Source organism: Sinohyriopsis cumingii, chromosome 2 (assembly GCF_028554795.1).
Source record: "Sinohyriopsis cumingii isolate HCF-2022 chromosome 2, ASM2855479v2, whole genome shotgun sequence".
Classification (NCBI taxonomy): Eukaryota; Metazoa; Mollusca; class Bivalvia; order Unionida; family Unionidae; genus Sinohyriopsis; species Sinohyriopsis cumingii.
Window position 1 is genome coordinate 69,835,510 of NC_142962.1, and position 121,896 is coordinate 69,957,405.

The window sequence follows — 121,896 nt, forward strand, 5'->3', positions numbered from 1 at the left end:
CGCCGTAAAATGTCCACGTCGGAACGATAATACCTTACCATTTCTTCCTGAAAGTCAAAACGGTTCGAGGCATGGGTCTGGTACCAAGCGTAGAAAGCGTCTCGTTGTTCTCTACGCATGTTGTCGGGGTCGTAATAGTGAGCCTCAGGCAAATGGGGTAGAACGGCGTGTTGATTGCTTCCGTATTGAAAAAGTGTGGAAAGTACCCTTTAGCCATTTCTGTCATTCCAAACGTTTTAGGCATTCGACTCAAAGGTATGGCCAAGTAACTCACCGAATCTTTAACCTGTACTTGTCCCACTTGCATGAAAATGATTTTGGCTCCGTTCAAAGTGACTTTAGGACGTTCGGTGCCATGTTCCGTATAGTATCTCAAAAGAAACTGTCCATCGTATCCGGAGAAATTGTGAGCCATCACCGTGGCATGACGATGACAATCTCCGTAACGTTCGATGTCCTCTTGGCTCCACGTCTTGTCGATGGGGTCTAAGACCCATCGGGCGAAATCGGCTAGCGTGTTCGGTCCCCGAAAGATTTTTTCACGTCCTCCAGGAATCTTGCTGCAGTAAGGGCAATGACTCACGATAGGTTCTTGAATGCACTTTTCGCACGCTCGATGAGCCACGCAGAAATTAGGAATGTGAATGCCGGTCTCTTGCATGCATTCGAAATCGAAAAAGATGACATTGTCTTCCTTCTTGTGTCCATCCTCTTTCTCTGGTTGGGGTTGGTATTTTTGCACGTAGCATTGATGTTCCAAGTCCACGATGTGGTGAAAAATGTGACATTTTTCTTTCCTGAACATACGTGTGCCTTGGCACTATTGGCACGTATGCCTTGTCCACACGCGGGGCACAATCTCAGCAGTTGACAAGCACATTTCTTCTGTGAACCTTGTGTTTTTAAATGTTGTTGGTAACAGGCAGGGCTGACAAACGTGCGCTGACAAGTTGAACAATGCACTGGTTCTTGCCCTTCGCTCAGACAGGGTGGAGAGGCCAAACATCCTGAGCATTTCGAGCCACAATGCTTGTGTTGCTCTCGATTGTTATAGCCATAGTCACATTTCTCACAGTAATAACCGTATCCCAGGAATCCGGTAATACTGGTAATGGTATCGAAATGGTCATCGTGGTGATAGACATGAATGTATTTTCCGTCCTTAAAGTCTTTCCCTCGAAACAACAGAGGCCCACGCATTTCTTGAGGGTGCACTTTCAAGGTGTAGCATGGAGCTAAAATATCTTGCAATGTTTGCATCTCAGGAATGCCACAGGGTGTCTCTGTGGACAGGCCGGCTTGTTGTAACAGGAGTTCTGCTTCACTTCGTTGTTTGGCTCGGTCGGATCGTTGAATAGTTTTCCAGGGTCTTTTCCATTCTACCGTGTCGTTCTTGTTGGCATAGGTTCGTCCCACCACGATGGCACGGGCTAAACACATCTGGTCTTGAGGGTTGTGAATTCGGACGAGACTTGTTTTGGTGCTGCGAAGCTCGTCCACCAATAACATCTTTTTGCGTCCAGTCCCTTGAGGAGGAGAGGCGTGGGTCATGTCCAGTGTGGCATTTCCATCGGTGATGTCAAACTGGTCATTGGATTGTTGTACGTGTTGAATCTTGTCCATGACTTTGGAAGCAGTCAATTCTGCAGGGGTGCTAAACTCGATCCAAACAGGGGATTTCAAACCGTCGTGTTGTATGGAAAGTCTCAAGCGATCGTCTTCTTTGGGATGACATTGTCGCTTGAGTGTGGTGAGCAAAGAATCCCACACCCCGGTGATGAACCCTTCTGCTTTCTCTAACGGTACTTCAGCCTTGAAATCTTTAAACTTCACCGTGTATTTGTAGGCCGTGGTTCTAAATTTTCTAGAGGAGCGCTTTTCCGTCTCTCGAATGGAATAGTACTTTTCAGGGTTGACTAAGGGTGGTGAACTTTGTTTAGAGGGTTCGGATTCTGGTTCACTCATGTCCTCTTCAAAATCACTGGCATGAATTTGTGCCAAGACTTCAGCCCTGGTACGAGGCGATAGATCACGTTTCTGCCTCTTACTTTCTTCTTCTTTCTTCTCAGATGAATTGGATCGTTTCATCTTGAGTGCAAAACGTCAAATGACTCAAGTTTAAACACCATAGACTAATTTATAGTCATGGCAGACCAGCGTATATAAAAGGGTGTGTGTCTTGTCCTTTCACTATTCATTTCACTCTCAAACCGAGCACAACGATGGAAGAGATTACACAAATCGAACATTTCATCAGAGCTTTGCGAGGGGTCATTAGAAAATTCTCTTCAGACCAGCCGACGGACTACTCTCCTTCCTTGCGAGATAAAAGTCAAGATACTTGCTATATCTGTCAGAAGAAAGGGCATTGGTCTTCAGAGTGTCCAGACCGTCAAAAAAGAAAAAAAGGGGCTAGAAATGACTAAAGTCAAGATACCTGTTATTATTGTCAAGAAAAAAGGACATTGGTCTCCAGATTGCCCAAAAAAGAAACAAGAGGAGTCAGAAGAAAAGAGGGATTCTTCAGAGGAAGAAAGCAGCCAGGTAAAGAAAAAGAAACAGGAGAAGAAAAGAAGAAGGGAAGAAAGTGAGGAGGAAGAGGAGGAAATGAATGTGACGGTGAAGAAATTTAAAAAACAGAGAGACTAAACAATGAGACAGAAGAAGTGTATAAACTTTTTAAAGTGCTCTGTTGTGAATTGTGAATTGGATTGTAAATATTTATAAAAGAATAAATTAGGTATAAAGAGGTAAGTGTCTTTGGGTTTTGATTTTAAAATAAGAACGTACGCTCACGCACTCATACACAGACACGTACTATAGGGGTAAAATGTTTTTTGGTTTTTTTTAGTTATTGGCAATTGAAAGTCTATCTCTTTTCGAGAAATGTGGGTGGATCTGAAAAGGGCCTTTTTTTGGTGTAGGGGTGAGGTTAAGCAATCAACTTTAACTGCCTTAAGCCTTTGCCACGGCCAAGGCCTACTTCTGGACTGCGTACTGTTGATGATGATGATGATGATTTGGTTGAAATCACTAAGGGTGGCACGGTAGGCTTAGTCACAGGGTTGGAGTGTTTTGCTCGGGAAGGTCGTATTCTCTTCGGTCGTAATAAAGAAGTCTGATACATTTGTTTCAGACTTCTTAACTCCGCTAAAATGTCTAACAGTACCGTGACCATTTGATTTTCACACCCTTGTTTCTTTGCTGCTTCTTCTTCTTGTTTTTTTCTTACCTCTTCTTCTTGCTGTTGTTGCTGTAGGAGAAAAGCTTGTTCCGCTTCCTTTTGCTGTTGTATAAATTTCTCCAATTCTTCTTTCTGTCTCTGTCTAAAATTCTCCACATGCGGTAATGAAGAAGGAGGCGAAGGTTCCGGACCAAATTCTTGCGAGGTAAGAAAATCCACAAAATCCCAATTCACCTCTTCTGTAAGTAAGTCCGGGTTCCCTTGGGTGGTCTCCACTGCTGGTGCACCCCAATTGATCGTTTTCTGAGTTTCCGTCATGGTGAATAACTGTCGCATAGATTGACTGCACACAGGCGCTAGCGAATCTATATAGACCACGTAACGTCACAGACTGCTCTCTTCGGATTGGATGCGGGCTGACTGAATTTTGTAACGCGTGTTTGGATTGGTCAACAAACTCAATCCGTTTCAATCCTACCTCTACCTATAAATAAACGCAGTTCACTGCATTGATTCACCTGTTCTCGGCGCCTCAACATGTGGACCGACGTACACTCTTCCACCCTTGTGTCAACGATGATGTTCCGGACGGACATACCCATGTATGTCCGATCCAACTGGACAGTTGTCCATAGGACAGATACCAGTCTGTGGATACGTAGGATCTACGTAGAAAGACAAGGATGCCTCAAAAGAGTCCTGATTTACGGTCCTACAGTAAGACGCAGCCTAAGGACAAGAAGAAGACCAATGCGGTGCCCCTTATGTTAATGGATACATTAACATAAACCCAAAGGCCCTTTTCAGGGCCACTCCAATCTCTCGAAAAGAGATAGACTTTCAATTCCCTACCCCATTTTTTTTTATTTAAAAAAAAAAATAGAGACCCATCAGGTCGGGACCCTATTAAAATAGGGTCCCGACCCTGTTCCATTTTGCCTTGTCGCTCAACAGTCCCAAAATATATTCCCCATGTTAAATTCCCCTTGTCGCTCAACAGTCCCACGATTTATTCCCCATGTTAAATTCTCATTGTCGCCAGGGTACAAACGTTTTTCTCTAATGTTAAATTTTCCATTGTCGCCAGGGTACAACCCCCCTATTTTAACATTAAAGTCCCAATGTCGCTAGGGTATCCCCATTCACTACTGGCGGAGTTATGTGCACATTAATGATGCTGTTGTTTATTGATGAATCTGCGTTTGTGTATTTAGTTTGGAATACGGCATAAATTCAGTTACATTGTTTCTTGTAGTGTATTTTTGTATACACAATTAAGCCTTAGGTAGAATAACAAAATGAGCATATAATAAAAAGGTTACTGCATTTGTATGGGAAAATATGAACTCGTTTTGTCGGATGGATATAGAATATACTACACTCCCAAGGTCCTGCAGTATATCCATCCGAAAAACTCGTTCATATTTTCCCATACAAATGCAGTAACCTAAAATTAAAAACCGTTTTCGGTCGTTTATTTTAAATTAATGTTTAAAAACTCAGGCCTAAGTTTTCTGAAGAGCTGGCATTTCTATTTTCCGATATTTGAAGTAAAGAGACGATGAGTAAATTTGAAAGAAATATTCACTTATCTTCAGGGTTAAATGGTGCAACAATATGGTCTAAATTGTTATCCCAGAAACGACTATAAATGAGGTAGAAACTGTTATTATTCCTATTTTTTCTATCAATAAAATAGTCTTATTTAAAAGGCATGAGAATTGCATTTAACTTTTAATGAGCACGACTTTAAAAATTTTATTTTTATGTGTATTTTACTTTATATTTGATACAAGTTTAGACTCATTTGCAGTTTTCTTCATACTACAGCTTTAAGACTTTTTACGTTGCCATATCTGTCTAGAAAGATTAGACAAAACATCAATCGAAGTTTCAAAAGGTTAATTAAAGTCTATAATTGAAGTTCAACATTTGAGACCATTAGATTAACATCGACAATTGAGAAAGCAAACTTTCGAACGGCATGAGACCTTTTTTTCTGCCGTTCTGTGTTGAGAAGGTGATGGAAAGTTGTATGTGTGTCAGCAGTAATAATGTATATTTGTGGTTTGATCTTATCACGTAAAGTTAAATTGTCGAATATTGCATATATCCAGGTCTGATACCTGTCCACATATTTATATTGAGGGCTCTTGTATGGTACGAACATGGACACACAATATATATGTAAGTTTTATGTTATGTTATGATCCAGACCTAGGTTTTGAAAAGATCACAGTGTATGACACGTGTTGACACTTGATTCTTGGGATGTTGGTCACACAAACTAATTCTCAAACGTGTATCATTATCTCCGGATACTTAAAACCCTCCTGACAGAGTATAAACAATGTAATTTGAACTTCAGTGTAAATTATACAAACATATAGTCGGGATGAAAATAAGGGGTGCTTAATCAAGATGGAAGAAGCAGATTGCAGATTGACTGTATAAATTAATTGAATTTATGAAGGATGGATGAATTACCTTAATAGCTTTGGATGTTAATAGGTCAATAGTGAGTTGAGTTGGATGGTAATAGACGAACCTTTGCAGACCAGCTTTGAAAGGAGTAAATTCAGAGGCAAACTGTTCTAGATTCTCGTAGTTCTAGAGAAGAAATAATATTTGTGAAGATTTTTTTTTAACTGGGGTTTTTTGATGATTCTGAGACAAACAATTCTGCAGTTAGTTGAGATTTACTGAAAATCACTCTTACCCTCATCCCCATCCCCACGGGCGAGATAAAAATTCCAAACCGGTTTGCACGTTATATATCCATATTACAATAAATAAACCAAGTTTAAGCTCTAGCGGCGTAGGAGAATTTAAAGAATATTACATATGTACGGACAGACGGATTGTATAAAATCGCCCCTCGTTTGCAAAGAAGTGAGGAGCCAATACAACCAATAACATTTAAACTTAAAAAGCTTCCAAAATACGAACTGAATTTGCTTAGATTGATTCGATTTCTTTGCCAGATGGTTTAGGGGAAATAACTCGCGAGCAGGTGCTCTTTAGCCGTGAAATATTCAGCTTGGATCAATGGCGTCCATCGTGTTTCTGATTACCGGTTGGCAGTCTATTTTATTATGTCTCCTATTCGCTGTGATTTATGTAGCAAGTCTTTATGTGTGGGCAGGAAGTCAAAGAGAAACTCGGTAATAAAGCTCTGTCGAACAAATTCAGATTTGTGCGCAGTAAAAGTAAAGGAGTCGACCACGTTCTTGTGTCAGTTTTTTTTTTTTTTTTGTTGCAACTAACCTCGGATGCAACATCCTGCTTGGCTACAAATATGGTTCCACTATTTGTTTTGAGCACTTCCCACTTTAATATATATAGGAAAATTTGACCTTCTTAAGAAAGTGCAATTTTCAAAGAGCATGGGTCTTACAGAAAGGGACTCGTGGAGCGTATTACCTTATGATGTCCATCTGTCTTACCAATTTTTCGGCACACTGTTGTAAAATGAATTACATTTTCCTGGATTTTAGCATGCATTAAGTATCATAAATTTCAGTGTTAGAGTTTTCTGTGAAAAAATGTCCAGATTTTAATGATGTTGCAGTTACCATGATTCAGTAGAAAGTGGATTTTGGCCTTGTCTTGCACCCCTTGGTAGTTCCATCCTTAGCCTACATGTAAGACCTTGACGCTGATATTTCAGTTTTGGGCGTCAGGGTCTTACTGCCTAACTAACAGCAATGTCTAGTGTGTTTTGGTGTCGACCAACATCGTAAAGAAAGTAAAATTTTTGGGAATATCTCAACTGGCAACTAAAATAGCGGCGCTTTTCTACAAAGTAGTCATAATGTTTTAGTCACACTTTACTTACTCTGATATCTTTTCTCTAATAAATTCAGATTTTCACAAAAGAAATGGACCTGTTTTCAAGTTTTGTTGGCTTACATTTCAGTTGACTGGAAAGCGATGAAAGCCGTGAATGCTGAAATCAGGTTAAGTTGAAATATTATTCTTTAACAAAACGACTACAAATATATTTTGCCTGTTGGAACTGTAAAGCAACGTTTTGTTTCATTCAAGAAACATATCTGCGACATGAACCTACTTAAACATACTTGGCTTACCTCGTCTACCATCACATTGCAACAAATTCAAATGTATGTCAATGGAACATGAAAATGCGTCCATTTGCTAGTATCATATTTTCATTCCACCAGAATAAAGACAGCACAGCAAGTATATTAATTACACATAAATTAGTGGAAGAGCATTGATATATGATGCCAAATATGTGACATATTCCTGAAACTTTCACTCCTCGTTCCGATGTCAATGACATCAGAACACGCTATACAAGGCCATTATTTGGATAGTAAGACATGGCACTAAAACAAAACCAGCATGTGCTATGTCTTACATTGTAGTACTAGTTCCAACCCTGCTAGTTTATCCAAATTGCATCTGCAAGTTTCCATCTTGCCTTTCGGGGCCCTGAGTGGCCGAGTGGTCTGAAGCGCTCTCCGTTACAGTTCACTGCCATCTCACCTCTGTCTGCATAGGTTCGAGTCTCGGATTCGGCCAGTGGTGGTATGTGAGAAAGCTTGCCATTAGCTTCTCGAGGGTCGGTGGTTCTTTCTGGGGTTTTCCCGGGTTCTTCCTCCACCAATAATACTGGCCGCCATGTATAGCCTATTTTCTCCAGTTTGTCACTTACTGAACGAAGTGTGTCAAGCTGTTTTGAAAAGTGAAATATTCTTGATTACGACTGGCTTAAGTTGGAAATTAGCAGACGCAGTTAGGATAAACTAGCAGGGTTGGAACTACCAATGGGTGTGGACTGGTTTCTTTTCTTGTATTATATATTGTTACAGGTTAGACTACCCCATCCCTTCATTCATGGACGGATGCTCCTAATATTCGTTGTAACAAACACCTATGGTCCTACATCAGTACATGTAAGACATATCATATGTTATTTACGTTTTAGTGCTGTGTCTTCCTTCCTAAATAACAGCCTTGTAAAGCGTGTTCCAATGTCGGTTGACATCGGAAAGAGTAGTCGAAAGTTTCAAGAATATATCACACACTTGGCAGCCCATGTGGGCACTCTTCCACAAATTGCAATGTAATTATTATACTTTGCAGTTCTTATCCTGGTGGAATCAGAATCTGACTCTAGCAAATGGATGCATTTTCATGTTCTCTTGACATACATTTTAATTTGTTGAAATGTGTCGGTAGTCGAGGTATGCCGAAGTATGTTCATGTAGGTTCATGTGTGGGATATATTTCTTGAATGAAACTAAACATTGCTTACAATACAAATAGGCATAATATATTTTTTATTCATTTAGTTAAAGAATAATATTTCAACTTAACTCGATTTCTGCACATCCGACTTTCATCGCTTTCAAGCCAGTTGAAATTTAGGCCAGCAAAACTTGAAAACAGGTCCATTTTTTGGTGAGAATTTAAAGTTCTTAGAGAAAATACATCAGAGTAAATAAAGTCTGACTAAAGTATTATGACTTTAGTTTGTAGAAAGGCGTCATTGTTGGTTGCCAGTTGCATGAGATAGTCCTACTAATTTGACCTTTGTTATGATATTAGTCGACATCAAAACACACTACACAGTGCCATTAGTTAGGCAGTAAGACCCTAATGCCCAAAACATAAATTTCAGTGTCGAGGTCTTACATGTAGGACTAGATTTTGGCCATGCAGTAACCAATGGAACCATACAGTTATTTCATGTCAAAGCTTTGCCTTCTTCCTGTGACCTTGATCTTCTTGTCAGTTGACATGTTCAACTATGAAATAAAAACTAGAGTTTAACCGTTATTATAAATCATACATCTAAATTGGTTTGACAATATAAGCTTCATTTCATTCTGAAGAATGTATACTATAAACTCTGAATCTTAAATCAGGTGGTGATCCCTTTCCAAGAGTGTTTCTGCACTGACCCATAAAGTTCTCCAGGGTTGCACTAACTGTGTTTATTAGACTCATCCTAGAACCAATTAGCATTTCCATTGCTCATCTCTCTTCCACCAGATCCTTGGTGAGGCAGCCTTCCTGTCTGTCTGCCAACTTTGGTGACTAATTTCCTGCTGCTAGGTTCTGCAATTATGTGGCATGCCAAAAGGTCTATACTGAACCACAGCATTCTATTTCCACCAGTAGATTCCAGACCTTCCATACATTCAGTATTGCTTCAGTATTTTGCCTTTGTATATCACCACTTTTCACAAAACTAATCATGCTGAGACCACTTTTCACTTGGTGTTTCTTTCTCCTGGCTATATCTATACTGGCAGCAATCTCAACAATCACTTGGTCATGGTGCCAATGATAATGACTGTCAGAGCTACATTGCAAGATGAGAGCACATGCAGTTTATAGTTTGGGTCATCAGTTAGTACCCATGATTTTAGGTTTGTTGGTGAATTATACACTGATTCCCTGAGTATCATAACTCTAAGACAGTTTCCTGGACCTTGCACATTCCCAGCATAGCCTCATGGCTGTGTTTCCTCCTGCTGACAGCATAATGTTTACAACAGCTGGTACTGTATTACTCCCATTGGCTATAGCTCATAAGATAAGGGGATGCTACATTTGTATAAAGTTGATTGATGTATTAGAACTGTTATTGTTAAATACATGTACTTGGCTTTTGGTTTGTTCTGTCACTTTCTCACTGTTTGTCTCATTTGAACTCAATATGCTTATGTAAACATTAATTGAATGATCCCATGGAAATATATCTATCATGAAAACATCCATCCTAATTAGCAATTTGATTTGTCATTTGCATGATATAATTCAGTTGCTCTTTCATGCAGATAAGATTCTATTTTATTATGTCAAACAGAATTTCAGAATAGCAAAATGTGTACAGCATGTCACAATTAACAAAATATGAAGTATGATAATTGCCTTCAGAATATCTGAGTATGACTGTGTTATGCATGGATAAAACTGATGGCTATTACAAATGCTTTGCACCTCTGGAGATTAGATTCATGGTCAGGGATGGTCCTGGCTTTTAAAAAGCTGTTGCCAAAGAAATCACCAACCTCAAATTTTTTCATCAGTTTTCAAAAAAAAGTCACCAGAACAAGTAGTAAATATTTTTCCAAGTCTATTAATGTAATAGGCAATGAAAAGTCTATTAATTTAATAGGCAATGAAAATTGCAAAAGATGCGATGGTTATTACTTTATTAACAACAAGCAATACAGCTATAATATTACAAAATAAATCATTACATGACTGTTTTGCACTATTAAAATGTTGTAGAATGTCACATGAAGATCCGTCACGATTTTAGGGCTGCCCACTTGTTGAATGCATATGAAATGTGCATATCTACTTTAAGGTCTGAGAGTTGGGTGGTGCCCTGAAATGGAAATAATCATTAATTTTGTATGCCATAAATATTTCATTTATAATTATACATATTCTGATTTTATATATATATATACACACACACACAGGTCTTGCATGGATTTTAAAACTAGGAGCCTAGGACTCCAGTTTTGGTAAAAATAGGAGTCCCACCATCAAAAGTTGCAGTCCCTTCTTTCCTACAGAATCAACACAGACGTGAGTGTATCTATTTTTAGATGAGAGGTTTTCATAATGTAATCGGTCACTATATAGAGCTTCATTACAACAGTCCATTGACAGGATCACAAATTTATGGTTTATTTATTTATATACGTACTTGTAGTAATTTTAGGCAAATAAATAGTATCTGATTTGCTGTTTTTTCCCGTATTTTTGCAAATCTGTTTCAAGTCAGAAAACAGCTTAGACCTTAAAGTGCATCTTGCGAATTCCACAACATAGCATTGTCCCATATGTTTCTGACCTACATAATTTGCATTTTGAAGTTAAATCTTTAATAAAATAATATCAAGGCTTTGGTTTCAATGATTTGTATATTTTTTTCTGAATATATTTGCCCGATGATTTAAGAAAACAGACAATCTAATAAATTGGTACATCCCAGACTTAGCGAAGTCCGCCATTATTTCCCGTTTGGTCTTCTGGTCCACTTGCAGTTTCAAACTAATTTTATGAAGAAATAGTGTATAAGAGGCAGTTAATATATATCCAGATCACCGATTCTGATCTTAAAACACAAGTTTGTATGTTTTATCATCAAAGGATAGCATGCAGGAAATTGATAGTTGCTACCTTACTCGGAAAAGGGTTAATGGTCAATCAGCTATCAAAACATAATGCTTTTGAATGGGCAAGAATTTGTTTATCAACGTAATTGATATAAAAACTAGATCTAGCTACTGACTGGAATACATTTCGCTACAACACTAGAACTAACCAGGCTAAGGTGAGGGGCATTTTAAAAAAATATGGTATGGTCAGTCATTGTACCTCTTAAATAATCACAGGGTGAAGTCATTATCGCTTTCCTAACATAAGGCGAAGTTTACATTTTTAGGCGACTTGTCACTCACTTATGAATGGCATTTTGTCTAAGTCTCAACATGTCATGATTCTGAGGTCACGTGCATTGCTTATTCCACTACATTCGGAAATGAACACAATAACGAAAGCTAAAGTTGCTTATTTGATGTACTTTTATAAATGATCACATGTACATCTCTGGGTCTTTCTGCCTCTGAATTCAATCACCGTAAATATCAGTACATTTTCCCACCCGGCCGCCAGTCAAAGCCTTTGAACTTAACACCCAGCTATTGCATCATGTTCTTTTTTTATGTACTCTTATAAAATGGCAACATATATGTACATCAAGGGGTCTTTCAGTCACTGAATTCTGTCATTGTAAATATCAGCACAGCTAATTGATCAACACATTTTCCAACAAAGCAGGTGGCTGAAGCAAGACTGGCAAGTCTTTGAATTTTGCCGCACACCTATTACATGCATACGGAGGACTCCTGCCTCAGTGATTTTCTGCGTCCCAGATCAATAATTGGCATCCAAATACACGTAATTAAGCGTTTCCGAGATCTGTGTGCATATATATATACATATATATATACATATATATATATATATATATATATATATATATATATATATATATATATATATTGCAAGAAGTTGGCATTAATGCAGCAATTGCAGTGTACTACAGATGTAACATCACAATAAACAGAATTGATAGGACTATTAGGAACTAGAAATTTATTCACCATGCTGTAAGTTTATTTCACTCTTTCACTCCTGTATTTTGAGAAATAAATTATTTTTAATCATGCAAAACTTGTTTGTTTTCCTATTTCTTGTTGCGTAGTTTAAGTCTCTCAGTTGTGATACCGGATTGACAGCAAAAGGAAAAGATCAATGAGTAAAATTAGCATATATTACTTACCCCACCTGAATTCATGTTTGGTGAAACACTCCTTCAAAATATGACAGCCAGTTGTAAATGAATTGTGGACTTGTGCCTTGATACATATATATCACAGAACATCTGCTTTAACTTTGTATCATATCCCAGCCACGGATGCCCAAGTTTCCAGCAGTTGAGACATTTTCGGGAAATTTTGACCCATTCATCATGATGTGGTGTTGCACTTGAAGCATTACTACCATCACTGCATGTACATGATGTTGGACTGCCAGGTTTAATATCAGGTTCAGTGACTGTGTTGTCTGATGAATTTGCACTAAACCCAAATGCTGTTAATTTTTTTAACTTTTAGAATGAGATGATGAACATGCAATGCCTAACTTACGTTTACCCATGTTAATGTTGCACTGTTGGCAGTATATAATTGTAATTGAGATTTTTTCCATTTGCTTTGTATTTATACACAGCAATTGGTACTTCAGTGGTAATCAGTTTTCTCTGAAGTTTCAGCAAAACTATTTTATTGGTATATTTTTTTTAAAAAAGCAGAAAGGATTAGCCGTTCAATTAATTGTAGCTGTTTCTGTTTGCGTCTTCAGAGGTCAGTCGATTGTAGGTATAGTCTGGTAGCATGATTGAATGTATCAAAGCATACAGTACTCAGGCCAGATGTCAGCATAGTGGATTATGATGTAACAATGCACTATAAAGATGGTTTTGTCAGTACAAACAAAGGATTTGTTTATGTAACAGATAGATTCCAGTGCATTGTGTAGCCAAGTTTGTGGCTTCCTTTCATTGTCTGTTTGAATTTCTCCTCTCCAGATCCATGATTGTATGTACAAATTAAACAACCAAAAAGGCTGTCGCAAAATAAATCACCAGATGTTATATTTTGTTGCCAATAAGGGAAAAAAATAGCAGCACAGGACAATCCCTATGCGAATTTTATTAGAGATTGGTTTAATTTCTGGAGTGACTTATTATTGTGAAGAAGAGAATTACTTAAAATGTAATTTTCTATTACATCATTATTAATGCTTCATTCTATGTTAAAAGTACATGCATGTCTGGTGATGGGGAAAGGCATATCAATTCTAACTTTGATTAATTAATGGTGAATGGTTAATGATTAGATTATGACTGCAACCCACTGTAAAGTCAGCTTATTGAGTTATGTTATTCTGCGGGGCTGGTTGCATCTGTTACCGGTTTCATTTCTATACAGTAACTTTACATTTCCACCATCAACAGTACTAAACATTGTGGATGGCTTCCAGTTAGAGTAGAGATGAACCCTATATCAAAAGGTCAGATGTCAAGGTCACTGGCAGAAAGAAGAAAAATGGTTTCTGCATGCTATCTCCAGTCTACCACCATTACAGTTATCAAAATAAAATGTGGATGGCTTACTCTTGGGGTGAGCAAGAGCCCTATTGGTTTCATGGTCAAAAGAGCAAGTAACTGCAAAAAAAAAAGAATGGTTTCCACACAGTGTGTGTATGCATGTGTGTGTGTGTGTGTGTGTGTGATTTGGATTTTAAATGTTACTTTAAAAAAAATGTCAGTCATATCACTACGATGTCTGCAGTGTCGCAGTTTATAGTGATGTCAAGCACTGGGGCATCATGCCGCAGACATGTAGCATGATGTCCCACCCAGTCACATTATCCTGACACCAGGCCAACCAGTCCTAACACTAACCTCTTAATGCTGAGCGCCATGTGAGGCAGCTGTTAGTACCATTTTTATGTCTTTGGTATGACTCTGCCAAGGATCAAACCCGCAACTTTACGCATCTGAGGCAGATGCTCTAACCACTAGGCCACCGGAGCGGTCCTTCCACATAGTAACATTAGTTCTACATCACATACTTTGACTAAACTTTGTGGATGGCTTGCACTTTTGTAGGGAGGAAGCTTACTGATTTTGGGGTCACAAGATAAGAGGTCATGGTCACTGTGACGGAAAGAAGCAATATCGTTTCTGCACCAAAGTTGCACTTGTATCTTCACCAGTTTGTGGATGACTTTCATGATTGTTAAGGAAGCAGACTGTTTTGAAGTGGGGGGGGGGCGAAGGTCAAAATCAGTGTCACTTAAAGAAAATTTGTTTTGGCAAAAGTTGCTTGTTCTAGAGAAGTTCTTTACCAAACTTCTGTGTATGGCATGCACTGAGAGTTATAAGGAAACCTATAGATTTTGGGTTAGAAAGATCACTGTCCTGGTATGTCTAATAAAAAAATAATGGTCTCAGCAGTTCAAGTTTAGTTAAAGACCGTATACCTTAACCAGTGGTGGAGGTCATTGAGATCTTTTGGTCCATAATCTCTAGTCAACCATAGTAGTAAGTACTAGTGCCAGTATAAAGGACTATTAAACCCAGAGTAGGCATATAATCTGCCATTGATAATACTCCTATTTTCTGTGGGACTGTTTACAGATTGAGAGTCCTTGACTCCAATGTTTGAAATCTTGGTGAAAACACTGTCTTTGCTTCCTCCATGTTTTCCAGTTTTCACCACCGCAAATTCCTTATACTGATGTCTAAAGTTTTGTTCAACTCATCTTGAGTATCTGGTGCTAGGATTTATGGTACAGTTAGTGCAAAATAAGGTAGAATATTTTTTTCTTTTGCAGGGACCACCCCACCACGATCAAAAGGAGGATCATGAGTGTCTGCTTTGTCACACTATTTACCCCACCACTGCTTTGGTGTTTTTCTACCTACAGGGAAGATTCTGCTGATGTCAGTGACTGATTGGTTTTCATCCTACTTGATAGTTTTAGTTGCTTTAGACTAATCTTGATGACAAGTTAAATAAGATATTCAAAATGTCATGAGGTGTAGCAGTTGCATGAAATTAGTATTCATTTCAAATATTTAATGGCAGTTTGTTTTGCTTCAAAATGGATAAACTTGATACCAGAAATATCTACACATCTGAAGATTTATGAGTGTTTTTTTCTTCTTATATAAGAAAAGTAGTACTGTTTTGTCTGTTATTAGCATTCATGAAATCCTTTGTATGTGTTAATACCAGAAAAAAAACGTATACTCCCTGTTTTCATGACTGTAAATGTTCGATTCAAGTGAGGATATGGCACTTAAGTACCTGTAAGTTTTGATGAGTATTTATCTATATGATAATCCTGTGCCTCCCATATGAGATTCCCTGCTATACGTTACAGTTTTAACTGTGTTAATGTACATAATACATGCAGTACATGTGTGTAATTTGTTGTTTTACAGGCACACAGTCTATTTGAGTGGCTTGGTATACGATCATCAGGATTTATTCAAGCTCTTGTTTTACCACTTGCATTAACCATGGTAAGTATTTGTTCTTTGTTTAAATAATAAAATTGTTTTATTGATCTATGAACCTAGTATTATAAAAGTGTTCAGACATGTTTGTGAAGATTATTACCGTTCTCTCGCAGAGTTTTATTTTATTATGGATATATTGAAGTGGAGATTAAAACTAAAGAGTTGTTTTTATGAAGAATATAGATTTGTCTTTGCTAGCAGGATTGCACAATAAACATTAAAGTCTTTTGACTTGGACAAATCAAACTGATTCTCATGATTGTGTACATATGTGATACCCTGGTTATCTTTTGATGTCAGGAAAGCTTTTTTTTTCCTATAAATTTTTGAACTCGTTCAGCTGTGACTTTTTGGGCTGCAGTGGTGGCATAATATGTTTTGCAAGCACAAGCCTAATATATTTACTGGTATTCACTTATATGTCAAGTCCAGCAACAGAGAATATAGACCCTGATCTGTCATTGAGCTATGTTTGTTCTACACATTATGCCAGCAGTTTGTAGTTGATACTTGAGGAGAAATGGTAGTCCTATGAAATTTGTGTCCATGAGTAAACTTCCATATCAACATTGAAGGAATTTATCATTTGGTATAACAATTAATTTCTTTGGGTTAGAAAGGATATGCTTCCATAAAGAGTCATATTGCTGAAATAAGTTTAGAACCAATTAATTTGTTCATCAAACCTTTCTTCTTTACCTCCCCAGTCTTCTGGAGATTGTAGAAACAGATTAAAAGTTTTCTAATACAGCCATCATATTTGTTCCCTATAAGGTACAATGTTTTTTAATTGCAACATCATATCATGTTTATTTCAAAATGAGTGTTTTAGATATGACAGAAAGTTTCTGTCACTTTGTGTATTTAATGCTAAAGTTGACAGCGATTCTGTGAATGATCAAGGCCTTATGCAGTCAGAATATTAATTTGCAGGCATGCACCATGTGTCCACACTGTGTTAAATTATAGTGTTTTAACAGAACATATCAATACACCATGTGTCCACACTGTGTTGAATTATAGTGTTTTAACAGAACATATCAATACACCATGTGTCCACACTGTGTTGAATTATAGTGTTTTAACAGAACATACCAATACACCATGTATCCACAATGTTATGAATTATAGTGTTTTAACAGAACATATCAATGCATCACATGTCCACACTGTGCTGAATTATAGTGTTTTAACAGAACATATCAATGCACCAAGTGTCCACACTGTGTTGAATTTTAGTGTTTGAACAATATTTATCAATGCACCATGTGTCCACACTGTTGAATTATAGTGTTTGAACAGAACATATCAACGTACCAAGTGTCCACACTGTGTTGAATTGTAGTGTTTGAACAGCTGGAGATTCTAACATATTTATCTGCATTTACTTTACTATTATGACTGCATTAGACATTGATTGTTTGTACCATTTCAGCATAGTCTGTACCAAATTTTACTTGTCTTACTCTTCTTTTTTTTGTTCAGATCTTGTTTCTAGGACCACTAACACTTCACTATATGGATGGTGTATTCAAACTCTATCTTGGTAAGTATGCTTTGGTTATTATTATAAAGTCCAAATTTGTATATTGCCCTTTGAGATGTGTAATAGTTTATTACACTAATTTATTACATGTGATAAATTCAATCTTATGCGAGTACTAATATCAGGTGGAATGTATGTAATGAGTCTAATCACTTTTTTATCGTTTGTATCTTGGTTTGAAATGAGCAGTGTAATAGTTTATTACACTAACTTATTACATGTGATAAATTCATTCTTACATGAGTACTAATATCAGATTAACTGTATGAAATGAGTCTAATCACTTTTGTTTTCTTTTGTGAGTTATGGTAAGCATAAATGTAAGATTATGTTTATCACATAATGAAAAATACAGATTTTGATTGACCAATAGTGTAGTGAAATAACTTTGTAATACATTTGGATGCCTTTCCATTGCATGACATGATGTCATGTGTAACATCAGGGGGTGTTATTATACGTATTATATTAGTCATGTGATAAAAGTCGCTCACAAAATATTCACATAGAGTAATCAGAAATCGTATATGCTGCATTGATTATCTCTCATTGAATGCAGATAAAATTCAAGAGATCCAATTATGTGACATGCATGCTAAGTGTATACTAATATGAGAATGGTGGGAGCAGATTCCAGTTTAAAGTATAAACTCTTCTTCCAGTTAACTGAGTGCACTCAAAAGAGCACCATTGTTACATTATAACACATCTCTCTGAAAGGGCAGGAATGTTGTTCACTGACAAGGACATACAAGTCATGAAACTGCCACTTTTTGCAATGTTTTGTTTGAATTGTTGATGATATTAATGCTATGCAGGGCTGAGCAAAATTTTTTTTAACCACTAGTCCAGGACAAGTGGTTTCAGAAAATTCACTAGTCCCACCTTTCTCTTCACTAGTCCCACCTTACTCATCCCACGTCCCACCTTATTTTTCACTGGTCCCAAAATGGTAATCACTTGCCAAGATTTGATGAGACGTATGTGCTTAATCCATAGAAAAAACAAACAAAACGATATACAACATAATTATTTCTTAAAAGAATTTAATTTTTCAAAAACATTGGTTGTTATACATTTGGCTTCTTCAGGTTCATGTATATATGTTTTAGCTGATGGATTTGAAAATATCTCAATGTATATGTCTGCCACCTGCACCAGCACTAAGCCAGCAGTTGATAGCTGTGTCTGGGTTAAAGTCCTCAAGCTCTGGTCCATTTGCAGAAATGTTCATTAGCATTTGTAAACTCTTTTGGTTTAAGGAATTCCTTAAAGAAGTCTTGATTAAGTTCATTGAACTAAATCCTCGTTCACACTCAGAAATAGCTACCGCACACTCAGTATCCGTCTTACATTTTATCCCTCCATTTTCAAACAAATTTACCTTCGCCGAATTACCGTTATTACCTTACTTGCGAAAATAATTTAGCAAACTCATTTTATCCACAGAGTAACTATCAGCTTGCTTGACAACTACTTCTAAAGTGATCATAACATCAATTTTCTCTTTTAAATATGAACTGAATCAACTCATTAATTAGCGTAATTTTTTCGCTTCAAACACAATATCGCACGTGGAAGTTAATCATCTGTATAATCAATTTTAATTAAAGAATCATTACTGCCCTTTAATCAGTTCATAAAGGAAACCAACACTGATGTCAGTAAAGTACCTTTTATTAATTTAATTACACTGACTCGCTGGATTAAAATCATAGTGAGCCGCTCGTTATGACCTAGATTGAGTAAACTCATTGCAACAAAATCGCTTACAACACTGCTAATTGATCATACTGGCTTTCTTTTGTTTGACGTGTTTTGATTTGCCGATAATTTGGTCGCTTAGCCCAATATGCAGTCAAGCGGTAAAAGGATGTAAATGTATACACAAAGAGGGGTAGAATCAAGTATTCAGTACGCCCAGAGGGCATGATTGGCCAAATAAAGGCAGATATAGTGATTAAAGCATGAAAATAAGGACTAGCCCAACTTTTTTAAAAAGCACTTGTTCCGGACTAAAGATTTTGAAAATTTTACTTGTCCGACTTCAAAAATAACTAGTCTGGGATGTCGGGCTCTGGGATTTGCTCAGCCCTGCTATGTTTTTACTTTTTAGATCACCAATATTTTCTACCCTTGTAATGCCAAGTTATTGATGTCCATTAGTGTATCGCATTTTCGAGATCAAAGGTTCACCTACAATGACAAATTTATTTTAGGTTCATTTATTTATAAAAAGGACCTAATTTATGCAGATGTTCAATTCATCATTTAATCAGTGAATTATTAATTTGAAAGAAAGTTCATTCAAGAAAAATGGAAATTATTATAACATCAGTGTAGGTAGGAATTGAGTCAGCACTTAAATTAATTGGAATATGATCTAGAGAAGAAGAAAAATCAGGATGGGGAAGAGTGCCCTGCCCCTGGGATCCATGGTGCAACAGTGCATAGAGCAGAAGTGCTTATGACATGGCCTGTTATCTTTAGTCCATCATCGATCTTTCCATTAGCACATGTTTGTTATCACTTCCCCATCTAAACTACTTGGAAGGAAGCAATAAAACTTTGCACTTTGTCTATCCAAAGATGATGTTTATCAAATATTCATTATGGCCACCACAGAAGACATCATGAAAATCATGTTATTGCTACCCATTTTACTTGCTGTTAAGGTGGAAAAAAATTATATTCATGTACAGTAGGGGACCTCTTATAAGCATAGCATGACATACAAAAAAAGATTTGATAAATTAAATGGTAATGTTGGAAACTACAGTGTTTCATAATACTAGTATCTAGTTATTTGAATTGTAGTAATGTGAAAATAATTACCAACAGCAAACTGCAGGGTCCATCAGTGTTGTTTACTATGAGTGTTTACTAGCATGTATATCACTTAAGTTTTGGTGCAAATCCTAATAACCTGTGTTTGTATTTATAGCTGCATTTTGCTGTATAAACACTGTTTGATGCAGTAGAAGTTTTTATTGAATTTTGTATTTTCCTTTTCCTTAAGTTATATTTAATTCTGAAATGACACATACCAAGTTTTTTGCCTGTGCCCACGACTTGTAAAGGCAGTACCCTCTTTGCTTTCCCACATGACAACTCTTTGATAAAAAATTATGGATTATATTGGATTTAATTAGGACAGTTTTTAAGTTGTCAATTTCTTTGTGACATATTCCACTCTAAAAAATAGTTGTATTTTACACTAGTTTTGTCTTTATTTTTCCTATCTCTCTAACCAGTTTGGTTTGTTTGCTTTTCCTATCTGTCTAACTGGTTTGGTTTGTTTATTTTTTCCTATCTGTCTAACCAGTCTGGTTTGTTTACTTTTCCAAAGTGTAGCTTTGACTCGCAGCAAATCACCTCTTTAGACAGATCTGGCTTACAAAACTTACTTTTGTAGCGGTAAGAATTGGTGGAGGTAGACACATGGTCAGATCAACTTACAAAAAAGTATATATGGCACTCCTCAATAGTTGGCCATATCCACATTAGATTTTCACTAAATGACTTGTTGTCTGGATGGTCCGAAACGAAAATGGTGCCAATCTGTGCATTATGGCCACCATGGCAGCCATCTTGAAAAACTTAGTTACCACTCATCCTATTTGAAAAATCATATCAGCATGGGATTTTCACCAGAAGTCTTATTTTGGTATCTAATTGGTCCTGAATGAAAATATTGATATAACATCCAGTATGGCCATTCTTATGTCACGTGTTTAGGCTCGAATAAACAGTAACACAAGAAAGAGTGAAAACAACAAGCTTTGAAAAAATACAATAATTTATTTCCCTGAAAAATTTCTGTAAAAATGAAAAATTATGCACTTACAGTTTTAAGAATAAAATCCCAAAATAATCCAAGAATAATCCACAAATAAATTTTTTGAAGTCCTAATAACAAAATGTTCTACTGATTTCAATTTTGAATCCCGATGAAGAATCCAAGATGGAAGACATAGTTTTGAAGTCTATAGTTCCTTGTAGAAACAAGAATTATCACTCTGGTTTTGGAAATCTAAATAAATTTCTTATAAGAAATGTCTTTGGTTAAGAATCTCACATGAGCACACGTATTTTTCCAGGAAAAAAAAATTAATCTTTTTAAATCCAAATAATATCGAAATAACTCCAATTCAAGTAATTTGAAATAACTTCAAACAGCACAACATGCAACTTCCAGTGTAACAGCCCAACTTCTACTGAGAATAATTCTCCAAAACAAAGGTTATATCATCTTCTAAAACGTAAACAGGGGGTCATTTGAACAGGTTCTGGAAGCTCGTATTAGGTACTTGTTAAAGATCACATCCACCCAGTGTGGCCCTGACGAAAACCAATCATTTTACTCTTAAGAAATAATTTTTTTTTTTTTTAAATGCATCTTAAACACATAGTCTCATCATGAACTCGAAAACAACCTATCATTTTAAAATAAAAATAGAACTTGTTTACATGGTTACTATTAATTTTCAATCAAGGTCAGGATTTAGATCAACACCTGGTGTTTATAAAACAGTCACGGTCAAACTATTTTATCAAAAAAGTATCATCTCTAGAGAATAAATTTACATTACAATAGCATGTAATATAAAATATAATTTTTTTAAAACTGACAAACACTTAAATTGAAATAATCATATATTAAATCAGATATAATAAAATCAATTATACATAACACCATTATGTCACCTATTTTGAAATTAATGTTATCACTACTCCTTCAGTATTGATGGTCATATCGACTGTTTTTGCCTAAGTTTTCTTACAATATAAAGTTGGTCCAAAATGAAAATCATGCCCTGCAGACATGCAATGGGGGTTTCACGGTTAGTATCTCCCCTTGAAAACACCAGAGGGCATATCGGTGCAGCTCACTTCCAGATAGTTCAGTCAATTAAGATGGCAGATGTAGATCAAGAAAATATGACAGACCGCTCACATTATGCAAGCAGGATCAATATCTCACTATCTTAAAAGGAAATTCTATCAATATTATTTATTTTTACATCTTTTTTTTTCTCACTAACTTGTGTTACTCCCAGCTTTCAAATAAATATTATCTGCCCATTTCAGAACTTCATTATCTTTCCATTACTACCTTATGCTCTAATTTGTATTATTTGATTGTGCGAAAGTTTATCGCTTCATAAAAAGTTCTTGCAATTTATCTCACTTGAAGAATAATGGAAATATGTTTATTTTGTACAGCTTCAATCATAGCAGTTAATGGAGGTTGAACGACGAGAAAAAAAATTCTAACTTCTTAAGGTTTTTTTAAATATTATTATTGATTTAGACTGTTGCTTTTCTATTAATGTTCATTATATTTTTCATGAAATAACTTGAATATTTTCAAAATGCACACATGTCAACCACGCTTGAACAGACAGGCGCACGTACGAGTCTCCTTGATGATTATTTTAAATTTATTTCCTTGGCCTTTCTATTAATGTTCATTATATTTTTCATGAAATAACTTGAGTTTTTTCAAAATGCACAAATGTCAGCAACGCTTAAACAGACAGGCGCACATACGAGTCTCCTTGATAATTATTTGGAAAGTTTAGAGTATACAATTTGGAGAAATATCGATGTTAGACACACTATGCAGGTATAGGACATTTGTGTCTCTCACCTATCTGCCTGTCTGTCTGTATGTATGTCTGTCTTCTTTCATCTGGCGCATGGGTATGTATATCCTCGAATGAATGTGTGTTCGGATATGTATATTACATAAACATACTTTGGTTAAAAACGAGTATAAAATGATGCTACGTTAGAAAGAGTGACTGATAGATAAAGAGAACAAATATGAATATTTGTGAGTATCCATTTATTATTGACTTGTAGAGTATGTTCTTACAAGCAGTCTCTTTTTTAAATCATACTGTTTGCAATTTTACATCCGGTCACGTGGATCAATATTGATTTAAAAGGTGAACCAAAGTAATATGACGGAATCTGTGAAATAGTTGGATCTTTAAAATTTGCATATTTGATGCAAGGAAAGTTAAACAGAATTAAACTAATTTAAGAAGGCTGTTCCAGATGAATTTGCTGGTGGCAATCAGAAATGTTGTCTAAAGACCCCATCAAATTTGAGAGTTATTACGTGTCAGCATAAGCAAAGAAAAATCATGCTGAAAGTTATTGCATGTACCGTCCGATATTTGATGTTTCAAAAGTCAAAAAGAAAATTGAACAAAAAAAAAAAAACACATCATTGGGGATGTTATTTACACCCAAATATGAATAAATATTCTGTCTGCATTAATTACACTCATTTATCGTTATGATAGCTAATGTAATTATTGCTTTGTTAAGTTCCTCTGAATACATTAAAATACTGTGTTCCATTTTTTTTTAAAATTCTGGTTTAAAATATTCAGCATTACAAATCAGCTGACATATTAAACTCGTGTTATAATTTTCTTATCGTACTTGTGTTATAACTTTCTTAACTCGTGTTATAAACGAACCATTACCCTTGCGAAAATAACTGAGAAAAAAAGATATATCAACATATGAAAAATGCATATTATTGAGATTGTTTTCGTTAAAGTTATATAACCAAAAATGTGCAATAAATGTTTAAAATCGGAGAGCAGAGTGAAATGTTCCTACGAATGTATCTGAAATTATGGATAATGAATTTATATTATCAGGTATGGACAGTATATTTAATTTAATTATTTGATATTTCAGTATGGAAAGTAAATATTATTTAATTATCTGATATAATGTAAGTATGGACACTGAATCTAATTATCTGATTTACTGTCTATAATTATTCTCCTAGTATGAACAAAAGATGTTTGACATATATAATTGATTCATTGGTTTAACCATAATGATCTGTAGTCCAGTTACGATACCTTACTTTGTTGACTTTATGTTTCGCTAACCAAGTGTAGAACGGTGAACTATCTGGAACTGGACATTTTTTGTGGGCATGCACATTGGAGCTAAGGGAGGTAATTTTAGGCGCTACGATCATTAACTCCATTGCAACCGTGAAACCCCCTATATGGCTGCTACAATGAACATACTGATATTCTTGTAAGTAATTCTTCTGAATGGATGGTCATATTGACAGGGTTTAGCATCAAAAGTGTTTTAATGCTGTTTGTTCTTAATGAAAATGGTACCAGTCTAAATTCAGTATGGCTGATACAGTGGTTAATTTGAAAATCTTGTCACTGACACTTATCAGAAATGGTTTCAAGACTTAATCAAAATGAACAGACAAACTTATCTTGAATTCTGAACATTCTTTTTGGACAGTAGAGCAACAGTGTTTTTTAGGGACCCTTGTATGATACTCCATGAAAATTGATGTCTTCAGGAATAGATGAATGCACAGTAATTTTAAGTAAATTATAACTTTTAGCATGTTTCAGCAACATCATTGATGTATTTGCATATTTTGGCACATCATCAACCTCAGATATCAATAATTCCACTTGAAATCAGGAGTTATCATTCTACATGCCAGTAATAACCGTTTTATCTACTAGCCCAAGAATGTATTTTGCATAAATATAAGGAAAGTGCATTTTGTGACTGAATTAGTTTAATTTGATACATTGGAAATTAGTTTGTGCATCACAACCAACCTGTATTTGTATTTTTGTTTGTATGAAGTACAGTTGTCTTTTTGTTAATGTGGACCATAATGTTGTTGTAGACCAATATGTTCCAGGTGTTTGTTAATGTGGTCATTGTAGACCTATACTTTATAGGTGTTTGTTAATGTGGACAATGATGTCGTTGTAGACCTATACCTTCCAGGTGATTAATTGTTCAACTAATGGCATAAATTTTAACATTGAAAATACAACATGTTTGGAATTTTGTTGAAGGAATAATGTTTGTATAGTTGCATTTTTCACCATGGAACATATCATTCTTGTAAGTACAGGAGAAATTTACTGTCATTTCCACTATTGTTTACGGTAAAGTGTTGTCTTTTCTCAGTTTTCCCCATATAAAATGGAGTTTTAATAAAAACATTTTCCATTGAAACTAATCAAATGAAAAATATTGCTCTAGAGGAGGTTTTAAAGCAGATCCTTTTTTCAGAGCCAAGATACTGGACAACCTCTTTCAAGAACTATCAGTGGATAAGAAATCACATAGTGGTAAGTGCTAAGCTCTTGCATTGGTCTGAGATTAATAAGATAGCAATTAACACACTTTGTTTTTAATGCAACAGCACTCAGTATGACCTTACTTCAAATATATGTCTGTGTGCCTACATTAAGGGTTTTAAATATACATTTGTCATGAGGAGAAAGACTATAGTTTTTATTTTGTATTGCATCCTGCTAGCCACCCACCCATGTGTTGTGCTGAGACTTTGAAATATCTTGGCTGTTTTCATCAAATCTTGAAACATTGCTGATACTAATAATAATAATAATAATAATGAGGACTTTGTATATCGCCTAATCTTTAGAAGCTCTAAGCGCTTTACAACTTTAGACAACACCTATAAAATAAGAAACATAATAATATTATTACAAAAACAAACAACATGAAATTAGAAAAACATTGAAAAAATAAAAAGCATGCTGAGAATATTTCAGGTAGGAAACATTATTAGGTCTTTAAGTTTATTCTTGCTGTCGAAATAAGTGAGCTTTGAGAGCCCTCTTGAATGTGATCACTGTGTCTTTGTGTCTAAGTTCAGTGGGCAATTCATTTCATGTTGCTGGGCCCTGGTATGCAAAAGAACGCTGTCCATATGACTTTGTTTTCATACTTGAAATAATGAGTATATGATTGTTCTCTTGATAATCTGAATGTCATAAAAAATTTCACTTGTATAACTGCATAGATAAAGTGGTATTATGCACCCAACCCATGAAGGACACACAATCCCAACCCATGCTGAACACATACATACCCCATGTAGGACACAAACCCAACCCATGTAGGACACTCATACGTAACACATGTGGGACACACATTCCTACCCGATGTATGAGACACATTCCTAACCCATGTAGGATGCATATACCTAATCCATGAAGGACACACATTCCCAACCCATGTAGGGCACACATACCCAGAGTTCTTACAGTCTTTGAATGTCTTTGAGATTTTGGGGAAAATGAGGTAGCATTGGGGAAAATGAGGTAGCATTTTCAAGGCCTTGAAAGTGTGGGAAAATAGAGCAGATTACCATGAGGTCTTTAAAAGTCTTTGAAATTTGAAATAAACCCAAATTTCTTAATTTCTTTCCATAATCACAAAAAAAATTGCCCAAGGTTGTTAGATTCGGATGTATAGTCAGACTAAACCAACCCGTTTGTACTCCCTACCAATTTCAATAATGGAAACCTTTAATGTGATAAAAAGTGCAAGGAACTTAGTCAATTCATTCATTGATTTATAATTTCTAACCTGACTGAGTAGAGTGGCCCTAACGCCGTCATAATCTGCTCATTTCATGCTTAACGGAAGTTTTCAATATAATAGACGGACATGCTCAAGATCCATTTCCAGTTCCTGGACAAGTCCATTTTTTAGCAAAGGGGTGTGTGCATGACTACAGGTGTACATACATGTCATTTGCTTCTGATATTTACAATGTAGAATCAAGGAATGGAAAAGAATGACAACAACAAATTTGCCTTTCACGTGGATTTAACAAGCGGTTTAATTTCTGTGTTTATCAGTGCAAAGGGATACAATTCTAAACTCTCAACGTTATGGTAATTTATGGAACTATCCAGTAGTTACCGAATAGGATGAACTATGTCATTATGTTGTCTGTTGGAAATAAAGTAGCTGATAGTATACGCAATATGGCACCATGTTAGTATGAAAAGTCCGTTAAGCATGCAAGGTGCAGGGGATGCCAGTATTAATGCCATTCTGGTCACAGTCAGGTCATAAATTATAAATCATTGATTCATAAATTATAAATCAATGATTCAGTTGACTTAGTTCTGTGCACTTTTTATCACATTAAACATTTTTGTTATTGAAATCGATGAGGGGATGTATAGTAAGACAGTCGAGTTTTCTTGGTTTCTTTCTTTTGATGACCAATTCAGTTTCATTGCTGCCACAATGAGAAACAGGCATTTGTTTGGCCATCCAAACTAGGCCTTCACGGCGACTTAAGTAACATATGCACATAGGATGAACTATGTCAAAGCAAACCGGCTACACCCTTCATCAAAGCCAGTCAGCACCATAACTATTTTCAGCATGTTTTTTTCTTCTTCTAATTTCATGATGTTTGTTTTTCATAATCATATCAGTATATATGTTTTTAGGTATTATCTAATGTTGTAAAGCGCTTAGAGCTTCTAAAGCTTAGGCACTATACAAAGTCCTCATTATTATTATTATTATTATTATTATTATTATGATTATAATCACAAATAAAATTGCCTAAGGTCATTAGATTAGTACACATGTCTAACCCATGAAGGACACATAACTAATCCATGTAGGACACATGCCTAACCCATGAAGGACACATAACTAATCCATGTAGGACACATGCCTAACCCATGAAGGACATTTAACTAATCCATGTAATACACAGGCCTAACCCATGTAGGACATGTAACTAATCCATGTAGTACACAGGCATAACCCATGAAGGACACATAACTAATCCATGTAGTACACATGCCTAACCCATGTAGGACACATAACTAATCCCTGTAGGACACATGCCTCACCCATGTAGGACACATAACTAATCCCTGTAGGACACATACCTAACTCATTTAGGACACAAGCCTAACCCATGAAGGACACATAACTAATCCCTGTAGGACACATGCCTAACCTATGTAGGACACATACCTCACTCATGTCGGACACATACCTAATCCATGAAGGACACATAATTAATCCATGTAGTACACATGCCTAACCCATGTAGGACACATAATTAATCCATGTAGTACACATGCCTAACCCATGAAGGACACACATAATACCTAACTCATGTAGGACACATAACTAATCCATGTTGGACACAGGCGTAACCCATGAAGGACACAACTAATCCATGTAGGACACATGCCTAACCCATGAAGGACACACATACCTAATTCATGTAGGACACATAACTAATCCATGTAGGACACATAACTAATCCATGTATGACACATGCCTAACCCATGAAGGACACAACTAATCCATGTAGTACACATTCCTAACCCATGTAGGACACATAACTAATCCATGTATGTCACACATAACCCATGATATACAATATATATTTTCTTCAATTCCATTTACAAGATATTGAGTAACATATTGCACCCAGAAATGTTAAGAATATAAAAAATGCACAAAACTTAATCATTTCATTCATTGGTTTATAATTTCTAACCTTTGTGTTGCCAAAGGGTCCCTTATACTGTCAAATTGTTGGTGTTTCAATACAGAGTTCCTGCAATAAACAAGCAAACAGACTGCTTGCTGTCCATTTCTGGTTTCTAGAATGGTCTATGTTAGTAAAAACTGTCATCTGCATCCAATATTTGCAATGTCTAGTCTAATAATTCTAAAACAAATTTAGCATATAAATAGGAGGAACTCTTGTATACATGTGATTTTATTTAAATCCAAAATGTTTGGAATTATGAAGATTTTCACAGATGGTGAACATCACATCTGTTGCTTGAAACATAGACTGACCCAAGCAAATATGGTGACCATGTTGCTAAAGAAACTCCCATTTGATTCAAAATGCCAGCAAGTTGACAATGTTTGGAACCTCCTGTTGACAGTCAGGTTATAAATTATAAATCAGTGAATGAATTGTCTAGGCCATGTGCATTTTTTAATATCCTAGATATTTTCTGTTTTTAAAATTGTTAAGAGGGGTACAAACAAATGGGATGGTGTGAGAATATACTGTGTGTACTGGTGTACTGTATAGCCAGGATTGTGATAATGTGATATACATGCATGTATACAGGACTGATGCAAAGTGATTTCCTCCTCCTGTCTAAATTAGTTAAAGTGATCTGGAAAATAGGGAAAATAAGTTAGAGGTCAAATTTGTTAATGTCAAAAAAGGTTTGTCAATGACTGTGGTTTTACTTGTTCAAGTATTAATAGTCATTGCACTTAATAAAAATATTGATAACTATTTATCTTGAATCAGACAACTGCTGCATAACTGCATACTAGCAATACATGGTAAACTTAAAACTGTTCCCAAAAATGGGTGACCAGTTCCCATTTATTATCTCATCCCCCTGTTTTTTGGTGAAATATTGGATAAATTTATTGCTCTCTTCATAGATTTAAGTCTAATGTTGCAGTGTTTGTTTTGGGGCTTGAAAAAGCTTCAAACATTACTAATTTCCTGGAGTTTAACTGTTGTATGACTGATAGTAAGATTATAACTCTGTGCATACAGTACATTTGCTGTGGGTTTATGGTAGAGCTGTGGGTTTATGTGTGGGTTTATGGTAGAGCTGTAGGATTATGGTAGAGCTGTAGGTTTATGGTAGAGCTGTAGGATTATGGTAGAGCTGTGGGTTTATGGTAGAGCTGTGGGTTTATGGTAGAGCTGTAGGATTATGGTAGAGCTGTGGGTTTATGGTAGAGCTGTGGGTTTATGGTAGAGCTGTAGGATTATGGTAGAGCTGTAGGTTTATGGTAGAGCTGTAGGTTTATGGTAGAGCTGTGGGTTTATGGTAGAGCACAATCCACCATGTCATTTTTACTTCCAAACTTACATATTTGTAAAACTCAAATTAAATATAGAGGATTCTAACATGGTGTCACAGTGTGTTTGTTCCATGAGAAAGAGTAACCAGATTTAAGCTATTCATGTTTTCAGGAATTTCTTGTAAAGAATTAACTTCCATTTAGTGTCCTTATAAGTAGAGCTGTTCAGGTGCTGTAGAAAAGTTTGATTCTTGGACAATCTTATATTTCCAAAATATTATTTAAGCAGTTGTTATTTGTCAAAGCAGAACACTTTTACAGCATCAGGATACAACATAAAATAAAAGTTAACCTCTCCACTCATTTTCATGAAGTAGCAAGTAATACATTTTTAGTAAAATAATTAATCGGGCTTGTTTTCAATTCATACTTATACAACTCTCCCTGTTTTAGTACAGTAGTCAGGGTCTATAACAGCTGATCATGTTATATACCAAACATGGGCATAACCCAAATAATCATACAGTATGTAAACAAGTGTACTTTTCTATTTATGCATGTATTTGGTAAACATACTGCCAGTCAAATGTATAGCAATACTAATAGAACAGTGACAATCTGATTTTAATCAGATTGCACTTTGTTATGACAGGTATGTCAACATTTTGAAAATTCATTTCTGCATTTCATCAGCACAGTCAAAGTTTTCACTGATAAATTTTTGTGTGAAAAGCCCAATAGGCACCTCTTTTAGAACACAGAAAGGTCCCGATCAGAAATTAGAGGGGCCCCATGCATTGGGCTATCAGAGTTTTTGAGTTGTTAAGTCGATACTACTTTATCTTGATTCTTTATTTAAAAAGATATATTTCCACAGTTAGGTTTGATGTACTTTATTTCACATATGAATTCTACTTGTTTATTACAGTTTGAGAAGAAAAAGAGAATGTAAATTTTCATTATGAAATTATAAATATACGAGTCTTAACAAAGGTCCCTTCTGACCAAAAAGCCTTTATGCTCTTAACCCTCCAAGCATTATTGTGCTGTCTTTTTGACAAAATGATTTCCTATGCACAGATCATGCATAAAGTGACAGGATCTAAATTGGTGTTCAAAAAAATTAAAAATTATTGGAATCCTTCATGTATGAAATGTAAATGTGATCTGGATCAGTAATTCTTTTATATTTTATTATTTTTGAATCTTTGTATGTATATTGCACACTAAAGCATGACATATCTTGATTGTCAACCAGAATGAGGAAAATATTTAGTTTTGCCCTATATCATGTATGTGATGCAATGCAGTGTACAGCCTTGATTAATTTTACTTTGCTTTCATAGTGTGACAGTAGTGAGTCATTTTTGACAGTGCATTGATCATCATATGTTACACAATGCTTGAATTGTTTCTGTAAACCAGTGCTTGACTGTTTCTCTGGTCTTTTCTGTCAGTATGCTGCACCTGATTATGACCAATAACTTTTCTTTTGATCTTTGAAAAAAAACTGAAAAGTGGCAACTGTGAAAGTATATCTTTCTGATTTTTTTGTTGGCCCTGAAAAGGGCTGTTGTAAGGTTTGCCTTGTTGATGTAATTCTGACTGGCATCAGATTCCTCTTCGTTGTGGTCACTCTCAAAAAGTTGTCCGTGTCCTTGACTTTCTTTCTTTACTCTATAACAGGACTCTCCTACACTGCACTTCCTCTCAGCATTTCTGTTACCATGTCCTTCTGCATAGGCAAAGATGATTAGCTTGTCTTTCACAGTGTATCAGTTTCTCATATGGCCCATTTTGGTACAGTGTCTCAGTTTCTCATATGGCCCATGTTGGTAAAGTGTATCTGTTTCTCATGGTCCATGGTGGTACAGTGTATCAGTTTCTCATGGTCCATGTTGGTACTTTGTCTGACTTGATTCATTCAGATTCAAAATTGAACACAAAATGCTGTGTGAAAGTTGAGGCCCTGTATTTATACTTATTTGGACTATAATGACACCTCTGAAATATATCTTTGTGTCCAAGTTTGAATTTACCAAGACATAGCATCATTAATTATGCATGGCTGGTACAGGTTATTTTTAAAACCACAGTGCTTAGTCAAATAAATATTAATAACTGTATCATAACAAAAAAAGTATTAAAAATGCATGTGTGTGTGTGTGTGTGTAATTTAAATTTTTAACGTAGCTTTAACAACTTGAGTCATCCACCCAAATTAAAAATTGAACACAACAATAAGACTCCTTCACATGTTACAAGCATGAATAATTCTTAGGTAAAGAAAATTGTATGCACTCTACTTGACCCAGGTCACAGTTAACCATTTTCTGTAAATTCTCTTAATAGGAAATTTCCCTTGTGGAAGTTTCTACGGTTGGAATCAAGGTTGTGTCTTTAACTCATGTTTACTACTAATAATGATCTGAATATTTATTCAATAGTGATAGAGAAATAATATCTATGTATTTTTTTGTTTGCAATATAAATGTCACTGGTGCACCATTAACTTGATTTTGGACAATGGTCAAGTAAACATACAAAGATACATATATAATCATTAAGAAAAGCCAACAAATAATAGAAACTAAATATAAATAACACATAAAATGTCACAGATTTATGTTGATTGTTAGATGGTTTTATAATACTGACATCATTCATAGTGTATTGTGGGGTTATTGTATGGTTTCTTTGTCCCTACATTGACTGTGAATGTTAATCCCCTCCTTCAAACTTAATGAACTCTGAATAGAATACAATACTTCTGCTGAACACTGACCTGACCCTGGTTTGCAAGCATTGAAAAAGTATGTAAATTTATCATTTCTTTATTTCATACAGTAATTTATGACTTGAAGAAATAAGGATTTTTGAAGGGAAGTACTCTTTTTTTGACAGTATCTTTGATACATGGTGTACCATGTTCTGTCATAAACCAACAGCACTACATGTATTTGAGAGCATCAAAAGGTACTAAATGGCACAAAAGATTATTTTTAAATATGTGTCTGCTGTGTTATGCTTATAACTGTATGTGTTATAAGTAAAAGACATGCAAGATTCATTATTTTGGGGCAGATGAGTTAAATTGGGAAATTTTGGGGAGGGGAGAGCAGAGTTTTCTTTCCTGGTGTACTGAAGCAAAATTTCATGGACGAGGGCAACTATTTCACACAAATGCCATCTAACATGACGCCTGGGTTTAATATGAACTTGAAATTAGGTATTCATGTCAATGAGGTATGTAAAGAAAACTTGGAACAATGTATGAATATGTTTCAGGCTCCTTTCTCGGAAGAGTTCATATTCAGATCATGTATGCTGCCATTACTTGTTCCCATCTACGGGTTTGGATGGTCAATATTAATCTGTCCACTTTTCTTTGGAGTTGGTAAGTAAAAAGTATTTTATTCATTTAAAATTTAACTTTCAGAACTTGCTAGAAATTCAGTTAGCCATTGAAACAAATCACAGAACTCCAGAAAAAGTTGTTGTCCATTCTGAAAATGTTTGCTTTGGGACAGAAGAGCAGGTGGCAAATTCAGATGCTGGTACCTTTATCTGAATACAGTGGAACCCAACTATAACGAGATAATTGGGGTCCAAAAAATTGGATCGTGTTAATAACGGGGTTGCATTAATGCGGGTTTTTATAATATTTTACTTTTTTCAGAGAACAACTCATTGGCACATATACATGTGTGTGATTAGGATTTTTAATGTAGCTTTAAAAAAAATTCAGCCATATTGCTACGATATCTGCAGTGTGGCAATTTATAGTGATGTCTAGCACTGGGGCATCATGCCGCAGACATTTAGCATGATGTCCCACCAAGTCACATTATCCTGACACCAGGCTGACCAGTCCTAACACTAACCTCTTAATGCTGAGCACCAAGTGAGGCTGCTGTTAGTACCATTTTTATATGTCTTTGGTATGACTCGGCTGGGTTTCGAACCCATGACTTCCTGCTTCCAAGGCCGACACTCTAACCACTAGGCCACAGGAGCGGTAACAGCACATACATTTATGTCTAATGTATATGATGAAAATAGGGTATCAACATTGTTTACTATTGTCCCATCGTGGCATGCAGTTCATCCATAATGCATGTAATTCCATTGAAAAAATGCACACAGATTTACAATATTCAGTAATTTTTCCCCAGATCATTATGTCTGAATTCAACATCTAATATATAGCATTAACAGAGTATTAACACCGTTTAATTGCTGTGTGATATCGTACCGTTGGGACTTGCAATTAATCCATAATACATGTAATTCCATTACAATAATTGCATACATATTTAAACTATTCAATAATTTGGTCACAGATCATTATTTGTCTGAATTCAATGGGAAAAATTAACAGCAAAATTAGGTTAAGAAAGATGAAGCACATGTAGGGTTTATTATGTTCCAGGGTCTATGAACGGTGTCTGTACAAATTTCATGCTGCTAAAATTTTCTCATATGTGTTTCCATGTACATTTATCTATTGTAAATTTCCAATAATTAATGCTTGTATGCCTATTCGTTTGAATAACTACTGCAAGAATAATTAACAATCAGCACATGCTTTCAGCGTGCATATAACTTTTACTTAAGATTTTGTGAATATCCAAAGAAATGTATGAAAACTACTATACTAATTTTTGCACAAAGTGCAGAGAACAACTTGCATTTGTGAATTTGCTTTTCCTTAACTGTAAAATATTTTTATAAAAAATAGGAAATTAATGAGTTCATAAGCAAACACCATACACATGATAAAACTCCATAACTAAGTGCAGTAGACCTGCAATGGTCACTTTTATAAAAAAAATTTAAGCTGAACGCATGTACAATTTCATACCCTTTCAGTTTCCAGCTAATAAAGCGGATATTCTTTACTGGTCAACTGATTGCATCTAATAACACTGCCAAGCCCAGAAAACATGTTGGTGGCTTTCGTTTTTTGATGTTTATTAAATTGTGAGAATCTTTTATCAACCACCACATTGTCTGCTGCTTGGTTGCATATGCAGTTAAAGAAGAAACACATGTTGGCTATTGTTTGATTGTTTGAGCAATGATTATATACAGAATTAATTGAAGACAATCACAAAGACGACTTACTGGTTTTACTCATGGATCAGTAATAAGAAACATTTCTTTTAATGTTTTTTTGCCAGACATTTGAAGAACTTGGTGAAATTGTTTAATTTCAGAAGCTATGCCATGATCATATTATATTAAAATTCATATGCGAACTCTTCCCCCAAAATGATAATAAACATTTTACACACTATTTCTCATACTTTAAAATAAAATATTTATTCCTGGTACGAGAAAAATACACGTACATGTATTTAAAATTTCAGGAACCACACCACGATCGTATTATATTCAAATTCATATGCAATCTCTTCCCCAAAATGAATATAATTAATTTGTTATACACTATTTCACGTCTTTTGAGCAAAAAATATTTTTTCATGTTTGAATGAATATACAAAATTTTGGGAGTCACGTCACAACTGCCTTATATCCAAATTCGTGTTATGGGGTGTGTTATGGCAGGGTTGCACTGTATTTACATTGTTCAATTGTAGCTTACCAAGCAGTAAAAACAGTTAAGCTTATGGCGTGACCCTGCAGCAATTGCTTGGAGTCCATCTTTCTGATCTGGTTTTAATCAAACATGGAATGTGGGTTTATATCATAAAAATCTTGGATGAATTCAATAAGGTGTGAGATCCATGCATGTTATTGAAGTGATCTTGCATCTTATTGGTCATCCTTGTTGCCAGTCTGAAGGCCATATTTCTGATCCAATGTTGATTAAGTAATCATGCATCCAACCGGTTGAGCTTGTTTCCACTATGCAAGCCACATTTTTGATCAAACTTTGAATATATGCTCGAAAAATTAAGATATCAGATAAGTTCAGAAATGAACGAGATCTATCCTTGGTAGCTGGATTGTGTCCTGAGGCCAAGTGGTCTAAGGCACTTGCCTTTCTGGATCACTGACATTGAACCTCAGTCAGAGTGGTTTTGAGTCTTGGGCTTGGCCAGTGTGGGTATGTGAGAAAGCTTGGGTTGGTGGTTCTTCCCAGGGTTTTCTTGAGTTCTTCCTCCAGCAGATATACTAGCTATCATGTGCTGAAAAATTTCATTAAACTCGCAACAGCAACAGCTTATGATTTTGCAGCTGCTTGGCTAAACATGTTACCACTTAGAGCCTTCTTTCTGGTCTGATTTTGATCAGACTTGAAATATGAGCCAATATCATCATCTGTGGATATTAATGAGGTAATGTTACATATGATTGGCTGCCATTGTTACCACTGTGGAGACCAAAATAGTTGTTTGCATATAAAAGCATAGGCAGTAACCTATGGTCAGCACTATTGAGAATCATAGGTTTTAAGTTGTGAAGAGAGTTATGCCCGTTGTAAAAACTTAAAAGGTAAACCTGAGACCTTCATAGCACTTACCTATTAATTATTCAGCATGATGATTTATGCAGTATTTGAAAATTTTGATGAAATCAATGGTTTATGAGATATTTAAGTTTTAATATTGATGTCAAATAGGTCTACTAGGGCATTTACAAACTGGCAGTTTCACTCACTAGAGGCACGTCATATCATTGGAGATACTCAACATTGTGAATCATTACCTTTCTAAAATTGTCAAATATGTAGTTTCTTAGGATTGTTTTCTTATTGTGTACTCATATTTTTATGAAACATACCTCATATATTTTATGTTACATAGTTTTATTTAGAACAAAACCTTGAATGAGGAAGATTCATATGCATCTGTTGTTTAAAAAAGATACTTTAAAAAAAATTCTCTTAGTAAAACATGGTTCTTATTATTAACATGACTAGGTAAAACATGATTCTCTTAACAAATACTCACATTGATATTAAAATCCCATTGTTGTTGAAGCTGTTATTAGCTACATGTACAACAAATGTATTTACACATATTTTTTTTAAAAATGTAGGTTCAAGTCACAACATGGAGACTGTGTGGGTGTGATTTGGATTTGTGATGTAGTTTTAACAATTTTGTAGTCGTATCACTATGATGTCTGCAGTGTGGCAGTTTATAGTGATGTCTAGCACTGGGGCATCATGCCGCAGACATACAGCATGATGTTCCACCTTGTCACATTATCCTGACACCAGGCTGACCAGTCCTAATACTAACCTCTTAATGCTGAGTGCCAAGCGAGGCAGCTGTTAGTACCATTTTTGTAAGTCTTTGGTATGACTCAGCCGGGGATCTAACTCACTACCTCCTGCATCTGAGGCGTTCACTCAAACCACTAGGCCACCGGAGCAGTACACAACATGGAGAGATAGGTTGTGAGTAGTTGCTGAAAAATAGTGTGAAGGATATCAGGTTACAGCTAAAAGTGAATGACATTATTTTACATTAAATATGATTGGGGAAAGACATAAAATTAAACTTCAAGAATAACAATAAGAAGGAAGGAACAAATAAGAAATAGGATGATTAAAGTAGGGACTCAGTGATTGGGTGTGTGTAGTCAAAACATCATGAAAATAAAATATCAGAATTACTGATTTTATTATTTATTTTATCCACTGTAAGTCACTTGTAAACTCAGTTTACTGAATCTTCACATTCCTGAGAGAGAGACCTGTATGCAGAATTGCCAAAGACAGAAGGTTTTTTTAACAGATAAATGGACTGGTAGTATGGCTACTCACCATCCCCATCCCATCCCACCCAAAACTCTTAACTTCCTCACCCCCAGCCTCACCTGCCCCAGAAATTACTGACAATTTCAGATCATGGGTACCACCCAGGCCCTGAACCAAAATAGAAGATAAACAGTGTGATTAGTCTTGGAATTTTCCCACATTTCAGCAAATAAATCAAATTCAGTTTTCGTGGACAATTATTAACTGATTATCAGACATCTGCTGTTAATTGCAGGGCTATAATTGGGGCTGTTAAATATGACACTCCATTTCAGATGGCTCTTTGTAATATAAATGATACCTTTCCGAAATTGTCAGTTATCAATTGTCCAATTATCAGACATAAACTTTGAATTAATTGCTAGGGAACAATTAGAGCTCTTAAGTACTGTCATCATCCATTATCGGATGGCATCATGGATTATAAATGACACCTAAACACGCGGGTATTGAATATACAAGACTAGTTTGGAATTATTACTACATGATTGCTTTAAAGATGATCCTTTATTGGTATCAGACAATTACTGTTATTTAAGAAAAATTGCTGTCTCTTGTGAAGAAAAGGATTAAGAAATATAACTTGGCTTTTAGCGGCAATTCTGGCAAGATTATAACACACAAGTCAGCACTAAACATAAACACATGCAAAACATTTTAATGAAATTGAAAAAGGTGTCATAAGTTTTTAGCTATACTTAATGAAAATGTACACATCATTTAAAACAAATGCAAGACAAAAAGGTTATTATGCGTATTGTGAACAGTTCTGCAAGCTCATGCATGTGGATCAGACTGCGTAAACAATATTTTCTTAGCTGTTTCTGTGGAGGTCACATTTTGATGGTAATTAAATAGCCACATGTTTGTGATCCAAAGAACAAATGTGTATTAAGTGTACAGATGAAATACCTAGCAAATTAAGATTCCCATTTTTAAAACATAGCATTCAGTTATACCTTTAAAAACTTTATAAAAGCATAACTTTAAAATGCAGGATACAGTAATTTCAGTAAAACAAATTATATATGTTAACAAAAGAATACACCTTGTGGATTAAATTTATTCATATGTAATTTGAAGCAGAAGAAAATATGTAAAATAAAATATAACATTTAAATAAAAAAGCGTTAACTTAGCTAATATTTAATATATAACATGGGGAATGGATCAGTTGTGTTGACCTTAACAACTAGGTAGGTTTTGTCTGAGAGTTTCTGATGTGCAACAGTAACCTCATTGGAAAAAATATGTATGAAATGGCTGGAGAAAAGAAATCCAAAAAAACTTTGGTAGGTCCCATAGAGGCCACTGAAAGAGAGACACACGCATGCACTCATAAAACAGAATACCAATACATGACAACTCTGATAATTTGATTATTCAGCTCAAACTAAAAAGAGACACTAATATAAGAGACACAAACACATAAAGCGAACATCACAAAAATGTGAAAATATCCCAGAAGACCTAAGGGCGTAGGTCACAACCTTTTCAAAACTTTAAAGGGAGGAAGGGGAAGGAAAGCTGATTGATAGATATCATACCTAAGGAAAGTGAGTATGAACCTGAATCACATAGCCATGAAAACTACAATTAAGGCACTTTAGAAAAAACTTTACTTCTTTGTAACTTTTTATTACTAAACCTTCAGTTAGCTTGAAAGTTATGTGTGGACTCCTTCCTTGTTCTAACCAGCTGTATATGCTGGGATGGACAGGGAGGGGGCCACAAATAACATTGCTGAAGGTCAGAAGTCCTTCATATTTGAGTCCACCTCAGTAAATAAGGAGGAACTCAGCAGTAGAGGGTTGAAAATGGCTGAAATTTCAAGAACATGTTTTAATCATTTTCAAAATTGTTATTAACAATGACATTTTGATATACTTTGTAAAGTAGCCTGAATCTTAGTAAGTTAAATAGTTTCTGGGACTTCTGTCATCTGCTGTGGTGTTGGTCATTGGCTTGTACTAAACAACAGTATGCTATTTAATTAGAGGCCTTTATTTATATACATGTACTTTAATTTTCCATGAAGACTGTCATCTGCCTTGTTGTTAGTGCATGTGTTTTAAGAAAAACATATATGGAAGGCTTTCACTTAATTTGCCTTTAAAAAAGATTTTGCAGTTTTATACACCACTCCCTCAATAACTCGCACCCTGATAACTCGCGAATCCACTTATAATGCAGGGTTGGGCATGGATCCCATTTTTTTAAACCAGAAAATTCCACAAAACTTGATCCCTATTTGTTGAACTTGAAGAAAATCGAGATCAAAATTGGTAATGGAAACTTTGATGTATCGCTCGTTTTATTGTCGAAAACAGTAAATATGACTGGGAAATTTTAATCAACACTATGAAATATCAAATTTAAAAATAGGTCATACGATTTTTTATTTTCTTTCCAAACAATATTCCTAGTACACCGCAATTAACGATATGTAAGGAAATTCCAATCAATGAAAATGTCACTCACGCAGTGTGGAGGCAGTACTTTAATAAATAAATACAAATTAAATAATTTTTTTATCAATTGAAATTTGTTTTCTACTTCTTTCTTTTTGTTCCTTTTAAGTGTAATCATCAGAAATGCAATGTGTCCTCTTGTAATTAAACATAAAATGCATCAATCTACCATAACAGCTATGTCTGCGAGCGTTTCTCTGAGAACCTAATTAAGTGCCGACTGTGTTTTGATAACTGACTTCCAGAAGTATTAGTTGTATTGTTGCACTTGAATTAAAAGCTGGCCTCCTTTGTATTATCACATTAATTGTCTTTTGAATCAAATAAAGGAGGTGGAATAAAAGAAAAGTTAAAAGGCACAAAAATCCTTCAAACTTAAAATCTAGCAGCCTCGGTCATATGTCGGGTGAACTCACTTCATTTGATCAATCGAACACTTATAAATGTTATTGTGTATGTAACATAAACTACCTTAAATTAACCAACTCTTTCATAACTGTGATCAAAGATAACAAGGCAGCCAAGCAAAATGAATATTTCGTAAAATATGAGTTTAATGTCACAGATACGGACCATTATGGGCAAGCGAGTTTCAGAGAATTCCTGAACTGGCACTTAGAGATATCCTCAAGGATGATAAGAAGTTTCATTATTGCTTCCCATGAAATCATGACATCAATATTGTACTAATTGAGCAATACAAAAATAGAGTTTCGACATAGACGATTGTCTCATGAAATAAATGTTGCATGTTTTTGAAAAAAAGGAATCTTGTTTGATGGTGTATCAATAGTTAGTCTAGTTCCCTGCTCTGTGGACTTACGATATGGCAGGATAATATTAAACACCACTACGGGAACCAGACTCATCAAGAAAATAAAAAGCAGTGACATAATACACAGATTTGTTTATGCATACACGTGATAGTTGTTGAAACCAGTTGGAATGATCTTTCATATGTTGGACATTTGAAAATAAATGTTATTTGAACAGAATAACGAACAACTTCATTAGAAAAAGCACGTTATTAAAAATTATTATCGACGTGATTGTAAAATGAGGCTTCAGTCAGTAAACATCTGAGTTTCCTAACGCTGCTCTGCCCCTCCCCCTCCCATGGTTTTCTCGATGTCAAAGCAATTTTTGTAAATTTTTGGAGGTTCCTCTGTAACTTGCGCCTAGCTTATAGTGTGGTCTATATTTGTGGACACTGTTGTGCACAAGTAATTGAGGGATAGGTGTATTGTTATGAACAACCACTTTCACATTGTTATTTCACAAAGCACCATTTGGCTGGTACTGTTATGAACAACCACTTTCACATTGTTATTTCACAAAGCACCATTTGGCTGGTACTGTTATGAACAACCACTTTCACATTGTTATTTCACAAAGCGCCATTTGGCAAGTACTGTTATGAACAACCACTTATAAAAATATATGCCCTTAAATGTCAATAATTTATGGGTTTTTTTTAAAACTTGCATAAGCTTGGGTTACATTGCAGTGAAATAAAGGTATAAAAAAGTGAATTTTCAGAAGAAAACTATCTGATTTGATCGTGAAAAATCATGTTTAATTGTTCATCATTTCTGACGACGTTTTGTATATTTGGTTAATTGTTACACTAGATGCTGTCACCAATTTACAGTTGGATTGTAGCAATTAAGGTTAAGTGCCCTAATAAGGGTAACAACAGCAGTGACGAGGGAAGGGCTTCATTAATGACTTTTGTTTTGGAGTGCACAGTTTTTAGTATTTGGTCACAATGCTTCCGTTTTCTGAGTCATAGCATGCACATACTGTTATTTTGATTTGGCATATTTGACAAATATGTGCACTCATAATTGTAATGACACATCAATTTATTTAAATGTAAATGTATGCATATGTTTTAGGAATCAATTATTGTGATAGACAAGGACCACTTTTTGTCACTAAAACAATGATGTTCAATCAGTGCTTTGTTTTAAAGAAGCTGTTCAAGTTGCACAAGATAAATAAAACTTGGTTTATTTCGACTTTCAATCATCATTACTTGATTCGGGGAATTTTTAATTTTATTTTTTATGCAAGACTGTCAATGCATGACATTATTATATAATAGCCTTTATGGTTCAGTATGAAATCATTGAATATTTTTTTTTATATCTCACTGCACATATTCTAATTATATCTTCTGTTTCAGCCCATCTTCATCATATGATAGAGAAAGTTACACAGTTGAAGATGGATGTCGATAGTGCTTTAAAGCAGTCATGTAGGTTAATTTCTTTTTCTCTGCTTATTATTGGTGTTATAACATGTGAAAACATTCTGGAGCCTGTCTGATTTGATTTCTGAATATGCTGGATCCCTGCCAATTTTGGTTGCCATGTTTAGGAATCTCCATACATATGAGTGTTAGAGGGCCAATTTCATTAGACCTAGAGCCAGCAACTATATTTTCCCTTGATGCCACAAAGAAGTACTTTCTCCCTGTGAAGATCAACCCATATACTCTACATCATTCTGGCTTGCCTTCCAACCATATTGCCTCTTTTAAGTGGAAACGCCTCAAGTCTATTTTTTCTAGATTACGATGAAATTCATGCTGAGAATGACTTCCTCCTCCCCAATCAGCCTCAATGATGGTTTCATAAAATTTGAAATATGATTTGATCGGGTGATGAAATGAGGTGGCGTAGTACATCATTGTAATGATGAGATGATGTAAAGTCTTGCATAAACATTGAGTTTGATTGGTCGATTGAAACATGCCTCCAGTATTAGTGTTTGTTGAAAGTATGATGTTCATGATAATCCTTTTAAGCTTACAATACAATATTTTTTTAATTAATGCAGAAAGTATCTCTAGATAAGTGTTGAGAAAGTGGGAAATGTAGCTTAACCAGTCCATAGTTTGACTGAAGCACCTACTGTTGGTAACAGCTCTATCAGTAAAACTTTTTACCACGCTGACTATTGATGGACATCTCACCGAAACACATGAGAAGTCTGGCTGAAAGAAACAAAATCAGCCTCAGTTTTTAGTCCCATTGTGGTTGAATTAAACAAGTTCAGTTGTAAATCATTTCTAAACTTCAGTTATCATTGTGTTTTAAACAAGTATTTGTAATGCATGTAGGCAGAATTCATTAGATAGGCTATGTAGATTTCATAGAGCTTAATTTTTGTTTTAAATAGTTTCTTTTGACATCACTAGCAATTATAATTGCTGTAAAAATCATTTTATGCCTCAATATAATTGTGTGCATGTTTGTAAGGTTCAAAGTAGAAAATCAGGACTTTCCATTCAGATGCATAATCAACACATTGTTGATGGCAAAAGAAATATTTTAAAATGCATTCTGTGCTGTTATACAGTACTCATTCCTTATTATGCCAAGCAATGGGCCTCCGCTAGGCTTCGCATTTGTCACCAGATGTGAAAGGATTTTGAAAGTGGTGCTATTTTTTACTGACTGGCAAAAGTTGCTGGTGACAAAATTTTATAAAGTAAATTTTTAATTTTTCATTGATATAAGCAACGTGGTCCACAAAATAGCTGTTTTCACTCTCTGCAGAAGTCACTGGATCATGTCAGTAGATGATGAATGAGACATTTTTCTAAGATTATTGCAGTTACTGCAAGCTGTCATTTGGTTTGAGAAGCAGTTAAATGTGATTAGTATGAAATAAGGAATGGCTGGTGGATATACTCTGTTGTTGAACAGGTCGGAAAATAAATTCAGTGTTTATTGCAAACTGTGAGTGTGAGATGCACTTGGGACTGCTTAGTGTTTTCAGGATTATTTACTTAGATAACATGTTTTTGTGGTCTGAACTTAACTGAGTAACTCAGGATGCCACTACAAGGATGCCAGTCATCGACTGTAAAGTACCTGAGTCGCTTATATCAATGAAAATTAAAAATTTACTTTATAAAACAAGTCTGTATCCAGCACAAAGAATATGGGTAATAGAGCTCTGAAAAACAAAGATTTATATCCAGCTGGATCTGAGGCAGCTACCAGGTTACTTGTTGCCCCTATTTCTACTGCAGACTGAGAGAGGGTTCAGTCACCATAATCTGATCAAAACAAACTTACAAAATTCTATGGGTATATCTATTCTGAAAAATTTAATGAGAATTTCTATTGATGGGCACAGTGTTGCGAATTTCAATTTCAAGAAGGCATTTAAGAAATGGTCTTGGAAAAAATGAGACAGATATTGATGAAGTGTCAATGACATTGTACATAAAGACTAAGCAGTATTTTTTATTATCAGTTATAAAGACACATTCTTATTCATTCTTGCTTTTCAGATGTTGTACATTGAACATCACGTGTGTTACATTTATTAATAATTATTCTTATGCTTTGAAATCTAATAAAAGCATGTAATAACTTTTATTGTCATGTTTATATAGATTAAAAATAGGACCAATATAATGTACATATATATTTAAGTCCCTGCAGCGTGGCATAAAATGGCTTCTTTTGTCGAAAAGTGGCTCCAAATTTTTTAATTTTGTGAATTTCATGGTGCAAAGAAAAACATTTCCAAGGGAGGCCTTGAATCAGTAGAACAAATAACATAAACCCTGATCTTCAGGTGCATTATGCAAAAGTAAGTCGGGTTCTGTGTACTTCTTCCTCTTTTGCTTGGTTGAAGTGTTGCAATAGTAGAAATTTTATTATGACAAAATAACCTTGTCAACAACTGATATTTTACTGTCTCGTTATGTTAAATTGTATTTTACTAACACAAATACTAATTAGACTTTAGAAACAAATATAAATCTTTTAACCTAATTCAGAAAAAACTCAAATTACTTCATGAATAGTATTTACTGTTAACCTCAGAAAGTGGTAAAGTTTCAGCCTTCCAAAAATGGATGAAGAATACTTGTCAGAGGCAGATCATCTCATCCCACTTAAGTTTTCAGCATGGGTTTTCACTTCACAGTGTTTCACATTTATGTATTGGGCGTAAAATCATAAGTCTGTGCCAGAGCCACAACATTACTTCAGAAGATTTGTTTTACTGCAAATTTTTCAGTTGTATAAACATAAACATAAGTTTTATAACTTAAAATCTTCCAAAATGAACTATTTAGGGCAGAGTTATCAGTTGGTTTAATTGCAAAATGGTATTTGGGGGGAATGTAGTTTACATTTTGTGGCAAGGTAAAGTCAGTTTCACTGTCCTGGCATGTTGAAGTGAAATTTCATTCACAGGAGCAACTATTTTGCCCCAAAGTGCCCCTAACTTGACTCCTGTCATGTCCTTTCTTTAGTGCAAGTAGTTACCAAAGTAATGAATTGGTTCAGTTTGTAGCTAACTTCAGTCAAAACAACAACTTTGACGTTTGAAAATATCAAATATTTCATGTCTGCCAAATTACAATGCAAGGTTACTGGCAGTTATTATTATAGTATTTATTTAAGGTTGATTAATGACAAAAGAGATTTATTTTCTAAATATATAAAAAACATAGCAACAAAATTTAGTAACAGTGTAAATGAATTAACAGTTTAAAAAGAAAAATAAATCCAAGTAAAGAAAAAAAATTATTTAACATAGCAAGATGGAAAATAATAGTTGAAGACTAAAAGTTAAATGAAAGCAAGATCCAGAGCAGAAATTTTAGTAGTCCAGCCCTATCCTGGTAAACTAAAAATTCAAATGTGTTGATGTTGCATAGGGTTAAATTTTGTAATTCTAGGACCTGTAGAGTTTACCTGTTCCTAAGGGGCAGTGTTTTATTAGGAGGGACCAGTTTACTCCATGCATTGTCTTTTCATATTTTTCTCAGAATTAAACACCATTTTCATCAAACTCCATTCACAAATGTTTGATTTTTGTTTCAGTATTCCAGATGGGTTACACTACAGTATTTGGGTTCTACACAGCATTTATATTTTTAAGAACAGGTATGTGTTAAGAAGGTTTATGTTCATTTCATTCACATAGCTGCCGTTGCTATCATCTGACATTATTTTAGAAAGCAGCAACAATTTTACTCTTTTTAATTCCTGAGAGGTACAGTTTTGCTCATTTAGTACCAGATAGGTAGTTTTATTCCTTTAATATCAGAGAGGTACAGTTTTACTTATTTAATACCAGAGGTACATTTTAATCATTTAATACCAGAGAGGTTCAGCTCTTATTAATTTAATTCCAGCAATGTACAGTTTTACTCATTTAATACCAAGGGAGATTTAGTAAATTAATACCAGAGAAGTATAATTTTACTCATTTAATACCAGAGGTACAATTTTACTCATTTAATACCAGAGAGGTACAGTTTTTATTTATTTAATAACAGAGGTACATTTTACTCATTTAATACCAGAGAGGTACAAGTGCAGCATATTGTCATATCCATTCCTATATTTTTAGAAAAATGCCATCTGTATCTATGAAGACCTTATTGTTCATTAGCAATTATTTTCATTGTATTAGTTCAAACAAAATACAGCATCACGAACAGGGATATATTTCTTAACTGACTGTACTCGCTCTTGAGCTAATCTAGTTGTGTGAGATTCCATTATTGATATAATAATGATTTGATTACTCACACATTACAGCAGCAGAGAGGGTGCTACCAAAAATGAGTGTCCGACGGATAAACAAAAATACTCATTAAAATTTTGATAAACACGAACGACAAAAATGAAGTAACCAAAAAAACTAACCCAATTAGAGAAACTCCTGGTTTTGGTTAGAGGCTTTGGTTTGAAGTTACGCTTATATTTTTTTATTTTTTTTTTTTATTTTTCATATGGAGTTTTATTTGGCATAAATGGACTTTAAAGCAAGTGGTCTGTTCACCCTCTCTGTTGCTGAAAATGACCAAAACTGCTGATAATATGAGCTATAAACTTGTCTCAGCTGGTATACATGAAGTTGATTGAGCAGACATAGATAACCCATTGTATTCTGTTAAAATGGTAGGTAAATTTATTGACCTACATATTTGGGTAAGTAACTTTTTTAGACCACCACATTATTTGCCTGACTTGCGAACACTAAACCAAATGCATTTTTTAAGCACTGGACTTATTCCCACCCAGGCTTTCAAACTTGAACAGTTAAAGTTTTATGTTTCTGTATCCCGTTATCAGTTATAAATACACACTAATTATAAATTTTACTGCTATTTGTTTGAACTAATACGATGAAAATAATTGCTATTGAACAATAGGGTCATGTTTGTAGGAAATGTAGAATAGTATTCACTGGTCAACTGACTGCATGACAGTTGATTACTCCATAAAGCCATGTGCGATGTTGGTAGGTTTTTCAATTTTTGTTTGTTTTTGTTTTTGTCTTTTTTTTAATAAATCATTGTCCCATAATTTGAACAACCTTTAGTTGTTGTTTTTGTTGTTGTTGTTGTAGGGTTTAACGCCATTTTTCAGCACACATAGGCTATACATGGCAGCCAGTATTAATGGTGGAGGAAGAACCCGGGAAGAACCACCTACCCACGAGAAGCTACTGGCAAGCTTTCTCACATACCCACATTGGCTGAATCCGAGACTTGAACCCACGTAGAGGTGAGATGGCAGTGATCCATAACAGAGAGCACTTTAGACCACTCGGTCACTCGGGGCCCCCACAACCTTTAGTAGTGAAATTAACCTTGATTAGCAATTACATTATTATGGTTGGGTAAGTATTCATGAAGAAACATTTTTTACAAGAAATAATTAAATTCTGGTATGGTCCATATTGGTACTTTGTCTAACTTTATTCATTCAGATTCAAAATGCTATGTTAATGTTGAGGTCCTGTATTTATACTTATTTGGATTAGAATGACACCTCTGAAATACATGTATGTCTTTGTGTCCAAGTCGAAAGCTCCTCGTGTTCTACCCATGGTGGTAGACACTTTTACTTAAATATAAACTGAAGAATGGTATAGGTAAGTCCTTATGTTCTAGGAACAGTAACAGGCACCGGCTCAAATGTTGAGGACATCATTTCCTCCATTTTATTTCAACTCGATAAAAAATAATTATAGCTTTGTACAATGCTCATGTTGACATTGCTCATGTATTTGCATAACAATAATGTGTTACCTCAGTAATCAAATATCACAACTGGAATATCTTGTTTCTTTCAATAAGTAAGGAAATACTTCAATGATAATTTCCATCCTTTGTTTTTTCATGCGTAAGTCGAGTTTCATGAGAACAAGGGACCTCACCACTACTTTAAAAAACAAATAATGTCAGCAAAACATTCTGGGGGACAGTGGGCCACAAAAAGGCCACATGGGATACTGCACAGACTGCATCAAGTGCTCCCAGTGTACTTGGAAAAACAGTTGCATCATTTGTAATTTGTGGTCTTCCAGCACCTGGAATCCAGTTGGGGAGGCTGAGTACCATGATAGCTGGTTGCTTCCTCCCATCAGGGAGGTTGAGCACTGCAATACATTTGTACCTCTGGCGTGTTGACCCTTCCATTAGGGAGACAACATATCGCACACATGATGCACAGAGTGAAGATTATGTCTTTTCCAACTATCACTCATCGACCTCATGGTACGGGACCAGGGCCAGGACTGAGCTTCCCCCTTCTCCACCATCTCACCTTGTGCAGAATTTACAATCCATACACAGGACTGAGGCAGAGATAGGGACCACTTTTGTGTCTCCCCCCCCCAACCAACCAACCAATTACACCTATGAACCCATATGGGATGTGGGGCCTTCCAACTCCGGGACCTTGGTCCATTATGCTCCCATGGACTACTGGACCTTGCTGTACCAGTCAAAGTTATGCTGCTGTTCGTGTCCCACCATGACCACACCTTGTGGTTTCCTTTCAGAAGATCTTAAGGTGTTACATTATTGAAGGTAGATAGACATTCTCATCTCTCCATCGTGCCTCCTGATCAAACAGGGACTGTAACATATAGTGCTCCTATGCCCCCTCCACTATGAGGATAATGATGCCCTTTTCATCCTTGTTGACTCCAATGAGTTTGAGAAAGAAGCTGTGGCTATGACACCTTCTACCAGACTCACTCTTTCATCTCAGGTGGATGAGGAGGAACAGGTCCAGTTGTTTCATAAGGCTGTAAACAAGGTTTACCATTTGTTACCCCTTGACTTGTGCCCCAAACTATCCAGCACACAGTCCATAAAGATCATTTCCAGTTTGGCAAAGATCTCCAGTATACCACCTCAACCAGACCTCTTCTCCCACATTCTTCTATGATTGAGGAAATATCAGGGAGGTTTTCACAAGGTCATAATATTGCTCAACAACGTAAAGGGTGGTCTGTTCCTCCCTCTGTGCTGAGACCCATTATCTCTTCTTCAAACTACTGGGTACATTCCCCAAAGTGGCCTGTTAAACCTCCTCCTCTGGATGCTTATGTGACCACAGTCGGTGTTTCTGCGGGATCCAGGGCACACCTTCCCATCAAAACAATTGATGCAATGAAACAGAAAACCTGGTCAATGGTTGTTGTTGTTGTTGTTGTGGGGTTTAACGCCATTTTTCAACACGATAGGCTATACATGGCGGCCAGTATTAATGGTGGAGGAAGAACCCGGAAAGAACCACCAACCCACGAGAAGCTACTGGCAAGCTTTCTCACATGCCCACATTGGATGAATCTTAGACTCGAACCGCCGCAGACAGAGGTGAGATGGCAGTGATCCGTAACGAGGAGCGCTTTAGACAACTCGGCCACTCGGGGCCCCCTGGTCAATGGTAACTATAGCCTTGCATGCCAAACTATTCTCAGCTACTTCCTTTATTATGCTGAGAGAGGCTTCCTTGAATCCAGCCACATTACAACTTGTGCTGGAGGCTGTGGCCAAAACATCCAGGCGCGTGCTGTCTGTTGCCATGACATTATCAGCAGAATTTCTGCACATCTGCCGTGATGCTGCATTAGACTCACCGAAGGTCTTGCTTAACCACAGTAAATACTTTTAAAGGGCTGCTCCTGTAGAAGCCAAGACCCTTTTGGGGGGCCTCATTCCTACAGTGGCTTCTCAAAACTTACTCAGTCACCAACATCGATCTTTTATATCCACTCCTGGGCCATCGCAATTGACCAGAAAACAAGGTCAGGCAAATCATCCTCAGGGATCATCTGCCAAATTTTTCAAGCAGGCGCAACCCCAGTCCAATCCACAAATTCTTGTTAGACCACCTTCCCCCTCATCAGGTTCACAGAGCCCAGGTCACTGCAGATCCAAGAGGAAGTTTTCTAACCCACCTTCCTTTCCTACCAGGGCAGGAAGGGGGAGTAGCCCTAGCAAATTACCTCCTCTCCTGCCATGCATCCCCTTCCCAAACATTCCAGTAGGTACTCGCCTAGGCATTTTCTCAAAGGCTTGGTCAAGCATCACATATGATGGTGGTTGGGTCCTCTCCATTTTAAGCGAGGGTTATCGACTCCAGTTTCGTAAACAACCCCTACAATCAAGGACCCCCATTTTTCTTTCCCACAGTCCAGTCTGGTGGAATTAAGGGAAGAGATGTACACCCTTTTGCAGAAAGGGGCAGTGGGGTTTTAGACGATCAATCTCCCGCCTTCTACTCCCAAATCTTCCTGATCACCAAGAAAAGCAGGACATTTCAAATCATTATCAATCTATTCCTGCTCAACCAGTTTCTGTCAGAGGAAACCTTCAAGATGGATTGTCCCTCCATCTCAACAACCTAGAAATGAAAGCAGTATTTCTAACATTGCAAGGGTGCATTGTCCTGGGTTTGGAACCTTTTCATCTGGGCAGCCTCAGAGAATGTCACAATCCGAGTTTGCCATATTCCAGGCAAGATGAATGTATTAGCGGACAGTCTGTCCAGAACAGACCAAGCTGACCTCACAGATTGGTCTTTTCACCACTCAGTAATATTGTCCCTATTTTCCCTTTGGGGAAGACCTCTAGTGGACCTGTTTCTGACCAAGCTCAACAACAAACTTCCCTTTTACATATCTCCTGCCCTGGATCAGAAAGTATTGGTAGTCAGTGCATTCAGCTTCTAGTGGGATTGCCTATTCACATATGCCTTCCCACCTTTCCAACTGTTTCCACAAGTTCTGCAAAGAGACCGAACTTCTGCTGCTTGGATCATTCTCATTGCCCCATTGTGGCCCCAATGACCATGGTTCATCGATCTCCAAGACCTCTTGATAGATTGACCCAGGTCTCTACTGCACAGGAGGCATTTCCTGTCATAACACCAGGGATCCCTTCATAACAACAGCCCAGACATTCTCCACCTTTACGCCTGGCTCATCTCAAATGATCTCTCCATCAAAGCATGTTTTCAGAGAGTCACCAGTTGCATCATTCAATCCAGGAGAGCTTCTACATACAAAGTTTATGATGCCAGGTAGAGAATCTTTCAATCCGTTCATCTGTAACTTACATTGCTGATTTCCTTTTGTTCCTCTTTGAGACCAAAAGATGTTCAGTATCCACTATCAAAGGTTATCGAGCTGCCATCTCCAACACACTTAAATTCTCACAGGGCACAGACATCAGTTCAGATCCACATCTTGCCGATCTTTTTTTTTTTTTTTTTTTTTTTGAGTTTCAGAGACCTGTCTCCTGCTCCCTTGTGCCAGATGAAATCTTTCCTTTCTTCTTCGGTCATTAACCAAAGCACCTTATGAACCTTTGAGTGAAGCTTTCTTCTTCGATTTCACTCAAAACTTTGTTCCTTCTCACCCTTGTCTCAGTGACATGAAGAAGCAAAATTCATGCTTTGTCCATTGACACTGGTTGTCTTATGTTTAATGGAAATTATGACTCCATTTCCCTTCTCTGCCAACCTGGTTTTCTAGCAACAAAAATATTAAGTAGGAAATTTCTCTTTCTCCTTATTAAGGGTTTCATAGACATTTCAGCTACCACTATCTCCTGGTGGATTGTCAAGACAACCAAACAAGCCTATGAGTCTCTCACCGCTCGAGACCTCACCTTTATGAAACTTAATGCCCATGGGGTCTGAGCCACTGCTACCTCATGAGCTTCCTTTAACACATTAACCCCTAGCGACGACTTTACGGGGCAGGAGGTAGTAGCCTACTGCCAAGCTCTGTAGCATCATAGTCATGCATGATACACTAAAGTGGGTGGTATTATAGAAAGGTAGACAGATGTAGCTCTACAATGATACCAAATAATCTGGAATATCTAGTTGCACTACGCAATACAGATAGAAAAACCTCATTTTTTGGACCCAACTTTTTTACCCAAAATTCGCCTATGGTTGGAATCCGATTTTGTGTCCGGATTTTATACTTTTTGGTCTCAGATCTACGGCAAACTGGTATGAACTGCAAACAGACAGATGAGCCTTTGCAAAAAGTAGGATAAGATGGGCATTTGGAATAAAGAGTGGTCTCCATACAGAAATAATGGCTCCTTTTAGCAACAAAAAAAGAAGTCCAACTTTTACCCTTCTGCTCATGCGTGAGTCAAATAGCCAACTAAAAACAATGTTTCTAACACAACTAGGCAGTATGTTATTGAAAGATGACCAGGAATTTGATGTTTTCGAGTCTATTCAGAAATAGCTTTCAAAATGTGTTTCCTACTCGATTTTCAGGCAAAAATCACAAAAAGCTCCAGGGGTTAATGTGTAAAACATTCTTCTCTGGAGGATATCATGAAAGCAGGTTTTTGGCACTCTCATAATACTTTTTCTTCCTTTTACCTCTGCTCATTAGCACAAGGGAGCACAGGTTGTTTTTCTTTTTTTCTGGGCCCCATTGTTATGGCACAGCATGATCCTTGGAGAGAAATGAACATTCTGTAGAAATGGACCTTTCCCTCTAAGTTGAGTACATTTAATTCTGTTTTTGATCAGTCTGACATCAGCCTACCCACTTTACTGCCACATTCAGCTAAGCAATAGCAACAGGATAGGTAATTGCTGCATTTAAAATGCAGTTTGTCTGGATGTAAAACTAATGTTAATTATGCAATACTTACCTGTCGCTATGGCTGAATACCCTCCTCCCACCCAGTTCTGATATCTTGCATAATTGTCGTCTGTGAAAAAATGACATAAAGGTACATCTGTGTTACAGAGTGGTGTACAAAAGGTCAAAGGGTCATACTGACTCAGCAGTCAAAATGAACAGCATATGGAATTGCCTTAATCCAGGCACTGACTGCTCAGTATAGTGTATGCATCAGCTATCTGTCAGTTTAGTTGTAAGATGCCATGAAAAGAATTTTGCATTGCACTTACAAGTACCTTCTGAACATTTTAATACAAACATAAGAAAATGCCATATATATTTATAAATTGAGTCAAATTGCAAACAACAAAGATCCTGATCTGCCATTGCATAATGCAGATCGGGATCTATGTTGTTTGTTCTACTGATTACTCCTAACAAACTGTATAGAACCAGTTCTACGATTGCATAATGTGCTGACAGATCTGGGTCTGTGCAGTTGAACTCATCTTATAAGCAAGCTTATATGGTAGTTTTGTTACTAAATTTTGTTGGCGTTTCTCAGAAATATCAGACATGGTTCCTGTACTTAGTACTTGAAAAGAAGAAATGATATTTATTTGGATTTCTAGAAATTCTTTTCGGCCAGTAGAGGGCAGGTTCAATTGGAGGGACTCTTTCTACTGGCTGAGAGGGTCAGAAACTGGTAGGTTTCCAGACGTAAAGATTTATACTTCTTCGGAGGTTCATTGTATTCTTCCACTCTCCACCTTATTGAAATAATTTTTCCTTGTTAATTAGTATTTACAGTTGTTTAACCTCACAGTTGTTTTGACTCAAGATGCACACTTGAAAAGTGAGGGATGTTACTCTTTCTGAAAAAGAAAACTCGGTTGAAAATATGCATCTAACACAACTAAATAAACACCAGAATTGCATCCAGTATTCTTTCATTGTAAAAGAATATTAAAAAAATGTTATGTAATTGTTATGATTTTGCAAGCCAGGCTATAATTCAGTCTAGTTCCACTTACTACTGGTATGTAACATGACAGGCAGATAAATACACAATGGAGATATTAATTTTTAGGCAATATATTTGGAAGAAAAAATTTTTAGCACACAAACTGTACAAACAGCAAGAAAAGTCTTTTTGATTCATTGATGTTGAATCTTGTTTTGGATTGATTGGGCTACCTCATTGAATAACAACATTAATAGATTTTGATAGTTTTTTTTTTTTGTTTATTAATATTATGCTCAATGTAACTAGTCATTACCATCAATATGCCACTTAAAAGTAGGTCACTGTAGCATATTTAGCTTCACATAAACATAGCCAGTAATGTTTGCTGTCTTCAGAACATCCATATTTATTTCAGGTCATGTGATTGTTTGTAATGTTTGCTTTCTTCAGAACATCCATATTTATTTCAGGTCATGTGATTGTAATGTTTGCTGTCTTTAGAACATCCATATTTATTTCAGGTCATGTGATTGTAATGTTTGCTGTCTTTAGAACATCCATATTTATTTCAGGGCATGTGATTGTAATGTTTGCTGTCTTTAGAACATCCATATTTATTTCAGGTCATGTGATTGTAATGTTTGCTTTCTTCAGAACATCCATATTTATTTCAGGTCATGTGATTGTAATGTTTGCTGTCTTCAGAACATCCATATTTATTTCAGTCATGTGATTGTAATGTTTGCTGTCTTTAGAACATCCATATTTATTTCAGGTCATGTGATTGTAATGTTTGCTGTCTTCAGAACATCCATATTTATTTCAGTCATGTGATTGTAATGTTTGCTGTCTTCAGAACATCCATATTTATTTCAGGTCATGTGATTGTAATGTTTGCTGTCTTCAGAATGTCCATATTTATTTCAGGTCATGTGGTTGTAAAGTTTGCTGTCTTCAGAACATCCATATTTATTTCAGGTCATGTGATTGTAATGTTTGCTGTCTTCAGAATGTCCATATTTATTTCAGGTCATGTGATTGCTCCAATTATGGTCCATGCCTTTTGTAATCACATGGGTTTCCCAGCATTTAATGAGGTGATGGCATACCAGGACAAATCTCTGCGACAGCGTTTGATGTTCAGCTTTGTGCTCGGTCTTGTACTATGGATTTTCCTTCTGTATCCTATGACATCGCCATTCCTTTACAATAATGATATATACAATTCATGAAACATGCCATAGTCTTACTTAAATCATTCAAGATATTACAACTTCAGTTGACAGGATTCTAGTTTTTGTCCAAATAATGCCATATTACTCATTTTATTTGTGCATTAATAAGTGATTGAAACTATTTAGTAACGACTACCATTTTGAAATTGTTGTCTAAATGATATTGTCATTAGACTCTAAACTTTATTGTAGATTATTGTAACGATACATTGCATTGCTGTACTTTCATGTAACATGTCATCTTGTCATTCATTTATTGATGTAGCTATATTTTGGCTTTTGTCATTCCTGTGAAACCATAATACTGTTTATAATGTTATATGCTTTATGGTTCGAATTCAAAGGATTCTTACTGGGTTCTGTCATGTCATTTGCATATCATTTCAGCTTAAATAAATTGGTCATTGTTGGTTCTAGCAGAAGTGAGTGAATGTGTTGAATACAAGTTTAAACTATTTACTATATAAAGCATAAAGAAGTAATTCTAGAAAGGTCATTCAGTTGATGAATCACTTGAATGTTGAACAAGAAGAAGGGAGAGAAAAGCTGAAATGTCTTTGTTCCTACTTGGTAGCATTTCTGAAGAGTTTTTGCAAATTGTGAAATAGTTTCTAAAAAGTAAAATTGTTCTTGAAGTTTTTTTATAGTTTTGTTTAGCAACATATAATGTTATCTGATATAAATCCATAAATTGTGTGGCCAATACTGTACAAGATACAAATATGGAATTACAATGCTTTCTTTAAATGCTGTTATTGGGACCCTTACCTGCATTGTAAATTAGGACACCTTGTAGTGAAGTATTTTCCAACAAGACAGTACCATAATAATATTGCTTACAAAAAAACCCAGATATTTTGGGAAACCACTTTGGCTTTAGAAAAACAATCAAAGGAAATGAATTAAGCAGCAATGAAAGGATAAAAAGTGTTTAATTTAATAGGATCAGTGACCATACCCAAATTATAAGGAGGGCAGTAGAATATTGACGGGCTTTATAGTGAGGGACAATGTACAACCAGTTGGTTCGGAAATAAGATCCTGTGTACTGAAGCCTATAAAATAGTTCCACACATTCAGCACAGCAGAACAAATTGGTGGTACCTTGGGCAGTTGAATGTACAAGTATACGATGTACAGAAGAGAGATTTTGTTAAAAGATTTTGGGTGCAATATTAAATTTTGTAAAAACATTTCAACCATTTTTGTAAATGTCTGAATTATATTAATATGTTTTTTTTTCTTCATTAGTGATATTGTATTTTGTCCCAAAATTATGGAGTAATTTGTAGTACATGTATAATATATTTAAATACGATTATGATTCATCAAGTTTATCTTGGTCTGACAGACAGTGTATAGTGCATAATGGATATTGACGGTGAAGGATGTATTATATGTTGTTGTTTACAATATTAAACCACTTACAGGTATTTACATGTATCTTATTTTGCTTTTGCTAAATAATTAATTAAACCGAAGAGTTAATTATAATCAATTTTATTACCCATGACTTCCTATTAAACTTTACTATTTTTGACAATTTTTAATATTGTATCCATTTACTTACCTTTCCTAGTCAATTAAATTAATTGTATCATTTTCGTGAGTTTATTTCCATTCCGAGTTATTGTGTTGTATTTTTATATGACCAACATAAGATGGAGTGCGAGTGCATCATGTTATGATGTCTATACATACATTGGTCTGTTCCCTTTTTATTTCTGCACAAGTCAAGTTCTCCACCATCTGCCATTACCAGACTATGTAAATAGTTTGCATTTGGGGTCAGAGGTTGTGGTTACTGTATTTGAAAAATGGTTTATGCACAGTAACATTAATTCTGCATCACAGACCTGGATCAAACTGTGTGGTTGGCAGGCACTTTGGGTAAAGAAGTCTCTCAGTTTTTTTAGAAGGTTAAAGGTCACTATGACAGAAACAGGATGCACAAAAATTTTAATTCAGTGTCACAGACCTGGACTCAATTTTTTGGATGATTTGAACTTGGGCTAAGGTAGAAACATTGACTTGGGGATCAGAAAGTTAATGATCAAGTCATCAACTGAAAAAAAGGAAAGTTTCTCTGTTACAATTTCATTGCATTTTTTACTTTCATCAGACTTTGTAAATGGCTTAAATGAAACCTATTGATTTGGGTGATCAAGGTAACTGTGACTGAAAGAAAGTAAAATGAATTTTGCATAATACTTATAACATTTTGTGAAGACCATGCACCTTGACCAAACATTACTGGAGGGTTTCCACTTAAGGAAGATATCTATTTATTTTGGGGTCAAAAGATCACAAGCTAAGGTCATTGTGACCCAAAACAAATATGTTTTGAAAATTACTTTTGTTCCAAAGTTGGTTCCTTGACCAAACATTGCTGATAGCTAACTTTAAGCTTGCACTTGAGTAATAAAGTAACCTATACATTTAGATATGAAAAGGTGCAAGGCTAGTCTGATACGAAAAAGGTAGTTTCTGCACATTATGTTTAGTTCAGGACACATACCTTTACTTAGGTCAAGGTCATTGATCAATGTGGGCCAATAATCTCAGAAGTCAGCCATGCTTAGTTAGTGCCTGCGCAAGAGACTGTTAAACATGGGGTATGTGTATAATGCATCATTCATTGACACTCTTGTTTGGAGAAAGAATCAAGAGAAAAAGTACTGTAGTTGTTGTCAACTATCAATGCTATCATTGGCAGTATTGTTACTGGTGTCATCATTATTGTTATGGTGAAATTGGATGTTAATAATTTGAAAACTGTTCAGTTGATTTGTTGAGAAACTTGTCATTTATGGTAATAAACTAATTAAAATTTGATTAGTCATATCTGCTGTAATGTTCACTGTTATATAGTGGTGACCGTGTCTCAACAACCATTCTTATTTCCCCCTGTACAACTTGCCCTATAAAACTGTTGTATTTGTACATATCAGTGACCGTGTGTTTCCTTATCAGACATGAGAGTTTTACTGCATAAAGTGGTCACTTGCTTTCTTTGGTCAATGACCATTTTTTTCCCACCCAAACATGAGTGTTTTACTGCATAAAGTGATCACTTGCTTTCTTTGGTCAATGATCATTTTTTTCCCACCCAAATATGAGTGTTTTACTGCATAAAGTGGTCACTTGCTTTCTTTGGTCAATGACCATTTTTTCCCCACCCAAACATGAGTGTTTTACTGCATAAAGTGGTCACTTGCTTTCTTTGGTCAATGACCATTTTTTCCCCACCCAAACATGAGTGATTTACTGCATAAAGTGGTCACTTGCTTTCTTTGGTCAATGACCATTTTTTTCCCACCCAAACATGAGTGTTTTACTGCATAAAGTGGTCACTTAAGGATATTAGCCATGCAGATGAAGTATTTGTTTTCCCCAAGAAAAGCATTTTGAAGTAAAGACGTCATGTGAAGTGCTGTACAACTTATCTTGCTTATATTCTCCATAGTCTATTCAGTCTGTCACTGTAACATTACATTGGTTAGTTTGACCATTGTTATTTGAAGAAATGAATAAAAGTACACTATTGCTTAGAAATTCCATTTGGGATTAAATGCATGAAACAAATCATTATTCCTATAGCCATCTTCCTATCGGGTGTGATTTGTGTTGTGTGCATTTATTACCATACTAAGTGTGTTAACCAAAAAAGATTAATGGAGGACTAATTTTACACTGAATTTTGTTTATCAGATTTGACCTATTCAGCAATTACTATCTGTGTTTTGCATATTAAGAGTTTGAAATCAAGATCATGCTGGAGATGAAAATATTGAGGCATTTAATCATTAGATTACTAATCCAAAAAAAGATAATGGACCAGAACTAGAGTAACATTTATATATATATTCTTTTCGTATTCAATAAAGGTGCTGCTAAATTGTGCAGGAACAGAAGTGAGTTCAAGAACTCGTGTACATTTGATAGTAAATACATGATGAGAACAGTTTGAAGGCAAAACAGGACTCAACATGACTTGTCAGTCGTTTGGTTGGCACTTTATATATTGTACCATCAGCTGGGCTTGCTGCCTCCTTACCTTGTATATAATCAAATATGTTTGACATGAAAAAGAGGGGGACAGCTTAAAGAAATTAAATATGGAAAAATCTTTTCCCCCAGAGTTAGTGAATGACAGCTTTTATATGGTGAATTTATTGAAATAGAAAATTATGCAAACTGCCTGAAATAGTAATAAGAAGAAGAAGAAGAAAGAAAAAAAATAGTTACAGTATTCAGTGCATGAACCAAGTTTCAGAGGTGAACTGCATTCGGAGGTAACCTGTGTTCAATGACCAGTTTGACCTCATTCCATGGGTGGCTGCTGTTGACAGGTTTGACTGATTTATTTTTACAATTTCAATTCTATTAGTTCATTACAAAATTGACAAAAATGGCACACAAAAAGTCCTCATGACATCAAATAGTTCTTCATGATACTGTGGTTCAGGAAAAATATTGAAGACTTGTTTTCAGTATTAAGTAAATGAGAATAGAGCAAAGTATAAAATTGTTATGAATATACAGTCATTCTGATGTTAAATAGGTCAGAATAAACCAGATTTTGTCATGACAACCTTTCATGCCATAGGTATTCTCAGTATTTGAATCTGTCACCTATTTTGCTTCTGTGGCAAGAATAATTCCAGATATCCAAGGCTGACCATCTCCACTTCTCTGCATTCATCACTGGACAGTAAAGTCTTGGTTTACATAAATATTCATAGATGACAGAAAATAAATGCATTATATTGCCTGAGATAATAAAATGATTCTGCCTTTTGAAATACAAAGAATAAATGCTTCTTGTTTTTCAGATCAGTTATAGCACCAACAAGTATAAGTAGAATTTTCTGTGTAGTTTATACTGGAGCCAATTTAATCACCTGAAGTGTTTAATGTATGGACAGTTTATACTGGATTCATCCAAATCACTTGAAGTACTTAATGATATGGACATTATATTTGGGATCCAGTCAAATCACTTGAAGTGCTTAATGATATGGGATCCAATCAAATCACTTGAAGTGCTTAATGATACGGACATTTTATATATAGAGCCAAATCACTTGAAGTGCTTAATGATATGGACATTTTATATATAGAGCCAAATCACTTGAAGTGCTTAATGATATGGGATCCGATCAAATCACTTGAAGTGCTTAATGATATGGACATTTTATATATAGAGCCAAATCACTTGAAGTGCTTAATGATATGGACATTTTATATATAGAGCCAAATCACTTGAAGTGCTTAATGATATGGGATCCAATCAAATCACTTGAAGTGCTTAATGATATGGACATTTTATATATAGAGCCAAATCACTTGAAGTGCTTAATGATATGGACATTTTATATATAGAGCCAAATCACTTGAAGTGCTTAATGATATGGGATCCAATCAAATCACTTGAAGTGCTTAATGATATGGAATCCAATCAAATCACTTGAAGTGCTTAATGATATGGACAGTTTAACTGGATCCAAATCACTTGAAGTACTTAATGATATGGACAGTTTATACTGGATTCATCCAAATCACTTGAAGTGCTTACCGGTAATGATATGGACATTATATTTGGGATCCAGTCAAATCACTTGAAGTGCTTAATGATATTGACAGATTACCTTGTAATATACCCAGGATGATACACGCAGACAGGTGGAGTTCTTCATCCCAGATTGTCTTAGAAGGGTGTATAAATACATTTATATGCTTTGGTTTATTGATTCATAAGACTATTGTGCAAGTAGAGTAGAATCTATGAAAACTAGCATAATTCTAATTGTAGTGACAATCTTTCTGAAAGAATTTAATGACTGATTGAGAAATATGTGTAGCATACAGTATACGTGCTTGCATGTTGATGTAGATATATATGTATATGTTATTCATTTTCTCTTGTTCAAATAAAGTCAATCCAGGTTTTGCATTGTCTTTTGTGGTAATTATGATGTGAATAATCAGATGAAAACAATATGTTCATGTATTTGCTCACATAACTCATTTGGCCACAGATATTTTTGTCATTTTCCCCTGAAATAGGGGTAGGAAACATATTTTGGGGGTTAATTCTGAGTACATCCAAATACATCTGCATGCAAGAGTTTTTAGCTTAGACTGATGCCTATTTGTGCTAGAAATGTAGTTTTTTATTGTCTATTTGGCTCATACATGTGCATTAAGGTAAAAGTTGAAGGTTGGGGGTTTGTTTATTGGACCCATCATTTTCATCTCCAGGCCACTTATTACTCCCAGTCCCCAACTTATCCTACTTTCTGCAAAGGCTCACCTGTCTGTGTGCAGTAAAGACCAGTCTGCCTTAGATCACAGGCTAAAAAGTCTAAAATCCAGACACAAAATCCGATTCTGACAATGGGCAAAAAAAATCAGGTCTCTAAAAATGTTTTCCTCAGCATTTTGTAATGCGAGTAGAAAGTCCAGATTATTTGGTATAATTGTAGAGCTACATTTGTCTGCTTTTTTGTAATACCACCTACTTTGGTGTACCTTATTTGACCTTGACAATACAGAGCTTGGAAGTAAGGTACAGCCTCATCATGCCTACAGGCGGGATTGGGGCTGAATGAGTTAGGGTCATTTGAGTCTCGGTATTATCGAGTCATCAATGGATATCTTAATTTTGGTCTACAACCAAAGCTGTAAAACAAAATAGTTGTTGATGTCAGTCTCTTTCGTTGTGTCACAGTGTAATATTTATGCTCATATATGTTTATTAGAGGTGAATATTGTAGAATGCCAAGCATTGGTCATGGCATATATAGCAGCATATACCTATTATGCCCCATTGCATCTTAACCATTCTTGCTGCCTAGTTCATAGGTAACGATTTGCAGGTTTCATTGTAGCTACCCTCATTGGAGGGTCTAACTTTGTACATGCACATTTAGCTCTAAAGTTTTGCATCCTGTATACATACTGTTGTTATATATGAAATCATGAAATTTGTTGATCAGAACCTCTTATTACAAAATAGGACATTGTGACCCATATTTTTGGCTTGCCTGGCTTTGAATAAGTTGTGTGTATTAGTTTATTTCTTAAGATCTGTTCATGCTAGAATCATCTAAATTGATGATTATGCATCTCAGTCAGGATAACGTTTACAACAAAAGAAAGTCACTTTGACCTACATTTCACATTTAACTAGCTTAGGTTAAGTTTTTGTCTTGTAACTCATGGCCACAAGTTGTTTTGCATTCAGTATACATAACTTATACACCTAGAATCATGAGACTTGGTGAGTGATAAATCTTGATCATTATTATAGAATTCTCACACAATCCCATTTGTTTATACCCCACCCTCCAAATTTTAAAAACAAAAGGCATCAAGGATATAAAAAATGCACAAAACTAGTCATTTCATTCATTGATTTATAAGGTCTAACCTGATTGCCACAAGGAGGTCCCAAACACTGTCATCTTGTTGAAGTTTCAAATCAAAATGGATTATCTTTAGCAACACAGTTACCATATTTGCTTGAACCAGTCATTGTTTTCAAGCAACAGATGTGATGTAGTTCACCATCTTTGAAAATCTTAATTATTTCATAAATTTTGGATTCACATCTCTTGGAATACATTTATACAGAAGTTCCTTCTATTTATTTCAATTTGTTTTAGAAATATTACAACTAGACATTGCAAATATTGGATGCAGACGACAGTTTTTACTGAAACAGACTGTTCTAGAAACCAGAAATGGACAGTGGGCAGTCTGTTTGCTTAATTACATTGCAAGCTTCCACTGGCATTGAAATGCCAATAATTGAATGTTAGAGACACCTAAATGAAATTATAAATCAATGCATAAAATTACTAAGGTTTGTGCATTTTTTATATCCTTGATGCATTTTTTTTTTAAACTGGTAGGGGTACAAACAAACAGGAGGGCATGTCAATACTATACACCCAAATCACAAAAATATCACTGTGACCAACATTTCATGCTTCACTTGATTGGATTCACTTTGTATTTACTTTTAAATAAGTCTCAAGCACTGTTCAAGGTAAAATTGTCAAATGATTGTATATATTTCTGTTAGTACCACAGCTTTACCACAAAAGAAAGTTACTGTGATCTACGTGTTATAGTTGGCAAGATTTGGTTACATTTGCATGTTTAGCTTGTAACCACATAAGTTTTATGCATCCTGTGTACCTGAAATCGTGAATTTTGGTTCAGAAATGCATTTTATTGTTGTTGTTGTGGGGTTTAACACCATTTTTCAGCACACGATAGGCTATGCATGGCGGCCAGTATTAATGGTGGAGGAAGAACTCGGGGGTGGGGGTGGGGGGAACCCCGGGAAGAACCACCGACCCATGAGAAGCTACTGACAAGCAAAATGCATCTTGAATACTACACATACATCACAAATTTTGGTTACTGTGACCCATATATAATTCTTCACTGACTTTGCTTATATTTTGTGTTGCATCCATTGATGCAAGAATCATTATATTAGATTTAAAATTTCATGCATTTTGAGCTCATGCACATTTCCAGGATATTAATGATATTTCCTAATAAAAATTATATAATTTAGTGATTTTGAGATTTTTATGTGTCACCAAGAAAAAGTTTTTGAGGTGAGACAGTACTTTGTAATCCAGCTTTTCACATTACATACTGTATGTATTCGCTTACAAGACTGCACTGTGAAGTGTCGAATTTTGAATTACAGAAAATTTTAAAGTTGAATGCATTTAGCAATTAAAGTCTTATCGCATTTAAGCCAGAGAAGTCTTTGTGAAAGGTCACTTCGAACTTTCGTCGTTCATCTCCCCCCCCCCATGTCAGTGTAAACTTCAAAGGAACAATATTTCCGACCCAGTGAAATTGACCGGGTATCTTAAAACAGTCTTTAGAAGAAAATATTTGAGCTACCAACCCTAACCGCTTGGTAGGAACCACTTATCATATTTTCAAAGGGAAAATTGTCACGCACTGTCATACACAGATTCTGAGCTGTCTAAATCTGATGAAAGAAATTATTTCTTTGAGAAGATTAGGGACCCTTGCCTACGATTGGGTAGAATAAATTAGGGCATATACTTTAGAGCAATCTGACTTTAAAGTGACGACCCTAGTGTAAATTCTTTAGTCTGAACTTTTCCTAGATGGGAAAACTTAGTCGACTCCGTGGAAGCCTAAAGATTAGTGCTTTCCTCGTGAAACAAGAAAGGGACCAGTTGGTCGTCGTGTATAAGGAGAGGCATGTTTACTGCTAGGACGCGCAAGTCCTGAGAAAATACAGCGACAAGGTACGCAATTTTAGTTTCACGCAATATTGTATTATTTGATGGCTTGTTTTAAGCAAATGTGTTTGCTATGACTAGGTTTCTATACTATGTATCGTTTATTCAGTTCATGGAAATGTATTGATGTCAGAGTTGTTATGCGACTTGCTTTATTCAATTTCATGAAAATATGTTGATGCTAGAGTTATTATGCAATATATTTTATTCAATTTCATTGGAAGTGTCGATGATAGAATTGTTATGCAATTTATCTTTTCATTATACAGTTATTAGTTCATTGGTAGAATTGATCGCATGCGATCCAAATGTTAATATGTGTAAGATTTCATATGGTTATATGAAATAACTTCCTTTGTTGTTAAAACGATACAGATCATCGTGAGTTAACGATAATTACCTTATTATACCTGATTTTGTAATGCTTGGATAATCTTGTAGTTAAGGAATGCCGTGAGTTACCTTTCTTTTGAATTTCACGCAATAGTGATCGAACATGTAGTCGCATATGTAAATTAATACGGTAATACTTAGTAGTCGTTCACGTGGTAATTTAAGGCTTGCCATTGGAAGCTAGGTCAATATCCTACCATACTAAGTCAGAATTTACATGGTGTTTGGATAGCCACAGGCTCTAAATAACGATTAAGTGAATTGTACGTGCCTCTTGAACAGAAGGTATACGGTATTATGGGGTAAATTTGTCCTTTAAGGAACAGCTTTCAGAGAGAAGGACGAAACAGTCCGAAGACAGGAGTACGGGGAAAGGAGAGAAAGAAGGACGAGGTCAGAATAACCATTTAACCATTAGAGGTAAACCTGACAACACAATTTCAATTGACTCGTCGTCACCATACAGTTGGGATACAGAATTTGAGCGGCAACCAGTAGCAGCATTTGAACCTGTCTCTATGGATTTCGTACATACAATCCTGATGAAGAGTGCACCAAAGTCATGTGAACTTGACGTAATTCCAACATCACTGCTGCTTGAGTGCATAGATCCAGTATTGCCTTCACTAACTGATCTTATTAATACTTCACTCTCATCCGGGGAATTCCCATCATTTTTCAAAACTGCCATTGTAAAGCCTCTGCTGAAGAAACCAACACTAGACCATAACGATTTAAGGAACTACCGCCCAGTTTCTAATCTCCCATTCATATAAAAAATCTTAGAAAATGTTGTTCTATCCCAGCTTATATCTCATTTGAATTTAAACAGTCTTTTTAGCAATGTACAATCTGCGTATCGCCCTTGCCACAGTACTGAAACTGCTCTTCTAAAAGTAGTTAATGACATTCTCTCTGCTTTAGATAGCGAAAATATTACAGTCCTCACCCTATTTGTCTGCAGCATTTGACACAATAGACCATGACATATTACTTCACCGTCTCCAGCATGTATTTGGCATTCATGATACAGCCTTACTGTGGTTCAAGTTCTACTTGGTCAACGGAAACAAATTGTATCTGCAAATGGAATACACTCCAGCCCAGTTGATCTATGTTGTGGTGTTCCACAGGGGTCTGTTCTTGGACCTGTTCTCTTCATTCTATACACTCAACCGCTCTCAAGTGTCATAGATCATCATCCAGTGTCTCACCAATTGTATGCTGATGACACCCAAATATATAAATCTAGCCACCCAACTGAAGTTGATGCTACCATCCAAGGTGTAGAGAGGTGCATTTCTGATGTGAAATCATGAATGACGTAACAAGCTGCAAATGAATGATGATAAAACTGAGGCCATTCTGATCAGAACACAAAGACTTTCTCATTCACATCCTTTACCTCAAACAATAAATATCAGCAACAACAACATCAAATTCACACAATCAGTACGAAACCTAGGTGTTATTCTGGACAGTACTCTCACATTGCACCAACATGTCATGAACATATGCAAGGCTGCATATCTTGAGCTGAGACACATCAGCTCCATTCGCAAATATCTTTCAGTTGATGCCACTAAAACACTTGTGTGTTCATTGTACTTTCAAGACTGGACTATTGTAACTCAATTCTGTCTGTTTCATCTCAATATATACTCCAGAAACTTCAAAAAGTTCAAAACACAGCTGCTAGGATCATACTTAGAGTACCACGATATGAGCACACCTCCGCGCTGCTCTGTACCTTACACTGGCTATCCATTCGATCCAGAATCAAACACAAAATTTGTTCTCTGTGCTACGTTTCACTGACGGACTCCAGTCCAACATCCGACCTCACCCATGTGTACACACCAGCAAGATACATACGCTTCTCTTCTGTCATTATTCCCACTATGAAAACAAAGTCATATGGACAGCGTTCTTTTGCATACCCGGGCCCAACAACGTGGAATGAATTGCCCACTGAACTTAGACACAAACAGACAGTGATCCCATTCAAGATTGCTCTCAAAACTCACTGATTTCGACTGCAAGAACAAACTTAAAGACCTAATAATGTTTCCTACCTTAAATATTTTCAGCATGTTTTTTATGTTTTCTAATTTCATGGTGTTTGTTTTTGTAATCATATCATTACATATGTTTTTTGTTATAGGTGTTGTCTAATGTTGTAAAGCGCTTAGAGCTTCTAAAGATTAGGCGCTATACAAAATCCTCATTATTATTATTATTATTATTATTATTATTATTATTATTATTATTATTATTATAAAAGGACCAGGAATTCAATGAAGGGGCAGAACCTAGAGTTTGGAAGGATGAACTAGGAGACGTTGATATACGGTCAAAGTGAATGAAGGTAATGCAATCAAATCGTGGACATTGCGCTCTCTTCACCTATCGTTATGATGATGTAATAAATCCAAATTGGACACACCTATTAAATTCTACTTATATAATCTAATTTGAATTTGAATTACCGTTTTAATTTGTTCTGATTAAATTTGTTATTTTTTTTTTTTGTCAAAGGGGGCTTGTATTGTTTATTTCTTACCAGTATTCTCGCTCAGTTCTCTTTTGAAATTCCATTCTTCTTTCACTCCCGCCGGGCTATAATATCGAGGGAGGTCATCCTCTGGATAACGCAGCCAAACCCAATTAACCACCCCTCTTTATAAGAGGGCGACTTTACATGCACAGACCCATATCAGCCATTGCATAATGTGCCAGCAGATCTGACTGTGCAGATTGTTAGGAGTAATTGGTAGAACAAACACCACTGAACCTGATCTGCAGGTGCACTATGCTTTGGCAGATCTGGATCTTTATTGTTTGCAGTTTGAATTGCCTTATAGCCAGTATATACTGTATTTGGAAATGTTTGACCAGAACTGGTTAGTATAGATAGCATTTACAAAATAAATGCTAAATGGTGTCTTACAGGGACTATATATTATTTTGGATTACATCCATCTTGTTTAAATATCATTTTAAAGACAATCTTATTTGAAATATTTTATACTTGAACTATTGTAATTTTAGTCTCTTTTTCTTTTGAATACATATTTTTATAAATTAGTCTGCTTATCTCTAAAAATACACAATCTGCAAATCTTATGTATGATATAAGGCCTAGTGTTTTCTCTCCCTATACTGAGTTGGAAGTTGACCAATAATGTTTCACACAGTTGTGTTTACTCCAAAAGCAATTACAGTGTCATCTATTTTGAAAATATTTGCTCAGTAATCCATGGATATGACTTGTATGTTACTAGGGCAGTGCACTAGAATGTTTAATCATGCCACTGTTTTTATAACTAGATATGATAGAGCTTACTTTCAAAGATGTATAGTGTTGGACTTGGGTCCATGCTAGAGCCTTTCAAACTATCCATCACAAACATTGCCATAATTAACAATCATAATTCTATAATACTTCTAAAATTACTCCAGGCAATGTGTATCTACAAAGATCTTGCATGTTGTAAACATTATATAGATCCTTACAGTGATTGGTTTTGACATATATAGCAAAGAATATGTGAGCAAAAATTTCTTCAAAGCAAGAAATATATGCTATTTTTTGATCACACAACTACTGGAGCATTGTGGCAGAAGATGATAGAAAATAGTTAAACAAAAATTGGCACATTTTGGAGAATAAGAGAAAGTGGGTTAAGGGATATCAAAGGTAATTTGGAGCAGATATATTCTTCAGGCGGAGAGATTGGAAAGGAAATTGAGTGAAACTATAGAATGCACATTAATACAAATACGCAAGAGAAACAAATTCCTGGATACAGAACTACCTTCATGACAGTTTGCAGTTGCCATACTTTGTGGATACCTAGCACTTGGGATAAAGAATGAACCCTAATGATTTGGGTCGGAAGATCAAATGTTAAGGTGATTGACGGAAAGAGGAAAATGGTTTATGCCAAATATTTGTTATTTTTGTAGGAACCTAGTAAATATGAAACAGCTATTAGTAATAAATGAGATTTGCAGCTTCCCACTGCTGCATTTGTAATTGTCAAATCACTGCTGGTTTGTGCTAACTCAGATAGGCATTATTGAGCAACTTCATTGATGATTTTGTCATCTGGGGCTGACATTGTGGCTGTGGATGGAAATATATCTGCTTTTGATTTGACCTCCATTCCCAGAGTCACTAATCGACGTACTCAATCTCAAACACATTGGATTGCCTGCAATCCAAGATTTTTCAACTGCTCCGCAGCAGCACATTTAATGCTATAAACTACTCACATTGCAACTTGCCTAGCGATTGGTGCAGCATGCAAGTTAAATGCCACATGAACCTTTTGGGCTTCCTTGAACAAACCCTGGACAATATCACTGAGACCATTTCCATAATATGAGATCTTTGACTGGATCATGATCATCATGGCGATACTTGGGGATGTTTTTTGGAACGATTTTGCAAAGAATGCAAAGTGCCTCAGAATTTGTCATTTGTGCACGTACGTTCATCATATACATTATCAATGTCTTCATTGAGATCGTGTGTTAATGAGCCTCGGGTCCATGATGTTGTCTGTAACCAATGACAAATTGACACAGTCTTGTTTATGACTCCCGTGTTTTTTGCCAGTGCAAACTGACCATACAAGCATTTCCAATCAGTCCAAAAATTGGTGGATCTGTTGCTGGTCTATGGTAACAAAAATCAACAATTGGCAAATGTTGCACCTTGCCGATACCGTCACCTTAGTAATACCCTCACCTTGCTTCGTAAAGTGTTGTCTAAGATATGTGAGCAACATGTCACAGCTCGTCAAACTTTTTTCCAAATACCCACTTAATCCAATTTTAGATGTTTTAATTCCATGTTTTCTTTTACTTTTTTCCTATACATAACTTTACAGTCCTTGGGGAACTCAGCAGCCTTGCAAATGTCTGTTTCAAGCCCGCTGTGAAGACTTCTCATGTGGAATGTCGCGACTGCAACGTTTTTTGAGTCGTTTACGAACATTTATTTAATTGTGGAGAAGTTCCAGATGTCTGCAGGCAGTGTTGTCGCATCAGTCAATATCTACTGTGGCATTACTGGCTGATTTTGTCATTGTGTACATTTATCATGGTTGTCAAATTGCTTTGACCAAACTGGCTCGGTATTTTCTTTCGGTGGCGAGGTTGCTTCTCGGTTCACTAACCAGTTTGATTGTGAGGAAACTATACGGGTGTCTGGTGACCACCAAGAACATATTTTCGAAGAGGTGCCACACCAGACCCAATTGCTGTTTGTAAGGCCATGCGCGTCAACCTCACGAAATCGTTAGATAACATATATCACGTTTGTTTTTGTGCTGACGGTTGGGGAAACTATTCTTGTGCGGTTGTCTTGCCGGTCACGTTTCACAGCATCGTACAGGACAATATTATTTTCGCCTGGGTCAGGGTTGTCAACGGCAGGGGCTTTACCGATCGTGGAAAAAAGCTCAGTCGTATGCGACAAAATCTCTGCGTACATCATAACATGATTGATCATCCGCAGATGGTGCAATAACATACAAATGATCCCACTTTAACCATCGCATAATTAGACTCAGCAATAATTACGGTGTTACGAAATACCCAAATTCACCCAAATCCACACCAAATCGCATTGTGTCTACCGTCTCATCTCTAAATTGCAATGCTCCCCTCCCTTCCCTGATTTTTAATAAACCCGTGATTTATTGATATGTAACGAGTCAAGTGGAATTATACATAAGGTTAAAATATTTTTTTCTTCAATTTTTTTTAACAATTCTTTTTCCACAAACCGATATTTTCCTAATAAAAACCATCAACCTGTTATCTTACTTACCAAATTCGGTAAAGGTTTAAGATTAATGTGAGTTATTTGACTATAAATACTTTCTTATATAAAGGCATTAGGTGTACGGAGAGAGACAAATGAAGACGTACTTAATAGGATACATACACATATACTGTTGTATAGTTTTAATGTTATGCTTCAAAACTTATGTGTTAGCTTCGAAACATGTGACACCATCGCAAAAAGGCAAGAGTTGAGGCGCATAGCAAGGATGTGAAGAGCGGTAAAGTCGCAAGCGATAATGAGCAAAAATACCAACTTTTTTATTTTGCTTTTTTTTTTCTCACAGTTCTATTGGGTTAGATCGGTTAAGACTGATAAGAAACCTATAAATTTATATCACATTAGTCAAAATCGGTGTTTTTTTTACGATTGGTGTGATTCATTTGCCTACATGGAAAGCAGCAGGGAGAGCATTCAGACCTTTTTGTAGAACCATCAAATCGTCAAAGAATCTCTTAGAAAAAACACTTAAAAACGTGATAAAACCCAGGAAAAATGGACACACAATTGAAAATATCACCCCTCCAAGAAAGAGCAACGGGGGAGGGGGGTGGCCGCAAACTTTTGTAGAACCCTCCAATTGCCGAAAAAACCCCATTTAAAAAACACTTAAAAACGCGATAAAAACCAGTATTTTTATCTGAAAAAAGGCCCCAATTGAAATCACAGGGCCCTCCCTCCCTCCCTGATGCTGTTCCCTAAAATATCTTATCTAGACATCGTGATCGTGAGTAGTGTAAATTTACCGTGATGAAACCGTGCGGGGAATGACTCTTAAGAATTTAAACATACATTTATACTTAGAATCTCATTTCGCAAGCCAAGTCAATTTCAAACTTGGTCAACAAGTTTAAAATGTATTTGCATTAACAAATCATTATGACAAGGTAGATAGACAGGATTTTTCGGTTCTTGTACGATTAAAAACCCTGGAGGTACTTGAGGCGTAAAAGTATATAAAAATATAACCTTGCTGTGCCTGGTTTGATTCTTTTAGATTTACTTGGTAACTACCATTGATTATGTCACATACAAGATAAACCGCAATCGTCGACGTAATATTTACAATTCCCGGTGAAATATGCAGACCTTCGCCATGACGATTATTATTATACCTGAGAATACTTGCTGGTGGAGCTATTTTTCTCCCTTCGAGTATTTTAGGGAAAAATTCATTGACGAGATCGTCAGCTGATTTCTTTAGTTCAGCGGTGTTATATCCAGGAAATTTAAAATTTGGTAGATCTGCTTCTATTATTGAATATTTATCAAGAAATATTTGTTTCACCCCACTCGCGGATTCAATCACAGTTCGCATACCACTATGATAAACAAATTCAAATCAAATATAATCTGATTTAATATTTCTTTTTGCTTAATAATCTCATATTTTGTTGATGTCATTTCAAAAAGATACTCGGTGAAAAAATGGCGTGACCATTCTATACTGTCGTCAACAATCTGAATATAATCCTACATCAGACGCAATTGGTTTATAAGTACTAAATTTGTTTATGTATTTTAATTATATGGCGAACAATCTTAAAATATCATTGTAGATAAAACAGCAATTCTATCATATTGGTGCAACAGTGACGAGAGAAACTGCCATAATTACATATATAATATATATAATTAAGAAAAATTTCCAGTCATAATGTATGAGGTATGTCATTCTTTTTTCTCCGTGCATTTGTTTTTCCGTTCCAGTAAAAACTCTTCAGCCGACAGAGGTTTTTCTTTCGATTTAAAAGTATTTAGGATTTCGTTTCTCATAATAAATCAACATCGACCTGTATTTATTTCCGCCGCATTTTCTGCAGATTTCTATATCGCCTCGTAGACCTCTTTTACAGCTCAAACACGGTTTAGGTCCAGTAGAACTTTTTTTTGACATACTGATTGGGTAAACCGCAGTAATCACCGTAACATCTGCGATTGCAAAGATCAGTTGAGCCTTCTGGAAGCCATTTGCAATTATTCATGCCGATTTGAAAAGGCATGACTATATTTATAAAACAAAACAACTGTTCAAATTTTAATTAAAAGTTACTCTGTCTTTATACTTATATACAATGTCAGCGAATAGTCACGCTTGTAGCATTATATGTGAAGTTATTTCAGCGGATTGTCCATTCACGCAAATGATATTTTTGTCAATGATAACACAAAAAATATCTACACTGATAAAAATCGGGAGGAGATTTATCTTTGCCTGGAAAATGTTCCTGATTTTGTGCGTTCTACCGCTTTGTTTGAGGAAAACACCGAGGAGGAATTATTAGATATTGCTAAAGACAATTACTTCACACTGAGAGATTATTACTCAGTGATGAACATATCTTCACTAAAGAAAAATATGTTTATGTCAGAGGCAAGACAGAGGCAATAAATGCTCTGCCGCTGAATTACTTGCTTGTCCAACTCGCATTCAGCACAAATAAGTAAAATATGCCGAAAAGGAAGATTGTTATTATAATCAGTATTCGGACGATATATCTGATGAAGATCTACAAATGATTTCTACCTATTTCGCTGGACATCCCGATCAGTTATCGGGTACAGTTTCACGTAGCATTAACGCGTATAATATTCGAAGACGACCTGGTCATTATTGCACCATCTGTGAACGTCGACATGGAATTACCCTTAATGGTTTGATAGATAATAAATGCCATAATTGTATTGTTGTGGTCAATCTAGATCGTTATGTTGTGATTTATCCGAGTCAGTGAACGGTAGGCGTATAATAATTAATCATGGCGAAGAATCGCTCGACGCAGATTTTAACAAAAGTTTTATATAATCGGGATTTTTTTTTTATGCTTGGGTAAGTATTCCACAATTTGCGATATTTCCGAATTGTTATTAATTTTTCCGGATATTATTCTCTTGATTTCTTTTTTTTTTTTTCTGGTTCTTTTTTTTTTTTTCTGTTAGGACGATACTGATTATCGTGAGTTAACGATAATCGCATATTTATATCTGATCTTTTAATGCTTAAATAATCTTGTAAGTTAGCTGTGAGCTAGAATTTTGTGAATTTTATGCAATAGTAACCGAGCATGTGGTAGCGTAGGTAAAGATATACGGTAATGTTGGAGATACCGCTAACATGTTAATTATGTCCTGTCGCTGTGAAACGTGTGTGTGTGTGTGTGTGTGTGTGTGTGCGTGTGTGTGTGTGTGATATGGATTTTTGACGTAGCTTTAACAATTTTTCAGTCATATCGCTACGATGTCTACAGTGTGGCAGTTTATACTAATGTCTAGCACTGGGGCATCATGCTGCAGACATGTAGCACGATGTCCCACCTAGTCACATTATCCTGACACCAGGCCGACCAGTCCTAACACTGACCTCTTAATGCTGAGCGTCTAGCGAGGCAACTGTTAGTACCATTTTGTAAGTCTTTGATATGACTCAGCCGGGGTTCGAACACATGACTTCCCGCTTCCGAGGCGGACGATGTAACCACTAGGCCACCGGAGCGGTCTGTGAAGTGAGGGTGATGTTCTAGCGGATTAGTTCAGAATTTATGCAGTGTGGATATCTAGTATGCTTGTGAGTAACATAAGTGAGGGAATTTTATGTACATGTAGAAAGTGGTACATACAGAGATTTAGGGATAATTTTGTCCCTTAAGGAACAGCTTTCTGGGGAGAAACGGGGCAGTCCGAGATGGAAGTCTGAAAAATGAAGTGACAAGTTCAGAATTAAGGACTAGGAAGTCCAGGAAGGGGTGAAGACGTTGATACACGGTCAAGAGAGGAAGGTAGACATTGCGCTCTTTTCATCTCTCGTTAGTATGATGAAATAAATCCAAATTAGACAATGCTATAAATTCTGTTGAGACAAATTAGATTGAATTGGAATTGCCGCTATTAATTTGTTTTTATTAAATCTGTTATTTTTCTTGTCTAAGTTGGATCGTGTTGTATTATTTCTTCCCAATATTCTTGCTCAGTGCTGTGTTGAAATTCTATTTTTTTTTCTCACTCCCACGGCGCTATAATATCCAGGTAGGTCTTCCTCTAGATAACGCCAGTCAAATCCAATTAACCAACCCTCTTACTAAGTATGCGACTTTACAAAAGCTGCTACATAATTGTAATCAGATCAAAGTCACGCTCAGCCGTTCAACAATACGGATTGATAGAATCTATGTATCTTCAAAAGTTATATGTAGTGTAATCTGGAGAGAAAAATATTCGATATAAAAATTTCGAAAACGTTTTGAAAAGTACGAAGAGAAAAGCAATAAATTAACAGCCTGACAACAAGGGACGAAATGAGACAGAAATTGAGGAATGACATTATAGTTATGCAAAATGATACAGATATATTATGAGAATTTATATACAGCGCAAAACATACCAGATAAACCAAGTGAAGATTATTTAAGAGTGGTGGTGATTTTAATAAAAGCAATAGTGATAGTAAATTTATGTGTCATGAAAGAATTAAAGGGAAGGAGTGTGTGTGTGATTTGGATTTTTTAACGTAGCTTTAAACAATTTTTCAGTAATACTGCTACGATGTCTGCGGTGTAGCAGTTCATAAAGATGTCTATCTATGGGGCATCATGCCGTAGACATGTAACATGATGTCCCACCCAGTCACGTTATTCTGACACCAGGCTGAACAGTCCTAACACTAACCTCTTAATGCTGAGCGCCAAGCCAGGCAGCTGTTAGTACCATTTTTATAAGTCTTTGGTATGACTCGGCCGGGGTTTGAACCCACGACCACCCGTATCCGAGGCAGACGTTCTAACCACTAGGCCGCCGGAGCGGTTAAAAGGAACGAAATTGAAGAGGCAAGATATGGAAAGGAAAACTACAATATATAATGCTACTTTTTAATTTGTTTTATTATTTGCAACTTTGTGGCCTTTTTTTTACTTTTTTTTAAAATATATAAGCTTGTGGATGTATGACCCTTGTAGTAAAGCAATACCGAGGACTGGATCAGTTGTTATATCAATAAGACCATATGTGTGTTATTGATTTTATGATTCGATCTACTTATCAATGTGTTTGTCCTTTGTATATCACTTGCGCACTACCTCTGAAAAATTAATCTCTTGATTTCAGGCAGTCGAAGGTCCTGGCGAAGTTAACAACAGCAGTCAAACGTGAGACCATTTTTAAAATCGAGTTCAAGCTAGTATGTGACAAGGACACTGTTTTCCCTCCCGTCAGAGTGGATGCCATTGCGAAGGATGTGATGATTAAATATTTTGATGAAGTCAGTGGTGATCCGATAACCACAACTGCTGGTAACGGCGACTGCCTATTAAATTCAGTGTCCTTTCTCCTGTATGGAGACGAAATCAAATCAGTACATTTAAACTATCATACCCGTCCTCGCATGGTACGCGCTTCAACATCGTACATGAATCATCCCCAAAAGAAAGCGCATACAATGATTATCGCCATCTTTTGAAGCTACCTGTATTGTCTGTGCTACAGTTGGCGGTTTTTCATCTACATGGACAATTTTTTGGCTCTCTGTGATATTATCCAGCGTCTGGTGCGGATTTTGTACCCTTCGGTCAATGGCGTGAACGACCTGGCACAGATATCTTTGAACACGACTTTCGAACTGTCTGCAGACGTACCAGTAGGACATTCAACAATCAGTATTCTCTGGTATGCTCAAGGGCAACAACTCTCAAAGCAAGGATCTTGACATGCAGTAAACCATTTTGTCCCTGTAGTCGATATGAAATGTAAGGCAAAAAGCCATTTGAAACATAATAAGGATGATATTGACCATAGATATGAAGAATACGAGAACAGTGTGATCGATAATTTAATTAACTCCTGATTCGCTAAACTGCAGTGCAAGTTTAGATGATTTTACTGACATTTTACAAATCGATGAGTATGAAGAAGATAGTTACATTATGGAAGCAGAAACCGCCCACGAATGTAAGGAATCATGAGATCCTTGTACCGTATCTGACGTGTCAGATGTCAATGCTCACCATAAATCAGCTCCATTTCCAGCAATGATGCCAGCTAGCAGCCCTGGAAACTTCATGACCAACGTGGAATTACTGAAAGTTATCATGTCCACTGAAAGAGGAGAAAAAAGCATCCGACACGGAATAAAAAGCGATGTATACCTTGTCATTGCAGGATCTGATGACGATAATGGTGCCAAACACTTCCCAGGTGACTGTGGTGTTTGGGATTGGAGAAGTGCTACAACTGTTAATCAGACTTTTGTTGTTACCGATTCTGTTGACAAATTATGTACCGTGTATATGAAAAAACGAACATTACTGTGTCAAGAAAATAGTCAATGGTGCGATCACACATGGACCAATATTTCCTCAGCCATCGAGTGTTTTAACACTGCATAAATATTATACTAAATTGATGGAAGACAAATCATTCAAAAAACGCGTAACAACAATTGCTAAATTGCCAGATTCAATTCCTGTAGAGAAAAAAAAAATCCTGGCCATTGTGGAATACTGCGGCAAAATGCCAACAATCTTTAAAAAAACAAAACACACGGAAATTCTTAGAAATCGGAGCCATATGTAAGGACAGACCCCAAAATTATTCAGAGAGCAGCTGAAATGGCAAAGCACGAGAAAGTCAACAACGTTCTGACAAAACTTATGGAAGACAACAGTTTCACTGCTCCAAAATCTACGAAACAAAAAAACGACAAGAAATTCAAAGACCGTAAATGAAAATGTGAAGAAAATGTGAACTTCAGTAGAATTATAGCTGATGACGTGGTCAGTGTTTTAAGTGAGCTTCACAACAATCCAGTCATTCAAGAAATAAATTTGACGAAACACAAGAAACCTGTTGTCACTGTTTATAACAACCAACATATGGCTGATGCGATCAGAAACTGTGAAGGAGATGACGGGAGTGTTCTAGGTGTTGATAGAACGTTCAATATGGGACATTTCTATGTCACAGTCTTTTCCTACAAAAACTAATGTGTGATAAGCAATAGAACCAACGATTTTCCGGTAATGTTTGGGCCGTGCATGATACATTTTGGTGCCGAAGAGGAAACTTACAGGAAACTTTTCTGACAAGTTAGCGATCGATTTGGACACAAAGCGCGATTAACCATTGGAAGGATGAAGAAAAGAGCATGACGAACGCCTTGAACGCCAAATTTCCGCAATCAATGCAAAGAAATTGTTTATATCCCGCCCTATAAACGATGACGTTGTTTACATAACAATGACGTCAAATTATTTAGTTACAAAATTACTTTGAAAGAATAATACACCTGCATGAAGAGTATTCATGGCGATGATGCAAAAGCTCTGGGAATGAGGTATAGACATATTAATTTTCTGTCAAATGAACACACACACACACACACACACGCACACATTTATGCCAAAACTAGCTGAACCCAAGATTGACATTCTAGAACTCTGCGAAACATTTCTTAATGAAGACACTAAGGACTACTCATTGCCCGTGTACGGTTTCAAATTTAAACGGAAAACAGAGCACAAGAAGAAAGAGGTCAGAGAATTTTAATTCGTATTGTATTGAGATTCGAACTCGGGTCCGTGGGTAAACGGCAGCCATCTCCTTGCTTGTAAGCACCGACCCTTATACCATCTTGACCATGCACACATCAATACAAAATTATGTTACAGAATCGATGGTATAGGCATCCGTGCGTAGATGACACCCACAAGACACCCCTGTTGTTTGTACCCCCGCTATTATTTTAAAAACAGCGAGCATCAATGGTATAAAACAATGTCAAAACTTAGTCATTTCGATCGATTTATTGACATAATTATCTCCATGGAGTCCCAGAGACTGTTATTTTGTTGGTGTTTTGAATAAAACGGAGGTTTCTTTACCAGCTTGGTCGCCATACTTTCATGGGCTAATCTATGTTTTCAAGCATCAGATGTGATGTAATTCACCGTCTTTGATAATCTCAATAATTCCATAAATATGGGAGTGACTTCCCTTTAAACACACATATACAAAACCTCCTCCTATTTATTTGTTCTATTTCTTTTAGAAATAGTATAACTAGACATTGCAAATATTGGACGCAGACACAGTTTTCTGAAATGGGCTATTCTAGAAACCAGAAATGGTCAGCGAGCAGTCTGCTTTTTTACATCGGGAGCTTCCGTTTGTTTTGAAATGTCAATTTGTTAGTTATCCCTTGGCGACATTAGGGTTAGAAATTATACATAAGTGAAACAAGTGACTCAATTTTGAATATTTTTTTTTTACATCCTTGACGCTTTTCGTTTATAAAATCTGGTGGATGCTACAAACAAACGGGAGGGTGTGCTAATATCATTTTTTTTAGTAATTAACTGTCTTCTGTACACATAACTGTAATATGAAGCAATCGAGCGAAAATAATAACAATAATAACGAGGACTTTGTATAGCGCCTGATCTTTAGAAGCTCTAAGCGCTTTATAACATTAGACAATACCTATAAGATAAAAAAACATATATAATAATATGATTACAAAAACAAACACCATGAAATTAGAAAACATGAAAAACATGCTGACAATATTTAAGGTAGAAAACATTAGGTCTTTAAGTTTGTTCTTGCAGTCGAAATAGATGAGTTTTGAGAGCACTCTTGAATGGGATCACTGTGTCTTTGTGTCTAAGTTCAGTGGGCAATTCATTCCACGTTGCTGGGCCCTGGTATGCAAAAGAACACTGTCCATATGACAATGTTTTCATACTTGGAATAATGAGTATACGATTGCCAGAAGAGCAGCGTAAGTATCTTGCTGGTGTGTACACATGGGTGAGGTCAGATAGGTATGCTGGACTAGATTCCGACAGTGAAACGTAGCACAGAGAACAAATTTTGTGTTTGATTCTGGATCGAATGGATATCCAGTGTAGGGTACAGATCAGCGCGGAGGTGTGCTCTGATCGTGGTACTCTAAGTATGATCCTAGCAGCTGTGTTTTGAACTTTTTGAAGTTTCTGGAGCAGATATTGAGATGAACCAGACAGAATTGAGTTTCAATAGTCCAGTCTTGAAAGTACTAATGAATACACAAGTGTTTTAATGGCATCAACTGAAAGATATTTGCGAATGGAGCTGATGCGTCTCAGCTCAAGTTATGCAGCCTTGCATATGTTTATGACATGTTGGTGCAATGTGAGAGTACTGTCCAGAATAACACCTAGGCTTCGTACTGATTGTGTGAATTTAATGTTGTTGTTGCTGATATTTATTGTTTGAGGTAAAGGATGTGAATGAGAAAGTCTTTGTGTTGTGATCAGAATGGCCTCAGTTTTATCATCATTCATCTGCAGCTTGTTACATGTCATCCATGATTTCACATCAGAAATGCACCTCTCTACACCTTGGATGGTAGCATCAGCTTCAGTTGGGTGGCTAGATTTGTATATTTGGGTGTCATCAGCGTACAATTGGTGAGACATTGGATGATGATCTATAACACTTGAGAGCGGCTGAGTGTATAGAATGAAGGGAACAGGTCCAAGAACAGACCCCTGTGGAACACCACAACGTAGATCAACTGGGCTGGAGTGTATTCCATTTGCAGATACAATTTGTGTCCTGTTGACCAAGTAGAACTTGAACCACAGTAAGGCTGTATCATGAATGCCAAATACATGCTGGAGACGGTGAAGTAATATATCATGGTCTATTGTGTCAAATGCTGCAGACAAATCAAGGAGGGTGAGGACTGTAATCTTTCCGCTATCCAAAGCAGAGAGAATGTCATTAACTACTTTTAGAAGAGTACTTTCAGTACTGTGGCATGGGCGATATGCAGATTGTACATTGCTAAAAAGACTGGTTGGATTCAGATGAGATACAAGCTGGGATAGAACAACCTTTTCTAAGATTGTTTTAAACGAATGGGAGATTAGAAACTGGCTTGTAGTTCTTTAAATCGTTATGGTCTAGTGTTGGTTTCTTCAGCAGAGGCATTACAATGGCAGTTTTAAAAAATGATGGGAATTCCCCGGATGAGAGAGAGGTGTTAATAAGATCAGTTAGTGAAGGCAATACTGGATCTAAGCACTCAAGCAACAGTGATGTTGGAATTGGGTCAAGTTCACATGACTTTGGTGCACTCTTCATCAGGATTGTATGTACGAAATCCATATAGACAGGTTCAAATGCTACTCATGTTTGCCGCTCAAATTCTTTGTCCCAACTGTATGGTGACGACGAATCAATTGAAATTGTGGTGTTAAGCTTATCTCATATGGTTTGTACTTTGTCACGGAAGAAATTTGCAAACATATCCGGAAGGTCGACTGGAGAGAAGGTAGTTGGAAGTGGTGTAGTGGTGTAAATTTGTGTCTAAGTTCAGTGGGCAGTGGTGTAGATTTGTTCCTGGACATTAGCTTGTTAGTAATCTCGAAGAGCTCTTTGCAGCTCTTTGCAGCTGGAACTTTCCATGATCTTAGTAATGTAGTGGTCTGATTTTGCTGCATGGACTATATTTGTGACATTCTTCTTAGCGGCTTCATATATCTGCTTATTAATAGTGAGTCTGGTGGAAAGCCAAAGCCTCTCAGCTTTACAGCGGTCTCTTTTAACAGTGCGAAGCTGGTCCCTAACACTGCTATACCATGGAGAACACTTTTGAATTGATACTCTGCACTTGGTAGCTGGGGCATGTTTGTCGACCAATGAACGCAGGAAGTTATCGAGTTGTTCTGCTGTAGGAAGTAAGCAAGTTGTTGTTAGGTTTGTTTGGATGTCATGCATTAGTTCGGTTCTATTTATCATACGGAGGTTTCTCTTAGTAGCAGATAAAGGTGGAGGGTTAGGGACTGATACGTTAAGATGGCATATAATGCAGAGGTGATCTGATGCAAGTTCATGGGATACCAGGGAGGACCGTAAAATGTTATCATCAGGTCTATGAGGAATCCAGTCTAAAATGTGACCATGTTTATGGGTGGGTTGGTTAAATGACTGTTTGAGGTTGAAAACATTAATGGAATCTAGGAGTTCTGATGTGTTTGGGTTTCCGGGACAGTCAAAGTGAAAGTTGAAATCTCCAAGAATAACCAGGTTGCCATCTATCGAATTTCCATACTCCAGGAGATTCGGAAACTGCTCCAAAAAGAGAGATTCAGTCAGCTTGTTTTTTTTCTACTAGGAGGAGGGCGGTATAGGCAGAAAAAATGGACTGACCTTTGCTCCAGTGTGAGTGTGGTTTGGACTAATTCAAACGATGTGTGGTCGAAAATGAATGTTGTGGTGTGGTTAAGACGTTTGATCATGGAGTTCTTTGTGATGACAGCAATTCCACCTCCAAAGGAAGTACTTGGGGGTCATAGGAGAAATCCTCTTTTAAATTTGTCCATAGACGTAACGCGTGTCGCACGTGGGGGCAAATGTTTTTATAGGGTCAAAATAGTGAATACAAAATAAATGAAGTTTTGACGTGGAAACATTTACATTTGTGGATTTGTGTTGGTACACCATTCGCGGAAAGTTCCTAATCCGCACATAATCATACCGCGACACTGAACCGACCATGTTGCTCAACAACAACAAATCAGCCTTAAAATATACATACGTGTAAGCTGTGGATAGACGAATATACATTAAGAACGATATCAGGGTTGAGTCGTTCAAACTTAACGATGCCAGTACCCTGCACATCAATGTTACAAGCTTTAAATTAGCCCAGGTGTTGGTCTGTGTGATCGTTCATGGCGGGTCGTGGATAAGATCGAAATTTGAAAACACCGATTGTCGTCGATTTTCACTTGCATCAATGTCCACAGTGGAATATGCGCTGGTGTTATAATATAACTTGATCCGCGGAAAGACTTGTAACGAGAAATATGAACTTCAACGTTTACTCATCGTCAAGAATCCATCTTGAATCTGCGTTGGTATATGCCTTTCTGATACTGCTTGGAATCCTCATTCCATCCTCTGACGCGAATTATTTAAGTTTATTCACATTATGCCGCTTTTTGCACTGGAGGACCCGGATGGCCGAGTAGTCTAAAACGCTTGGCTTTACCGATCACTGTCATCTCACCTCTGTCCGCGTGGGTTCGAGTCTCGGACTCGGAAAATGTGGATATATGAGAAAGCTGCCAGTAGCTTCCCGTGAATCGGTGGTTCTTACCGAGGCTTTCCCAGGTTCTTCTTCCAACACTTGTACTGGCCGCCATAAATAGCCTATCTTGGACTGAGAAATGGCGTTAAACACCAAACTAACAATAATTTATTGTACTGATTGTGGTAAAAGAACATTGGAATAATATTTTAATGCTCCACAGCAACGAGAAAAAAGCGACGACCCTAATACAAGGGCCCAACATATACAGCAGTACACCAAATCGGATCAGTTGAATGCATTGTTGGCTAGAGCCTCGAATAAAGCATATGAATCGTTTTTGGCATCGGATACTCCTTTTGTTGCATCAGAAAGGTTTAGTTTTAAAATTTCTGCAAAAAAATGGACTTTAAATATTGCAGAGCATTTGTGCCTGAGAAACTCAACATAAATCCCATTTTTTTTTCATCATGACAAATGCACGCCAAAGTTGCCAATTATATCCAAAATGTTTCAAAATGTTTGTAAGATGAAGACAATTTAATTGGGGGGCAGAATAGGACCAATGGATTTTTCAATCAAGCATGCACGTGTCTACGTGTGTCATATACATTGATATATGTCAATTCTGCAATTCACGAGCAGAGACTAATTTAAAGTACAGAAGATGAATACAAATAATATCTGAAAATAAATCTTTATTTATTAGATCTGCTTTTCTGTCACAGTCAATAACACCAGCCACACCTAAATGATGTTTAACTTCTGATTTGACCTTTGCTTAGTGCTCGTGGCTATAATCACCTTATGTGTACTGAATTGTGCTGCGTCTTTTCCGTTTGTTGCAAATATTACAAATTATAATGGCAAACAACTGCTTTATTCGGACACTTAATGGTCTTCATTAGACTTTCTCTTTAAAATTACGTTTCTTGAAAGCAATGGTCATCCTCTAAAAAACATGTTTAGGAGAAACATAAGCTGCCATTTCTGCCACCATCAAGACGTAAAATCAAAATCTACTCCATTAATGGAAGATCGCGCTTGTTAAGATGTATAGCGTATTTTCGGTTACCTACTTGAAAATCTGGTACATGTTTCTACATGTAAGTTTTTGTTTTCCTTAGTTTAAAAGCATCATACAGGAAATTATAATAATTGTCAGTCCGGAGAAGGTCAATAGACCACTTTGAATTATACACAGCAATATCAGTCATTGTTTTTGTAACGAAATGTTTACAACACGTTTTTCTATGCTTATAGACCGCTCCGGTGGCCTATGTGGTTAGAGCGTCCACGTCGGATGCGGGAGGTCGTTGGTTCGATCCCCGGCCGAGTCATTCCAGAGACTTACAAAGATGGTACTAGCAGCTGCCTTGCTTGGCGTTCAGCATTAAGAGGTTAGTGTTAGGATTGGTCGGACTGGTGTCAGGATAATGTGACTGGGTGGGACATCATGCTACATGTCTACACATCATAGCGATATCACTGAAAAATTGTTAAAGCTACGTTAAAAATCAAAACCACATCACAAATCACATCTATGCTTATAATCAGAACTGTCCTCATCAGACCTCCCTCCCCCCCCCCCGAAATGCTTAGATGAAATTTACTAATATGTTCCAATGAGCACGTACTTCTTCGAAATGATTAGATCAAAGCTGTTTTGGAAAGAATGAAAATTTGTAATGATAAGAGACAACCAACAAATTTAATGAAATTCTTACTAGATCTTATCTTTACTTAAAAAAGAGACCCGTGTAACCAAATGTGATAAAATAGATGCAAAGCATGTTCTAAACTCATTTAAATTTAGAACCAGTAAGACATTAAAAGATAAATCGAAGAAAAGAAAGAAAAAGAAGAAATAATAAAGAGTATACAGTACAGATCAACAAAAAAGTAAAATCTCAGTTTATTAAAGTCAATAAATATATGTAATTATTCAGGAGAAAAGTTTATAGTCCTTCCCTTATATAAATTATTTTCTGAATTTACTGATAATTTGTAAATTAGGATAAGGAAAGGAGCCTTATCTCATGGACACTTTCGAACTTACCCTTAATAGTTATAAATGATTATCCAGGTTTATGAACAATTAAAACGGAATACTTTCTGCATTGTTTCAATACACTGATACTTTTTTCATGATATTACTGTATGGAGCCTACAATGAATTGAATCTAAAAATATTTACTTTGGTTTGATTGATTATTTTTTACGGGCCCATTTGTATCTTTTTATCAATACATCGATACACTTTCATGACATAGTGTACATAACTCGTGTCAAGTGGATTGTTGTTATGTCGCCAATTTGAAAACTGCATTGAGGATTGGTATTTCCTGATTCTGCTACCCATGTTGCTCGTTTTATTTTGTTTGTTCTTTGAGTGTGGTGCATAGTAAACGGTTTTATCAGTTTTGCAAATGTGTCTTTGTGTATAGGCATTTTATATGGTCCTATCAATGCAAAGACATTGTTTATACCCCGCCCTATTAACCATGACGTTGTTTATATAATGATGACGTCAAATTATTTAGTTACAAAATTACTTTGAAAGAATAATACACCTACATGAAGAGCATTCATGGCGACGATGCAAAAGCGCTAGGAGTGATGTATACATATTTCACTGATTTTCTGTCAAACGAACACACACACACACACACACACACACACACACACATGTATATATGCCAAAACTAGCTGAGCCAAAGATTGTCGTTGTAGAACTCTGCGAAACATTTATTAAGAATTACTCATTGTCCGTGTACGGTCTGGAGACCAAATCATTTGTGGCGACTTCATTGCTCACAATGAACTATGGAGAGAAAGTAGAAGGGATAAAAGAGGCAAATTAATTGAAGACTGGATTGCTGAATCAAACCTAACCATACTCAATGATGGGTCTAAAACTCGACTTAATCCTGAAGATGGCTCTCTCTCTCAGCAATCAATCTTACTATATGCGCACACAAACTAGCCCAACTTACAAACTGGTGGGTTGATCAAGATAACACATTAGATAGTGACCATTTCCCCATCATAATCTCCCTCCAAATATCAGTTCAGCACAACCCCCATGAATCCCCACCCAAATGGAGATATGATAAAGCTGATTGGGACAACTTCAGAAACACCCTAGCCACTATTAATACCAAAGATCTCGAAGACCCAGATATAACAATATTCCATGACAATGTAATTAATACTATACTTAATGCAGCTACACTAAATCCCCCCCCCAAAAAAAAAACAAAAAAAAAAAACAAACAAACACTCAAACTAAACAATCACTACCATGGTGAGATAATCAATGTCAAAAAGCACGAGATTTAAAAAAAAGCATTTAACAAATATAAGTGAACAAGAGACTCAATAGATTTCATCCAATATAAAGACAAAGAAAAACACCTTAAAGGGATCATAAAACTAGCCAAAGAAAAAACATGGCAACGCTTCTGCTCCAAATTGAACCTTAAATCTAACTCTAAACAAGTATGGGATAAAATAAAATCTTTCTGGGGAAAAGCTATCAACTTAACACCTAAGCTGAAAAATGCTACAACCAACCACGACAAAGCTGACCTACTTGCTAAGCATTTCTCGGCCATGAGCAGTAATACCAATCACACTTGGAACTTCCAAGAACACAGACAGAAAGCTGAAACCACACTTCCTAACCTCTCTAAAGACCTAGGGTTCGAGAACTCAGATTTAAATTCCGAAATCACACTATACGAATGGAAAATAGCGCTAGTGTCTAAAAAAGAAACCTCACCTGGGAAAGATCAAATTGGATATGTCATATACAAAAATCTTCCAAACAACATTACAATAACCATTAAAAAACTGCTCAATAAAATTTGGCGAAGTGGAAAACTACCACTCAGCTGGAAACAAGCAACTGTCATCCCAATCCCTAAACCAGGTAAAGACCCTAATAATATTAACTCGTATCGTCCCATCTCACTCACTAACAACATATGTAAAATGATGGAAACAATCCTAGCCAACAGATTAAAACACCACCTAAAAAGTAACAAACTCCTATCAGAAAGCCAATGTGGCTTCCGTAACAGGCGCTCTACCACAGATCAACTTTTAAGACTATAAGCGGATATCAAACTTGCTTTCAACTCCAAAAGAAAATCAGACAGACAAATTATAGCAGTCTTCCTTGACCTTGAAAAAGCGTTTGATCTTGTCTGGACCAAAGAATTGATTGCAAAACTCAACCAGTTCGGAATTACTGGACGCATGTTTAACTGGATCGAAAACTTCCTAACAGGTCGCAGAATAATCACCAGAGTAGGAAACACCACCTCAAAAGAATACCCCCTTGAAAACGGTACCCCACAAGGGAGTGTACTCAGTCCTACGCTATTTAACACCATGATTAACGACCTTGACCTCAGCCTAGCGACAAAACGGGTTAAAATTTCCCAATTCGCTGATGACAGCGGTATCTGGAGGGAAGGAAACCCTACTAGCAATCAAGTAGTCAAATAAATCTAGAAAAGTCTAGATAACATAGGGAGATGGGCAGATGAATGGGGTTTTAAGATCTCACATGAAAAAACGATAGCAATAATCTTCTCCCCTAAACGCAATAACCAGATAATTTACCCCAACTTCTACAGAATATTGAAAACCAGTTAATCAAATATACTAAGGTAGTAAAATTCCTAGGTATATTCTTCGATAAGCATCTATCTTGGAAACACCAGATTGAACAACTAATTCAAAATTGCAATAAAGATATTAATCTCTTAAGAAATCTTAAAGGGACAACCGGGGGATCCAACCAAAAAACCTTATTAACCATCTATAGATCACTCATTAGGTCGAAGCTAGATTATGGATGCCAAGTTTACAACTCAGCGAAACAAACATTAGTGAACAAACTGGATACCATCCAAAGGAAAGCATTATCTGTTGCGTGCAACGCGTGCATGAAACACCTAACATAAATTAAAGCAAAAATAAATGAATAGAATCCTTACACAATTCTATAAATAGGCCTACAAGAACTACCCAGTCCAGCAGCTAGTAGAAGCAGCTAACTACAATTTTACGCTACACAGCTACCATTTCCCAGAAATTACCTGAGAGGAAAAAGGACCGTGGAGAAATGTAAAGAAGCAGAAGAAAAACGGGGAACTTCTGCTAAAAAAAAAAAGCCATTTTAAGAGCTACCAATACTGCCTCTTATCCAGGGAACCATTTTGGCTTGGTATCCCGTTTCGATAAAACTATTATTTACACTAACTTGATCCGTCAATCCATCGGTTCAAAATTCAAACTTTTTATGACCTAACAGAGACCAAACTTTTTATATGTCACTCAGACATATTAGTTATTAAAAATGTGTAGGGCACTATGTAGTAGAATTTTTACAATTGTTAGGACGTAAGCACAGGTGGCTAACACATTCTTGGCATTTTTTATTGTCCATCAGTACAACTAGACTAAATTTGACTAAGTACGGGCTGGCGTTCTTGGGAGTGCACGACATCCATGGCTGGCTTGCCCAGTTCCATGCTCTCTTTCCTCTCTCGGACATCGCGAACCGCTCCCGTGGCCTAGTGGTCATGGGTTCGATCCCCGGCCGAGTCATATCAAAGACTTACAAAAATGGTACTAACAGTTACCTCGCTTGGCGCTCAGCATTAAGAGGTTAGTGTTAGGACTGGTCGGCATGGTGTCAGGATAATGTGACTGGGTGAGACATCATGCTACATGTCTGCGGCATGATGCCCCAGAGCTAGACATTACTATAAACTGCCACACTGTAGACATTGTAACGATATGACTGAATAATTGGTAAAGCTACGTTAAAAATCCAATTCACACACACACACACACACACACACACACAGCGCTGGTTGAAAATTCAATGTCCAATGTAGAGTTATGAGATTGTATCTTCTGAATTACGCGGCGGTTGTTGAAATTTTAATGGCAACTGTCGAGAGTTTCATTTTAACATGCTGATTCACATTGGTTGTTCTGATGGTTTCATTTAGTTTCATTTAATATGTTGAGTTTTCAGATCGTATCGGTTTTATTGTTATTGTCAGAATTGTTATTTTTATATGGTAAAATGATGTGTTGGTGTTAAAAGTAACATTACACAATGTCCACTTTAACAATTCAACATAATATCGAGTATTAAGATACATCATTCGTGTATTCAATTATGAGGCACCAGTACATTTCATGTATTTACAGTTTGAAAGTTACCATGCACAGGTCGATAATTACTATGAATTTGTTAGCTAGTAGTTCATGTGTTGGGTTGTATGACCAGTCAGTACTTGACTTCCAAGTTTAATAGCTTGGTTGAAATATGATCAATCCTAAGTACATTTTTAGTGATTTTATTTGATATGGCTTTTTGTTGTAATGTCTTCAGCGACATAAGCGTAATCAGTTTTCTTTCGACAAATGAAAGTTCTGTTTGGTAGTTATTTCCTAGATGTCTTTAGCAACATTAACAAAGAACTTATTGAGGACCTCTGCTAAACATTTTATTATAGGCTGTTTGAGTTATGTGACAAAATAAGACACACGTTTATATACTAGTAAGGGTCTAATAGTTGGCCAGAAATTAATATTATCTGTTCCGCTTGAGCAACGTTCGAAAAAGTAAACTTTCATGGATTCTTGTTGAGGTTTTGTCACCGAATTCATATATGTTTCCTTGTTTTATAGTTGTTTCATTGTTTGGACGTTCTATGTCTGACATTTATGAAGTTGAGCTTTGGTGTTACAGATTATCTTAGGTTCTCATTGATAAAGGGATCTGTTTTCTTTTATTTGTCCTTCTTGCTTAAGATTGTTCCTCAATCATGTTAATGAGTGATTGAAAAAAATCATTGTGAGAATTATATTATGCAAGTTACCAATACCAGTGTCAACATTTCCCGAGTTACATAGGTGTGTGAGAAAGCATGCCAGTAGTTTCCCTTGAGTCGGTGGCTTTTACCGGCGTTTTCCCGGGTTCTTCCTCCTCCAGTTATACTGACCGCCGTGTATAGCCTATCGTGTGCTGAAGAATGGCGATATATCCACAACAACAACAACAAAAATGCAGCTTTTTATTTACTAAAATAACATATACAGGCGAGGGTTTGTCCTGGCTTTCAAAATAGGTTGTCCCACAAATTAGGCTTACAATTTTAAAAATATATAAATTATCGGTAAGGGGCTGACATTTGTTTTGGTCTAAAAAGTAACAAGTTAGGTCCCATAGAAACACGATGTTATAATGGATTTTAACTTGAATCTAGACTGAAGTACAGTTTTTAGTGAATGTAATATCTAACACGTTTAGATGCATGTAACCAATGTCATGAGTCATTAATGTCTCTGAACAGTTATTTATGTACATATGCACTAAATATAAAGTCATATAAGAAGAAATTTAGTATCAATTATGATTAAAATCTGCCGCGCCTTTTATAAATATTGCTGTGCATACCATTATAAAAAATAATAAGGGATGTAGAAGTTTGTGTTCTATCGGAAAGATAGTTAATGAGCCAATTAACCAAATCTGGCTCTATTCAATAGCCGTAATTTTATGAATAAGACATATATGCCAGACTTGATGCCTTTGATACATCACAAAATGTTACACACGTCTACTCCACGATCAAGTGATTCAAGTATAATATGGTACATATCCATCAGTTTTTACAAGGCTGAGTGATTTGGAAGAAAACCCAATATGTATTTGTAAATAAATTCATTATCATGCATGGATGCCCGCACAAAGGGGCAAAGGCCCCCACCCATTTTACCTCTAAACATGCTTTTTTACCCACATCCGTAAAACTTAAGAGCTGAAGACGCCCCTGATGTCATATCAGTAATTATATATCTGTTTGAAAATGACACTTTCCATGATTTTGCCTACGCAGATAAGTAAAGAAATGGCTCTTTAATCGAAGAGATCATTTTGGCTATTGTCACGATGGAATTTTTTAGGAATTTTTATAAAGCGCAATTTTTAAGACTGTAATTTAAATTTGTATAATTATAATAACGATGACGATTGTTCAGATTTTTTTGTTTTGTGAAATACAAAATTGTATGCCTGTAATAAAGTCTATCATTGTTAGACTTTTATTATTTAACAAAAATTGTATATCTTCAATAGAGATTAATATTGTTCTTAAAAAATGCAGCATTTGTACGTTACACCAAAATATATAACTGTGCTTCTTGTATATTCAAAAAAGGAAAGCTATCAATACATTACATTAAAAAAAAGCTATTTACGCCTGCAATATTTCCCACTACTGACGTTAAAAAAAAAAAACATAATGAGAGAAAATAATACAGTCAGAGTCTAAGTTTTGCACTGTAGGCAATTTTTGACGAGGTAAATTGTTCTTGGAAGCGGGATGCAAAATGGAGAATCAATCGAATTTTTCGGAATTACGATCGGCTTTCCGATCTCCAAGAATACGAATGTAGCAGCTAGGTGTTATAAGCCAAAACCTATTAATTATAAAGCAAAAGTCTGTCAGTATAGGAAAAACTATGGATACAATCCGCTGTCTATAGCCTAATCAGAATTGCTACGCTGCAGATTTCATGTTCTGTCTTCACTTTTCCCGAAAAGAGAAATGTACCTAGGCTTAGTTTCGAGATTTATTTCCTAAGTGACTTAATACATTGACAGTTGAGAAGAAACGTATTACGAAAGTAGTTCACTCACTTCTAAAGCGTTTGTAATCTTTTATTCTTATATAATATAGCATGTCATGGATTATTAAAATTTTATATAGAATTTGTAATTATAGGATTGACTTTTTTATTAATGGTTTGTTACCGACTTCATGCTTGCTAATAATTAATATAGAAACAAAATACCTTTTAAATTACAGAAAATAATAGTTTAGTCTTCAAGAACAAAACATTTAATAAAATACTTTGATTGCAAATAATTTTGGTATTAGTTTGCAACATTTTACTCTTAATCATTTTTGGATTATTGGTAATTTATTCGACATTTAATTCCAAAATACAGAACTGCGTGAAGTTAGCTTTAAATAAATATAATAATGTTATTATACATCTTAAATTTATCATTTGATTTGTATATAATCATACTATATTGAGTGATGTTTGATTTCAATAAAGACTTGCTGCATTGCAGACTTCAGGTTCTGACTTCCTTTTTCCAATTCGAACCCAGTACCTCTTCACACACACGCACACAATAACGATGTAACACCAGCATCGCAGGAGTTACATCGCCCGCAAAAAAGAGGCTAGAATGATGTCTTTCTATCTTTCTCTCTGAGAATTGCCCCATCAATTAATTTGGCATGACGAAAAGAATATTACTCAAATGAACTGATCACAATAATGGCTGAAAAGCCTGTTCATGTTAAGTCAGTATGTTCATTCACCTTTTTTGTAGTATAAACCTTAGCAACAGTGGGGAAAGTTGTTGCATAATGTATCAAAATAAGTATTTGTATTAGATAAAAGATTAATTACAACATAAATGGAATCGGATTTTTTAATATGTTGAAATTGACGCACTAACAAGGTTAATGTCAGAATTTTGAAGGCATATAAATTATATTTCAAGAAACCAAATATAATATAGTAAACCATATATGTTTGTGAGAATTACTACAAGTCCAACGTCTTTTGGTTTTTGTTGTTGTTGTCTTCAGTGATTTCTTTCTCAAACGATATATGTATCAAGTGTTTCTTCGTAGAACGCTATCATACCAAGCTTTGTCGGAAGGTCGAAAACTTGCTAGCCATGTAGGGATGCATCTGTCCGGCATATCTAATAAGATGGAGGTAAATATATTTGTTGCATTGTTGATATCGGAGCACTTAAGCATCAGAAAGTCCGTATATTTATAAACCCACACTTTCGTTTAAAGTATGGATTTGATTTGTAATATAATTTGGTTATTAAATAAGTTGCCCAGGTGGTGACTTATGGACATATCAGGAGAAATAACTCCCGAATTAATAATTTCTATGTTAGATGCAACAATAACATGATCAAGCAAATGATTTTGGATGAGTGGTTACTCTGGTACTTCATTTATCTTTTTTTATATAAATAATACTATAATTTCCCAAAGGTTTTTCAAACTGAAACCCACTAAGTCCTCATTTAGGCAACCAAGAATGATGATGTTTTCAGAAATAAAGAGTAGTCATTCTATGCAAATATTGAAAGTAGCCCAGAATGAATCTCGATTAAATGGAAATGGAAACACAACTGCTAATAAACAGCATCATTTTTTATACATAAATTTGAATCCAAAGTATTTAATTATTTTGGACAGTTATCGCTGTCATGTGTTTGTACGCTTAATTTTATATATAAAAAAAATCAACTATCACTCCACCCCTGTGATTATTTAAAAGAAATTTCACGATGAACTTACAAGAGAACTTTCTTTTACTCAACTTATCCCCAAAATTCTACAATGGTGTCCTGATGTTTTTGACATGCTTCTGTTTTGTCTAGAGTACTTCAGCGAGTGAATCAGTTCTCTGCAGTTTTAGGGCTACGTGTCCCTATTTACACTATCACTCCTTCGAGGTATTTCCCAAACTGCTCACCAGATGGCGTTTATGCCTTTCTCGCTTAGCAAAATATCCTGTCTTTTCCGTGCACGCTAAAAAAGACATGCCATTTTTATCTGCCCTAATGTCCATTGTTGTATTACGTTATGCTAACTTCAGTGTCGTCGCGCGGACTCGATGACATGTCATTACTATATAATAAGCTTCCAAAGCAATAGCTTGAGACTGTTGAAACCAAATAATTGCTTCAGTTATTTTAATCTAAAATGTTTCAGGAATAACATAATAAATTATAAGTGCAGATATTGGATGGTGACCGAGTTATTTCAAACACATATTATTCGATAAGGATATGTTCTTCTAACACCTAGCCATATGTTCATTACCCAAATTACCAGTTTGGAGAGTATAACTAGAATTATTTCAGATTCACCTATTTTAGAAGCATTACTTTCAGAGCGACGAAATTATTCGACTTTAAATAATGGAAAGTGACTAAGATGTTCCTATTGAACAAAAACGTTTACTACCATTCTGATCAACTCGGATATTTCTGCGAGACACATATACCTCGGATCTATGTTCGCGTATTAATTTTGCAGGAAGGCATACACTTTGTTCGCCGAAAGTTTCTCCGCCAAAAAAAAGTAATATATTCAGATACCTTCTGTTATTTCCAAGAAAATATGGTTTACCTTAGTTTTCACAAAGGGAAAAAAGTGGTCCGAATGGTTTACGTTATTTAGAAGGATATAAAGTTTTTTGTTGCGTTTGCAAAGTTTCTATCTTTTACTTTTAGAACTCAACTTTTGTTCGGCATCATATATCTAAGACCGAGACAAGTTGTTCTCAAACATTTTTCTGACATGACCGGTAACACTAGCCATGTCAGGAAACATAAAAGTTGAGAACAACTTGTTGGTCTACTCATAGCCAGCGATTTGCTGACGTGCCGTTTAAATAGAATAGGCCGACATGGCGGTACACACACATATACACGCATACAGGGTTAAAGATAGATTCTAAAAGATCAATTTTATGTTTTTCATACAACAAAAGGATATGACAATGAAAGCACATTGGGTTATTAAATTAAACAAAATGTTAACATTAACAACTTGCATTCTCCTACAGCAAGACAATTGTACGTTATAATTATTGCTTCAGTTTTGTTCAAAATACATCACACGATTCATTATTTTAGTTTTTTTAAATGGGGAAATAATACCTTTTTATTATTGTTTTGTTAGAACTTCATTTTTATGACATCATTTTGGCTTTGGTGTTTTCGTGTTATACCATGTTTTAGACATAACCAATTATTCACCAAGCAACAGTAAACTTCCGGTTTAGTTATCACAGTCAAGGTTTAACAAAGAAATGACGATAAAACGATAGCAATGTCCGCTAAGTCGCTGAGGAGGGGACGGGGTCAGTATGACACCCTGGAACGCATTCTCAACAAAACAACCCTAACGACTCAGCGGATATCTCATGATCGAATTATCGGTAAGTGAGTGTAGCGACGTTCTCACTCTTGTGCATGTTATATTCCATGAACAGTATAGGGAGCCAAGTCAATGTTTTTCACACCGGCTAATCTCCAAGTGAATGTTATCATTTGAGCAAACAGCCTACTTTTAAGATAACCTCAATTCCCTTTTCAGTAAGTGACCTTTAGGAGCACACACCAACAATAGGTTGACTCGTGCTGATGTTAGACAATTCTCAACACAAAAGCTGGCAATTAATTTCCACAGGTCGACACTATCATTATGTACCTACCAGCTTCGCCTTGTTTGTTTAGGATTAAAAGTAAACCGTACATAGGTGTGAAGCTAGTAAATTTAGATTCTAGCATCAAACACACAATGTCTAATCTGCTAATCATAAATTCATCAGCTCATTTCATGTATGCTCACGTTGCAAATTACCATTCGGTCAACAGCCTTGTGTTGTATGCATCTCCTTTAATATGGAACCCTAATAAGGTAGTGTAGATTAATAAGGTAGTGTAGATTATGATCAAAAGACTTTAAGTCACAGTCTAAACCAAACATGTATTACCAAGTTGGAATTTACTAATGCACTTTATTTAAAGTACATGGATTTATGTTCATCATCAGGAATTGATCTCATCAATACAAAGGTGCCTATATCATATAGTGAAAAGGAGGCAGCTTTTATATACACACTTTGCCAAAGCATCAAAATAAACACTATAGTCCAAGGATGTATAGCATTCCAGATTCTCAGCTTATTTTTCATCACAGACGAAAGGTTTTATTTCATCCATCAATCCTGAAAAAGACACTGAAGAATGCATATCTGAAGAAAGGTAGTATTTATTTCTATCTTGTTTGTTAACTATTTATCCTATATGCATTACTGTGTAATTAGTTACACGTTCAATGCTAAGAAGTGTTGACCTGAAAAGAGGGAAGATTTTCATTGACCTGAGTTTTAGCATGCAAATGGATAACTATTACAAGTATTGAACAAATTTAAATTTTTAAATATTAAAACATACACACCATCTCATAAAGTCAGTTCATTCACAGTAACTTGTTGTTTATACTATTTATATGTACCACAAGTAGATTGAGCATTTCTTAGGAGAAAATTGACTGGATTATATTGTTGGCTGTCCTCATCAGTGTTGCTCTGAACTTGTAAGAGATACTGTTACTGGATAAAGGTTTCTCCAGGTGTGAGTCTGGTGGACTTTAATTTGGTCTACATTCATGTTACAAGGGTTTAAATTAGGGTCAGTGGTGTTTATTTCAGATTTTGTGATGCAGACTTTCAGGTTGAGTTGAATGTATCTTTTGCCTAAAAATCATAGTTACAGGTCGCGTTTTTCAGGAGGTTGCTCACAACATTTAGTTTATAAAATAAATTATTATTATTATTATTATTATACAAGTAAGATTATAATTTCTTATAAAAACAATAGAATAGTAAATGAGTACACCCAATGAGAACTGGTATTTTTTGTCTGTTTGCATGACAACTTAAGTGATTTCCAAATCTAGCAATATTATTTTGTTGAGATATGAAAATAATCTGCCACCAGAAATGGGAGTTTATGTTTAGCTATAAAGTTGGCAAATAGTGATTTGGCTTTTGCAACTTTATCTACTTTTGATGCTGATTCTGAGCACATGGATTTTAGTGATGGCATAGTTGTTGTTGTGGTTGATTTAGTTTTATGAGATGGGGTTTCTGCATGGCACATGATGTCATTCTTGCTAGTAGAACAGATTTTAAAATTAGCTTTTCAGGAAGAGCAGAATACATATTCATGTCACATTGAACTTCATTGCAGCCACTGAAATTCCAGTTTCCATGTATCATAAAATTTCCTGTGATATTTCAGTTGTTTGGAATTTGGTGTTTTGGCATTGGGAGATAATCCTGTCCCAGTTACTTTTGATCATACATAGTATAAATTCTAGTCCATCTCAACAACTTTGATCTATGAAGCAAAACATACCTTTATGGAGAGAATCAAAGTACATGTAATGTTTGTTGTGTTTTGCTGACTGAGCTATTCAGTAACCCAATCATAATCAAGTAACATCTTCAATTCTTTCAGAAATACCTCAGCACATGCTTAGTAGTATAATAATTTCTTCTTCTTCTTCTTCTTCTTCTTCTTCTTCTTATTATTATTATTATTATTATTATTATTATAATTATTATTCAGTTAAGATTATGATTTCTTATACCAAAAATAGTCATTGTGTGAATAGTTTTTTCCATTCGCTTGAGGACTTTTGTATGATTTCTGAGTCAGGAAACTCTATTTTGACTAGATCTGAATAATGCTGTGGTACTAGAAATGAGAGATTATGTTCCACTATAAAGTTTGCAAATAGTTTCTAACAGCGTTTATAACTTTATCTACATTTGATGCAGATTCCATGAATATGGAGTTCTGTGATGGCATATGTAATGTCGCAGTGAATATACTTTTCATATGGAATGCATGAAGTTATTCTTGCTACCATAACAAATTTGAAAATCAGTTTTACAGGAAGAGCAGAATGCATGTATTCATGTCCCTTCTAAATTGGTTTCAACAAATGATTCCTGTTTTCATCCATATTGAATTTTGTGTTGATTAGGTTTTCTTATTTTGTCATTGAAAATAATGCACACTCAGACAACTCAGCAAACTTTAAACACCAAAGTCACACTGACCAGGTTTTATGCCACATGAACTCTTGTGTAATCCACAGGAGCTTGTATCATTGCTTACTATAAATAATATCATATGATAATACATGTATAAGCATGTATTATTATTTAGTACATATATTATTTATACATACATTGTAAGCAGAGATATGAAACACTGTGAGTAATATAACAATAATCAATTAACATCTTTACTCCTGTCCAAATTACTTTTTATCACATGTAGTATAGACTCTAATCCATCTTGACAACTTTAAACACCGAAGCAGTTTTATTATTCTATGTTTTAAACTATGTAACAGAAAGAAAGTAAAAACTAAAAATTTTAAGTAAAGTCAACAATCACTGAATTTCTCTGTAATACAAAGGGAAAATTCAAGTGAAACTTACAGGAAAAAATATATTGTGAATTAAATCCTAAATAATCCCTGATGTCCTATCACCAGTCTAAAAATATAAAATGTTCCAAATGAATTGCAATAGCCTTGAATGTCCTGATATAACACAATGATGCAACCCAGACAGTTGATAAAAATCCAAAGTACATAAAGTGTATATAAATCTAAAAGTCAATGAGCACTTTAGTAATTCCAATGAATGTGTTAATTAAATAACTTTTCTCAAATTATATCTGAGTGACCAATCTAAAACAAGGATGAATTATTTGAGTATCAAGTGTCTACACTGTATGTATACATGTACACATTTTCACTTAACCTTGATGTGAATCATTCCAATGGAAATGTCTAGTCTAATTTTAAACAAGACTGGGCCTAGAATGTTCTGAACTCAAATTTTCATTATATTATCTAAAGTAAAACTTACAGTCATGAACAAAAGCTAACCACACAGTTAAATTAAATAGAGAATAGTTGAATGAGATGAGTGAATATGGGATATATTTCATCAAGTAGGTGAAAAACTCAGTATTTTCATGAGTGTCAGAGCCATGAGTGTAAATACTTAGGTCTTTCACCTACCATTTGGAATATGTCCATTATTCACTCTCACGAAGCAAATTTTGGATAACAAGATGAACTGTATAACAGATTGAGGTAGCAGATTTCTTACTGGATCCCATGTGATATCAGCAGTTCAATGTGACCTCCATTTCAGATTTTACTGGCTTAGGTTTTTGCATTATGAGTATGTACATATGTTTTTGGCATGTTATGTACGTACTATCTGGGTCATGAAATTTGGTTATGGCATGCATCTTGATCACTACTCGTGCATTGCAGAAGTAGACTATTAGGTCCATAGCTTTGCCAAGTGATTCAGATTTAAATCATTATCTTTGATCTTTATTTCTTAGGCAATTATAGATTCCAGAAATTGATGATGATATGCATCTCTGTTAAACTTAGAACAGAAGAAGCTCATTAGGACCAATACTTCTTCTTTGACTTGGTTAAGCTTTTGAACTTAGCTCATAATCATCTGAGTTTTTGGCATGCTTTATGCATTCAGTTCTACCTTGAATCATGAAACCTGATTGGGGTCTTATCTTATTAAATGTTACACCAAATTACCAAAAGAGGTTTTTTTAACCCCCATTTCATACTTTAGTGACTTTGTTAAAAATTTGTGTTTGATGGTGCTGTTTCTGCTAGAATCATGGAAATTGATAATTGGAGTGATATCTGTTAATACAACACACTTAGAACCAATGTAAATCACAGTGATCTACATTTTATGCTTTCCCTTTAGCACTAGGTCTGTTGGTAGATCATCAGACCTGTCCAGGCTGCACAGATTGGCTCACATAGCATTTTCTCAACATCATATGGCCATTAATATGTTTCAAATACCTTTAAAACCCAACCAACCAAGAAAGATTAAGTATTTGTGTTTAGCCCATGGCCACTTAGACTTTTTCCATACTATATACATCCTAGCCTACACAGAAGGCCATTTCAGACAAGTGTAGTTGGAACTTGGAATAAATGTTTATTCAGAGATAAACTTTCTATATGTTCCAGTTTAATTATGTTTTTCCACATTTATACCTAATTGGACTGTTTGGTATTTTTGTTTTTTAATTCTTTAAATTAAAGTTTTATGATTTCTACATAGAATGTCATATGGCTGGGAATTAGAGTTGACAAGAATTGGTTGTGGTATGTTTTTACACATCAGGTTTGTTTACTGATAATGCTGTTAGAAAATTCCTTAAACTTCATTAGTTACCTCTGAAAAACATGTTTATTAACATAACCTTTCATGTTTTGCATTTTATTATAAAGAAACATTGTTTCAAGTTTTTATGCCACTGTACATGTCCGTAATCATCATAAAGCCTACAAAAACATCATTTGTACATGTCGATGAAGTACCTCCAGTAGCATTATCCATTTCTCATTATTTATATATATTTAATAGTGGGATACAATATCACAGCAATTATGGGAATATATTACTTAATTTATCATACATACTGCAGTTACCAAAGACTGCCTTACAAGCTGTATTAGTCATAATAAGAACTAGAAAATGTAAAGGAAATAAAACAGTTGTATGTTGAGTGAGGTATGGTATGCATATTATCATTGGCTTTCACATAAATAGTTGTCAGATTTACATTAAGCCTTGCTGGTAGATGAGGAAAAAGAAGAGTTTTTAGTCGTTTCTGTTATTGTATATTGTGCAAGGAAATAATATAATCAATAAGGACAACACAAAAATCTTGTAGATAACTACATGGCAGGAAAGAGTAAGATTACAAACTGACAAGCTGCATATTCTCTGATATAAAAATGACATGTTTAGATAGAATTCTAGGAATATTTGTAGATAATAACTTGCAATGATCTCATGATATAAATTATATTTCAAAGAAAATAATCTCTTATTTTTGGCTCCTAAAGAAAATCAAATTACAGAGTTATTTTATACAAAAGTTGCATTCAGCTGCATCTTGACTACTGTAATATAATATGGTGGAATACAAACATGAGAAAAATTTCCAAACTCGGGAAAGGGCATGTAAAATAATTTTGGATCAGTAAACAGAAAATGTTCAATTTGCAATGCTTGAATCCAAAGTATTACTGATACATGAAAGAATATTTTTGAGAAAGGCCAAAATAATTTACAAGGTGTTCTCATAATCTGCCCCCACTTACCTAATCACCATTTTCCATGAAAATCTACTGGTACCTCAAATCAAAGATCATTAAATAGGCAAAATTTCAAAATACCCAAGCCAAAAAGGAGCTATTTAAAAATAGCTTTTAATTTTCAGGTGCACTTGTTTGGAATAACATTCCATATATTAAATCAGCTCAAAGCATCTCTTCCTTCCACCATCAATGTATTTTCTGGATGAAATCATAAAAAACGGTGTAATTATTAATCTTACACCACCCACCTCCTGTGCTTCATTTTCATTTCTGCAGCAATGTAGCATGTATGTGTATAGTTGTTTATATACATATTACTATTAGTTTGTTCATAATAGAGGGCCTCAAGGTAGATTAGTTTCTCATTTGTAACTAATTAAGTTACCCTCTGAAAATAAAGTATTTATTATTATTATTATTATTATTTTGCAGACCTGTTGTTCTATAATTGGAAATTTCAAGAATGGAAAAGTTTAACTTTGTTTTCTATTGTAATTAGCAATACTACTTGAATTTTTTTAAATATAATAAAATCACATCTTTTCACGTAGGTTTCCCTTCTAACATTTGCTTTTATTGCCTTGTGGTTGAAAATTCTGTCAATTTTCAGAATGTGATTATACATTTTTCTTCTTACTAATATTACCAGATAATCCAATTGAAACTGTGCCCTTATTTCCTAATGTACACAGCACATTCTTCAAGATAATTGTAGGTAAGAAAACAAATCTACAGGTGTTTAAAATTTGTTTCAAACAATAATTGCATTTAAGTATTGCAAAAGTTATTTAAAAAAACTTCAGTTAGAGCATGAATAATAATAATCTTACAAATTTAATTGAAATAGTTCAAGTCTTGTTTTATTCAGATTTATTATTTTTGTTCTGAGTATACTTTATAATCTTCCCTATCTCCCCTACCACTTATTTTTCTTCAAATTCATTCAGCTATTCAGCTCCACCACTTAATGACACTAGAAATAAATTGATGAAACTTGATATGAAAACATAATAAAATATCATAATAATACTGTATTCAGACCGTGTTAGGGGCAAAGGGCATCATTTTCAGTTTTCTTGTCTCCTCTACTTTTGTAGCCGTTTTGAGATAGAAGGATGAAATGTACAGTCATAAATCTTTATTAGATTTCAAATTCAAGGTCATATCTTCCATGTCAAGGTCATTTGTCAAAGTATCAGCTTTTTTCTTGAGCTTTTTAATTTTAAAGCCCACTCAGATGTGGACATTAAACCTAATACTTATATGTATATGTAAGGACTTATATGACTTGAATGCTATATATGGCATTATATTTGAAGGTAAACATCGAATGTCTTCAAAATGTGTGGTGTGAGGACATCAGTCTATCAAATATTTTGTTTTCCTGCACATTATTGTCTACCATTGCATGATTATAAAAGTCATCCCTCACATAAATTATAGCAAGTTTTAATTTTAAGAGGCTTTTCAAAGTTATAAGATTGCCTTTATTTATTACAGAATTGATAAGATGTTCTCCTTGTACTTATTGTTGGATAAATACTGTATTTTATCATTATTAGAGGTTGGTGGACACCTACTCTCCAGTAAAACAGATGACTACAAAGAGGAACAGAAGAGAGAATTACATGATGCCCTGGAAGCCATGGAGGCTCGGGCTACAAGAGAACTTAAAGCTGCACTAAAGCGACTAACACAAGAAAAGTATGAAGAGAAGACCAAAGCATTACATAATCTAAAAGAGGTATCCATAATTTACAGCACTTAATTATTCAATCTGGGTAGACCATCGTAGAATAGGGAAAATCCCAGAATTCATCAGTCAAGAGGGCAAGCAGCTTGTCTATCAATGTCATGTTAGAGAATTATCCAACCTGTTAAATACAGTGCCTTTGAATGCTGAGAATATCAACTACTGTATTTACTCAATTAAAAGATGAGTCCAGCTGCAAACTTCACAGACCCAGATCTGGCATTGCATAGTACACTAACTGATCTGGTTCTTTGCATATTTGTTAAGAGTAATCAGTAGAACAAACAGCATAGACTCTAATCTGCACGTGCCTTATGCTTTGGTAGATCAGGATCTTTGTGGTTTGTACTTTGACTTGAATTACGAGCGAGTATATATGGTAGATCTGTCTTTATATACAAGTAATATCTTATTGAGATGTGTGTGCAAAATATACCTATGTTAGATGAATAATGTAAAATGATGAACATGGATGAAATTTTATTTTTGTCATTAATGTCCAAGTGATTATATAAAATTCCAAATTGAAAGGGAATCAATGTAAATAAAATTACAGACATTAATGTCTGTCTGTTTTGTTGGATAATAATGATCTTTGCGCTGTCATGACAATGCATATAAAAATAAAGAAAAGTCAACATTCTAGGAACACATAAGAAATTATCATAGCCATAATATGTTTATAACACATGGCCAGTGGATTAGTCAATAAATTTCTATGAAAATTCGGTAAAGTTTTAGTAATCCACTGAAAATTATTTATGTTAGAATGTCAGATTTTGTAAACTGTTGGATTAAAATAGATCATACCAAAAATGAAGGTGTAGTCATGTACAAAATTGTTCCAGTCATAGTATTCTATGCAAGGAATTTTCATGTAATTAAAAATGAATCAGCTGAACTTTAGAGGGTATCCTAGTCTTCAGTGGCATATAGAAATACTAATCTTGAATGCAATACTTGCCAGTATTATGAAAAACGTGAGAAACGTATTGAAGAACAACGAGACAGGGCAGAGGAGGAGCGAATGCGAGAGGTGTTAAAGAAATTTGAGAAGGAAAAGGAAGCAGCACTGGTCGCACAGAGGGAGGAGCTTGAATGTCAGAAAGAAGTTGCAGTAGAGGAAGCCTGTAAAGCCCTTGCCATTAGGCTACATAAAGAGTTCCTTGCTGAGAAGGAAAAGGCTGTCAATGAAGCGCTCCGAATAGCAGAGGTATTGTTATAAACATGTTTTTCAAATTTGGAGAAATTCGGCAAGGGGACTAATGTTAAAAATCTTTATTCATGGTAAATTCTGGTAGTTATATACATTGTTCCTATTTTTAATGGTCAATCAATGTTAAAAGTTTTATATTGCAGAATTGATGTTACTAAAGTAACACATTTGACTACATGATACTGTGAATAGACTTAAATTGCCAGAGTGTATATTTTCAATTCTGTATTGTGTACAAAGCATTATTTTAAAATTTTACATATAATTTTCCACCTGCCGAGAAAGCCAGATAATTCTTCTATCAGAGTCATATATACCGGTACACAAATTTAGTTAAAACAATGTCATTTTTTGCAAAAGCACAAAAATATATACCTAAGGAAATAAATGAATCTGCAGTGTTTACTAGTAATATACAAATTTCAAGTCAGGATGAGTAAAAGTTGTAAAAAAAAAATACTTTTCCCAGTCAGACCATATCATAAAAGAAGTTATTACGGTAGACTGTAATTTCAGTTACATTAGCTCATTTTTAACTTTACTTGCCACAGACAGTAGAGTTTATGGGATGGCCTGTTGTCTATCATCTGGCATCCATTAGTACAAGTTTGTTGTAGCTACTCATCTTTAACTCAGTGGAGGATTGTGATAAAACTGCGTGCACGCATGCATACACACACACACACACACACACACACACACATTCATCCCAAGTGTAGTTGGTTTGAAACGAAAATGGTGCTGCTCAGGCATCCATTATGACTGCCAAAGCAGCTATCTGGAAAATCCTGTCACAATTCCAGTTGAATGTATGATCATTTGAACATGGGGTTTTCACAGAAAGACCTTTTATGATGTTTAGTAATGCCAACATGGCAGCCATCTTTTATGATGTTTAGTAATGCCAACATGGCAGCCATCTTTAAAAAATCTTGTTATTGCTACTACTTCAAAACATGAAATCATATTGACACACGGTTTTCATACAGACCTTCATAGGATGTCTAATTGGTCCTAACTGAAAATGGAAATCCAGTATAGCTGCCACAGTCACCATCTTGAAAATCTTAGATGGTCACATCAACAGTGGGATTTTGCTAAAATGCATTTTATGGTATCTAGTTGGTTCTAAATGAAAATGGTACTGCCAAGACACCAATCTGATATCCAATATCTTAAATACTTATCTCTTCTCCTGTTAGATCTAAAATCAGCATTGGGTTTTCACTAGAAGACTTCTTATGATGTCTAGTTGGTATTAAATGAAATTTGTGCTGATCTGACATTCAGTATGGCCTCCAAGCAGCTACCTTTAAAACCTTTTTATTGCTACTTTTCTCATCAACATCACGTTTTTGCCAGAAGACTAATTATTATATCAAGTTGGTAATGAATGAAAATGGTTCTGATTTTGACGCAAAATATGGCTGCCACAATGAACATAATGAAAATCTTGTCACCAATTCCCATGAATGGATGGTCAACATATTAATGTGGTCTTTTCACTGCAAGTCTTCTGTTGGTGTCTAGTTCATCCTTAATCAAAACTGTGTTTGATTTTACATTTAATATGGCTGCCACACTGGCTAATTTGAAAATCTTCATACTCAAGAAAATGAGCTGGCTTCCAAACTCAGTACTAAAAAAGATGAAAAGGTCTTATCTTGAATTTCTGGAAATGTGCTTTAAACAGTAGAGCATCAGCCCCATCAAAGGACTGTTGTTAAACATGATGATTTGAAAGTGTCATAGGTAGTTATAGTAGATCCAGATAAATTATGATTTGAAAGTGTTGTAGGTAGTTATAGTAGATCCAGGTAAATGATGATTTGAAAGTGTCTTAGGAAATTATAGTAGATCCAGGTAAATTGTAAACCAAATGATTATGGTAAGCTGGTTTAAAATAATTAAGATTACATTTTATCACATAATATTTAGATCTTTTTATATCCTAACAACACACCAAAAATATGGTACAAAACAATGATGTAAAGCATGTAGCCAAGTCATTGAGAAGAACAGTGTCTTTGCATTGATGTGCTAAATAGACTCACAGACTTGCATGTACATTAGACATTAAAGTAAATTAAAGCTCACCAAAGGATGAAATGGGCCAGATTGTTGCACATTATTCAGTTTCAATACAAGTAACATGATATTTTAAGAAAATCAGGTTGAGAAGGGACGTATTGAAAGCTGATGTCATTTTTCCCATGTAACTGTAAATACTATGGCTTCATAAAAGATGAATTTACTTTCTCATTGTGGGACTTGTCGCTCTTTTTGCTTTTACACACTCCTTTTTTTAAAATGACATTGCCTTGATTTTCTTCTTTTGTTGAAATATCTTTAAGTATTAAAGATATTTAGATCCTGTGGTCTTGGGAATTTTTTTTACAGGAAAAGTTTAAAATTCGTGAAAAGGAAGCAATGGAGAGAGTCAGGAGGGAATGTGAAGAGGCAGCAAGGATGGAAGCTGAGAGAGTTGCCAAGTTGCATGAGAAACATGTAGAGCAATTAAATCAAAAGTAAGTGTTGTAATGAAAAGATTAAATATTGATTGATTAATGCTTTGCAGCACATCATAGGCTATCATGTGCTGAGGCAACAGGAATATAAAAATTCCCCAGAGACACACTGCAGCCATTAACTTAGGCTGTGGTCTAGGCAGGATGCATATCATCAAGCCACTGATTGTGAATCCAGCATGCTGACCTTATAAACAATAGACAGTAAATCTTTTGATGCATATGCTATGTGCATTCAGTTCAGTTAACTTGAACCATTTACTCCTGAGGACTTAGACCAGACATGTGCAACTCCCACCAAGGTATGGGCTCAATAAGTGAATTTTAAAGCCACACCCTATGATGCAAATTAGCACACTAAACCAGGTCACAGGGCAGATCTGACCTGGGGTTCCTAGGTTGCACATGCCATACTTGGTTAGTGGGGTAAAGTGGCCTTAGAGTTGAAGGAAGTGGCCTTAGAGTTGAAGGAAATCACAGATCTTAAACTATGGCAACCATTTATCTTTGCACTTTGAGAACTAGGGTTTGAGCCTAGGATATCAGAAGTGAAAAGCAAGTATTTCATGACTTCCCTATTGAAATAAGTGTCAGTGCTGTGTACATATGACAGTACTCTTGCTTGCAAACAAAGATGCTTAGATTGAATACATAACTTCTGCTAATGGACTAGAACCCTGTTTATCAGTTGGTGAAAGTCTGTTTTATAAAGGACACTCAAAGTATAAAAAACACTGTCATTTATGGACAGGTGTCCTTTGAACAGAGGTGCATTTTGTAAGTAAACTTAAAGGAAAACAAATTATAATTTTTTTAATACCATTAATGAATGTACTTTGTGAAAGAAAACATTACTCAAATCTTAATCAAATTGACTGCTCTGTTTCAGTATCACACATTCACATGTTTAGTATGGGCTATGAGTCCTATTATGAATTGTGATGTCACTAAGTTGAATCTAGTCTATTGCCAAAACAAAAAGTTTTCCATTTTACTGTTGTAATTATGTTTGTTTCAAAACAAAAAAACAAAAACAAACAAAATAAAATCACCAAACAATGTTAACCTAAATATTAACAATGAATTCAATGGATTATGGAGATAACATGAGAAAATAATTTATTATTTTCTTAAACATATGCAGCCTACAACAACACCAACCACTTTTCCTTTACAGCATGATGGCTATTATTAATTTGTTATGCAAAATCAAAATCAGAAGTTGCTCTCTTGTTTGCTTTATTCATTTTGAAGTGGTGATTTGTCCAGTACATTTCCTTGTGTCCTCAGTCTGAAGTGGTGATTTGTCCAGTACATTTCCTTGTGTCCTCAGTTTCACATAAATGATCAGTAAAAATTAAAATTAGATTAACATTTATGTCAGTCAGACACTATTGGGAAAATAAAGTATGGTCATTTATTGGAGGTAGCTAATACAGATATATTTTATTAGAATTATAATGTCCTTATTGGAACCAAAATACATTTTATTAGAATTATAATGTCCTTATCGGAACCAAAATATATTTTTTTAGAATTATAATGTCCTTATTGGAACCAAAATGCATTTTATTAGAATTATAATGTCCTTATTGGAACCAAAATGCATTTTATTAGAATTATAATGTCCTTATTGGAACCAAAATGCATTTTATTAGAATTATAATGTTCTTATTGAAACCAAAATAAATTTTATTAGAATTATAATGTTCTTATTGAAACCAAAATGCATTTTATTAGAATTATAATGTCCTTATTGAAACCAAAATACATTTTATTAGAATTATAATGTCCTTATTGGAACCAAAATATATTGCCAGTCGGTTAGAGAGCAGCCATTATATGAATGTTTGGCTGTGCGATGTGCATCTTAATCCAGACTAGTAGTAGGTTGCACTAGATGACTATACTTTTTGCTAGATGGATAATGATTTTACAGTGGGTAAAACTAATGTCTGAGAATACACCACTCCCTCGATAACTCGCGCCCTGATAACTCGTGAACCTGCTTATAATGCGATGTCAGGCGTGGATCCCATTTTTTTAAAAACCAGAAAATGTAAAAAAAGTGATCCCTATTTCTTGAAGTTGAAAAAAGTTGCGATCAAAATTGGTAACTGAAATGTTGATATATCACTCATTTTATGGTCGAAAGTGGTAGATATAACCTGGAAATTTTAATTAACATTTTGAAATTATCAACTTTTAATTTAAAAAAAGTCATAATTGCATACATTTTCTTTCCAAAACGACATTTTAGTACACCGTAATTAAAGATATTCAAGGAAATTTTGATCAATGAAAATGTCACTTACGCCTAGTGTAGGCAGTACATTAATATTTAATTGCCAATTAAATAACTTTTATTAAGTGAAATTTGTCTTTTAATTCTATCTTTTAGCTTCACTTAAGTGTAATCATCATAAATGCAATGTGTATTTAAACGTAAAATGTGTCAATCTGCCATAACAGCTATGTCTGCAAGTGTTTCTCTGAGAACCTAATTAAGTGCCTACCGTGTTTTGATAACTGACTTGTGGGAGTATTTGTTTTATTGTTATACTGAATTAAAAGCTGGCCTCCTTTGTAATATCATGTTAATTATGTCTTTTGAATCAAATAAAGGAGGTGGAATATAGAAAAAGTTTAAAGGCACGCAAAGCCTACACACTTAAAATCTAGCAGTCAGGTTGTATGTCGAGTGAACTCAATTCAGTTGATCAATCGAACATTGTTATAAATTTTATTATGTACGTAAAATAAACTACCTTAAATTAACCGACTCTTTCATAACTGTGATCAAAGATGCAAGGCAACCAAGCAAAATGAATACTTCGTAAAATAAAGAGATTGGTTTCACAGACACGGACCATTGTGGGCAAGCGATTTTCAGAGATTTCCTGAACTAGCACTTAGAAATATCCCCAAGGATGATAAGAAGTTTCACTATTACTTTCAATGAAATCACAACATCAATATTGTACTAATTGAACAATGCAGCAGTTGAGTTTGATTTAGGTGATTGTCTCACAAAATAAATGTTGGTAGTTTTTGAGAAAAGGAATCTTGTTTGGTGGTATATCAACAGATAGACTAGTTTCCGGCTACCTTGACTCCCGACTTGCTAGTGTACTATTTAATACCACTCCAAGATCCAGACTAATCAACAAAACAAAAAGCAGTGACGTAATACACATGTTTTTGCGTACACGTGATGGTTGTTTAAACCAATTGGAACGATCTTTCACTTGTTGGAAAGTTTGAAAATGAATGTCATTTATACAGAATAATGAGCAACTTCATTAGAAAAGCACGTTATTAACAATTATTATTGATGTGTTTGTAAAAGGAGGATTCAGTCAATAAACAGCCCAGTTCCCTATGCCCCCCACGGCTTTCTCGATGTATAAGTGGAATAAGTGGATTATTTTGATTTTTGGAGGTCCCTCGATAACTCGCGCCTCGCTTATAGTGTGGACATTGTGGATCCTGTTGTGCATGAGATATCGAGGGAGAGGTGTACTGGACAGTACAAATTGTCTGCATGAAATATGTGACTGAAATGTCACTATTTGGTTTAGGTTTTTTCTTTCACTGTGTAATTGTAATCTAGTATGCCCACTGTGTGAATGCACAGCATTTCTATGATGTTTTAGCAACAAAATTCCCACCTAATCTGATATATGTATGTGTTAACATTTTTGTTTCCATTCTCAGAATAAATACGTGTACTAATAAATAATGTTAAAGATAAACACTTGTAGCATACAAATTTGAACATGTTACCTGCATTATTGGCTTTAGTTAATAAAAATGATAGGAAAACATTTAGAGCGTGGCTTTTTTTACCTACAGGTATAATGTGTTAGAAGAAAAGTACATGAGAGAACTTGATCATAAGAAGAGAGTTGAACAAGATTTCAGGGTAAGTATTGTATCTAAATTCATACTGTTTTTGTGATTTTCCGTGTTTTTGTTGAGCAGAGAAGTGGAAGTCCATATCATACTTTTGTGGCAATATCACAGTCACAGAGAGAGCTGAAACTATTATGCCTGTTTGTGTATTGCTTTTCCCTCATTGTAATTATATCCCTTTTGTACATTCATGTTTGTGTATTGCTTTCCTCTAATAATTACATCCCTTTTGCACATGTGTGCATTTCAACATCTTTTCACATTGCTGGTAGCCACATATCCATACACAACTAATTGTCATGCAGAGCTACGGAATTATGTGAAATAATCTGTTTTTGTCCTCAGCCATTTCTTCTTTGTTCATTGTTTAAAATAAAAGACATGTGTAAGTTGTAATTACCTTTACAAATTAAATTATAGATGTAATTTTGGCTGCTTGAAATTTTGTATGAGAACTGATGAAGTATGAACTGTTGCTTAAACAAAACCAAGAATTAATTTATATGTTGGGTAAAATTACCTTTAGTTTTATGAAATCTTTGTGTGAAGTCTAAGGCTGGTGGGTTTTTTGTTAACAACCCTGATGAATTTTCACTATACAATGCAAACCTGCTATAATGAACTTCATTATAACATGAATATGGATGCAACATGGTCACTTCATTATAACATGAATATGGATGCAACATGGTCACTTTATTATAACATGAATATGGATGCAACATGGTCACTTCATTATAACATGAATATGGATGCAACATGGTCACTTCATTATAACATGAATATGGATGCAACATGGTCACTTCATTATAACATGAATACGGATGTAACATGGTCACTTCATTATAACATGAGTACGGATGTAACATGGTCACTTCATTATAACATGAATATGTATGTAACATGGTCACTTCATGAGTTTGTGTCTTTTTGTCCCCTACTCTCTGACACTATTCAGAACATCAGACAAGATGACAAAGAGATAAAAATAATTTAGCTAATGTTCAGAAACGTTTAGCATCAAACATTGACTTATCATAGTCCCAATTGTTATATCGATTAGGCAGTAGTAAAATTATTACTATACATTTGACTGGCATCTTGTTTATAACTCTCCTCCCCAAAACACTTGTACATCTTACAGTATATAAAATTTTCTACCATTTTTGCTATACCACAGGTCAGTCCTTAATGCAGTCAGTATTTATGAACCTCAGCTATTGCATTTTAGGGGCTTTTCCTGTAATTTGGACATTGTTTATTAACTAGAATATCCTCCACAAAAATGCAGTTTTTTGTTTAATTTCAGGAATTACAGGATGACTATAGACGCTTTATGGATTATACTGATGGGAAGTTTCACTCCGATTATTTGATGAGATTGCGTCATTTAGGCAGGAGGCTGGCAGAAAAGCAGATTAGCGAGGTTACCTATGAAGACATTATTAAATTACCTGCCGACTTTAGATAAGAGTTTTGACATATATGAATTGTGATATTGACATTGTGACTTTCATTTTAATTGAGGTATTACACAGTTGCCTACTTTTATCGATTAATTTCTGCAGGAATTCCTCCTAGAATCACAGCTGGATAACAAACAAAATTGAGAATGAAACATATTATTCAAAACACATGAAAAATGTGCTGGAAAGAAGATATAAACAAATCTTTCACCGAGTTTTAAACCAGTCCTATATTAACTGTAATACATGGATTTGCACACATACTGTAACTGTTATTACAGTAGTTTGAATTATTGTGATGACAAAAGTCTCCATGCAATGTGAATTTGATCATTACACCATCTTATTGGATGGAATGGGATATTGAAATTGATGAGAAGGGGTAGAGTAACTTTTTATGAAATCAGATAGTAAGATTTCTGATGATGATGGAGTAAGAAAATAAAAAGATTTCTCAAAGTTTGCCCATCAAAACTGGTAGAGTATTTCCAAAATGAATATTATTATGGTAACAAGCACACAATTGGTAGAGTATTTCCAAAATGAATATTATAATGGTAACAAGCACACAGTTGGTAGAGTATTTCCAAAATGAATATTATAATGGTAACAAGCACACAATTGGTAGAGTATTTCCAAAATGAATATTATAATGGTAACAAGTACACAATTGGTAGAGTATTTCCAAAATGAATATTATAATGGTAACAAGTACACAATTGGTAGAGTATTTCCAAAATGAATATTATAATGGTAACAAGTACACAATTGGTAGAGTATTTCCAAAATGAATATTATAATGGTAACAAGTACACAATTGGTAGAGTATTTCCAAAATGAATATTATAATGGTAACAAGTACACAATTGGTAGAGTATTTCCAAAATGAATATTATAATGGTAACAAGCACACAATTGGTAGAGTATTTCCAAAATGAATATTATAATAGTAACAAGTACACAATTGGTAGAGTATTTCCAAAATGAATATTATAATGGTAACAAGTACACAATTGGTAGAGTATTTCCAAAATGAATATTATAATGGTAACAAGTACACAATTGGTAGAGTATTTCCAAAATGAATATTATTATGGTAACAAGTACACAATTGGTAGAGTATTTCCAAAATGAATATTATAATGGTAACAAGTACACAATTGGTAGAGAAATAGAGTTGTCTTCTCTATTTTAAAAAAAACAAAACAATCACCCACCATTGTGTACCAATACATAAAGTGTGGATGAGGAATAAAGGTGAACTTTGCATCTATAGTTGTGTTTCTAGCTGTTCTCTGTCACTTTACTTGCCTGTCTGCCATATGACAATCTTGTCTGACATATATTTGCACACACTCATTTCTAAGCTGACAGTGCTTGATTATGGGTATAAATATAGCTCTTACATTTTCTTGAAGGAGCCACAGTGGCTAAGTGGTTAGTGTGTTGGACTTGCAATTGCAAGGGTGTGGGTTTGAATCCTACCATTGGAACTGCTACCATTATGTGTCCATGGACAAGACATCATACATGTATTACAGTTTCCCTGGCATTAAGTAACCTACCTGAATGCATTGCTGTGATGTAAAACACGAAACCAAACAAAACCAAAATTTCTTAGATTTCATTAATGCAGTACCAGTCCTCAAAATTTTGGGGAAGGGGCAACTGCTCTTTGTAACCATACGAAATTCATGTCAGGTTTGTGCAAGCAATATAAGGGAAATAACTCTACTCAGAGAGTTAACTTTAGCATTTTCACAATCCAGGAACATGAAATCATATACTTGAAGATACCTAAATTTTTACAGCTATCGCTTCATCCTGTTTTGTAAAATTAACACATAGCAAAGAAAAGATATTTGAAATAATGTTCACTTAAATTTTCATGTTGTTTTTAAGTATCTTTTGATGGTTTTATTTAGATACAGTAAAGTCTGGGTGATAGGTACATTAGTGAAAATAAGCATGCTTTTAGAAAAAGCATAAATTAACATTGAATTTTTTGTATTGCAGAAAGTAAACACATAGCTATGTGCAAGAAAAGGACAACAAAAGACCTTTATTTTGCACTTCTAAGACAATTTTTCTTAATTAGGCAAATAATACAATAATAATTATTGTTCTATTTTATCTATTTGCCTCAATCTGATTTTGTGTTGTCTACTCTGCAATAGTATGCTGATAATTTTGGTTGCTAATAATAAATATCAAAACTGTTGAAGTAATTGTAGAACAATACATTTCACTTATGTTAACTGCTTATAAAAAAATAAGCACATATGACTTTCTCTAGTCTAAAAATGCACAAAATTTCCAGGTTTTACATTTGCTGCTTTAACAATGCAGAAAGGTTTACATAATGCATTCATATAGTTCCCACCCAAAAGATGTTTAGTTAGATGGTATATGATATTTACTGTGAATAATGTATTGTATATACTGGCTTAAAATTCCAACTGAAAGATGCACAGACCCAGACCTGCTGTCACATAAATGCCAGCAGATCTGGGTCTGTGCATTTTGTTAGGAGTAATCAGTAGAACAAACAACATATACCCTGGTCTGCAGGTGCATTATGCTATGGAAGAAACAGGATCTTGGTTGTTTGCAATTGTGATTGACTTACAAGCAAGTACATATGGTAGACCTAGAACTGTTTTTGACATTTTATGTACCAGCACATTAAGTTTTACACTATCACACTTATGATTTCAGGAGAATAGTATCAACCCTGATTTACTATCACATTATGCACTGGTTTTGTTTAAGCTTGGTGTGCATTTTATATGGGTGAATATGGTAGACTCATTCTCATAGAACTGACCTGGCCATTTGTCATCCATGTAATTGCCAAGAATAAGGAAACCAAAGATGATTACAAATACTCATATTTTTAATACCACTGCTGAATGTACAGTTTTGTCTAAGGCAGCATTAATTACATGTGTGAATGGTTTACTGATGTTTACTGCTTATTAACATTTACAGCATGAGCAGTCATGTAAACAAACATGCATGTGACTGTTGGTAACAAACATTTCATTTTTTAAAAATTCACTGTTTCAAGTTTGCAAGTAACGACAGTTTCTTAGTCATTTTAGATCCTACAAAGGCAACCCATGCACATAATGCTGGTTGGATTATGGATTTTTGTATCATGTACAGCTATGTAGCAGTACAAAGCTGTACCATTATGATCCTAAAGATGTTTTAACAGAATTGTCAAATATATTCAACAAAGACATGTCATAAAAACTTAATCCTGTTAAAATAAAAGGTAAAAGACACACTGCAAATGTTACAATCAAAATTTTGAGAGAGGTATGAAATGCTCATTATCAAAGGCTTATATATAAATATCTGCCTGGTCAAAGCCTGATGTGCAGAACAGGGGAAAGGTTGAGTTCCAATCATTCTAATTACACAGCAATGTTTTGGTTATTGCATACCATGTACACATTTAAAGATTTTGGTAAACATTGCAGCCTTAGTTTTGTTATTAAATAAAACTGCTCAGTTAATTATTTTCTCATGTATTCATAATGGATTTTGCCACCAGTTTGTTTTGTACAGTATCTTTATATGCCTGGCATAAGACGGAGCTTATTATGGTATGATGCAGTCCATCCATCCATCTATCCATCCAGCTGTCTGTTACTAATTTTGTCTCAGCACAATGACTCAAGTTCTCCACCATCTACAGTTGCCGAATTTTGTGAAGGGCTCACACTTGGAGTAAGCAAAGAGCCTATTGAGTTTTTAATTTTGTGGATGGCTCACACTTGGAGTAAGGAAAGAGCCTATTGAGTTTTTAATCAGTAGGTCATGGTCACTGTGACTGAATAAAAACAAATTGTTCTGCACACAAATTGTAGTTCTTGACCATGTACCTTCACAAGAAGTCTGTATATGACTTACACATTGGGTAAGAAAGAAGCCTTTTGATGTCGAAGTCTAAAGGTCCAAGTCACTGTTACTAACAGAAGAAAAATGATTTTTGCATAATAATTTTAATAGTCCTGTACCTTGACCAAAGTTTGTGGAGTGTTTGCACTTAAGGAATTGATGTAGACCCATTGGTTGTAAAGGTCAAAGTCATAGTAACTCAAAGAAAAATGGGTTTTGCAAAATAACTTTGGTCTAGAGCTATTTCCTTGAGCTTATGTGGCAATAACGTAACCTATAAATTCTTGACCAAACTTTGTGAACAGTTTGCCCTTGGGGCAATAAGGAAATCTATTAATTCTTGAACAAAACATATTTCCAAAACGTCACAGGATAGAGGGTGTGTAATATTGGCACCATGGAAATAATCTACTATAATGTATAATATCATATGCTGTCTAGTTTAAAATGTCTGGCACAAAGTTGTGCTTGATTGCATGAATTTAGTACATGTTTTTATTGTAAATGTACATTTTTGTACATGTTTAGTACACATTTTATTATTACTCAAAATGCATATATGTTTCATAGGTTACCCAAATTTATTTGATTATTATACGTAATTATAGTTTCTCAAATACATAAATTGAAAGATGGATGATGTAGTTTCCCTTTTTTTTTGTTTGCTTTATTTTTACTAAAATACTTGCCATATATATATAGATATATACTCATAGAGCTCTTGGTAGTGAGAGTCCATGCCTTTGGGGCCCTCATTTTCAAGTCCAGGAATCCCCATTTATAAAAAAAATGGTATATAGTTTTCTGCATACTGGACTCTGATTTTTTTTGAGAAATGTGGCCCTGGACTTGCACCTTCAAATTCCTACAGATAGCTCTGACTCAATTTATTCATGTCATTTTACTTTATATTTGCACATGAAGTAGACAAGTATTTTGCACTATTATAATGATGTAAATGATATATATTTTTTATGAATGCATAGTTATCATCATACACTTACATACATTTACTCTATATTAAACTTGCATTACTTGTTTTGTATTTTTCATCATGGAGATCATTATATCAGTATGGGCACAGCCTGTCTCAACATATCCCTCATATGCTGTCTTGCATGTTCTGTCAATCCATTTTTATGCTCCACTATGACAGTGGTGGTTTGCGAAATCATGACAGTGATATAATATATCTTGTTACCTTTGTCTACCTGTCCATCATTGTGTTTAAGTCAGTTTTCATGCACATTTCTTGTTACCTGGTCAGATCCGACAAAGTCAGCTTTTGGGCACTTTATGTTAATAATGTTCGAGTTTTTAGTTTCTGTTAGATATAACAGACCTGACTTTCTTGTAGACCAGTTCATTCCAACAATTCACACATCCTGAGCTTGCACTACACATGCCTACTCAAAAAAAGCTGTAGCAACCACCCCCACCACACAAGTTACTTTTTCAATATTAAAGAGAAAATCCAGCCTAAGGTATAGTATGTATTCAGTTGTCAACATTTCAGATTTTTCAATAATAAATGAAACACATGTATATTAATGAGTGGTCTTGCAACTGATTGGCTTGCCTTCTTACCACTTTCTCTGGATGCTATATTTCCTATTTGATTTTGATAAAACATGGAGTATATGTTTATATCATTAAGATTTCAGGTGACTTCAGTAATGAGTGAGATCCACCATAATGAGATGATTTTGTGTCTGATCAGATTGGCTTGTTGCTACTCTAAAGGCCATGATTATGATCAAATTTGGACTGAATGCATATGTCATCAAGATCTTGGATCAGTTAATTATTGAGTGAAATCCTTGCATATTAATCAGATGATCCTACATTTTATTGGCTTAGCTTATATCCACTTTGGAAGCCATATTTCTGATCCAGTTTTGATCAAACTTGGTGTTGTTTGGTTTAACACCATTTTTCAGCACAAGATAGGCTATACAAGGCAGCCAGTATTAATGGTGGAGGAAGAACGCTGGAAAACCCCGGAAAGAACCACCAGCCCATGAGAAGCTACTGGCAAGCTTTCGCACATACCCACATAAGCCAAACCCGTGACTCGAACTCATGCAGACAGAGGTGAGATGGCAGTGATCCATAATGGTGAGTGCTTTAGACCACTCGGCCACTCAGGGTCCCAATCAAACTTGGAATACATTGCTTGTATCACAGGGATAATACACAGTATCCATGCGTTATAATGAAGTGATCTTTCATATGATTGGCTGAGTTTATAACTACTTAGAAAGCCATAATTCTGGTTTGATATGACTTAAATCAAAATGAGTACCTAGCCCTATACCATCAAGAGCTTGGTTGAGTTAAATTATTGCATGTTAAAAATGTGACCTTACATCTGATTGGCTAAGCTTGTCAACACAATAAGTACTATATTTCTGATCAGAATTTTATCAGTCTTATTAAATTGTCTTATAATGTCAAGATGCAAGGTAATCTGATTATGAGATAGATCAACACATATTAATGTAGTATACTTGTATCTGATTGGCTGATCTTGTGACCATTTCAGAGACCAAACTTCAGTTGGATTTTTCTCCACTTTAAGCTTATATTATCATTGTTGTAGACAGGTTCTATAATAAGTGAAATAAATGCATATTAATGATATAGCCTGCATCTAACTGGTTGAGCTGTTATCTTTCTAGATCAAGGGCCCTTAAAGCTTGGTAAATGTATTTATATCATCAAGATTTTGGATGACTTTGATTATGAGCCAAAGGAATTATAACTTTATCTTTTGAATTTTTGTGAAAATAGATAAAGTCAGCTTTATATGAAGTTTGGGAGATACTGTGTAGTTTATATAGGAGGTTTTCATGCAATACTCAATAAGCCTGTGTAGTGCAATGGTTGATTGTAAAGTTATGTATGCCATGTGAGAGATTCCAGATCTGCTTGGCTCTCTTGTTATGTGATCTTGCCTAGAGGTTTGTCCATAACCGTTTGATATCTCATAAATTTTGAAATTGCATTTTTTAAATGAAAAAATGACTGCATTTTCAGAACCACTCTGAAGTTCATATTTATGATCTGATTTTGATCAAACTTGGAACAGATAATTATATTGAATGCAAGTTTGATAATGAGTTAGATCCATGCATATTAATTAAAATGTTTGTATCTGATTGGCTGAGATTATAATCATTGCTGAGAATGTATTTCTTTTTTATTTTCATCAAACTCAGTCAGTAGGCATATATTATCAAAGTCATGTATTAGTATAAGTATGATTAAGATCCATGCATACTAATAAGGTAACCTTGCATCTTATTGATCAAACTTGTCAATATCCTTGCAACTTTATTTCTGATCCATTTTTTATCTAGCTTGGTAAGTAGGTTTATATCACCAAATGTCAAATGAATTACTGACTGATCTTGCTGCTGATTGGCTGAACTTTTCCCTGTTCACTGACTATATTTTGCATCCAGTTAGAAAAAAACACAACCTGATAAACAGGTTTGCATCATTAAGATCTTGGGTAATTTCAGTAACGAGCAAGGTCTTTGTATGCTAATTATATCCTTATCTTTAGAAATATATTTTATCTGACTATATTGAGATAGGTAAAATTTATATGACAAAGGATGGGTTGTGTTCTTACAACACTAAAACATTCTGCTTAATGAAAAGGTCAAGGTTATTTATGTCAGGTCAGAGATATCAGGCCTGTTTGGGTGTCTTTGAAAATTAAGTTAAATCACAGTCATATGTGTATCTAGCATACTTGGTTTATATGAATCATATTATGCACAAAATCTTACTTCATATTAGATCTATAATAAGGTACATCTAGAATCAAAGTACAGTGAAACTCATCCATAGATGACACTCACTGGACCAAAATCTTTCCTTTATGGACAGGTGTACTTTATATAGAGGTCAAAATTTTATGAAAAATAACTTTGTTTTTCTAATAAGGTATGTTTTACATTGAAGTATCTGCTAAGTCAGGTTCGATTGTTTGTATAATAAGGCTGTAACTGACCTCAGTTTAAATGGGGGAAGTGACAGAATTATGGCTCTTCTTGGATTGGATTCTAGACCATTGCAGTCAGCATCAAGGGATGCTGGTTCATGTTGTTAAATGCCTTGCTCAGTGGCATACTTACAGTGGCCAGGAATGAATCCACAATCCTATCTTTGACCCAGAGTTTGCCTTACCTACTACAGTCAAACTTGAATTATCAAATCATTGATTTTTCTAACTTTTGGCAAATTGGGATTAATGTGGTACCCTCTAACTTGAGACTTTGTTCTTTATATTACTAAAATCATTTGGGATTAATGTGGTGCTTGAGACTTTGTTCTTTATTTTACTATAATCATTTGGGATTAATGTGGTACCCTCTAACTTGAGACTTTGTTCTTTACATTACTAAAATCATTTGGGATTAATGTGGTGCTTGAGACTTTGTTCTTTATTTTACTATAATCATTTGGGATTAATGTGGTGCTTGAGACTTTGTTCTTTATATTACTAAAATCTTTTGGGATTAATGTGGTACCCTCTAATTTGAGATTTTATTCTTTATATTACTATAATCATTTATTCAGACAATCATTTTTTTGGACATTATCTGCATCTTGATTTGTGGAAGTTTTACTGTCAATGTTGGAAAACTCACAGACATGTGTTGTTCATTATCTTTCCTCATTTCTTTTTTGCTACCTACAGTGTTGGGAATGTAAGCTTGAATTATTGTGTAAACTAAAAGGTTACAATCATTAAAAGCTAAATTAATTTTGGCATGTACACAATTGTTCTGATTTAATAACATATATTCTCACTTTCAAGTTGTATCCAGCTGCAAGCAAGATAGATCCTGATCTGATGTTATATAATGCATTGACAGATCAAGGTCTTTGTTGATTGTTCAACCAATTACTCCTAACAAACTAGGGCTAACTTTGAACATAATTTGTGTTGTGCATAGGATCATATTTAATAAAATTTAAGTATTTTTTTAGATATATAGTTTTTTTTTTCATACCAAGTCTTGTTTTATTTAATACAAAATTGTCAGTTTTCAGAGCTTACAGATTTTTAATAGGAAAATTATTTCTGAATAATGCAGAATTGCATACTAAGAAGCAAACTATTTTACATGCTTTCATTGACCCAGATCTGTCAGTACATTATGTAATGGTAAATCTGAGTCTATGAAGTTTGCATTTGGAACTCACTGTAAGTGAGTGTATACAGTAATTCTTTGGTGAAAAACATCATAGTGAATAGAAGTAAACATGATGTATGCTTGGCATTCTTTTTCTCTTTTATTTGTTGTTATTTGTTAAGAGTCATTAACAAAACACAAAAAATACAAATGAAAAATTTATTCATTAAAATTACTAACCCTGTTCTACTTGCACTTTGTGGTGCTTTGTGGATAGGAAAATACCTTTTTTACCGTATGTATTTGTGAAAATTTGAGTCCAATTACAAATAACATAGACTCTGATCTGCCATTGCACAATGTGGCAGCAGATGAAGGTCTGTGTCTGTCATTGTTCTTCTCGACTACTCCTGAGATTGCATAGACCTTGATATGCAGCATCAGATATGGGTCTGTTCACATTGCAGTTAGACTTGCCTTAAAAGTGAATATATATGGTGCATGTGGTAGCATATATATATATATATATATATATATATATATATATATATATATATATATATATATATATATATATATATATATATACATATATATATATATATATATATATATATATATATATATATATATATACAGTGTCTAATGATTGTCATGTAATATCTTAGATTGCATTGCCAATAAAATGTTTGTCTTTTTATGTTTAAGTGTCTTTTTGTTGTCACATATTTTCAATGTTGTTTGAATATATTGCAAAACAAAACCTAATTTGCTAATAATTACTGTTTTTCCTTCCTGTAGTTATATTCATAACTTTAACATATATATCTGAGCTATTGAGCTGAAAATGTAGAAGATTCTTTAAAATACTTACCCTAGTCAGCATCCTCATCATATCAATTATTGTAGTCAAACATTTCAGAAACATTAACCCTTGGATTTCAGAGTTGAAGCCCACAAAGTCATACATTTTATTTATTAAATTTGTGTTAAGCATACCACTGAGACCAGATCA

General features: G+C 35.2%; 2 protein-coding genes across 4 annotated transcripts; both read left to right on the forward strand.

Moving 5' to 3' along the window:
- Nucleotides 1-6,208: 6,208 nt before the first annotated feature.
- LOC149805118 (CAAX prenyl protease 2-like) lies at nt 6,209-61,362 on the forward strand. Of its 2 annotated transcripts, XM_089947523.1 has the most exons (9): nt 6,209-6,348; nt 15,146-15,254; nt 15,759-15,839; nt 17,322-17,382; nt 25,483-25,541; nt 33,346-33,454; nt 42,452-42,523; nt 46,122-46,184; nt 55,205-61,362. In XM_089947523.1, the coding sequence occupies exons 1-9, from the start codon at nt 6,233-6,235 to the stop codon at nt 55,405-55,407; spliced, it is 873 nt and encodes a 290-aa protein (XP_089803649.1). In that variant the 5' UTR covers nt 6,209-6,232; the 3' UTR covers nt 55,408-61,362. The 2 variants fall into 2 exon arrangements, with proteins under 2 accessions (XP_089803649.1, XP_089803655.1); XM_089947529.1 differs by lacking the exon at nt 46,122-46,184.
- A 22,940-nt stretch (nt 61,363-84,302) lies between these two features.
- LOC149805119 (uncharacterized) lies at nt 84,303-121,581 on the forward strand. Of its 2 annotated transcripts, none has more exons than XM_089947535.1 (6): nt 84,303-84,435; nt 102,504-102,685; nt 103,662-103,907; nt 106,311-106,438; nt 110,294-110,363; nt 111,663-121,581. In XM_089947535.1, exons 1-6 carry the CDS (start codon nt 84,315-84,317, stop codon nt 111,822-111,824), a joined length of 909 nt encoding a protein of 302 aa, XP_089803661.1. In that variant the 5' UTR covers nt 84,303-84,314; the 3' UTR covers nt 111,825-121,581. The 2 variants fall into 2 exon arrangements, with proteins under 2 accessions (XP_089803661.1, XP_089803665.1); XM_089947539.1 differs by lacking the exon at nt 84,303-84,435 and adding an exon at nt 94,970-95,125.
- Nucleotides 121,582-121,896: the final 315 nt, after the last annotated feature.

Bases quoted from the DNA above. Each gene is read 5' to 3' on its own strand.
- LOC149805118 (XM_089947523.1), top strand. From the start codon at position 6,233: ATGGCGTCCATCGTGTTTCTGATTACCGGTTGGCAGTCTATTTTATTA. The intron at 33,455-42,451 runs GTAAGTAAAAAG...CTTCTGTTTCAG, and splicing joins TCCACTTTTCTTTGGAGTTG to CCCATCTTCATCATATGATA. The intron at 46,185-55,204 runs GTATGTGTTAAG...TATTTATTTCAG, and splicing joins ATTTATATTTTTAAGAACAG to GTCATGTGATTGCTCCAATT.
- LOC149805119 (XM_089947535.1), top strand. From the start codon at position 84,315: ATGTGGTTAGAGCGTCCACGTCGGATGCGGGAGGTCGTTGGTTCGATC. The intron at 84,436-102,503 runs GTTAGTGTTAGG...TATCATTATTAG, and splicing joins TTGGCGTTCAGCATTAAGAG to AGGTTGGTGGACACCTACTC. The intron at 103,908-106,310 runs GTATTGTTATAA...TTTTTTTTACAG, and splicing joins AAGCGCTCCGAATAGCAGAG to GAAAAGTTTAAAATTCGTGA.